Source organism: Eleginops maclovinus, chromosome 9, assembly GCF_036324505.1.
Source record: "Eleginops maclovinus isolate JMC-PN-2008 ecotype Puerto Natales chromosome 9, JC_Emac_rtc_rv5, whole genome shotgun sequence".
Taxonomy (NCBI): domain Eukaryota; kingdom Metazoa; phylum Chordata; class Actinopteri; order Perciformes; family Eleginopidae; genus Eleginops; species Eleginops maclovinus.
This window is the reverse complement of record NC_086357.1, coordinates 1,032,435-1,173,878: the sequence shown is the minus strand read 5'-3', so window position 1 is coordinate 1,173,878 and position 141,444 is coordinate 1,032,435. Positions and strand designations below refer to the sequence as shown.

At 42.4% G+C, this 141,444-nt stretch overlaps 8 protein-coding genes across 18 annotated transcripts in view; 3 read left to right on the top strand and 5 right to left on the bottom strand.

The window, feature by feature from the left end:
- Nucleotides 1-1,555: 1,555 nt before the first annotated feature.
- On the bottom strand, nucleotides 1,556-22,523 carry reep6 (receptor accessory protein 6). 2 transcript variants are annotated; one of them, XM_063891721.1, is made up of 7 exons: nucleotides 22,284-22,523; nucleotides 11,378-11,471; nucleotides 9,100-9,238; nucleotides 8,713-8,881; nucleotides 8,499-8,623; nucleotides 3,262-3,283; nucleotides 1,556-2,429 (listed from the first exon to the last, which is right to left on the bottom strand). In XM_063891721.1, the coding sequence occupies exons 1-6, from the start codon at nucleotides 22,414-22,416 to the stop codon at nucleotides 3,269-3,271; spliced, it is 675 nt and encodes a 224-aa protein (XP_063747791.1). In that variant the 5' UTR covers nucleotides 22,417-22,523; the 3' UTR covers nucleotides 1,556-2,429; nucleotides 3,262-3,268. The 2 variants fall into 2 exon arrangements, with proteins under 2 accessions (XP_063747791.1, XP_063747793.1); XM_063891723.1 differs by lacking the exon at nucleotides 3,262-3,283.
- A 7,472-nt stretch (nucleotides 22,524-29,995) lies between these two features.
- zgc:113223 (uncharacterized protein LOC541424 homolog) lies at nucleotides 29,996-50,301 on the top strand. Of its 4 annotated transcripts, XM_063891985.1 has the most exons (12): nucleotides 29,996-30,108; nucleotides 35,104-35,307; nucleotides 36,515-36,572; nucleotides 36,960-37,084; nucleotides 37,199-37,273; nucleotides 37,519-37,614; nucleotides 37,696-37,824; nucleotides 38,104-38,265; nucleotides 48,605-48,649; nucleotides 48,743-48,807; nucleotides 49,546-49,617; nucleotides 49,750-49,892. In XM_063891985.1, the coding sequence occupies exons 2-11, from the start codon at nucleotides 35,251-35,253 to the stop codon at nucleotides 49,583-49,585; spliced, it is 852 nt and encodes a 283-aa protein (XP_063748055.1). In that variant the 5' UTR covers nucleotides 29,996-30,108; nucleotides 35,104-35,250; the 3' UTR covers nucleotides 49,586-49,617; nucleotides 49,750-49,892. The 4 variants fall into 4 exon arrangements, with proteins under 4 accessions (XP_063748055.1, XP_063748052.1, XP_063748053.1 ...); XM_063891982.1 differs by lacking the exon at nucleotides 49,546-49,617 and having other exon boundaries at nucleotides 49,750-50,301; XM_063891983.1 differs by lacking the exons at nucleotides 37,696-37,824; nucleotides 49,546-49,617 and having other exon boundaries at nucleotides 49,750-50,301.
- LOC134869217 (protein FAM200A-like) lies at nucleotides 32,072-34,959 on the bottom strand. Its single transcript, XM_063890693.1, has 2 exons — nucleotides 32,644-34,959; nucleotides 32,072-32,505 (listed from the first exon to the last, which is right to left on the bottom strand). Exon 1 carries the CDS (start codon nucleotides 34,726-34,728, stop codon nucleotides 32,647-32,649), a length of 2,082 nt encoding a protein of 693 aa, XP_063746763.1. The 5' UTR covers nucleotides 34,729-34,959; the 3' UTR covers nucleotides 32,072-32,505; nucleotides 32,644-32,646.
- An 8,765-nt stretch (nucleotides 50,302-59,066) lies between the features above and the next one.
- On the bottom strand, nucleotides 59,067-76,815 carry LOC134869114 (excitatory amino acid transporter 5-like). The gene is made up of 11 exons (XM_063890544.1): nucleotides 76,516-76,815; nucleotides 72,759-72,838; nucleotides 71,549-71,764; nucleotides 69,533-69,575; nucleotides 69,236-69,443; nucleotides 67,606-67,705; nucleotides 64,952-65,185; nucleotides 64,676-64,870; nucleotides 64,158-64,292; nucleotides 63,909-64,011; nucleotides 59,067-61,430 (listed from the first exon to the last, which is right to left on the bottom strand). Exons 1-11 carry the CDS (start codon nucleotides 76,759-76,761, stop codon nucleotides 61,266-61,268), a joined length of 1,725 nt encoding a protein of 574 aa, XP_063746614.1. The 5' UTR covers nucleotides 76,762-76,815; the 3' UTR covers nucleotides 59,067-61,265.
- Nucleotides 76,816-87,310: 10,495 nt separating this feature from the next.
- On the bottom strand, nucleotides 87,311-104,654 carry LOC134869689 (zinc transporter ZIP3-like). 4 transcript variants are annotated; one of them, XM_063891548.1, is made up of 3 exons: nucleotides 103,774-104,654; nucleotides 102,897-103,110; nucleotides 87,311-90,425 (listed from the first exon to the last, which is right to left on the bottom strand). In XM_063891548.1, exons 2-3 carry the CDS (start codon nucleotides 103,101-103,103, stop codon nucleotides 89,676-89,678), a joined length of 957 nt encoding a protein of 318 aa, XP_063747618.1. In that variant the 5' UTR covers nucleotides 103,104-103,110; nucleotides 103,774-104,654; the 3' UTR covers nucleotides 87,311-89,675. The 4 variants fall into 4 exon arrangements, with proteins under 4 accessions (XP_063747618.1, XP_063747619.1, XP_063747616.1 ...); XM_063891549.1 differs by having other exon boundaries at nucleotides 102,897-103,104; nucleotides 103,774-103,809; XM_063891546.1 differs by having other exon boundaries at nucleotides 88,096-90,425; nucleotides 102,897-103,157.
- Nucleotides 104,655-104,864: 210 nt separating this feature from the next.
- sgta (small glutamine rich tetratricopeptide repeat co-chaperone alpha) lies at nucleotides 104,865-114,284 on the bottom strand. Of its 3 annotated transcripts, none has more exons than XR_010166446.1 (12): nucleotides 114,117-114,284; nucleotides 112,629-112,775; nucleotides 111,940-112,043; nucleotides 111,724-111,826; nucleotides 111,525-111,624; nucleotides 110,747-110,851; nucleotides 110,346-110,481; nucleotides 110,137-110,199; nucleotides 109,234-109,271; nucleotides 108,852-109,145; nucleotides 108,018-108,190; nucleotides 104,865-105,302 (listed from the first exon to the last, which is right to left on the bottom strand). XR_010166446.1 is itself a non-coding variant. In XM_063891544.1 (12 exons), exons 2-11 carry the CDS (start codon nucleotides 112,726-112,728, stop codon nucleotides 108,079-108,081), a joined length of 1,155 nt encoding a protein of 384 aa, XP_063747614.1. In that variant the 5' UTR covers nucleotides 112,729-112,775; nucleotides 114,117-114,284; the 3' UTR covers nucleotides 104,865-105,302; nucleotides 108,067-108,078. The 3 variants fall into 3 exon arrangements, 2 of the variants coding, with proteins under 2 accessions (XP_063747614.1, XP_063747615.1); XM_063891544.1 differs by having other exon boundaries at nucleotides 108,067-108,190; XM_063891545.1 differs by having other exon boundaries at nucleotides 108,067-108,190; nucleotides 112,629-112,759; nucleotides 114,117-114,261.
- On the top strand, nucleotides 113,482-135,178 carry thop1 (thimet oligopeptidase 1). Of its 2 annotated transcripts, none has more exons than XM_063891543.1 (15): nucleotides 113,482-113,500; nucleotides 115,648-115,735; nucleotides 117,358-117,564; nucleotides 122,358-122,506; nucleotides 126,411-126,515; nucleotides 126,998-127,100; nucleotides 127,179-127,336; nucleotides 130,575-130,710; nucleotides 131,607-131,749; nucleotides 132,068-132,291; nucleotides 132,634-132,835; nucleotides 133,770-133,956; nucleotides 134,064-134,192; nucleotides 134,573-134,709; nucleotides 134,905-135,178. In XM_063891543.1, the coding sequence occupies exons 2-15, from the start codon at nucleotides 115,723-115,725 to the stop codon at nucleotides 135,064-135,066; spliced, it is 2,055 nt and encodes a 684-aa protein (XP_063747613.1). In that variant the 5' UTR covers nucleotides 113,482-113,500; nucleotides 115,648-115,722; the 3' UTR covers nucleotides 135,067-135,178. The 2 variants fall into 2 exon arrangements, with proteins under 2 accessions (XP_063747613.1, XP_063747612.1); XM_063891542.1 differs by having other exon boundaries at nucleotides 126,408-126,515.
- Nucleotides 135,179-139,624: 4,446 nt separating this feature from the next.
- nwd1 (NACHT and WD repeat domain containing 1) overlaps nucleotides 139,625-141,444 on the top strand; it is a 24,801-nt gene continuing 22,981 nt past the window's right edge. Inside the window, exons 1-3 of the mRNA XM_063891585.1 lie at nucleotides 139,625-139,760; nucleotides 140,148-140,233; nucleotides 140,336-140,452. Of these exons, the coding sequence (XP_063747655.1) occupies nucleotides 139,625-139,760; nucleotides 140,148-140,233; nucleotides 140,336-140,452 (339 nt within the window). The remainder of the gene's footprint in view (nucleotides 139,761-140,147; nucleotides 140,234-140,335; nucleotides 140,453-141,444) is intronic.

The window sequence follows — 141,444 nt, the reverse complement described above, 5'->3', positions numbered from 1 at the left end:
TCTCTCCTTTAGTCTATGCTGGCCTCTTTGGCCTCTTAGTCTTGCATATGAACTCTTTCTGGAAGAGCTCTGAGCAAATTCATAAGTGCAGAGGGGGTCATGCAGAGGTCGGCCTGTTACCTTTGATGTAAAGTTCTCACGCATCTGTCGCAGTCATTGCCAGCTGCACTCGAGTTTTATTGTATTTCTAAATCTTTATGCACATGTATTAGTATTTTAAGTACTTTCAGGACAGTATCTTTTAAACATTTTTTTACACATTACTGTTTGCTCCACTTTAAGTTTCAGTGAGTCCAAAGATGTCCAGGTTATGAATGAACTACATTTCAGTTTCAAACTAACAACATTCAAATGATGCTATTCAGTCTTTAATGCAATTATTTAAGTTACACAATCAATTCAAACTATATAATACCAATAATCTCCCCCCTTTTCTACTATTAAGACTATGAATTACGTAATGCTTGGCAAACGCCGGTAGTGTTAGGAGTTGTATGGCTTGGTACACCATAAGTTAGTCAAGGGATGTGTAAATTACCCTGCAGAAACTGGGCTAATACCTGATCTATGGTTGCAACTAAGGAGTGTTTTTATTATCAGGGTTGGGTTGTAACGGAATACATGTAACGGTGTTGTAATCAGAATACAGAAATCAAGTAACTGTATTCAGCTCACATTATATTTGAAAAACGAGTAATCTGATTATAGTTACTTTCATAAATCAGAATCAGAAATACTTTATTTATCCCCAACTGGGAATTTGTTTTCATTGCAGCAGCGTGTGTGTGTGTGTGTGTGTGTGTGTGTGTGTGTGTGTGTGTGTGCTTGTGTGTGTGTGTGTGTGTGTGTGTGTGTGTGTGTGTGTGTGTGTGTGTGTGTGTGTGTGTGTGTGTGAGGCACGAGCACATTTTGTGTGAGTGCGCGAGCAAGCGAGAGACAGTGCACTGGTACCGGGGATTGTTGTTGCCTGAGAGGCTCTGATAACCTCAGCTCAGTGAGGTAAAGGACTCTCTGGATGTTTGGATAGTTCACTTTAGTCTCAGTTCTCTCAGTGGCTCTTAAACGGATGGTCACAATTTATGTAAACAAGTGTTTCCAAGGCACACCAAGAGAATTAAAATGAGCAGTTGTGAAATAATTCCAATTCATACTGTAGGACAGTAAAACAAAAAATACAGTTTAAAAGGGGAGTGATGTGTAAAGTATGCATAAAGAAATAAAATCTGTATGCAGTTCTGTTTCATATGGGTGTTGAGAGATGTATCCATATTTCTCTTAATTTTGCCCCTCAAAGTGCACCAGATTGATGCATTCAACTTCAAAATGTACATTTTTTTGATGAATACATATTATAAATGATATAAGATCAAAATGTGTATTTATGTGAATATTTATCTATAGGCTCCATTATTTAATTTGGCCGTAAATACAAATGTTTCGTTTTGAAAGTGTACATGTTTTGTTTTAAATTAAGTGCCATCTGTGGAATAAACAAATAAATAACAGAAAACAAAATCATTGATAACTTTTTTATTTTTACTATAAATGTGTATGATGAACAATTGCTGCAAAACAAATGACTTTTCCTACAGTCTGAGCTGTGCTGCTACTGCTGGTTTGCAAACTGAATTCATTAAGCCTAACATACAATGAGCACTGCAGTTTTGCTCTGGCCTATGGGTAGAATTGAATGTGAAAGAGAGAGTCAATACTTAAGTTACTTTCATAGAAGCCCTTTTTATTAATTGTATTATCATGGTCAGAAACTCGTTTATATTTATGAACACAACACAACCGACATAATATGTATATATATATAAATATGTGCAATAAAAACATAAGTAGGACACACAGTGTCACGGATGCAAAGCACCCAAAGCCAGGACCAAAAGAACATTTCCACCTGCAGGTGTTAAAGTCTCTATACATAAAGCAATCTTACTTCCACCTGGGAGAGAAGTATTTCAGCTGCAGTTTTTTAAATGGTGTTAAATGGTAAACAAAAAGAAAAGTACAAATGAACAGTTACTATAAGAGACAGGTTTTAAAATATTGGCAGCTGTTACCGTCTGTGCCTGTAGGAGCCAATGCTAACGTCTCTCTGCCATTCACTGTATAAAATGGTTCTACATCTGCTGCTTAAGCTGCTGTAATTGTTACTGTAAAGGTGTTGCATTCAGGTGCTTTGTGTCAATACAAATCATTCAACTGCCTGCCAAAAGCCATTAATATAAATAAATTCAATTTTAAAAAATCACAACATTGTTGTAAAGTCAGAGTCTGATCGCAGAGTTTTTGCAATAAAGATTTGTATATAAATATAACATATCTCATATAAAAAGGAAATCCGTCTCCTTGACAGGGATCTGTGAGGGGGAACCGACACATCTTGGCCCTCTGCTCCTCTTTTTCTGCTGCTATCTGAAGGACTAAAAGAACAAGAAAGTCATGAAACACATGGAGAATAATGCATTATTAAATTCCTGATTTCTATAAGATTTCAAATCATTTCCAAGCAAGTGTCGGTGGAATAATGTACATCAATTAATTAGAGTAATTCGGACAGTGCACAGTAGGTTTGCTGAAATTAAAAGACTGTGTAATGTATCCAAGAATTAATCTACAATTATCTAGAAATAACAGACCTATGAAATTTCTCATTTTCTGAGACACGCATATCACTGTCACCAGATAACAGCCAACAGATTTATTTTGTAGTTTGGCTAATTTAAATTCATGAATGAATGGCTAAAAAGGCCTCTTAACAGCATGGATCCTTTCCTTGATCACAAATGACTTGTATCGGTCTGTTAGAAATTAAAATTGGTCCTTATGTTTTGAAAACGCAACCCGAAAATGTTGATGAAGGCATCCCAAAAGGATCAGTATTGAATCTCTTGCCATACCATTGTTCCAACAGCCAGTCAAAGTGATTTCGGCTCTTTTTTTGCCGCCTCCTTGTTGGAGCTGGAAGAAGTGGATTTGTTGCTGTTGTTTTTGTTATAGATAAAAACAAAAAAGGGAAATCTCTGTGCACTGATGCTTCTACTCTAAGAGCAGAAGGTGAGGGGAGGGGTTTGTTAGGAGCCTTCAGGACTGTTCAGGTCTTCATGGGGGATCTTATCAGCTCGATCTGCTGCTACGTCTAATCTGCAGCCCAGAACCGCAGCAGCACTGAGGGTCTACAAGGGTCACTGAGCTCCATGCTAATTTTATTTCACCAACATGCAACATTCACTAACACCAAACCAGTTGACTTACCGAACTGTTAACCAAGGAAAAGCTGAAATAGGTAACAAGAAAGCAGGATAGGTAAGCATGTTTAGTTATCTCTCGTCTAAATGTACAAACACTTCATGTTTTTTTTATATGACAGCTTAGTTGAATACGCCATCCTTATATGCAGCGAGGCGGTCATTATTGAAAAAAGAACATCTGACAGGGGGATCATGGAGCTTATTGAGCACATTATCCCCTTTATTACACGGCCACATACTAAATAAACTAACGACTTGAAGGGTGTCCTGGAGGGGGTGGGACACATTGTCCAGCAGGAAGGACAGCTTGGCTGCCATTCTCCTCTCTCCCACCAAATCCACAGTGTCCAGAGGACTCCCCAGGACAGAGCTGGCCTTCCTTATCAGTCTGTTCAGTCGCTACCTGTCAGCAGCCGAGATGCTGCAAGCACGAGCAGGCCACACCATAAAGGATGGCTGATGCCACCACAGAGTCATGGAAAGTCTGAAGGAGTACCCCCTGCACCCCAAAAGACCTCAGTCTCCTCAGCAGAAAGAGTCTGCTCTGTCCCTTCTTGTAGAGAGCAGCAGAGTTATCGGACCAGTCCAGTTTGTTGTTCAGATGAACACCCAGGTATTTGTAGGATTTCACAATCTCTATGTCCACGCCCTGGATGTTGACTGGTGTGGGGGGGAGTGTTGGCACCATCTGAAATCCACCACCAGGTTCTTGGTCTTCCCTGCGTTGAGCTGGAAGTGGTTCCTCTGGCACCAGAGGATAGAGATAGATAGAAGAATTGGAGGATGAAACCCTCTTTATTGTCACACACATGCACACAGCAGAGCACACACAGTGAAATTGGTCCTCTGCATTTAACCCATCCTAGTACTAGGAGCAGTGGGCAGCTATTGTGCAGCGCCCGGGGAGCAATGGGGAGGGGGGATTGGAGGTGTCCGGGGCCTTGCTCAAGGGCACCACAGCAGGGCCTAGGAGGTGAACTGGGACCTCTCCAAGTAGCAGTCCACTTTCCATATTTCAAGTCTGTTCGGGGACTTGAACCGGCGACCCTACGATTCCCAGTCCAAGCCCCTACTGACTGAGCCACTGCTGGACAGAAGTCCTGCATCAGCTCCCTGTACTCCCTGTACTCCCTGTACTCCCTGTACTCCCTGTCGTCCTCGTTGGAGATGAGGCCGACGATGGTGGAGTCATCAGAGAACTTCTGCAGGTGACAGGTCGGCGTGTTGCGGGTGAAGTCTGCAGTGTAGAGGGTGAAGAGAAACGGTGCCAGCACCGTCCCCAGGGGTAGCCCCGTACTGCAGATTATGGTGTCTCATTGACACTCCCTGGTCCTCACAAAAACCAAAGAACATGATCCTCACAGTTCCCCCAGCCTTCTCCAGGTGGGAGAGGGACCTCTGCAGCAGATGACAGCGTCATCCACCCCGATGTCAGGCTGGTAAACAAACTGCAGCGGGTCCATCAATGGTCTCACAATGGGCCGAAAGGTGTCCAAGGACCAGCCTCTCCAGGGTCTTCATCAGCTGCGATGTCAGCGCCACCGGTCTGTAGCTGTTGAAGTCCTTGGGGTGGGGGTTCTTTGGCACTGGTACCACACAGGACGTCTTCCACAGTAGTGGTACCCTCCCTCGGTTCAGGCTCAGGTTGAACAGAAACTCCACAATCCCACACAGCTCATCCGTGCAGGTTTTCAGGAGCCTCGAGCTGATGCCATCTGGACCCACTGCCTTCCGCGCCTTACACCTCTGCAGCTCCCTCCTCACCTGGTTGGTTATGAGGAACAAGATGCCGTCCGCGGGTGGGGTTGTTGTGGGGGGAGAAGAAACAGGGGCTGGTGTGAAAAATGTCTATGAGCTGATGGTCGGGGGCTGGGTGGAGGTGTGAGAGGTGACAGGGCCATTTCCAGGCATTGGGGACAATGGGGGGTGCAGCAGGGGAGAATGGGTCGGGGGAGGGGCGCCTGACTGATCAAATCTATTGAAGAAAATGTTCAAGTCGTTTGCCCACTGATGGTCCCCCCAGACCTCCACTGACGTTCTTCTGCTGCAGCCTCTTAAATAACTTGTAATCACAACGGAACAGTTTGCAGAGCTGTCATTGGTTCAGATAAGTCCAGTCGAGCGTCACACCTCTGTTAAACATCAGTGTTGCCGTAAATACAATCCCTGGAGGATACATCAGTGTATCCTCGGTAATAGCTCCTCCAGAGAGCCTGCTCGATGCTCCATCCTCGATGTGCATTTAGAAATATGAGATGTACTTCAAGATGGTACACTGACATCGATATCTGGGTCACTACAGGAGGACCGAGAAATCAAGGGTTGCGGTCGAATAGTCAGTTTATCTTAGGAAGGTTCCTAACGGAGTGGAATGACCCGGAAGAACCTCAGTGGCAGCCATGATAAGAGCTGTTCTGATTCTCTAGATGATAGGAAAGGAGCTCTGAGACTTCTTTAATAACCTCCTTTAGCTTAGGAAACACTGGACCTTCCTTTAGAAACAAAAGGAGAAAAAGCTGTCCCACAATGCCTTGCAGTCGCAACTTTTACACAACATCGATCGTGACGGAGAAATGCGTATCATTATAGTAATGGTGCTTATTAAGCAGTTTAAAATGTATGCCGTAACTTGCTAAAGGTCTTTGTTTTGAACGTTCAGCTCTATATTAATCAAAAGGAGAAATATGAACGTTACTTTTTTACTGACATGATCAAATAAAGTCCACATTTCAGTGTTTACTGAGCTGTGTAGGGTTTCTTAGACGTTTTAAAACATGTTTGAATTGTGATATTAAAAGTGATAGGTTAAGGCGTTTATAATAAACACATTTGTATTCATTTTTAAATATTTTCATACAATCGTGTGGACGAGGGTGACAAGCATAAGTTTCACTTTACTTTTTTATTTCCGTACAATTCCAACCTATTGAAGAATACAGTGGCGGGCCGTGCATTTCACACCTAGGCCTTCAGTGATGTCCTACACAGTCCTACCTGAATTATTCCACCTCTTAATACCATCATTATGACGCCATGGCTCTAGAAACTATACATTTAGACAGAAACGCAGTATAACCGGGCGTTGCATCACATTAACATAGTCAAGTACAACAGAGTTATATGAATATTTCTGAAGCATTTATAATCAATACATCAGCATTTACAGTTAACTTAATTAATCAGATTATCTGACAAACCGCTCCTTGACACCTGTGTCTGTCACATAACGCAGAACAAGGGCCAGCTGTGCTACATTACCCACATCTGACGTCTCGTCCACCATAACAGCGACAAAGGGTGCTTTTTTAATCTTCATTTTGATCTCTTCTCCCATCACTTCAGCAATAGCATAAATCAGGTCGTTTTGTATTTTGCCTGACGTCCCAGTAAACATGTTGTTTGTGTACAGGTGGTAATGCAAATCTGTGTTGTTCTCAGCAAGAAAAGAAAGAAGCTCCACGTAGTTTCCTCTGTTTCTGGACTCGGCGCTTTCATCGTGTCCCATAAATGAAAGTTCCTGTTTACCGATCAGTTGCAAATACCAGGCATTCCCGGCAGTACAATTTGCAGTGCCTCTCGGAGGCTGTGAGCCAGGGGTACCGCTCGTAGTTTCCCTGTGCTAGGCTCGCTAGCGTTGGAGTTGGTCGTTCCCTTTTCAAGATGTGTAGCTTTACTAGAAAAGTTCGTTTTGAAAATGGCGTTGTAATTATATCTTCGACCAAATTGATCTCTTCTCCTCCTTCAGCCATTGTGGGTTGAAAAAAATAGCTTGTAGAAATCTACACAAATTAGCTCGCTCAAGTTCTAGTTCTGTTTGCTAGCTTTGCCCATAGACTGTATGGCTCTGCCTACTGCCTAGCTCTGCCTCTCAATAGTGCGTATCCAATCAGAAGATGTGCACGTGCTAACGTTAGCGTACGCCTGCTAGCTGGCCCGTTGTCGCCACCTCGAAATCTGATTGGTTAACGCCACAGTTTTGTTTGCGTTCACTTTAAGCTACAGGCGCCCGCACTGTTGATTCTGAAGGCCTAAGGGCAGATTTCTTTGACCCTAGCAACACATTATGGCTGAAATATGATTGGATAAAAGCTCTAACATAAAGGCCAGCCCTCCAAATCTCGTTCTGAGGCTGGAAGCAGCGCAGCCAAGACGAACGCTATAAAATGAAGAGAATAGACTATGGGGAATAATTTAATACGTATTTGTGGAAAAAATATATCAAAATTTAATTTATATTCTGATGATGTTTAGGCCAGCAGAGAAGGCCTTGCTGGCCATTTGAACATTTGATAAATTAGAAACCGTTAGTATTTACTTTCTGTCTGTCTTCTTCTGGTGATTTATCTGACGTCCAACACTCTGACTTTTCCCCTTTTCTCTCCCTTTATCAGTCGATAGCACACCCTGCTAGACAAAATAATCAGCGTTGCTTAGGAGGATCAAGGGAGAGAATGAAAGAGATTAAAAGACAGAGCGTCTGACGTCACAGAAATAAACAGAAGAAAACAGACAGGAAGTAAACATTACCGCTCTGGCAGTGTGTAAGGTTTTGTTTGTGAAACAATAAACCTGGATCAGTGCTGCAGTTAATATGACGTGGAATAGACGAGTTGACAAGTCAATCAAATCATTTTCAATTAATATTGGGATTCAAATCTTTTTTTTAATTTAGTATTTGTTTAGTTTTTTTGCGATTAATATAGCCTTGCTTCATTAAGGCAGCTAGCTTGAGGAAAACTATTGTCCTGCTTCTGCTAGAAAGTTCCCACCAGGCTAGCAGAACAAATGCATTTCCAGCTCCAGTAGTTCACCAGTGAGCTTGGGAGGTAGTCATTACGTCACTAAGTGTCTTGAAACACAGTTGAGGTTTGCAATGTATTTGGTCTCTCTTGTTCTTGTGTTGGGTGGACAAACAAGTCAGCATGTTCGCTAAAAAGCATGAAAATAAAGTGGCTAAATCTCCAAACACCAACCCAATTTAATACAGAAAATGCAACTTTGGGAAGCCCTTTTTACAATAAGCTGCTGAACATCTGAATCTCACTCTTTCAGGGAAAGAAGGATTGAAATGTCAGCAGTCATGGTTAGACTGATGAAGTGCTATACTGAAGATACTGAACCTGAGTCAAGACTTGATTAGTTTAGAAATAAATGCTGGAAAAAGGGGTTTTAGAAAGCCCGGCCCGACCTTCAGGGGGACTAATTGTCAGAAGGTGGGTGATGCAGCCGGGGTATACGTACTGGTTGTTCTTCTTTTGACTCTGTAGGAGCTACTGCAGCTGTTGATGAACTCGGTAAACTTCTGGTTTCAGGATGAGCGGCAGACGGAGCTACCACAGCTTTATTCTTCATCAGAGTGCACAGGACTGAAGAAAAGCAGGAAAATTGAAATCTATTCAAATACTCACATATTTAATAAAAAAACACAATTAACTGGTGTTGAACTGGTCCTTACCTTCTCTGGTGACGTCCTCAGCAGCACTCATGGCCCTCCCACCAATGTCATTCACCATGTCGTCCACCGTGGCCTCGTAGCGGAGGAAGATGGGGCGAACCACTTTGTTGTAGATTACCTGGGAGCCGTTCCACGAAATAGGAGCCATGCACCACAGCAGGAAAAGACACTGGAACCACAAAGATCAGGATTTACATGGTTTACTACATAATTATCAGATTCATGTACATCTTGATTCTGATTAGTGAGCCTAGATTCCAGACCACTAAACACATCGGTAAATCCATTTAGCTTCCGAATTCACATTCAACCAAGTTCTGTTAAAGTGAGACAAAAGTAAGCTTACAATCATTCTAAAGAAATCATTGGTCCTTCAGTCTTTCTCACCTTAAAAGCGTAGTAGAATGGGAACCAATAGAGGAAAATATCGGAGAAGAATTCTCCGAGGCTGAAGACACCATAAACCACCCAGTACGTCAGCCATTTTGTGTCGTCTTCTTTGCTTAGACTTTCAAGGGCTTTGATTCTGCAGATACGAGTGGAAATAGATGGTCAAATGTTTCAGGTGAGCTGATGAATACATTTATTTGTTAAATACCATTAAAAACATCATAGAGTTGGAATTTTACTAAAGCTTGTCCAGCTAAACCTCAGTAGAGCTTTGGTGAAGGCTACCAGTACCATGCCACAACCAGGGTATAATGATCCTTTCAATGAAACATAATACATCTGGAGAGGGTGGGAAAAGGGTAAAAAAGAAGAAAAAATTTAATTCTACCAAACAAAGTTGTGTTTACGTTAACGCTTCTCTTAGATGTTTGTGAAATGTACCCTCGAACTCTAATTAAATAGGTGAAATACCTTGCAGCTCATTGTCACAGAACGAAAAGGTCAGATACTCTAGGTTGATTATTTAAGGTTATTGTATTTTAAGCTATTCATGTGTTTCTTGTACATGATCACCACTGAACCCTAGTCCACTCTCCCGCCCACCTCCTTCACCGATTGCATCTCTGAAATAAAAACCTGGTTCACTGAAAATCTCCTTAAGCTAAACAGTAACAAAACCGAGGTTCTCCTCATCGGCACCAAATCCACTCCAAAACCGACAGCTTTTCCCTCACTATCGACAACACCTCTGTTTCACCCTCCCCCCAGGTTAAGAGTCTGGGTGTCATCCTTGACAGCACATTATCCTTTCAATCCCACATCAATAACGTCACCCGGTCTGAAACATCAATCGCCTCCGCCCCTCCCTTACCCCCCACACTGCCGCCATCCTTGTCCACAGCCTCGTCACCTCCCGTCTGGATTACTGCAACTCTTTCCTCTTCGGCCTCCCTCAAAAAACTCTCCATAAACTTAAATTAGTCCAGAATTCAGCTGCCCGCATCATAACTCGGACCCCCTCTCTCCAATACATCACTCCTGTCCTCCAACAGCTCCACTGGCTCCGGGTTCAGTTCCGTATTCAATTCAAAGTCCTCCTGTTAACATTCAAAGCCATCCACAACCTCGCACCTCCATATCTGTCCGACCTCCTCAATGTTCCCACTCCCTCCCGCTCCCTCAGATCCTCTTCCTCCATACACCTGTCTGTCCCCTCCGCCCGTCTCATCACCATGGGGAGCAGAGCATTCAGCCACTCTGCTCCCCGTCTCTGGAACTCATTACCACCCCAACTCAGAAACATGGATTTATTCCCCCATTTCAAAACACAGCTCAAAACACATCTGTTCAAAACTGCTTATTCCACTTGATATCAATTCCTCTGTTTTATTTTTTACTTGCATTGTTGATTCCTTTTATTGTCTTTGTGTGTGTATCATGTACAATGTCCTTGAGTGCCGAGAAAGGAGTCTTCAAATAAAATGTATTATTATTATTATTATTATGATATCAGAATCTGAGGAGAAACAAGAATTTTCTAGCTATTCAATTAATGTAGTGCAGAAAAACCAGACCCGACATTAAGGATTTGGGCCGTCCCAGGAGAAATCAGCGTTATTATTGTCAATAGGCCATGGATGCATATTAGAAGAAGATGTAGGCCCAAACACTTTTAAATGTAAGCTCATATGAAGAGGTGATATGGCAGCGTGATTACAATTCATATTTAATCTTCAAAATAAACAAGTGTGTTTGCAGTTACCTAACATATTTACATTTTTCAATGATTGAGACAAATATATATGCTTAAACTATGCTGTTTTCAGGTCAGTGAAATTCAAGATACACAGATATTACACATCTGGGATATCAACAAGATCAAAAACTGGTTTGCCCACGGCACCTTTTATTTCTACCATGAGCCCACCCTCAGCAATCAAATGCCCACCCATGGATTTCTGTGTCTGAGTTTAAAGGATAAGGTGTATAAACTGGCATAAAATGGAAAAACGAAATACCCCAAAAGAACCACTGCCTCAGCAGGATGATTTTTGTACGATTTTACAGACAGAGACAGAGCGGTCAATGCCAGAAACCAGAACAGTCAAATATTTTTGAATTTTAGCATCTGTCTCAAGGGACTATTTCCTCTATGAAAATTGTGACAGACAATCTTTTTCAGCCTTGTGGGTGCCTTGTTTCAGGATTATTTCATCTTTTTGTGAGTGCAGAAAATACAAGAAACAGGTGTGTATCTTAATAAAAAGATACTCACGAATAATATGCTGGATAGACGAAACCAATCATGTTGCAGACGAGGGCGGCACCGTATCCATACATCAGGTAGAGTCCTGTCAGTGAGGCGGCACCTTAACAAAAACACACACCGACAGTGGTCATTTCCACTGAAATATGATAGAACAACTCAAAATGTAACACAATATTGGGTGGCAAAATACACAGCTGTAGGGTTCTTTACCTTCAGAAGTTGTAAATCACTCCTGATGTCTTTATTTGATCATTCAATTATCCATATGATTATGTTATAAGAATCTCTAAGAGTGACCAATCCACACTTAAGATTTGCAATCTTGCTCTTTACTCTTTAATTACTTTTTAAACTCAGCTCACTGTTAAACTCTATGGATAGACTAAGCAGCTACAACATGGAGGTAAAACCAAACTGTTTTTACAAAGTGAATATGAGTAAGGAGTAATCAGAAATCACACCTCTCAACTACTTAGAGTGGGGATGGCACATTAACCATCAACTGGTATCAACTGGCTGATCTAAGATACCCTCTATCAGAGGGTTAAAAAAAACTTTAAGGTCGGATGAAATGCATAAAGGAGGTGAGCTTGGGCTGCTGCTGGCGGCCTATATGAAAGTTCCGCTGCCCAGTACACAAGCTCGAGTCTGGCTTGTGGAACTTTCAGATATGTCCACCCCTCTGTCTCCCCCTTTTCAACATTGTATCACTCGATAATCAGAAATCCTTGATCCTTTATTAGTCCCATAACAGGGAAAAAGACAGAGGCACTCTCTGACCCAAAATATAACATTCAATGCCCACATGAGCAAGAGATGGACTTTGTGGAACAGCAGAGAAGGAGCTGGAGAGAATTGATGATTATGACTATGGTGCTATAACAAAATAACTAGGGAAGAAGATAAAAACAATTCCCAAGTCCAGAAGGCAATGTGAAATTGAGTTCCCTGAGGAGAGAAGGGTCCTTAGGGGACAGTGGAAGAAAGCATAACTGCTGCAGAGACTGGGGATCCACCTCCTACATGTAGATCTGAAAGGAGACCTTGGAAAACTGCAGAGCAAAAAACAAAGAAAAAGAATGGGTCAGTCAAAATGATAAAGGGGGATCTTAAAGACCACCTCAGGACATGCCACCCATTCCTCAACCATGGCATCAGTTTCATGGCAACCCTCTAAGGTTGGCTGAGATTGAGAAAGTGGTAAAGAAGGCAAGGACAGCTACGACAACTTAACTGAAATGGACAACTTACCAGCAAAGGGGGAGGGAAGAGACCTGCATGTCTTATTCCTGTACTTAGCTAATTCTTTTGGATCTGAAAATTATCAAAACATCAGTAAACTCACAGACAACAGGTTCCATATGAGCAGAACACCCATTCCAATGGTGTCGGAGATGCCAGTCAAGAGATTGGGGTGATTTCATAATGCAATACTGAAAGATTCTGACAGAGCGAACAACTGAGGAAAGAAACCATTAAAGGCCTTCTTTGCAAAGACAAGACCATACTCCCTGTGTCCCAAGTTGAAACTGTGGGGCCTACAGTTCGGATTGATCTCCTATCTAATGTGGCCTGTGACGGTTACCAAAGTTGAGAAGCGGGAGAAAACAGGCATTTGTACGTCAAGAAGTGACTTGGACTCATACGTAGCCTCAGCAGTTTCAGCCTATATGGAAACAGTGCTTTGGAGGGCCTGTCTCCAGCCTCACGGAAGAACACACACTTTTCCCAGATTGAAAACAGGAAGGAAGTGGACATCATATGGGGCTGTACAACAAGCAAAAGCTGCTGGCTGGCATGTAAGCATCATAGGTCAGGTGCAGCACTTGAGAGGCTTTTTGGTCTCCAGTCAGGTTGATCTAAATAGCGCAAAGCAACATAGGGCAAGTGGAGGAAGTTGTTGGCAGCTGAGGTCCAGCAGCGGATGGAGGCAGAACGATGCGCACAGTTAACACAACCTGGGCAGGGCGAGTGGACAGCATGGCAAAACCGGGAGCAATAAAAACGTACCTGGAGGGATCTTTGGGAGGTGGAATTAGTCAGACTTAGCTTCATCATCAGATCCACCTACGATGTTCTTCCCACTCCCAAGAACCTAGACCAGTGGTCTGGAGAAGATCCATCTCTTTCTCTCTGCCAAACACAGCATATCCTCACTGGCTGCAAAACAAGTCTGTCCAAGACCACTACACCTGGAGGCACAACCAGACCCTCCAACGACTAGAGATTATTACGGAAGGAAGGAGAGCTACCTCCTTATGCCCTCTGTCCACCAACACACTTATGAAAAAACATAAATTGAAAATACAGATTGTCTGGTACATGTATGTATGTTGTGTTATATCACAGCTCTATAAAAGTGTTAAATATTAAAGATTCAAAGCTTTATTGTCATAACAAATACACAACTACGGTGTAGTTATGTAATGTATGAAAAACTTAGATCGCAGGTCCCTCAACAATTCAATTACAAGAAGTAAAAACATATATATAAAAAAACAACAAGTGTGTTTAATAGTCTTATGGTCTGTGGGCCTAAACTGTCTCTGAGTCTGGTGGATTTGGTCCTGACGCTGCGGTACCGCCTGCCAGACGGCAGCAGACAGAACAGTTGGTTGCTGGAGTGATGGGGTCTTTGACAATTCTGTAGGCTTTCTACCTGAGCTGCTGGAAGTAGAAGTCCTCCATGGATGGTAGCTCCGTCCTAGTGATGCTCTGCAGTTTCCCTCGTTGCCGTCAGTGATCAGGCCGATGATGGTGGTATCGTCAGCAAACTTCACGATGGTGTTGGAGCTGTGTGGGGCCACGCATTTGTGTGTGAACAGGGAGTAGAGGAGAGGGCTGAGCACGCAGCCTTGAGGGGCTCCGGTGTTGAGGATCAGGGTGGAGGATGTGATGTTTCCTATGTCACTGCCTGGGATCTGCCCGTCAGGAAGTTCAGGATCCAGTCACAGAGGGCGCTGTTGAGCCAGAGGTCCCTGAGCTTAATGATGAGCTTTGAGGGCACACTGGTGTTGAAAGCTGAACTGTAGTCAATGAACAGTATTCTCACATATGTGTTCCTCCGGTCCAGGTGGGAGAAGGAAGTGTTTAGGGTGAGGGCGATGGCATCATCTGTGGACCTGTTTGCTCTGTAGGCAAACTACAGGGGGTCCAAAGAGGCAGGGAGGGAGGAGGTGATGTTTTGACTAACTGCTCAAAGCACTTCATGATGATGACACACATCACCCCGTAGTGTCAAAGCAGTGCTACAGAGCTGAGTCTGACTGCTCACTCCAGTGCTGTATAATCTGTGTCACTGGTCCGTCCCGTTTGAGTGTGTGCCTGTAGCAGCAGTGATGTCGGGTCTGATTTATCGAAGGGAGGCAGTGAAGTTTCTGTCCTTTAGATAACACAATGAAAATTCCCTTGCTAAATGAAAAGGCCGGCATCCGATCAAGAGGTGCTCTAAATGAGGAGAACAGTCCGAGGATATAATCCCCACATCTGAGCACAAGTTACTGTTCACCATAAAGCACACACCTCCTCCCTTATTTTCCCTTGAGTTTACAGTCTACAGTTTACGGTCCTGGCGAAAAATAGAAAATCCTCGGGGACAAGGGAAGAGTCCGGGATAGAGGAGTGAGCCAAGTCGCTGTAAAAACCACAACGTCACAGTTCTTAATGTCACGTTGAAAAGCCATCCTGATCCTGAGTTCATCCAGCTTGTTATCCAGGGACTGTACATGTGCCAGAAGAACACTTGGTAGAGGAGGCCGGTTCTCATGTTTCCTCAGCCTCACTAGCACTCCGGACCTGGATCCTGGCTACTACTGCAAAATAAGCTGATGCAGCTAAGCTGATTCCGAATCAAAACATGGTACTGCTAAAAGAAACAGACAAATAAAATGTAAATTCAAAATGAGTCTGAATGTTGGACAGCTTATTAATGAGGCGTTAAATTGCATCTTGAACAAAACAAATCTAGCCGAAAACAGCTAGTGTCCTTTTTCTTTTCAAAGAATACATACACATACATACACTGACGCTGCCTGGAGGACTGATCTTTCTTCTTCAGCCGTATTCACTTGTCCAACTCAAACACTTAAAATCACAGTCCAATCCAGTCTGCACTGGTGTTCGTCAGGGTTCTGTCTTGGGCCCCCTCCTATTGATCATCTACCTCCTACCTCTCTGCCATATCTTCAGAAAATACAATATCCAATTTCACTGTTACGCGGATGACACCCAGCTCTATTTTTCAACCAAACCCACTTCCATTCTCCCCCCAACTACCCTCTCCGACTGCTTAATGGAAATCAAATCCTGGTTCTCATCCAACTTTCTCAAACTAAACAGTGATAAAACCCAGGTTCTTTTAGCTGGCTCCAAGTTTACTCAAAATTGTCAAATTCTACCTTACCATTGACAACTCCAGAGTCCCCCCACCCCCCCATGTTAAGAGTCTGGGTGTCATCCTCGACAGCACCCTATCTTTTGAAGTTCACATAAACAACATTACTCGATCTGCCTACTTCCACCTCCGCAATATAAACTGTCTCCACCCGTCACTCACACCCAACAGCACCGCCCTTCTCTTCCACGCCCTCGTTACATCCCGTATTGATTATTGCAGCTCCATTCTCTCTGGTCTTCCTCAAAAATCTCTGAGTAAGCTCCAACTGGTCCAAAACTAAGCAGCCCGTATCATCACCAGAACTCCTTCCATTGATCCTATCACTCCAGTTCTTCAACAACTCCATTGTCTCCTCACTTTCAATGCCCTTCACACTCTTGCATCTCGATATCTCTCTGAACTCCTTCACACTTACACTCCCTCTCGTGCTCTCCGATCCTCATCTGCCTTCCAACTCTCTGTACCTTCCACCCGCTTGACCACCATGGGGTCAAGAGCCTTCAGCCACTCTGTCCCCCGTCTCTGGAACTCTCTCCCACAAGAAATCCGCAATATGGACTCACTCTCAACCTTCAAATCCTGCCTGAAAACCCACCTTTTTAAACTTGCCTACTCTGTCCTAGAATTACTCTAAACTGATTTTTTGTTTTGAAGTCTTTGTTTTTTTTAGGTCTGTCCTTGAGAGCTTTGAATGAATTATTATTATTATTAAAACAAATCTAGCCAAAAACAGCTGGTGTCCTTTTTTTAATGCTACACAAGATTCAAAGAATACATACACATCCTCATACACCATAGGCGGCGCGTGAGGCTCAGGTTTGGGAAGGCTAACCAACTTTTTTACCTGACGCTGCCCGGAGGACCACGTTATTATGAAGGCTAGGCTACGCATACACACACCACATACAGCGGGTAAAATAAGTATTGAACAAGTCACCATTTTTCTCAGTAAATATATTTCAAAAGGTGCTATTGACATGACATTTTCATCAGATGTCGGTAACAACCCATGCATTCCAAATTAAACCATAGATGTCCACAAATTAAGTTATGTGTATTAAAATGGAATGACACAGGGTAAAAGTATTGAACACATGAAGAAAGGGAGGTGCAAAAAGCCATGGAAAGCCAAGACACGACCTGAAATCTATCAGTAGTTAGAAAGCATCCTCAGTGCAAATTAATATCAGCTGGTTCAGTCCCAACTGATGGCCTATAAAAAGGTCTCTCATTACCAAGGTGTCACACAAGAAAGATATCATGATGGGTAAAAGCAAAGAGCTCTCTCAAGACCTTCGCAGCCTTATTGTTGCAAAACATGATGGCATTACAGAAGGATTTCTAAACTCCTGAATGTTCCAGTGAGCACTGTTGGGGCCATAATCCGGAAGCGGAAAGAACATCATTTCACCATAAACCAGCCACGACCAGGTGCTCCTCGCAAGATTTCTGACAAAGGAGTGAAAATAATTATCAGAAGAGTTGTCCAAGAACCAAGGACCACTTGTGTAGACCTTCAGAAAGACCTGGAATCAGCAGGTACAATTGTTTCAAAGAGAACTATAAGTAATGCACTCAACCGCCATGGCCTGTATGCACGCTCACCACGCAAGACTCCATTGCTGAAGAAAAGCATGTTTAAAGTTTGCTGCACAACATTTAGACACGCCTGTGAAATACTGGGAGAATATAGTCTGGTCATAAGAGTCCAAAATTGAACTCTTTGGATGCCATAATACACACCTTGTTTGGAGGTCAAATGGCACTGCACATCACCCCAGAAACAACAAACCAGCAGTGAAGTTTGGAGGTGGGAACATCATGGTGTGGGGCTGTTTCTCAGCATACGGCACTGGCAAGTTCATATCATTGAAGGAAGGATGAATGGAAAAATGTACAGAGACGTTCTTGATAAAAATCTGCTGCCATCTACCAGGATGAAGAAGATGAAACCAGGGTGGACATTTCAGCAAGACAATGATGCCAAACACACAGCCAAGGAAACTCTCAATTGGTTTCAGAGGAAGAAAATAAAGCTGAATGGCCCAGCCAATCACCTGACTTGAATCCAACATAAAATCTATGGAAAGAACTAAAGATCAGAGTTCATAGAAGAGGCCCACGGAACCTTAAACATTTGAAGACTGTTTGTGTGAACAATGTGCAAAAATCACTCCTGAGCAATGCATGAGACTAGTTTCTCCATACAGGAGGCGTCTTGAAGCTGTCATTACCGACAGAGGCTTTTGTACGTGTCATGATCCTTGTTTTCTGTCTATTTACTGTTTTATTTAGAAATGTTTTCCCTCTGTTGTATCATGTGTAGCTTCCAGCTGTCTCTCGTCTTGTGATTACCCATTTGTATTTAGTCCCTGTTTCCCTTTTGTCTGGTGTTCGGTCGTAGTCATTTCGTACGTGATGTTGTACATGTTACCTGCCTGTTCCTGCCCGTCCATCTGTCTGCTACTGTTCCCAGTGTCCCTGTATCCCCTGGTTAGTGTTGGTGTGGTTATTTTTTGGTTGAAAGTACAGCTTTAATTTAAATAAAGGCCGCCTTCGGTTTGGACCCATACCTGCCTCCCGTTAGTTTTACTGCACTTGGATCGTGTTTCCCCAACCCCCTGACAGAACGACCAAACCCCAAGATGGACCCAGCACTATGTTTGGACGATGCTCTGATGGAGTTTTCGTACCGAATTTTGTGTATTTTGGGAGAATGGAGGAAAGCAGTTTCTAAAGAGGCTCAAGATGCAGCTCTCCTTCGTGCACGCCGGGAAGTGGCAGAGAAGCCATGGTTCGTGAGCTCACTGCTGGAATATTTAAGGACATTTGTCACTTCCCCAGAAAGGCTGCACCCTATCCTGAAACCTTGTGTCACAGCAATGACGCTTCCGACTCCAGCCCCTGCTGCCCTGTCGCCGACTCCGGCCGACTCCGGCCCCTGCTGCCCTGTCGGCGGCCCGGCCGACTCTGGCCCCTGCTGCCCTGTCGGCGGCCCGGCCGACTACGGCTTCGCCTGTCCTGTCGGCGGCCCTGCCGATTCCGGCCTTCCTGTCCTGCCGGCGGCCCGGCCGACTCCGGCCTGGCCTCTCCTGCCGACTCTGGCCTGGCCTGTCCTGTCGACTCCGGCCTCGTCTGTCCTGCTGACTCCAGTCTCGCCTGTCCAGTCGACTCCAGCCTTGCATCCAGTCTCGCCTGTTCCTGCTCTGTTGGGGGCCCCGCCTTCACCTGTTCCGATGGGGGTCCCGCCAACACCTGATCCTGTTCTGTTGGGGGTCCCGCCGTCACCTGTCCCGATGGGGGTCCTGCCAACGTCTGCTCCTGTTCCGTTGGGGGACCTGCCGTCACCTGTTCCGATGGGTGTCCCGCCAACACCTGTTCCTGCTCCAGGTCCTCCGGAGCGGTCCCGCAGCCGTCCAGAGGGGTCCCACCGCTGCCTACGCCGTCCTCCGGAGGCGTCTCGCTGTCTTCCAGCCCGTTCTCCGGAGGCGTCTCACTGTCTTCCAGCCCGTCCTCCAGAGGCGTCTCGCCGTCTTCAAGCCCTTCCTCCAGAGGCGTCTCGCCGCCCTCCTGCCTGTCCTCCAGAGGCGTCTCGCCGTCCTCCAAAGGCGTCTCGCCGTCCTCCAGAGGCGTCTCGCCGTCCTCCAGTGGCATCTTATCACCCTCCCGCCCAGCCCCCAATGTGGCCCCGTCACAGCCTCCGGCCCCGTCTTTGTCGCCGGCCCCGTCTTCGTCGCCTGCCGTCTACGCCCCTGTCTCTGGCCCCCGGAGTTCCCTCGCCGTAGTCTCCGCCCCTGTCTCCGTCCCCCTCGGTTCCTCAGCCAAAAGTCCTGTCCATGCTCTGTCTCATCCTCTGCCTTGCCCCTGGGGTGTCCGCATGAGACACCCTTCTCGTCCTCTGCTTTGACCCCGGGTCGTCCACCTGAGACACCCTTCATGTCCTCTGTCTTGCCCCTGGGCCGCCTACCCACCTGCCCGTCTACCCATACCTGCCTCCCGTTAGTTTTACTGCACTTGGGTCCTGTTTCCCCAACCCCCTGACAGTACGAAGTATTAAATACATTTCAGTCAGCGTGTTCCATCCTTTTTTCCTGTGTCATTCCATTTTAATACACATAACTTAATTTATGGACATCTATGTTTTGATTTCTTTGCATGTCTGGATTGCATGTGTTGTTACCGACATCTGATGACAATTTCATGTCAATGGCACCTTTACTGAGAAAAATGTTGACTTGTTCAATACTTATTTTACCCGCTGTATATACACGCTTTATAACTGAAATGTATGCTCGATGTCTAGCGACAATAACCAACGACAATTTATCTGTGGTATTGTAATGAATAACTTACATGCATACAAAAAGTGTTAAAGTCTACAAGCAAAAACATCACAATCCAACAATATTGTAGCTGTGAAGTCACCAGAGAAATAGTGGATTACAAAATACTGTGGCGCAGAAACACCTATACAGATGTCAGCAGTTGAACAGTAGTATTAGGCTCTAGTGCTGAACAAAGCTATTGTTTATTGTTGCCATTGGCAACACATGCATAATGAGACGTTTAGTGAACATCGGTACATTGTAGTGTCAATCGGATATGTCCTAATCAATCGGTATTTATTTTTCAGACGGGATTGACACAATCATGCCTGCGCAGGCGCTTGCACGCCGTCAGGTCAATAGTAAGATCCTGCAACAGCGGAGGCTGCATAGCAGCGCTAATGCCAAAGACTATACATTATTTTAAATTGACCAGGATACAGTGACAAAAACCTTTGGGAAGGCTTAGCCTTCCCTAGCCTACAGTACCCCCGGCCCATGCCTCACACACATAAAGGAACAGTATACAAAAGTTATTGTCATGCAATATTGGACAAACGGCAGGTTAACATACTGTACAAACACACTATATAGATAGTTAACATATAGACATCACATACACATGTGCACATGTATGCATATATATATATATATATATATACGCACACACAGTATATACACATGTACATAATTATTCCTTCAATTATAATAATAATATTTATATAATAATAATTATACTTTAATTGACTTATATCCCTTTAATTTACCTTTATAAACTTGCAATGTCTAACTACCATCTCTCATATCACTTCTATTTTGTCCCTGTGAAATAAAACGGAAAATAAAGGAAAAACTTTATTAAACAAATAAAATTTAGCCTATCAAATGTATTGTGGGCAAAATCTTGTTAAAGCTTTAGAGGGATGTTCAAACCAAGAATCAGAAACTTTCCGATCTGTGTATAATTTAATATAAAAGATAATACAATGAATTAATAAGAATTGTTTCCTTTGATAATAAGAAAAATGATAGACCAACTTAATAAACCATGAGGCGTCTAACTCAGCAGGTATTCACTGACCTTGCTGCGTCAGTGAGCGCAGCAGGCCAGGCAGACAGGTAGCTGTGGAAAAAGTGTCCTACCTCTGATCAGCTTATGTGGCCGTTCACACATGGAGGCCGCTCTGCTCTGCTGCTGACTGAGGATTATCTGCTTTAACATGACTGCAGCAGGGTGCAGAGAAAGGATGGGGGTCACTGAGCACCAGGCACCACAGTGACATCATGCAGTGTGCTACTGATCCACTGTATGAGCATCAGAGGGGTATGAATAGACTGCTGTTCACTGCCCAATAAATGTGCTCCAATGAATACTGCACCTACTACAATATTTTCATCTTGTTCATCTCTCATAAATACAGGTCTGATCCCTTAAAACTTCAACATCTCAGCCCCCAGCTTTTCCTAATAGATAAAAACCTTTGCAGGGGGTCATATGTTTACTGTAAGTTAACCTTTTTATTCAACACATATCTCTTCTTTTAAATCCAGGCTTAAAACTGCCTTACTGCATTTTCTTACATTTCGGACATTTATTTTATTTTATTCTACTGTTCAATTTAATTTCACATATTTTTATCTTCTATTAATTTTTTGTGTATTTCTTTTATACATTTTCCTGAAGCCTGTCCATCTATAAAAATACACTCTAATGAAGAACATCTATAAAGCAGAGAAACTACTATTTGCTATGTAAAGATATATTGGAATCATGTAATCACTTTAATGTTATGTTACAGCAGGCCTTAATGTGCTGCACAACCATAATCAGAACGCAGAGAGACTGTAACACTGTTGATATTCTTTTGTACTTGCTGTGTAAAGCAAATTTCATGTTTCATTCATTCATCACAAATATAAAACATTGACAATAAAAAAATTAGAACTTTGGAATCTGCTGCAGCACAAATGTAGACCCAGCAAACTTCCAGCATATTTACAGGTACATGTCTACAGGTAGCAGCTGTTCACTGTAGCTGAATGATCACAGGAGGATTAACTGAATCCTCTGACATGCAACGGGAGGGCACAAATGTTCTCTATAAAAATAGAGAAACATATAGAATCACAAGAAAAGTATTAATGATTATCCTGTCAGAGTGAATAACAACAGACAAACACAATCACGTACCCACTACAATGATCTTCTTCTTTATCCCTGTTTTCTCCTCCAACGTCCCCAAAAACTCGGTCACCATGTTCTTCTCAGACAGAAACTTGTCCATTCGGTTTTTGATGGACGAGAAGATGTCCAGCAGACCCATGGTCCTTAAACTGGTGCCTAAATACCAGAGAAACTGGAGAAAGATGGCCTGTGGGAGAGAGTAAAACCCAGCAGTGTGCAGGTAATCCTCCAACAGTTACAATCTGCTTTATGAGGAAAGGAGGATGGGGGAGGGGGGAGGTACCACCTCACCTTTCCTCTAGTGCCACCCTCAGGACAAATCGGACATCTCAGCTTTTGCTTTAAAAATAGATTTTGATAACGAAATGCATGACTAAAGATTAAAGCTGTTTAAGTACAGAAGTTTAAACCATCAAATGTATGACAAAAAGTTAAGAAAGAAAGTTCAAACATAAATTCTTTGCGCTTCACAACTGTGTCTGAAACCAGTAAATTGCTACATGATGCAACATTATCAATAATGAAATAAAGCCATGCCATGAGTAGTACATGAGAAATGGATGAAGGAAGGGTACTTTGCTTCTGACACTTCAGTTCATTTTTCTTTTAATACCTTTGTACGTTTACTGACGTGAGATTTTGATTGCAGGACTTTTAATTTGGTCTGGTGGCCGGACTTGCTACGGAGCCCGGCCGGGCACAGCCCTAAAAAGCAACGTGGGCAACACCTCCGCTTCCCCGTCCCGCGGGCCCACCACCTACGGGAAACAGCGATGGGGTCGGTTGCGCTGCCAGAAGGGTGGCAGTGAAAGCAGAGGGTCTCGACGGACAGACCCAGGCGACAGAAGCAGGCTTTGGGGACGTGGAATGTCACCTCTCTGGGGGGGAAGGAGCCGGAGCTTGTGCGGGAGGTGGAGCGTTACCAGTTGGATCTGGTGGGGCTCACCTCTACGCACAGCGTCGGCTCTGGAACCTTACTTCTGGATAGTGGTCGGATTCTATTTTTCTCCGGAGTTGCCCAAGGTGTGAGGCGCCAAGCGGGTGTGGGGATACTCACAAGCAGTGGCGATTCTAGAGTCTGTTGGGGCCCCAAGCAAAAATTCCCAGGGGGCCCTTCCGACCGGTGTCTTTTATAAATGCTGCTTACGGGTTTGGCTTGTGCAAATGCTGACACGTCCTCCAGATCCACAGACCTTCGCACACTGTGCTCTATTGAAATAAGAGCCAGTCCTGAAAGTCTCTCTTGTGACATGGTTGACCTGAGATAGGTTTTGATTCGTTTTAAAGCTGAGAAACTTCTCTCTCCAGAGGCAACAGTGACTGGGAGAGTTAATAGCAGACGGAAGGCAATGCTGAGATTTCCATAAAGATCCAGAAGCTGTTCCTTGTAAATGTAATCAAGCATCTCTCTTGGGGAGGCAGATACATGATCAGGAAAGGCATAGACAGCAGCCCTGATCTCCAGAACCAAATCCTCAGAATCAATGTCATGTAGTGTGTTTTCCAGTTTCTTGCAGCTGTCTTCAAGTTTGCCACCCTGAATATTTTTTGACATATTTTCTTTGGAGAAGATAAAACCATAAAGGGCATAAACATCCTCCATTTTTGAAAATCTTTCATCCAAACGAGTGAGGGCTGTGTCCACTAGGGGCAGTAAAAACTCTCTGTTAAAGTGCTCATCTGGAGTGGACTGCGTTTCTTCTCTGCCCTCATACAGGAACTGCCTGGTTGTTTTCCGCTTTCTTTTTTCAGGAAACTTCATATCAATCTCTAGGTTTTCTGCTATCTCTCTAGCATCAGTCTGAGAGGCAGCAAGTCCATTTCCCCTGAAATTCTCCAGATACACTCTCACTGTGCTTGTTTCTCTTTTAAGTGTTTCAAGAGAAACAGTGGGACTCTGGAGAATCTTGCTGACGTGGTTGATCTGATACAATATGTTGTACCAGATTACAGTGCACATTACAAAACTCCATGACAGGAGTTCATCCTTCATGATGGTTGCTGTGGACAATGTCTCTGAGTCCTTCTTCTGCACTGAAAGTTTTTGGAGAGCAGACAAAGCTTGTATGATCTCCGGCACTTTCACACTGTCAATCCTGGCCTCCCATCTGGTCACTGACAAAGATTTTACTGTTAACTGTTTGACATGTTCCTGTAAAACTGCCCAGCATTGCACAAAGGAGCTAAAAAGATTATACAGTCTCTGGAGAACACCAAAAAATGAGATGGAGACTACTGAAGATTTTGCAGCATCTGCTACAACCAGATTAAGAGTGTGACTACTGCATGGGACACACAGTGCCTTCTCATTCATTTGCAATATTCTTGTTTGAACCCCTTGTTTATGTCCCATCATGTTGCTCCCATTATCGTAGGATTGTCCACGGCAATCTGCAATGCTCAAGCTGAACTGGTCCAGCTTCTCCAGGAATGTGTCACACAGACCTTTGCCAGTGGTGTCTTGAACATCAACAAATCCTACGAAATGTTCAGAGATAGATGCGCCAACTGATGGCTCGCAGTTCACCACTCTCAAGACAACAGAAAGCTGCTCGGTGTGGCTAATGTCAGGAGTACAGTCCATTATGACAGAAAAGTACTTTGCTTTTTTCACCTTTTTGACTATCTCATGAATTACTTTGTCTCATATTAGTGCTATGATTTCTTTTTGGATTTGACTACTGAGGTAGTGCACCTTTGTTTGCTTGTTTTGGATCCTCCTCAAATGTTCATTCATGATTGGATCAAATTGTGCCATTAATTCCACCTGTGACAAGAAATTACCATTATGTGGGTCATATAGCACATTTGTATGCCCTCTCAAAGCGAGGTTCCTTTCAGCTAGGTGGCATATTATGGCAATCACTCTGCGTATGACACCTCTCCAGTGCTGCATCTCAAGATGCATCAAATCCTTGTTGATCTGATCATTGGCTGTTTTAGTTTTGAGCCTCATCTGGAGTTCATGCCAAGTTGTCATACAGGTAATGTGTGTTTTGGAATATTCATGTTCCTTTAGATGTCCAGCCAGATTCCTCCCATTTCTGAAACCTCCTTTTGTAAGTGCATTGTCCTGTTTACCAAAAACTTTGCACGCAAAACAGAAGACAGAGTCTGTGCTAACTGAATAAAGAAGCCATGTTCGCTGTATCTTTTCCCCATTTCTCATTACCATTTCGTAGTTTTCCTTTGTGAATCTACGTGGATTTTTCTCAGAATTCTGTGGGAAAACCACATCTTTGATCTGCTTAGGCCTATTTGTGACTAATGTACACACTTCAGTATGGCTTAGAACACTTGACCATTCTGCAGGGTCTTCTGATGTGGTCAAAGCTGTTGTAGAAGCAGGTGACGTGTCATGATGAGGGGTAGGAGTTGCAGTCCTGCTGGAGGTGGACGTTGCCGGAACTGAATGACAAAAAAAAAACAAGGTATACATTGTCATAGAGAATCTTTACAGGGCATGGTATATGTTATCAACTAAAGTAAAATGTATTGATTTATTAAACTCACAGTCATCTGTATCATAACCTGGGATGGGCACTCGATGTGCCTCTGGTGTCTCTTCCTGCTCATGACAACCACCAGGTGGAGTGTCCACTATCCCACTGGAGGTAGATGTTGCTGGAACTGATGTGACAAAAAACTAAATTGTGTAGTTCTATATTGTCATAAATAATCTTTACAATTAACAATTAAACAGTTACAGTCAACAGTTAACAATTAAAGTGGAACACTGGACTTACGGTTTTCCTCGTCAGCATTTGGTAGGGGCATTTTATCTGTTTCTTTTGTGGTCATAAATTTAAGTAAAGATCCTGAGGAGAGATATGAAAGAGATTTGTAATTGTTCTCCTTGGGCATAGCTTTCATTATTCATTGCTATCATAGCATTTATAGTAGCTAGCTTAACACTAGCTGCTAGTCTGTCTCCCTGTTAGTTCAACAATAAATAACACTAGTCAGTAGTTCAATAACAGGAGTCATTTACTGTTGATGTTATGCTTAGATCATTATCTGCTCCACTTACCACTGTCTTTCTTTCTTTTTTCTTCATCATCTTTTTTTTTCTTCTTCTTCTCACAACCAGATGGATAGCTCCTCTTCATTTTCCTCCAGCTTAGTTTCCAATTTAATGAACGATGGCATCACACGGGTTAACGTGAAGTGGGATAACTGACCTAGAGACGTCACCCATTCACTTACGTTCATTTTCCAAACCGGGCGGGAAGTTGGGTTTCTGACTCGGCAAACCAATGTCAATCAACATTCCATCCAATCGGAATATGTGTACGAAAAGACTCCCTTTATTTACGTGACGTTGCCTAGCAACGCTGCGCATGTGCAGTTGGAGAGTAGCACGTTTAAGTTTGCGGCCAAATAGTAATTAACGTAGTTTGTTACTATACAAGTTAAGCGCCTGTAACATCAGTGTTAAATGCGTATGTGCCGGTTGGTGTGCGTACCTTATGAAAGTAAGTGTTTATCGCCGTCGGCGATAAATACTTACTTTCATAAGCTAACTAGTAGTTGGCTTAACATGCCAGCTCTTGGGGGCCCCCTAGCGGCTCGGGGCCCCAAGCAGTTGCCTGCCTCACTTGTTCACAAGCTGCGCGTCTGCTCACAAGCCCCCGGTTGAGTGCCGCGCTTTGTTGGAGTTTACCCCAGTGGACGAGAGGGTCGCCTCCCTACGCCTGCGGGTTATGGGGGGGAGAACTTTGACTGTTGTGTGTGCTTATGCACCAAACAGCAGTTCAGATTATTCGGCCATCTTGGAGACCCAGAAGAAGTCCTGTATGGATCCTTAGTCTTGCTGGGAAACTTCAACGTACACCTGGGCAATGATGGAGACACTTGGAGGGGTGTGATTGGGAGGAACAGCCCTCCTGATCTGAACCGGAGTGGTGGTTTGTTAATGGACTTCTGTGCTACTCATGGATTGGCCATAACAAACACCATGTTTGAACATAAGGATGCTCATAAGTGTACGTGGTACCAGAGCACCCTAGGCAGAAGGTCCATGATCGATTTTGTTATCGTATCATCGGACCTGAGGCCGCATGTTTTGGACACTCGTGTGAAGAAAGGGGCGTAGTTCAAAGCCGCCATTGCCAAAGCTGCGGCGGGGAGCTGTGGTCTCAAGGTCTTAGGTGCCTCAAGGGGCGGTAACCCTCGAACCTTCTGGTGGACACTGGTGGTCAGGGAAGCCGTCCGACTGAAGAAGGGGGCCTTTCGGGATATGTTATCCCTGGGTACTCCTGACACAGTTGCAAGGTATCGACAGGCCCGAAGGGCAGCAGCCTCAGCCGTGGCTGAGGCAAAGCAGCGGGTGTGGGAGAAGTTCGGAGAAGCCACGGAGAAGGACTTTCGGTCGGCACCAAAGTTGATCTGGAAAACCGTCCGACACCTCAGGAGGGGGAAGCAGGGAACCATCCAAGCTGTGTACAGTAAGGATGGGATGCTGTTGACCTCAACTGATAGTGTGTTAGGGTGGTGGAAGGAACACTTTGAGGAACTCCTGAATCCGACAACTCCGCCCTCTATGTTAGAGGCGGAGCTGGAGTATGAAGGGGGATCAACTCCAATCTCACTGGGGGAAGTCACTGAGGTAGTTAAACAGCTCCACAGGGGCAAAGTCCCGGGGGTGGATGAGATCCGCCCAGAAATGCTGAAGGCTCTGGGTGTTGATGGACTGTCATGGTTGACACGTCTCATCAACATTGCGTGGAAGTCGGAAACAGTACCAAAGGAGTGGCAGACCGGGGTGGTGGTTCCCCTTTTTAAAAAGGGGGATCAGAGGGTTTGTGCCAATTACAGAGGCATCACATTACTCAGCCTCCCCGGGAAAGTTTACTCTGAGGTGCTGGAAAGGAGGGTCTGGCCGATTGTCGAACCTCAGATTGAGAAGGAACAATGCGGTTTTCATCCTGGTCGTAGAACGACGGACCAGCTTTTTACTCTCGCGAAGATTCTGGAGGGGGCCTGGGAGTACGCTCATCCGGTCTACATGTGCTTTGTGGATTTGGAGAAGGCGTATGACCGGGTTCCCAGGGAGATACTGTGGGAGGTGCTGCAGGAGTATGGGGTGAGGGGGTCTCTACTCAGGGCCATCCAATCTCTGTACTCCCAAAGTGGGAGCTGTGTCCGGGTCCTCGGTAGCACGTCGGACCGATTTCCGGTGAGGGTTGGCCTCCGCCAGGGATTGTCACCAATCCTGTTTGTTATATTCATGGACAGGATTTCGAGGCATAGTCGAGGGGGAGGAGGTCCTAATGGCTTCATCGGTCTGTGACCTGCAGCACTCACTGGATCGGTTCGCGGCCGAGTGTGAAGCGGCTGGGATGAGGATCAGCACCTCCAAATCTGAGGCCATGGTTCTCAGCAGGAAACCGATGGATTGTCCACTTCAGGTAGGGAATAAAGCCTTACCCCAAGTGAAGGAGTTCAAGTATCTCGGGGTCTTGTTCTCGAGTGAGGGAACAATGGAGCGTGAGATGGGCCGGAGAATCGGAGCAGCGGGAGCGGTACTGCAGTCACTTTACCGCACTGTTGTGACGAAAAGAGAGCTGAGCCAGAAGGCAAACCTCTCTGTCTACCGGGCCATCTTCGTTCCTACCCTCACCTATAGTCATGAAGGATCAGTCATGACCGAAAGAACGAGATTGCGGATACAAGCAGCCGAAATGGGATTTCTCCGCAGGGTGGCTGGCATCTCCCTTAGGGATAAGGTGAGAAGTTCAGTCATCCGGGAGGGACTCGGAGTAGAACCGCTGCTCCTTCGTGTTGAAAGGAGCCAGTTGAGGTGGTTCGGGCACCTAGTGAGGATGCCACCGGGGCGCCTTCCTAAGGAGGAGTTCCAGGAACGTCCAGCTGGGAAGAGACCAAGGGGTAGACCTAAGACCAGGTGGAGGGAATATATCTCTTTGCTGGCCTGGGAGCGCCTTGGAATCCCTCAGTCAGTGCTGGCTGATGTGGAAAGGGAAAGAGAAGTTTGGGGCTCTCTGCTGGAGCTGTTATCTCCGCGACCCTGACAGAAAAGCGGGAGAAGATGGACGGATCGATGGACTTTTAATTTAAATGAATTATTTTGACATTAATTTGTCAAAAAAAGAACACTTCGATTTTTTCCACAACCATTAATCCGATCGACTTCTTACCCGCGTATTACTGATCAGCCGAGAAGTGTCACATTTCAGCTCTTAAAATGTAAGGAACATTTTTTAGTAGTGAAACATGCTCTGTAGTGTATGAAGAGGGCTTGCTGATAACTCTTACACCTCCGAATGGTATCCTGGGTGTTGTAAATCTTTAGCTCATTTGCATCTCTTCTCTCTGTCCTCTTTCGACCTGGCTCTACGGCCTTGCAGGTGCTGTTGTCTTCATTAAGGAGGGGCAGCCTGGGCTTCTGAAGCCTTGTTGTTCCCACAGTGGGTACAAGCTCAAGCTGACCTAAGATTGGCTTTATTGTTTAGGGACAGCTAGCGCCAGTTTATCTGGCCCACTATGCTCCAGTAAACACCTTATTTGTGACCTATGACAGTTTAAGCTAAACATATTGTCTGAGCTTGTTTAGTCTGCTGCTCTGAGAATGTTGATTATCCATTTGGAACTAGTTAAAACCTCTTTCTATTGTCGAGATCTTCAGAATTGGTTTGGCAACTGCTGTGGCAACTCGTGTCTACAGTAAATGTCTTGTCAATTCTCCGGCCGTAACTCCGAATAAACCCAACAGTGTTTTGCCATCAAGTTTTCGTGTTTCGTCTCCATTGCTTCAGAAGTTTCCACCACAAATTGGCGTTGTCGGCAGGGTACCAACACATCATCAGAGCTGGTAAGTGTGATTCCAAACTCTTGCTTTTGAATATTGCCTTGCCAGTGTCTGTGATTGACGGTATCCTAAAATGACCTGTATAGAATTACTTTGTTTGATTTTGGCTACTGGACATTTGAGGCTTTCTAACGCCTAGGAGGTCGGTGTCTGGGGACTCTGTCCTGGCCGAGCTCCTCTGGGTGTGCTGCGGGGGGCACACGTGCCTTTCACACACACACAGCTCCTGTTCAAACAAACCTTAATAGACAGAGTAAGATTAAGTGAAACTTCTGGTTGCAAAGACGGTTTATTAAACTAATGTTTATAAATCCCAAATGATGGTGGTTTCAGCGGTCAGCACAAACAGTTTATGAGAAACAGCTTGAGATATCCACATATATGGCCTCCCTAGACACCGCTCCAGCTTTCAATTACGGAGGTGTGAAACACTGTACCGACTCTGAAATACCTGGAGAGTGTCGTTGGGAGGGAGTGCACAGCCTGGGCCCAAACTCTTACTCACTCCACCACCCCCGTAGAGAGGGGGTCTAAAGGCACAGCCTGACTGTTTCCCGGCTCCTACTTGCTGGAGGGTCGGGCAGCTTGGGGGTGCAGAAATAAAATGATAGGCTAATTGGTTACTGGTGTGAGGTGGCATGTGAGTTTCTGAAATCAGGTGTGTTTCATCATTGATTATGAACTCGATCACTAGTGGGTAGAACTGGTCCGAGGAAGAATATAACTAACTGCGTGGTGCTGGATGGAAAGAGAACTGTGGGGTGGTAGAAGTCTGTGTCTCCTGATCGGGGGGACATAGCACTCATTAGCGTGTAGGTTAATGTGGGTGGCAAGAGGATAAGCTAGTTATTGCTCTTGGACGCTCTTATGGGACCGATGTTACTTGTATACAAGGAGTGTGAAAACTTGGAGACCACCCATGCCCCCGCTGAGACACCTTACATTTGATCAAATTGAGCTGAGTGAACTTGCTGACGCGCTGTGGTTTGTTGAGAGTTTATGTTTGTTTGTCTGATTGAGGTGTTTTCTTCTGACTAATCCATAAAAATGGGTAATCATTTTTCCACACCAGAGGTTAGACACCAGCTGCCAAATGTAAAACAAAAACTAAACATGTTGTCACCTCTCCAGTGGTGCCGACTCAAAGCATAGCGGATAAATATAAATACACACACATGTTTTCTCCCACGATGCCCTCGGGGGTAGTGGGTAGAATTGTGGGTTGGAATCAGGTAATTCTATTCACAGCCCTGCATCTCTTCTCTCTGTCCTCCTCTGACCTGGCTCTACGGCCTTGCAGGTGCTGTTATCTTCATTAAGGAGGGGCAGCCTGGGCTTCCGAAGCCTTGTTGTTCTCACAGTGGGTACAAGCTCATGCTGACCTAGGATTGGCTTTATTGTTTAGGGACAGCTAGTGCCAGTTTATCTGGACACAGATGCTACGGTAAACATCTTATTTGTGACCTAGATGACAGTTTAAGTCAAACATATTGTCTGAGCTTGTTTAGTCTGGCATTTGAAGAATGTTGATTATCCATTTGGAACTAGTTAAAACCTCTTTCTATCCCTGAGATCTTCAGAATTGGTTTGGCAACCGCTGTGGCAACTCGTAACTCCGAATAAACCCAACAGTGTTTTTGCCATCAAGTTCCTGCTCTCCAGTGTCTCTGTTTCGTCTCCATTGCTTCAGAAGTTTCCACCACACTGGGTAGATGTTTAGTTTGGATTAAAGGGAAAACCTGAGTCAAAGCAATCAGCCCGTTCCATAGAACAGGCACTGTACTGCATGTGTATTACTATTAGCCTTGAGTGTTGCAACACTTAAAGGAACTCAAGGCTAACATTAATATGCATGCAGATAATACATTGCAATCTCTAAGGTAAGAGAACTGAAGAATGTTCAGGAACCACAATGAAAATAAAGCCTTTGGGCTTTATTATGTCATCCCGACTTGTGTGATGCTTTAATCCAGGGGTTTTCAACTGGTTTTGTCCCAGGGACCACCATTCGGACTAGAAAGCAATCCGCGGCCCACTGATGTGCCTGCGCGTGCGCGTGTGTATTTGGTGTTACATGCATAGCTCAATGCATGAAACATGAAAGAGAGGCCACGCAGATTTTATAATAATAAAAGTAGATTTATTAAATTAAATTAAATTAAAGATTATTTTAAAGAAAGAATAAAGAATAATAAAGTGTTGTGCAATTCAGTATTGGGAAAAGTAACTAAAAATGTCATGCAAAGTCAGTCTAGGTGTGTGACAAAACAACAACGGAGAACAAAAATCCAACAACACCGGAGAACCAAAATCCAACAAATGAAGACCAAGGCAGCCTCAACTGCTGGCTGGTCAGGGCTTTTATAACCCAGCCAGGACAGACCTGTCACCAATCACCTGCTGTAGAGACAGAGAGATTGAGAAAAGCAGAGAGAGATTGAGAAAAGCAGGGAGAGAGAACAGGCTTACCATTAACACAGGGCGGGGCCTAAACCCGCCAGGGTCGTAACAGTGAAAACATGGGAGAATTAGGCCTACCTGTCAGTGTGATATCTGGGCGTGGTGAAGTCCACACAGCCTGTCTATTCGTGGCGAAATGGTAGACAGAGACAGTCTCATGTCATTCTCTGGATCAAGCCTAGCCCTGTACTTATTCTTTAAGTACGCCAGTGTAGAAAAACCACTCTCACACAGGTATGTGGTTGGAAAGGGCAAAAGACACCTCATTGCTTTTGCAGCAAGCTGTGGAAATTCTGTCTGGCAACTTATCCAGAATTTAACAAGGGGCTGTGTGTCGTACATATGCCTCCTGACAGAGTCTGTGGACATCTCAATCAGCTTATCCTCTTCCACAGCCGTCAGACTTGACCCTACTGATGCATCGTCACTGAATGGGAGCAGGATCCACTTGCTGTCACGGCGCCACTCTTCCGAATCAGTGAAGTACTTTGCGAATTGACGCACAAGCTTCCTCAAATGCTCACATATAGTGTCGTTGATGTCAGTGCTGTCAGGGTATTCCTCAACTGAAGGAAACATCGCCAAGTTATTGCTCTCCACTCGTTCGATCCACTTTGACATTTTTTTCACAAATGCGTCGAGCTTCTCGTAGAGCTGCATGACGTTTGCATCTCTCCCTTGCATGGAGCTGTTCAACTTGTTCAGCTCTGCAAAAACATCTGTGAGGTACGCCAGCTTAGTTAACCAGTAACTATCGTTGAAATTGGAAGCCAGATCAGAATGCTTCTCGCACAAGAACTCGTAGATAGCTCCGCGTAGTTCAAACACACGGGCGAGCACAGCGCCGCGAGACAGCCAACGCACCTCTGAATGATAAAGGAGAGAGCTGTGTTCACTTCCCAAGTCATGGCATAGGGATGAAAACAGGCGTGTATTCAATGCGTTTCGTTTTATGAAGTTGACCGTCTTGACAACGACATCAAACACACCACTGAGCTCAACACTGAGATCTTTGGAGGCGAGAGCCTCTCTATGAATCAGGCAGTGTGTCCAAATTACCCCCGGAGCCACCCTCCTTACATGCGCAAACAGTCCAGTCTTGCTGCCACTCATGGCTCGGGCCCCATCGCTGCATAATGCAACGCACCTCTGCCACGAGATATTGTGCTCCGTGAAAAAATCGTCCAGTGCTTTAAATATTTCTACACCGGTAGTTCGCCCGGGCAGTGGTTTGCAAAAAAGAAATTCCTCGCACATAGTGCCACTGTCCTCGTATCGCACAAATGTTAACAGTTGCGCATCATTAGTAACATCTGTCGTCTCGTCGATTTGAAGGGAAAACAGAACTGTCTGAAGTTTTGCCATCAGCTGGTCTTTGACATCATTTGCCATTTCCCCAATTCGTCTTCCGATTGTGTTGTCTGACAACGGAATAGTTTTTAATTTGTTGGCACATTCTTCGCTTACCATAGCTCTGCACATATCTATGGCTGCTGGCAATATAAGCTGCTCTGCAATGGTATGGGGCTTCTTACTTTTTGCAACCCTGAGAGCGACCAGATACGATGCTTTCAGTGCGTTTTCATTTATTTTTGCACTCTTCCTCATGGTAGCCTGCTGTCCTTTGAAATCACGCAACATCTGTTGCATGTACTCAACGGGTTTGGCCTTCAAGTGGACGTGATGCGTCTCCATATGCCGCGTAAGTTTCGACGGCTTCATAGCTTCATTACAGAGAATTGTTGAACATACGAAACACAGTGGTACCTCCTCTCCTGCTCTGTCTGTCGTCACTGTGAATCCATATTTAACATATTCCTCATTGTATTTTCTTTTTCGTCTTTTTTGCGAAGTTGACGCTTCGGAAGCCTGTCCTTGCCCTATCGTGGCGGCCTGTCCCTCTGTCGTGGCAGCCTGACCCTCTGTCATGGCAGCCTGTCCCTCTGGCACTTTCCTCACTACAAAACGATCCATTGGTGCTAGATATATAGCTAGACTAGTACATATGTAACAAATGTTTGCTGTACTACAACCTATCTTAAAATACTCTCGTCGGCTATGCTTATAAATGTGTGTCAACTTTGCTCGCAAGACTGTACGTAATGAATAATAAGTGAGGTTAGCGACGCAACTCATTACCATTAGCGAATCACAGGCTACCATAGACTGGATAGGCGCAAGGCTACATTCTGTCAGCTTGAATTTCCTTTATATTATTTTAAACATATTTTTCACGATATGTAACGGTATTCTGGAAATGTGTTGAAATATCAAAGCGAATTTATATTAAAAAAAAACAATGGTGAACTGATCAACATAGGCTCTTGTCACGGACCACATGCAATGCCGCCGCGGACCACCAGGGGTCCGCGGACCACCGGTTGAAAACCCCTGCTTTAATCCAAGCAATCAAATTAACTGATCTCATAAATCATGTCAATTCAAATTTTAAAAATCGGCTGGTATTTGAGGAATGTTTTTTTGTTGAAGCAGGAGTTGTGATTTGACGCCAACAGTCTCCCACCTCTTCCTCCTCAGTGTGATAGCAGGAGGACAGCAGTGGAGCAGAAGGGATTGAGCTGACAGCAGGAATGTGTCCTGCAAGCCAACACATGTCTTCTGCCGTCAGATAAGAAGCCTCTAGCAGACTTTCAGCGCAGTATAGCAAACCAGAGACCAGAGGAAATGAGAGGATATCGAGGCATCAAGTACACTATATTCATCTGCTGCTACATCTTCTCGGTGAGTTCCTCTGTTGGGGGCAGTTTGAGAATTCAAAATATGACTTTATGTTTAGGTGAAGGACAATCTGAAAAAATCAGATTTCCTCTGATTTTGAAAATACTTTGCTTTGCTTTACAATGACACTTCATATACATATTTAAAGTCTAAAAGTGTAATACCAGAACACTTTATAGCCAAAAGTGTGGAGACTGTTGTTTTGACCTGGTTTTGGTAAAATAGAGCAACATTAATGGATGTTAATGTTTGGCATACAGTGATATTTGTATGGAAGCCAATTTTGTCAAGGAAAAGTTGAAATAAAAAGCAAAAAAGATAAATAGGTCTAATGTTTTACAACATAGTGAGGGAGTGAGTCAGAGCAATGCAGGTGGATGGAAACTTAATGAGGCGGGACAGCAAAACTCTTTCATCCAGGCAAGTTGATTTAATCAGGAGCATAAATATAAAGCCATTTAGAACGTTTTACAAAGGCATTAAGAAAATATGACTTTTTTAAGAATGCTAATAGAATTGAATCGGAGGATGAAACACACATGCACACACAGTGAAATTTGTCCTCTGCATTTAAGCCATCCTATTACTAGTAGCAGTGGGCAGCTATTGTATGGCGGCCAGAACAATGGGGGCTGGGGGGGTTGGGGGTGTCCGCTGCCTTGCTCAAGGGCACCACGGTTTTTCAAGAAGCAGTCCACCTTCCATATTTTGAGTCTGTTCGGGGCTTTGAACCATCGACTCTACGATTCCACTGCCAGACAATGTAAGAGTACACTCATAAATACGAGTTAGAAAGGATAAAACACAGGCTTCCATATAACAAAAATAGTAATACAACATTTTCCATTTACTGTTGCTTTGTAAAATGATAGTAGATTGTTTTGGCAAACTAGTGTTGTAGAAGGTAAGAGTGAAAGTCGAGCTCAGTATTTCATCATCTCACATGTAGAAACACATGTCAGAAACTGTTGTGTGTTTGGTTTCGACACAGGTTGCTCAGTACCAAGAGTCATATATATCCGCCTGTACAATACAGAGAAGAGAAGTCAACAACGTGTGCAGCTTAGCTTAGCACAAAGACTGTAAGCTAAATCAAAATCAAAACAAATCTGCCTCCAATAACTTCAAGTTTGTCTAATTGACATGTTTTTGTGTGCTGCATGTGTGTCACCTTCTCCTGGTTAAACTTCCTCTCTCACTCTGACTGCAGGTGGTGAGTGCCATCCTCACAGCGGTTGGAATCTACGCCAAGATCGCCAAGGAGAAAGGTCAGTAAGAAGAATAAAGTGGCTATTTGTAGCAGAAGGAACTGATAACCTTATCCTTATAATAAAAACATGATGCACCTTTAATGCAAAGGGGTCTCCTGTACCTCATTTTCAAAGTATGACATTTCACCAAGGTGTTTTTGTGGTTTGACAATGATCTTTGCCCCTGGTTCACTTTGGGGTCATTGAAAAGACATCTGAAATGACAAAAGAAGGTGGACTTCCAGGACACTCACTTCATTGCATACACGAGGAAAAGGTCTATAATGATATATGTGTGTGTGTGTGTGTGTGTGTGTGTGTGTGTGTGTGTGTGTGTGTGTGTATGTGTCTGTGTGTGTGTGTGCGTGTGTGTGTGTGTGTGTGTGTGTGCGTGTGTGTGTGTAGATGTGGTTGACACCCTGACATTAGATCCAGCTCTGCTGTTGATTGTGGTTGGCTCGGTGATGTTTCTCATCACGTTCCTCGGGTGTTTTGGGGCGTTGCGTAACACCACCTGCCTGCTGAAGCTGGTATGATTGGTCAGCTCAACACTACACGTTTCAGTGTCATATGTCAAAGTTTATTCTGCAGGTCACTGCTGCTGAGTTCTTACTGTCCAGGTTGTCTCTTCTTTGTTCCGGTAGTTTCTGGGGATCCTGGTAGCTGTCCTCCTCCTGCAGATCGCTGCTGGAGTCGTAGGATACGTATTCACTGACATGGTAATATAATACTGATCTGACAATAACAATACAATACATACTTTATTTATTAAGCAATGGATAGCATCCAAGGGGGAAACATTAGAGCCGTGGGAAGGGTCTCCCTATCTTTTTTTCTTCTTTTTGTATTATTGTCTTTATAATTTCTATCCATTTGTGTCCCTCTGTGAAGACAACAAGAAAACGTTGGTCACAAAATAAAGATATCTATGGCTTTACTTAATTAACTTGATGTTAATGTTCAGGTGATGGAGAGGACGGAGAGGCTGATGATGAAGGCCATCATCCGTTACAGGGAGGACCGGGACCTGGAGAACGCCATTGACTTTATCCAGAAGAAAGTAAGAAAGGATTTATGACTGAGAATCAACGTCAGGCCTTTTCATCTGTTTTCTGGTAGAAAGCGTTTGATGTGTTTGCAGTTTCGTTGCTGTGGAGTTGAGAGCTACAAGGACTGGTCTCGTAACGTCTACTTTGATTGTTTGGACACAAACCCTAGTCTGGAGGCCTGTGGAGTTCCCTTCTCCTGCTGCATTAGTTTACAGAACCAGGTCAGAACCACTGTGTGTCTTCACTAAGGGATGTTTTTTATTGGAGAACTTAGAGTGAAAGGGGGAGGACATTGCTTGAATGGTTCGTCCGGCTCGGGATACGAATTGACCTTCTAGGCAGTGGTGACCACATATGAGCCTCCAGCTCTAACCACTGAGCTATCTGGCGGCCCACAAAGGGACATTTTGATGCTTGGAGTTTGGCTCATCTTCTTTCCGTCAGACCCTGCAACCAACAATCATAATAAAAGATGTCTGTACTTTTATTTTCTCCTGCAGACGGTGCTGAACACTATGTGTGGTTATGGGGTGCAGCAGCTGGAGGAGTCTTCAGCCGGCCAGGATGTCTTCACCATCGGCTGCCTGCAGAGGATCGCGTCATGGGCCAAAAACAATCTGCTGCTGGTAGCCGGTCTGACGGCTGGCCTGCTGCTGCTCGAGGTAACACTGCTGCTGGAGCTTCAGTTCACAAACTTCATATCTTTATATTTCTGTGGCATCAGAAGTCACGTGAAGAATACATTTTTTCAAGATTGAGGATTTAAAGGTTTATTTTCATAACATATACAGAGCTACGGTGTAATTATGAAATGTATGAAAAACGTAGATTGTAGGTTCCTCTGCAGTCTGGTGGTTTTGGTCCTGATGCTGCTGTATCGTCTGCAAGACGGCAGCAGACAGAACAGTTTGTTGCTGGGGTGATGGGGGTCTTTGATAATCCTTGGGGCTTTCTTCCTGACCTGCTGTGAGTAGACCATGGATGGCAGTTCCATCCTGGTGATGCTGTGCAGTTTCACCACCCTCTGTAGAGCCTTACAGTTCCTACCAGGCCGTGATGCAGCCGTTCAGGATGCTCTCTATGGTGCACCTGTAGAGAGTCAGGATGCTCTCTATGGTGCACCTGTAGAGAGTCAGGATGCTCTCTATGGTGCACCTGTAGAGGGTCAGGATGCTCTCTATGGTGCACCTGTAGAGAGTCAGGATGCTCTCTATGGTGCACCTGTAGAAGGCCAGGAGGCTCTCTATGGTGCAGAGTATCCTGGAGTCCATGTTGAACCCCCTTCTGGTGATGGTGTTAGTGTGATGAGTCCATGTCAGGACCTCAGCAATGTGGACACTGAGGAACCTGAAGCTGCTGACTCTATCCACCGTAGTCCCGTTGAGTACCAGCGTTTTCCTTGTGTTCCTCTCTCTTTGGTTTTGCTGACGTTGAGATGGAGGTTGTTATCCTAGCACCAAGATGTCAGGCTCTGACCTCCTCTCTGAAGCCGTCTCGTCGCCGTCAGTGATCATGCCGATGACGGTCGTATCGTCAGTGTAGTGGAAACTTCTGAACCAATGGAGACAAAACAGAGAGACGCTGGAGAGCAGGAACTTGATGGCAAAACACTGTTGGGTTTATTCGGAGTTACGGCCGGAGAATTGACAAGACATTTACTGTAGACACGAGTTGCCACAGTGGTTGACAAATAAATTCTGAAGATCTCGACAATAGAAAGAGGTTTTAACTAGTTCCAAATGGGTAATCAACATTCTTCAAACGCCAGACTTAACAAGCTCAGACAACACGTTTAACTTAAACTGTCATCTAGGTCAGAGATAAGGTGTTTACCGGAGCATAGTGGGCCAGATAAACTGGAGCTAGCTGTCCCTAAACAATAAAGCCAATCTTAGGTCAGCTTGAGCTTGTACCCACTGGGGGAACAACAATGCTTCGGAAGCCCAGGCTGCCCCTCCTTAATGAAGACAACAGCATCTGCAAGGCCGTAGAGCCAGGTCGAAAGAGGACAGAGAGAAGAGACGCAAATGAGCTAAAGATTTACAAGCTTACACAAAATATTCCTTAACAGTCAGCAACTTCACGATGGTGTTGGAGCTGTGTGTGGACACGCAGAGGGCAGAGCACACAAGCCCTGAGGGGCTCCGGTTTTGTTTGCGTTATAAGTTAAGTGATGGTTCCTTCTTTTAGCTTTTTCCTTGATACATAAGATATTTCCCAGCCATACACACCAGAAATCATCACACTGAATAACTTCAGAAACCCCTTCCTACCAATTATTTCCAATGTCGGAATCAGGAGGGCTGTCACCATTTATTTTGCTGTCCAAAACCAACAATCCAACATTCACACACATTTGACGCAGTGATTGGTCAGCTGTGTGGAAGTAAAAAAGGGAGCAGGGTATAACATTTTAACTCTGTTTTTTCATGCTTTCCACAACAGTTAGTGGTAAGCTACCAAGTGCAGAACCATGATTATCTTCCAGGAGATAATGGAATGTATTTAAATGAAAGAACATCCCCCAGTCTCTCTGACAACTTGCTTTTTATCCTCCTTAAGTGTTGCCATTCAGAACACTTCTGCCCTTCAGTGTTGTTGAAAGACATGTCGTACAACATAATTCTCTATTATTATAACCTTGCTTCATAAGAGAAAATTCTCCTAGAAAATCTAAAGGAAGTGATGGACGTGGGATGGTTAGACCAGCTGGGGTGCCCCCCGACTGTTTCAGGGGTGCCGCCAAAAAAATTACGTATTCTGACATAAAAAATAAAAAATCCCCCCCAAAAAAATATTTAAATTTGAATACATAAATACATTATTTTACCTACTAATGGATTACTAACATTGTAAATTAATGTTGATAATATATATCATTTTTATTTAAAAAAAATTAAAAATCTGACTCGCGGACCCGCCCACCGGGGTCAGATGCCAGCGCAGCGCATTGTTTGATTTAACTGCGAAAATACATTTAATTTCAAAAAGAGCAAGGAACAAGCAACAACAGCATGGATTGTTTTTTAAAAAGAAAAGCCCCACAAGAACCGGACATGATTGACTGTAACATGGAGCCTCAGCCTGCATGCGAGCCTTCGTCCACCAGCCCTGAGTCTGCATCAAATGTCACAAAGGTAGACGCTAACAGTAAGGCTAAAAAGAGGACATACAATGACAGTTACCTCAAATTTGTCTTCGTCAGTACTGAGGATCCAGCATGTCCTCTCCCTTTGTGCTTAATATGTGGCATGAAACTGTCAAACGAAGGGATGGTTCCGAGCAAACTTAAAAGACACCTGACCACTATCATCCATCACTTGCTGACAAGGATGCTGAATATGTTGTTCGAATGAAAAGTCAGCATAGCCGTCAAAAACAAATGATGATTAAATCTGCAAAAGTCTCAGAGAAAGCACTGGAAGCTAGCTACCTCGTAGCTGAAATAGTGGCTAAAACAAAGACGCCCCACACTATTGCAGAGACTGTAATTATGCCAGCATGTACAGCAATCGTGAACAAAATGCTAGGGCCTCAAGCTGCAAAAGAAATAGCAAAGGTCCCACTGTCGAATTCTACAATAGGGAGGCGAATCAACAACATGTCAGTGGATATTGAAGATGTGGTTTTGGGGAAAATCAAGTGGACATTTCTCTTTACAACTTGACGAGTCAACAGACGTGAGTGGGCACGCGCAAATGTTCGGTTTGTGGATGGGGACGTGTTTTGCAAACCGCTACCAAACAAAACGACAGGAGAAGAAATTTATCGTGTGACAACTGAGTATCTTGAAAATGGAGGATTGAGTTGGAAAAACTGCATTAGTATCTGTACTGATGGTGTGGCTGCAATGACTGGCTGTGCCAGAGGTTTCATTAGCAGGGCCAAAGCGCAAAACCCAGACATCCGAACAACCCACTGCTTCCTTCACAGAGAGGCACTTGCCGCAAAGACGCTCCCAAAAGAACTTTCCGACGTACTGGACAGAGCAGTGGATATTGTTAATTTCATAAAGGCGCGCCCGTTAAAGAGCCGCCTGTTTTCCATTCTGTGCGAGGAAATGGGCGCAGAGCATCAGAGCTTGTTGCTACACACAGCCGTCCGCTGGTTGTCGCGAGGGAAGGTTTTGGGCCGATTGTACGAGTTAAGAGAAGAACTCAGAGTTTTCTTGACAGAAGAGAAAAATGCATATGCAGAGCTGCTCGCAGATGAACAATGGTGCGTAAAACTCGCGTATTTGGCTGACATCTTTAAGCACCTCAATGAGCTGAACATTAAAATGCAAGGCAAAGAAGAAAACCTCCTCTCCCCATCTGACAAACTGCGTGGCTTCAGATCAAAGCTCACGCTCTGGCGTTCCTTTGTGGGACAGGGCAGGCTGGATATGTTTCCCCTGTGCAACGCGCATGTAAACAGCAGCACACTTTCTGCCCTCATAGCCCAGCATCTGAAATCTCTCGAGGAGCGTTTTAGTCGTTATTTTCCATCGGAATCTTACGCTCAGTTTGACTGGGTCCGTGATCCTTGGAGTTCAAGCGCACTGGAGAGCGCAAAGGACCTGTCACTGCCAACGCAGGAGCAACTGATGGATATCAGGGAAGACCGCACATTGAAAATGAGATTTGGTGACATGGAATTGGACAGGTTTTGGATATCAGTGGAAAAAGAGTACCCAGTGGCCTCAAGTAGCGCTGTTGCTATTTTGATACCCTTCTCCACAACTTATCTGTGCGAACTGAGCTTTTCAAGCCTGACATACATCAAGAACAAGTACAGGGAGTGCCTGAGGACTGTGGACCAGGAGCTCTGTGTCTGCCTCTCATCCATCCCTGCTAGGGCGGTTGTGTGCGTCGCACCAGGCTCACGTCTCCCACTGATGGTGAGTCAAAACCCCTCCTCTCTCTCAATTGCGGCTTGTTTGTGTAAGTGTGAGAGCGTGCCTGCGCTCTGCGCGCACGTCGACCTCTCTCTCTCTTCCTCTCTCATTGTGGATTATTGTGTGTGTGTGTGTGTGTGTGTGTGTGTGTGTAGGTGCGCGGATGGCACGGATGGAAACACGGATGGAAACAAGGACTATGATGACATTTTTTCTTATCCATTGTATCTGATTTTATTTATTTGTTGTCATGTCTACCCCCTTTATTTTATTTTAACTGCATCCTGCACTTCATTTGAGTTCTCCTCGTTTCAATTTGTTGTTGAGTTCTTGCTTACTTCTTGTGGTTTTATGACATTTGTGACTGGTTTATTGTTTTGTGAAGCACTTCTGTGTTTTTAAAGGTGCTGCTAGATAAAGTTCCTATAAAGTTGTTATTATCATTATTCACAGTTCGTGTTGCACTTTACTGTCCCGTCTAAATAAACAGGACATTTGCATTTATGTTTAGGCTATGCAGTTATGCAGTGTCGTTTTTAATCATATTTTACATTGGGGTGCCTTGAGATTTTATGCACTTTTGAAAGGTGCCCTGACTGAAAAAAGTTTGAGAAAGGCTGGGTTAGACAGACGTACTGGACATCCTCAAAATCTGCTTCAGAACATCTTTTTGGCCACTCCGCAAATGAGAGCACTGCATCATTTCTAGAATTAATCAAGAACTATCGCCATACAAAAATAAACTCTGTTGATGTTTTACCTGGACTGACCAATATGAAATCCCATGTTGATAACAGACCAAATGAACAGTCTTCAGTACAAACTATGGCTGCCATGAATCCCCAGGTAATGACAGAAAGAAAAACTGAACAGGTCGGTCCTAGTGCTTTTATCTGAGTCCCAGCGTTTTTTTCAATTCAATCCAATGAGAACTGAGCCTTTGTCGTAGCTTGCGGCATCCTAAGGAAAGAGTGCAGTGCTCGGCGTCTTTTTTCTGAATGTTCTGTCTGTTTGTGCGACCACTCCAAGCGCTTTAAGTTAAAAAATAGTCCGAATTTCAGCAGGGCCGTCACTGTAGAAATTTGAGGGGAAGCCTATCTGCCAGAAAGTGGACACAGGGACTTAAGACAAAAGCATCCCTGATCACAGTCTAAACTGTCTGTGTTTGTTCTGGCAGGTCTGCATGATCGGGCTAGCTGCCGGTCAAATCTCCTGGATAAAGAAAGTTCAACAACTACAAAACGAAGACGCACCCAGAAGCAGGTCAGAAAGAAAGGACAGCTACTGGTATCCCGCTTTTGCAGACTTCGATGACGAATACAATTCTGAGTGATGGTTCTGGAAAAGGATCTGATATTTTCACTGTTATTCTTTTGTTTGGCACTTTGGAAATGTGTCAGAGATTCTCACAGTGGGTGAACAACTTTATTTATCCCTTGTTGGCAATTGAACTACTACCTCATATAAAACCACATTAGGTCACTTTTCTATACAAAAGTAAGTGATTCTAAGAGAAAGTCAGCATAATGTGAAAATGCATATTTTGATATTATGGGAAGCCGTTCCTTGTAGATTATTCAAAATGCACACCCAGTACAAAAAGGAAATCACTGTTTATTTTACATGTACGCATTATGTACATGTTTATTAAACCTGGTGAGAATAAAGCTTGATGTATTCCTCAGACTCTCAGTGATGTTACTTTATTTCTGAACAATAAAGGTTCCATGTTGCTGTTGGACAGACAGATACAGACTCTACTTCCAGTCTCCACGCTAAGCTTAGTCAACCAGCTACAGCTTCATATTCAACATAAATGAATGAGAGTGGTTTCAAATGTGTCATGATCCTTGTTTCGTATGTCATGTCCTTGTGTTGTGTTTTATTTTGAAATGTTTTCTCCTGATTGTGTCATTGTGTTCACCTGTTGCCCTGTGTTTCTCCTCCCCCTTCCAGCTGTCTCTTATCTTGTGATTACCCATGTGTATTTAGTCCCTGTCTCCCTTTTGTCTGGTGTTCAGTTGTCGTTTTTCTTCCCTGATCTTGGCCATGATACCTGCCTGTTCCTGTTGCCCTTCATGTCTGAAACTAAGTGTTTTTCATGTCCTGTGTTCCCCTTGCTTCGTGTTTTCATCAACAGCTTTTGAATAAAGCTCGCTTTTTGTTTGGACCCTTACCTGCTTCCCCCTTGATTTACTGCACTTGGGTCTTGTTTCCCCAACCCATACAGAACGACCGAACCCAATATTGATCCAGCAGTATTTTTTGTGGAGTATTCATACCACATGTTATGTATTTATGGAGAGTGGAGGAGAGCAGGTTCAAAAGAGGCTCAGGATGTAGCTCTTCTTCGTGCACGCAGGGAATTGGCAGATAAGCCATGGTTAGAGAGCTCACTGCCGGACTATTGAAAGACATTTGTCACTTCCCCAGAAAGCCTGCACCCTTTCCTTAAACCTTGTGTCACAGCACTGACGCTTCCTGCAGCCAAGCCCCCTGTGGCCAAGCCCTCTGCGGCCAAGCCCCCTGCAGCCAAGCCCCCTTCAGCCAAGCCCCCTGCAGCCAAGCTTTCTGCAGCCAAGCCTTCTGCAGCCACGCTTCCGATTGCAGTTCCGGCCCTAGCAGCCATGTTTCCAGGCCAAGCCCTGGTCGACATGCTCCCAGCTGCGGCCCGGCCGACCCCAGCACTGCCTGCTGTCCTGTCGGCGGCCCGGCCGACTCCAGCCCCTGCTGTCCTGTCGGCGGCCCAGTCGACACAAGCCTCGCCTTTCCTCTCGACTCCGGCCTCGCCTGTCCAGTCGACTCCAGTCTTGCCTGTCCAGTCGGGGATCCCACCAACATCTATTCCGATGAGGGTCCTGCCAACACCTGCTCCGTTGGGGGTCCCACCATCACCTGTTCCGATGGGGGTCCCGCCAACACCTGATCCTGCGCCGTTGGGGTCCCGCCTTCACCTGTTCTGATGGGGGTCCCGCCAACACCTGCACCTGCTCCATTGGGGATCCTGCCATCATCTGTACCGATGGGGGTCCCGCCAACATCTGCTCCTGTTCTGTTGGGGGTCCCGCCGTCACCTGTTCCAATGGGGGTCCCGCCAACTCTTCACCCCGACAAGTCGGTGGTCCCTCCGACACCTGTTCTGTTGGTGGTCCCACCAATCCATGTCCTTGTCCAGTCGGGGGCCCTGCCGACTCAAGCTCATGTCCCGCTGACTCTAGTTCATGTCCTGTCGGTGGAGCTACCGGCCCTGCACCTGCCTCTTCGGGGGTCCCGCAGACGCCAGTACCGTCGGGGGTCCCGCGGACTGGTGCTCCTGTCTCCTCGGTGGCCCTGCCGCCTCCTGCTCCAGGTGCTCCTTACTTTCCTCCAGAGGCGTCTCGCCGTCCTACAGAGGCATCTCGCCACCTTCCAGGCCGTCCCTCGGAGCTCTCTCGTCGTCCTCCAGGCCGTCCTTCGGAGCTGTTTAGCCATCCTTCAGGCCCGGGTCGTCCGCCCGAGACACCCTTCTCGTCCTCTGCCTTGCCCTCGGGTCGTCCGCCCGAAAAACCCTTCTCATCCTCTGCGTTGCCCCCGGGTCGTCCGCCCGAGACACCCTTCTCGTCCTCTGCCTTGCCCCCGGGTCGTCCGCCCGAGAAACCCTTCTCATCCTCTGCCTTGCCCCCGGGTCGTCCGCCCAAGACACCCTCCTCGTCCTCTGTCTTGCACCTGAGCCGCCTGCCCGAATCCTGCCTCCAGAGCCCCCTCCACCCACCCTTTTGGCCTTGGTCATGCGTCCCTCCTCCAGACCCCCTCGACCCACCCTGTTGGATTTTTGGGACTTTGTTGGGACGTCTGGAATCCGCCCTTTGAGAGGTGGGTTCTGTCATGATCCTTGTTTCGTGTCTGTCATGTCCTTGTGTTGTGTTTTATTTTGAAATGTTTTCCCTCTTGTTTCATGTTAAGCTTCCTTCCTGTCTGTGTTTCCCTCCTGTGCCTGATTGTGTCATTGTGTTCACCTGTTGCCCCTGTGTTTCTCCTCCCCCTTCCAGCTGTCTCTTGTCTTGTGATTACCCTTGTGTATTTAGTTTCCCTTTTGTCTGGTGTTCGGTTGTTGTCATTTCTTCCCTGATCTTGCCCATGATACCTGTCTGTTCCTGTCGCCCTTCATGTTTGGAGCTAAGTGTTTTTCATGTCCTGTGTTCCCCTTGCTTCGTGTTTTCATCAACAGCTTTTGAATAAAGCTCGCTTTTTGTTTGGACCCTTACCTGCTTCCCCTTGATTTACTGCACTTGGGTCCTGTTTCCCCAATCCTGACAAAATGTTCTATTTATCCTGCTTCAGAGAAGAGAATGGGTGTATTTGGCATAATAACCAACCTTTTCTTTAAGTAAAAGAAACTGATTAATGTTACTGGGAGTTTGTAGTGCCCTACTCCCTGAGACTCGCAACCTAATTAAATACATTAAATACCTGATAAAAGTACTTTTTTGGACCTGCAATGACTCTGCTCCGCTGTGGTTGCTCCACAAAGATCTGCAGGTGTTGGCGCCTCCTTGATGCTGCAGTGTGATCTCATGTGGTGGTACCTGCAGCTTTGTTCTAAAGCGAGAGGGGTCTGCCTGCAGGCCTCCACTCTCAGGACACCTCCACTCTCAGTACAGGAAGTGACGATCAAGGAAGTGATGATTTTTCCCGCCCCCTGAAGGCACGGAGAACTTGGGCGTTTCCCAAAGTCAAGGAAGCATACTTGCTAGAATACTTCCTTGCTAGTTGCGTTCTGTGGAGAATGAGGCTACAGTGCTACCTAGTGTTCGGAGCATTCGGAGTTGGGAACGGCTAGCTAGTGTGGAAGCGCTTCCGCTCCAGCTCCCGCTTTTAATATCCCTTTTAATATCCCTCCCCGTAAACACCCTCAGGTGCACAAAAGTTGCAGTTTGCTGGGCTGTCCCTAAAAAAAGAGTAAACACAAATATATATAAATATAAATAATCATTAGTTTATGTTTTACGGTCAGGAAATGCGCACTAATCTTGTGAGCGAGTAACAGTGGCGGGCAAGCGTCTTTAACACTGTAAATCCTTTCCTTTCTCTTCATTAACTCACAATCTTTACATCTCTGCGTCAAAATCAGTAGGCTAAGTTGTAATCATGGCAATGCCAGTGGTAAATATTTTAATATTTTAATTGTTGAAATTGTTATTGGCGACAGTAGTTTCTTTATAACCCAGCTACGTTGCATACAATTCATGCAAAATACGTATCCATACGTTGCAAAAACGTTTCAATAATCTTACAGGTCTTTCAGCTTAATGCATTTTTTGCATTTACATTATGTGAATAACGTAATACGGCACAAAATATTTGTGAAAACTTTAAACTCACTTACATTTGAATGTGTACTGCCTGCATTCCACCATTTCAAATACACGGCGCAGCGTGAACGTAGAGGATTGTGGGTATTCTTGCTCACTGAGGATCCATCGATGCATCCTTGAAAATTCTCAAAATTCTCAAAAACAAAGGGCGTGAGTTTTTGACTGTTCTCGACATTGGAACGGTGCTTGGCGGCGCTCTATGACGTAGCATCCTTAAAAGGACGGCAGGTGAGCATGCTTCCTTGACTTTGGGAAATGCCCCTTGTCTGACAGAAGAAAAAAAACGCCTTGGTGGACACACACCCACCAAGGCGTATAAGATAAGGTGCATGACTTATTTGCACAATCCAAAACAGTGAATGCAGTCTAAATGCATTGTTTTGCAGACAAAACAACAACAACCTTTATGTGTCAATTTAATTACGCAAATTACCAAATGTTACACATGTAGGCTAGAGATAGACAATGTTATGTTAAGTGTAGTTACGCGATTGTAGAACCACGAATGGAAGCTAGCGTTAGCGTTCGCTCCTAAATTTGAATACATGTGTCAGACTCAAGGCCCGCCAGCCACATCAGGCCCAGCAAATCATTTTATGTCAAACCATAACAAAACAACTAACTGCTTTCTGACCTGCTAGGGTTTCCCCAGGCAACTGTATGGCAATGATTGTGGCATATTCATGTTGATGGTATGTTACATTATTGGTGTGATTTAATTCTATGTTGGCTTTAAGATATTAACATTAAATAATGTGTTTTCTTTCATAGTATGCCCTTTACACCGTACTGGATGCATCCTATAATTTCACTATTGTAAGTTGATCTGTTCATTTAAAGTTAACTCAAAATCACATTATGACATTTAATCTGACATACAGTGCTAATATATTTATTTCCCTTTTTTAGATAGACATGCCAGCTTTGCGAAAATGGTGGTGTGTCATGCCAATGGAGAATTTCAACCTCGGAAGGTGAGACCACTAAAATGTTGACGTTTGATTAACTTTGAAATGGTTAAGAATCACAGTGTTATACCTATAGTACATTTATTCTTTTCTTTGTTCAAACCTTTTTATGTGAGTCATGGCAAAATGTTTGCCCACTGGACGGACACATCTAAAGCCCTCCTGCGAGGTGAGGTGCCTCCAGTGTTCAAAGTGAGGAAGAGGAAGTTGGATGGAAGTTGTGTTTGTATCTACTTGTTGCACACTTGGACACAAAAGGGACTTCCAGGCGTGCATGAGTTTAAAATAGTTCTTTACTTCTTTTCGTTCTGTGGAAATACAGAAACACAAGCACATCACTGCAACGCAGCTGCATACTGTCGGCTAGGTCTAATGAGTGACGACTGTGCCCCCCCTATGTCTTCACCTAAAAGGACCTTAAGCCGCCCTAAGTGCCTGTATGAGCCTTACTCATTGTAACCCTAACTTGACCTACTAAAATACAACATTATTGAGAGCCCCGCATACTCTCACACTACAGTTTCAATTTCACTATGTGTTTCACCACTCTCTTAAAAAAAATATTGACTTTGTCAATATTTACTACATTTATTCTTCCTCGTGGTATCAGTATTTAGGATGATCTTGGAGGCCATTCTTTAAACTAAAGAATATGTTGAATATAGCATACTCTACTTAAAATTTGCTGGTCCATGTTAATAGTCCCTCATATTTTGTACATTAAAAGTTTATTTTTATTTTTAGAAAGAGGAGCAACTTCAGCCTCAACCAGCTGATGTCTTAGTTGGAAAAGATGTGGAGAAAACAATGGAAGCGGTAGGCTTGTTTACTAGTTCTATGCATCATATCCAAGGAGGATGCCCTTTCCGTGGATTTGTCTGCCAAAAGACTACTTAATGCTTAATATGTGTAGGTGTGTATGATATCATTTCTCTCTCTTTTCCATAGCCCACATCTAAGATCGTGCAAGAAGGGAGCGGAATGGGTGGAAGCACAGAACCATTTGTTATCAGCCAGGGTGCGTTTGCCCGATGCAGTGAACATGGGGGAAGCAGAACTTGAGCTTTGGGATGAAAAACTTGATGTTGAAGAGGATGAGAAGGAGTCAATCTTGGAGCCATTCAAGTTTCGTTTCGAACAGATTAAAGACATGTGGACGTTCTGTAATGAGATTGCAGACAAAAGACGGTATTTGGTCTTCTGCGAATGCATTTCAAATATTGAGTTTTAGATTAGATTTATTAGGGTCCAAGCACCGACAATGTCGGGATGACCCTGTTGTATTTGTAGGCATTATTATTATTATTACTACTATAGTTAATTTTTCCCAAAATGAATCTCCATTTAAGGGAGCAATGTGTAGAGTTTTTTCAGTGTCCTTCGATATTGTGAGTGCATGTGATGGCTCTGAGGTTGCTAAATAAAGGGCAACAGAAAGTGTCAACACTTTGTGTGTTTTTTTGCTTTGTTTTGTTTTTCAATAAAGCATTTGATAATTGACTTTGATTATTCCATGAACACCACAGAGGAATGTCAGTTTACTTTAAGATAAGCCTCTTATTGTCTCCCACATCACACCACAAGGGCTACTTGTGGGTGATCATCAAGAGGACTAATCTAGCAGAGACGAGTGGAATATAGAGCTGTAAGTATCATATTATACATAACATTTTGAGGCTTATGACATAAATAAATGGCTAATCATTTTAAGAAAATAAATGTGGTTTTAACTAACTAACTTGTTTTTTGACATGCTGACATAGATAAAATATTTAGCATACAAGTAGACACATCATCTTGTTATATGAAATACCCACAGCTGACGGTTAATCATATTAAACTCTGCTGATTGCAGTAAAAATACCGTAGTACAGTTGCCTGTATCCATGAGTGGCTCTGTATGCAATGTTAGCGTAGTTTCCTTAGCATTCGCCTACACTGCCTATGCCCAGGGCCGGCCCTGGTTAAGAGAAAGATGTATGCTTAAGGGCGCCAGTAGAGGGCGCCTAGTTCACCTATGATATATATATATATATATAGGTGGAAGCGATATGTATATATATATATATATATATATATATATATATATATATATATATATATATATATATATATATATATATATATATACATATCGCTTCCACCAGAAGTGTCAGTACGATTTTATTTCGTATTTGCGTGCATTTCTTAAATGTTAAAAGGACCTGCCATAGGCGCCTGCAGGCAGGCTTTTGTGTCTAAAGCACACATGGTCTGGTCCCACGTCACATTATCACTTTTCTATTTTACAGCTGCAACAAGGACCAGTGTTTTTTATTTAATCAACTCTAAACTAAAAACTGATTTGCTGCATCTTATTTTGATGTCAAAATGCCGTTGAAAGGAACAATTCCCAACATGCAACGCTAAAGAACCCCTCTACAAGACAGGTCAATCCTTGTTGTTCCTCCGTCACTCATTAAATCATCATTGTGACTTTAATCTGTGGTGGGGGATTAGCAGTGTTACCTGAGGCTGCGTGTCCCTCAGGGCTGCAGTCCCGTGCGGCTCACACTGGCTTTACTGGATTGATAACTAGTGTTCTGTGATTGCCTTGTGAATGTCAGCAGTAAAGCAGCGGTTTAGTGACCATTTACTTTCATGTGTCCTTATTTTAGAAGGTTTTTTTCCTTAATCTTGAATAGATTCTGGTTTATTATTATTATTTTTGTTTGTCTTTCTATTGTATTTCCATCAGTAATTCCAACATTGCACTTACAAAGTTAACTGCTTAAGCCTAAGTGACAAAAAAGGGAGTCATAAAATGAGCTTTCAAATCTTGCACACAACATGAAGCGATTTATGTTGTACATATTATTCAAATGAGCTACAAGGAGTTAACAGGATGTTTAAAGGTGTTGGTAGGTGCATTTGGGAGTTTTGGAAGAAGCTGCTTGGCTGCTCATTTCTTTTTGTGATGCTACTGTAAAACAACCACACCCTGACTCCAGCTCTGTTTGAGAGACAGATTGATCTTCTCATTTTAATCCCACAAATCCCACAACTTTATGAAACCTCCGATTTTCTCTTAAAGTAACACTCTCTCTTTCCAGGAGTCAAAAGAGAAGAAAGATTTTCATTTCGGTGCATCCGGATCCAGGAATTAGCCTTGTTACAACAAAAGACAAAAAACATCACTTTCAACCAATCGGAAGCCACTTCATACCAGAGAATGGCATCTACTGTATGTATGTGTTATCACAAAAACGTTGCTGACAGAATATTGACAGAAATAGACCTTCAAAATGTAAAGGCGTAACAACAACAACAGTTCCACATAGCGTAACAGAAAAGAATCCATAAATACAAATAAACTGGACAGTTCGAGTATAAAAAACAACAAAGATGGAACAGACTAGTAAACAAACATGTTGTGGTTTGCTTACACTGCAGGAAGGACTTTTCGTTTCACCGAAGCACCTCGAGCCTTAGGTATCGTCTTAACGCCAAGCGTTCATTTGTTGAGGCTTCAACTTCAGGTGTTACGCCTGGCATGCGTCAGACCACCCTCACCGAATGCAGGGCATTAAGTAAGTCTACGTCTGAGAAGCTGACAGACACAATTGCCAGATGGATAGCCAAGGACTGTAGACCGATTAGTATTGTCGAGGACACGGTCCTCACAGAAGTTTTGAAAGTGGCACCTTTAGACGCATTCTACAAGCCACTGTCGAGAGGCACAGTGATGTCTAAAATCAACCAACTATATGACGCTAAAAAGAAAACGAAGGAAGATGATTTGGCTTCAGCGGAATATGTTGCTTTGACAGAAGACCACTGGACCTCCGTGAGTAACAACAATTATCTGGGTGTGACAGCGCATCACATCACTAAAACCTGGGAACTGAAGTCGTTTGCTTTAACCGTAATGAAAACAGAAGAGCGTCATAAGTATGGAGGACTGCCCATGCAGTGGTGGGCTGCTCATTCAGGAGCACATGACAAGCTGGCCCTGCTTGCCCGCAAATATATAGTGACTCCTGCATCCACGGTTCCGTGCGAACGACTCTTCTCAGTCGCAGGCCATATTGTTCAGAAGAAACGGTCCGCTTTACGTTCAGAAAATGTTAACCAGTTAGTTTGCCTTAGCAACTGGCTAAAAGATGAATACACAAAAGGTAAAAGGGCCACATGTAATTGTGTGAAAGTGTTGTTTGTTCAAAAACAAAAACGTTCCAATATCCTGTATTTGCTAAAGAAAAAGAGCAATGGCTAAGTTGCCAAAATTGTTTAGAATTAAAACTTTTTTTAAATTTGTCATTAATAAAGAACAAATGTAATATCCACTTCTTGTCATTTATCTTTCTGTTCTGAGAACAGTACATAGAAAGTCATATTTAGGATTGTGATTAATCGAAATTAATTGAAGAAACCTTGTGATTAATTAGATTAAAATTTGTAATCGTTTGACAGCCCTAGTTAAATTATAAAGAATCCTATCGTAAGTCTAAAAAAGTGAATGTGCCTACTGCGTGACCGCTGTAGCCTATGTGTCATGCGTACACATTGTTGTTTAAAAAGTAGCCTAACGTTACAGATAAAATGCAGCACAAATAGCTTCTTAATCAGTTTATCTGAATGTTAAGTAGCATACAAGATAAGACATTGGCTTAGTTGTTACAGCTAACATTATTTTGGTGACCATGTATGATTGTATTTACTATGTTAATTAATGACTGACATGACGTATGCATCTTTTGTGAATAGATTTCCAAGCTATGACCACCTGACGGTGTTTTGGGGTTTGACTGAGCTTCCATTTACAAAATGGTTCGGGTCTCAAGAGCCAAATCGGCTGCCAAGCGAAATGAAGAAGTGGCCACACCTGCACATCCATCAACGGTAGGTTATGGTCTGAATGTGTTTGTAGAAACAGACGGGTGGGATGCCATTGCATGTACAGAAGGCTACACTAAAGGACTCAGCCCTCTTTAAATACACCAGTGCACTACAGCAACTCACGGGTTTTCCCATGGTATGGTACACATAACCATTATAAAACATTTAGCCAAACAAGGGCACAGCCTTACTAGTTTATAACTTAAAGGAGTAACCTTTTTTTTTTTTTAACCTTCCACAGACAGCTGCTCCCGCCAATCGACGAGTTCTTTCTTTTCCTTGTCTTCCTGTCGGTTGGTTTGAAGGAGAGGGACCTGGCGCATCGATTCCACATGCACCAGTCCACAGTGAGACGCATTATTTCAACATGGACAAGTTTTCTAGCCACTGCACTGGGGTTTCAATGCATCTGGCTCACACCTGCAGAAGTTCAAGCTTACATCCCTGAGGAACTCAAGTGTCAGACACCATCCTCACCACTCCTGCAAAGTGAGATGTACTCCACCTACAAATCTCACTGCTCTCAAAGAGCTGTTCAAACAGTCTGGATTTGCCAAGTTGCTCACGGAAGAAATGGCAGTGATGGTTGACAAGGACTTCCTCATTAGTGGTTGTGTTAACTGCAAAATATACTGCCCACCATGTCTGTCAAAACAGAATCAGATGCTGGCATACCAGGTTACTGCAGCACAATCAATAGCAAGACTCCGAGTACATGTGGAATGAGTCATTAGGAGAATTAAACTAAACAAATTGTTTGATGCCATAATCCCCCTTTCCCATGCAGGAAACATTAGCCAAACGTTTACAGTAGCATGCCTGTTGTCAAACTACCAAAACAAGGCATCAGTTAAGGCATGGGTTAAGTAAAGCATTGGTTCAACACCAGGTTTTTGTAATTTCATTTAGTGAATTTTGTTTATTCCAGTGGCAGATCATTTTGTTAAACATTCTGTAAATCTTATGTACACAAACATGAATGTAAGCAAACTGTTGAATGTAAAGTTCTGTTAATCAGTTGTTCCCTCTTAACATTTCATTGACATATGTTGTATGTGTTATATATTCATTCGTATAGATTTGTAAAAATGAGCATTGTAATATATTGTACATAACATATTGAACTATTGTAACATATTGGCTGAAAAAACATATGAATGAAAAATGAACTGTAATAAACTATTTTACAACATATTTTTGTCATTCCAGTCTTTCATTGAAGAACCTGGGTTTTGCTCATGTTTTCATACTTCATTTCTCTATGACAGGTATCTTGGCATGTATACGTAGAAAAATAAATGGTCAGCTTTTTCTCTAATTGATCTTTGCACTTGTGGATCCATGTGTATTCGTTGCACAAGGTAGTCCTCCTGTGCCCACACAACAAAGTTGCACCACTGCATTCTGGTGATGAGTCCTTGCACTTGCCAGTAATATGCGTGGTTCTTCTTTAGTTTAGGGGAACCACATTCCATCTGGAGATATTTGCAGTCAACAAAGTTTTGCACATTGGGACATTTGAATTCAACAAGGCCAAATTGGGGGTATTCAGTGGGGTCAAAAACATTGCCATCGAGGGAGGCAGCAAGACCACAGGGTGAGTAATTAACATTTAGTAGCCTATTGTACTCACCTGCTACTACAGGCTCCATCTCAGCACCTCTCCTCATGTGGGCCGTCTGCCTTGTTCTTCATGATTCTTCATGATGCGCTCTGCAAATGACTCTGCAGAGCTCTGGCCCATGACATGACACACCTCTCGAAACCTAGAGGCGGTCACCCTGGGTCTGTGGAGCAGATGCCATTCAGAGCAAGAGCTTTGCTCACATGTAGCCTCCTCAGTTTTGTGAGCCATTTCTATAGTTAAAGTCATGCTGCTGAGATGTAGTAGTTCCTCTTCTGAGCACACAAACATGCAATCAGATGGCAAGACATCGTACCCCTCCAGAGGCAAGTGCGGTGTTGGTGGTGTGTCATGGTAGTGTGATGTGCTGGGATGTCAAAGCAGGCTGCTGATTTGACAGAACACTGCCCTTCTGCACTAACCCGAAGGCACTTTCCACAAGGGGTTTGTCAGGTCCCATGTTCATCGTGGTCACAAGTGGCCTGTCCTCAACACTACATTTTGCATACGCCTCCGTTATTCTGAACATGCAGGGATCTGGTAATGGACCCACCATGTCTCTGTAGAATCCAGTCCTATAAAGAATTGTTAAGGCAACACAGCACATTAATAAAGCTAAATAAGGTGAGGAATACAGCAAATGAAGAAAAAGCTATATGTTTTTCTAACACAGGAAACTTTACAACTCAAATTACCTTACCCCAGTCTGTGCCATCCTATTTGGTACCAGCTTGGTGAAGACAATGGAGTTGATGGGTGCTGGCTTCACACCCTAACAGATTTTTTTTTTTACTGTGGATGGAGTCACTTTAAATCAAAACAAAGACATAAAAAAACTTAACCTCATTTAAATTACCATGTTTAGCTGAGAATAATGTGCTGTTTGGAACAGCAATGCCACTACGCGATAGCACAAAACAGTGCCTGCCACACAGGAAAATTGGCTGTGCGTCAACACCACTGGCGATGAATCGCAAAGCGTAATCTAAGAAGAAAGAGAAGAAAATTTGAAATATAACCTCTGCTTCATGGAAAACAGCAAGTAGGCTAGGTTATTATGATTAGAACAGTTATTGTTACTGAACCATGCTCCTAGAAGATGCCTACCCTTCTGAATGCTTAGCTTTATATTCTCTCCCTACTCAAACAAACTTGAATAACCTTCCTTGATAACTATTATGCCTTAGAAGGTGTATATTAGCAGTGTTAACTTGTTAACTTATGTAAATATGTTTCTGACCACCCAAACACGTTTTCACCTTATCCTTATTAACTTGATCAAATTATCTGACCAATGTGCAGGGAGACAGGCAAAACATTAAAGTTGGTGAGCCTTTAGGAATAAACGTAGCTATAATTCCCCGCTGAACTGAGCACCACTGAACGGGGATGAACAAAGTTACACAGCTTCCTGCCTACACTTAAACTGTGTGCTGTCTCACTCTTCTTCACTTAATAGTGGTTTTCTTACCTTCGTAGTTGTGTATGTATGATGCCGCATACAATTTAAAACCTTTATCCAACCTGCTTGTTGGGGCTTTGATCGTCCTACAAATCCAGTGAACATCGGTGATGTTCAACTTTGGGAGCTCTTGTAAACATCGGGTGTAGAATGTCGCCATTGTTTAACCGGAAACAATCGAGCAGTATTAAGTAGAACGCGGAAGTGTTTGTGCAAGGAGCGAATTGATGGTCTTGCTTAATGTACTTATTGAATGGTTCACCTTAATCATTATCAGAAAACAATTGCCCACCCTGAGATCTTTTTCAGTAGCCACCACTGATGAATAGTGACTGAGCTAGCGTTACATTTTCTTCCTTTTACAGCCTCTTTATATCCTTACCACAGTCTTGGAAAGGGAGGGCTTAGCTGCGTGCTAGTAAGAAGACTGCAATCCCCAACTACACCTCTAGGTGGCACAACATCCTAAAAACTACTACTACTTTAAAGGTCCCCAATTATGCTATATTTTAACGATATATTGTATTGTAGGACAATATCTATACAAAACATATCGGAGAAGTGTTTCCCTCAAAAACCAAACAAATCCCCCATTATAGCATGCCTCACCCCCCTCTATCTCAGCTCTGTTCCTGAAGTGCTGATTCTGTGACTGTAGCTTTAAATGAACTAGCTGCTGCTGGCCACACCCCTTTGGCGATGCTGCTGGCCACGCCCCGTTGGAGCTGCTGCTGGCCACGCCCCTCTGGAGCTCATGATCTGTCTCTGAAGAGAGTTTTCTACCAGGAGAAACTCTGCTAAACGCTGCCATGATTAAACGCCATATTATGTTCCAAACCACATCCAGCATTATCTCTGAAACAGTATAGAGCTCAAACTCAAGGACATGTAAGAAATGTTCTTTTATTCGAGGCCCAGGAGTCGATTAAAAAGAAACGAAGTGAAGCTCCTCTTGTAAGTTTTAAAAGGAGTATTTAATAAAAGGATGCAGCAGTACGTTTTACAAAAGTTTCACAGCTGTGGCTCATAGCCCGGTACACACGTCCACAGGCCGCTGACTGAGTGGAGCTCATCAGCAGTTACTGTCTGGCGGTCCGGAACAAAAGAGATCGATTTTACAATACCAACATGTTTTATAGAACCATCCCTTTCCGACCATACAATAAACAACTTCAAAATAAGACGCGCTTCGCTCTCGTGCTCTCATTGGTTGGTAGCGAGGGCTGGATCCTGTTGGCCGCTTGTCACATGGGGTTCTCCGGATTCTTCTATTGGCTGACGTCGTCGGGGGTGGGTCCTCTTATGGACGTCACCGTCGCCATCTTGTTAGTGATGTCCTGAAGCGCTCACCTACGATATTCTATTATGCAATCCTTCTGAGGTTTATCAGTTATTAAACAGGCAATAGTATCATTGCAGCATCAATGAGTGAGAGTCAGTGTGTTTAGTATGTAACTCCACGCGTCCTTCTCCCTCTACTCATATATACAATACAATATTACCTTTATGCTATTTGAGACTAAAAACAACATCCGGTAATACTACCTGAAGTGGACAAATATGATCCGTCCAGAAACAGTGAATTATCTTTTAATGTTCCGCTTCAATATATTGATTATTTCTAACAGACAGGACCTTTATATTACACATAATCTCTCCAGTACAGCGTTAGCTCTGAGTGTTAGCGATGCTTGCGATGTAAACACAGACCATATGAATTCCAAAACACGTGGCGCATTGTTTCTGATACAGCACATAGCTTGTTCTTTCTCCAGTGTTTACCACTAGAACAGAGACATTTTATGTATTATATATACAACAACTCTAAATCCCTCCTGCAGACACACAGAGGTGCTGTGGAGGGGATTCAGCTTGCCGACTGTATAATGCGGACGATAGGTTAGGACGTTTCATGTGGGTGGGACGTTGCCAGGAGTTCAATGTAAAGCCAGCCCACATTTATGATATGACGTCATATCCGCAGCAAATCTGGATTAGCTCGTTTGTACCCCCCGTTTTTAGAAATGTGAGGAAAAGAGAGAGGGTTGTATTTTCTGACACTTTCTGAGTCTCCTTACACATATTTATGTATAAAAGACAGCAAGAAGTGCCTTTTGCATAATTGAGGACCTTTAAGTTCTACGTTTTGGCCCCTACACAGCACGTGATGGGACTCAACAGGAAACCTTTATCTCTGCTAATTCTTTGGTGTTGGTTTGGAGTGTGGGCCTTAACTTGTCACAGAGAGAATAAAGTGTATTGGTATCAGTATATTTATTTTCAGTACAAACAAACAGCAATTACACAAAGTCCAAAAACACATATCATATAAAAAACAAATAAAGTGTGTACACGATGCAATTCGATGAAAACTTTCTTTTGTAGTAGTTGAAAATGCTGCAGTTTGTCAGTGTGCATTGGCAGAGAAACATTGAGGTTTGTGGATTAAAATGACAGAATGTCAACAGTTACATTAAGGCAGGTCTACGTTTTCATTTTTTTGTCCTACATAAAAACACAGCTACTTAACTTACACAGAGAGAAGTTAAAGGAGCACTTTATCAAAACATTTTTTAAAAAGTTGTATGATTTATTCACTAATTACAAGTCATATAATTATAACATCATAACTTTATTTCCCCTGACCATCTTCTGAAAGAATATGTTTTTAGACCTTTTTCTTACCTTCTAGTAACCACTGGTGTTTGTCAAACACATAGCCAGAGGTCACTCACAATCTCAGATGTAAGTAAACAATTTGAGGTAATACACACATTTAAGTAGTTAAGTAGTAACTGAACAAAAACTAGCCTCTGTTAGCTGCAACTGACTTTGGTACCAAGTCCCATAATCCCTACAGCACTTTGATTAAAAACAGGAGAAAAAGATAATGCACGGCAGCTTCAAGTGAAGCCAATACGAGCGCATGCCAGCATGCTGTCAAATATAAACAAGACGGGAGAAGAAGAAGCTTGATTTGCAAGATGAAGAGCACTTGGATCCATTCAGCTGTCAGAATGAACAGATTACCCTTTAATACGCAACCAGTCCAAACAGGCAGCAGAGAGCACCAGCCAATCAAATACACAGTTCAGCCAGAGGTATGTAGGAAAGACAGAGAGCAAACAAGTGTTGTCCCTTCGGATGATCCCAGATCAAACTAAAAAAAAAGTTAATAAAGAGGGGTCCAAGCTGTTTAGCTGTCATTTTTGGTCAACCTGCAAGTATTTAAAATAAATAAATAATCCAATGTGATCCAACGTGGTGTTTTAAACCATTACTGGATTTGTTCTGTTCTTCAGTCGTATAAATATAGCAGCCAGTCAAAGGTAAGGGCTTGCAAGGGTCTGGAGTCTGAGTAGTTGGGATGTCTAACAGCTGGACTTGGAAGATGTTGGAAGAAGTGTTCAGGGCTGATATGACATCCCTCCAGTGTTCTGGGTCTCCCCAGAGTCTTTTCACTAGCAACTGCCTGAAAAATCTCTATCAGGAGTCATCTGGATCCATTAGTCACGGCTCACGATGTGTCATTGGTTCTCCTTTGAGCTACTCACCTGGTCACCAACACATTTTTTTGCACAGAGCATTTTCAGTCATTCTTTTTCAACAGGTAGAGCGGCTCTCAGCAATAAAGGAATCATAGTGGAAGCCCAGGTCTCACGCCCCAAGTTTTACTAAGACCCTAAATAAGATGACCCTCAGCAGTCCTCCACATAATAGTTAGTGGATTTATACGATAACGTTACAAGCTCCATCTTGTGGATTATTTTGCAAAGATGAAGTGCTTTTAAGAACTTAATGATAAACCCTTATTAGCTGAGACGAGTGAGCCTGTGATGGAAACCTATTTTGGCATCTTGTATCAGCCATCCTATTGTTTGGATCACTTCCGAAAGATTATTACCAGAGGTCAGGTAAGGAATTGGCATTCCATCTTCATTTTGTTCCAAATACTAATAACTAAACCGACCTGAAAGGGATAGTACAGTCACATTTCTGGCAGTACCCAAGAGCGATGCTGGTTTGATACCCAGTTCAGAAGGGTAACTGCAGTGTACTGCTTCTACGTGGAGCTGTCAGATTTGAGTCTGTAGGTGCACCCAGGAGGGGGGTTGTGTCTCTGATGCAGGCCAGGCTCCTGTGCAGCTGTTCTTCAATAGAAACCAGGCAATTTGCTGATTCGCTTGATATGAATCATTCCCACCACTTTTTAAATTCAGGCTAGTTTGAATGTTAGCGCTGGTGGTGAGTTTCCAGTAAAATGGCACCATGGTCCCTGTAGTGGAGCTTTTGTTTTCACTGTCACTAGGGACAAAGCTCCAGAAGAAGCTCCAATCCAGTTTTTGGCCAAATAAACTACATTTTCTTGTCACATAAATAAAGTTCAAAGCAGTTGGTGCTGCTCAGAAGAGGTTTCCTGCTCTGTAACAACAAAGTCTGTCTCCTGTTCAGATGGCACAGTGAAATTAACTCATGGTGTTTTGAGCTGTACTTCTCATATCACACCTGACAGATGTTGTAGTAAACGGTGTGTGCGTGCCTCTCGCCCACCGGGTCACCCGTCGTATCAAACATACAGTCTTTGTGTGAGTGGATCTCTGTCATTGGCACTTCTACACTGTTAGAGTTGTTGTGAGGATTCTGCGTACCATAAGACGGTACAGCCTGAAGAAAAACACATTAAACCGCATTAAAGACTGTGAAGTGACCAAGACAAAATGTTAAAGCATGTTTCTGAAACAACAACAATGATGATAGACACATGTTGTCATCGCACACAGGTCAATGTGCCAGAAAGGTGAGGAAACACACACATGTTCTATCCACTCGTAAAGGGTTAGAGGATAAAGGTGGGGACATAGGATTCAAGTTTAAATAAAACATTTACTATTGTTTGTATTTTTAGTCACTCCTGTAAGATTGTAGACAAGAGATTGCTAAGCAATGGAGGCGGTGGTAGATTGTTCAGATACAGGCAAACTGCTACATTACTATTGCAATCTACAGGTGAGGTATATTGCCTCATAAATTAAGTTTTGAGTTAGCAAACTCAATCAAATTTAGTTAAATGATGCTTGATAGTTGAATGCTTTCAGAATAAAAATTAAATGTTATTTAATTTATTTTGTTGGCATTCTTATAATAGGAGCCTCAGATTGCTTATAATAAGGGGAAATATGAAGGGTGTATTTCCATCTTGTTATGCAAATAAGTTATTGGGCTTTTTTCTTATCAACTAAGATTTGTTAGAAAAAGTTTTCAACTTCAATTGACTTATTTGAAAAGTGTCCTCATTAACACGTGAATACTGTGTAATATATTTTGTGCATATATATTTAAGAAGTATGCTATAAGACAAGTGCAGGTTTCATTTGAGGGCTATATTTCATTATACTTTTTGAAGCTGCTGAGGGCCGGTTCTAAAAGGCCAGCTGTATTTGGCCCCCGGGCCACAGTTTGGACACATCTTGGATGCAAATAACTGTTTTGAAGTGTTCCAGTCTGGCTTTCGACCACACCAAAGCACTGAGACTGCTCTTGTTAAGGTCTTCAATGACATCCACTTAAACACAGACAGTGGCATAATCTCTGTGTTAGTATTATTAGATCTCAGCGCTGCATTTCACACTGTTGACCACAACATATTACTAGACTGACTAGAAAACTGGTTGGGACTTTCGGCCCAGTTCTAAACTGGTTTGAATCCTACTTAAAGGACAGGAAACACTTTGTTTCTAGAGGCAGCTACACATCAGAGCTGACAAATATGACATGTGGGGTTCCTCAAGGTTCCATCTTGGGGCCTCTTCTCTTTAACATCTACATGCTACCACTGGCTCAGATAAGGAAAAGCAACAAAAAAAGTTACCATAGCTATGCAGATGAGACACACATTTACATTACCATTTCACCAGGAGACTATGCTCCAATTAAAACACTGAGTAAGTGCATTGAACAAATCAATGACTGGATGAGTCAGAACTTTCTCCAATTAAACAAAGATAACACTGAGGTAATTGTTTTTGGAGTGAAGGAGAAACAACAAAAAGTCAGTACTGAGCTTCAGTCAGCAATGTTCAAAACAACAGATAACACCAGAAACCTAGGTGTAGTCATGGACTCAGACCTGAATTTCAACAGTCACATTAAAACAGTTACTGAGTCCGCCTACTATCACCTGAAGAACATATCTAGGATTAAAGGACTAATGTCACAGCAGGATCTAGAAAAACCTGTCCATGCTTTTATCTTCAGTAGACTGGACTGCTGTGACGGTGTCTTTACAGGTCTCACTAAGAAATCCATTAGAAAGCTGCAGCTGATTCAGAACGCTGCGGCTCGAGTCCTCACTAACACTGAGAGAGTGGATCACATCACTCCAGTTCTGCAGGGCTGCTGCAACTCTTACTACTTTTAAATCCAGGCTGCAAACATTTGTTTTTGCCGCTGCTTTTAATTGAACTGTTCTTATCTAACACTGCACTGTGACTTTTATTCTGCACTGTAACCTTTATTCATGTATTTTATACCTGATGTGTTTATTTCATTATCTTTGCTCTTAAATGACTGTTTTTAAATGCCCTTTTATAATGTGTTTATGCTGCAATATTTTTAACTGCTCTTAATGTCTTTCATGTTTGTAAAGCACTTTGAATTGCCTTGTGTTGAAAGGTGCTATATAAATAAACTTGCTTTGCCTTGCCTTACCCCTGCTTTAGCTAGTTGCTTCATTAATAGTATAACAGATTAGCTCACTTTGTTAGCATAACGATGATGGCTACTGTTTCAAGAGTTCCTACAGTAATAAACAGTTCTGTGACTTAATGGTCCTTGGTTCTCAGTTGTGAATGAACCTTTTCTGCCAAGCAAAAGAGTGAGGCAGAGTGGCTTGACAAAGTCTCACAAGGATTTAAGTTAAGAGTAAGAGATCTAATCTGTTGTGGTGTTTGTCCAAATCTGAGTAAACACTGATGTCACTGTCTGTTATCCTCCAGTTAAAGGTAAGACGTCTAAACATATTTATACGTTACTTTAAAAAGGTCAGAATAGTAAGATTAAGTCTGAAGGAAAACAATAAGAGCCAACATACACAGGGTAAGATTTTCCAAGACAAAATCACTGATGCTAATTTTTATTTTTTACCTTTCCTGCTCCACTGAGGGGGAAATCTTTCCGACAGAGGTGGCCGATGATTCCCGCTGCCAGAGCATCGCCCAGAACGTTGATCATGGTCCGAAACCTGTCACTGTAGAAATAGATATGATTAAAGGGAGAAAGCCTCTGGACAAGAGTCTCAGAGCAGTAATGGCGTTTTTTTTTACTCTACTAGATTGCGCCATTAACACTGTGATACTGAGAGACCTTTCTACATGAAGAGTACTGTAAACTTACAGAATCCAGTCGATGGCCACGATGAGTGTGATGTCATCTGGAGGCAGGCCTACTGATGTCAGTACAATCACCATGGTAACCAGACCAGCCTGAGGGATCCCTGCTGCACCGATGCTGGCAGCTGTGGCCGTGATGCTGCATGAGGACAACAGATGTAAGAGTAGAATGTAACATAACATATTTATTCAATCAAAATGAATTGGCCTTTTCAGAACTTAAAGTCCTCACTGAGAATCACATTGTTGTTGCATTGTATAGATTGGTTGTACAGTCACATACGTCACTGTATCATCAGGGCATGGCTACATTCTACCTGGAATCATTTTTGGACATGTTTGGATTGATTTGTGGTATGCATACAAATCCAAAGTATAAGCTCTAGTTGGAGTCTCTTGCAGAACACATAGAATCCAAAATATTCACATATTGTGACATTTGTTATAGATTCTTTCCAACTGGGAAATCAAGTCTGGACAAGTTCTTCAAGTTTCTCAGAGGAACAATATCTGTTGGTTTACCTGATGGTGACCAACTGGCCGAAGTCCAGCTCATAGTCATTAACCTGAGCAATGAAGATGGCCGCCACAGCCTCGTACAGTGCTGTCCCATCCATGTTGATCGTAGCCCCCACAGGTAGGACGAAGCGAGCAATTTGTCGGTCCACATGGCAGTTTTCCAACAAACACTTCATGGTGATTGGAAGCGTGGCGGAGCTGATAAGATACAACATTTAATGACAACCTTGAAAACATCCACAGACCAGCAGGTAAAGCAGGACTGTGCTTGACTCTGACCTGGAGGAGGTAGCCAGGGCAATCACCAGGGCCTGCAGCAGCCCGCGGATGTAGGTAAAGGGATTCTTCTTGGTGAGGATAAAGTAAAAGAAAGGGAGGAGGATCAGCCCGTGGACAAAGAGGCCAGCGAGCACGGTGATGCCATACCAGCCCAGTTTCTTTCCCAGCGTGCTTGGGTCCTGCATATCCAGGATCTTACCCGCCACCAGGAAGATGATTCCAAATGGGAAGTACCTGAAGCAAACAAAACACTGATGATTTATCAGTTAGCCTCTTTACAGTGGTGAAGCTAACCGTGTTAAGGTGTCCTGAGGGTGACACTAAAGAAAACAACATGGGGTCATTTGAATCCAAAGAGGTAATCCTCTGGGGAGCTGGAATAAATGGTGTTAATATCAGGGACCAGGCTGCTGACAGTCCCAAATCAGATGGACTACAAATACTGGGCTCCAACTCAACCAAGCCGTTAGATGGTAGATTCAGCCTCACAAATAGATGGTCATGCTCGAGCCTCTTATTGAGCTTTGGTTTTTAATGCTAGTTTTGCTAACTCCTTAGAGTTCTGTGTTCTGCACTTGGGTTCAAGTGGTAACCAGCACCAACCATCATAATCTTATCCTGACGGTGGCGCTAGGAAACAGCGACAGGGGGCAATGAATATCCAGAACACAAGTGTCTGGATCATGACTCTGCAGAAAAAATAAATAAAACCCCATAAATAAATAGCATGGAGCTTACTGTCACGCTTGTTTTTCACACTACCTTTGGCACTGCCATCAACCCAACAAACCAGACTCTCTCTTGTGTGTAACTATTGTGTCTATAAGTCACTATATATATATTGTTGTTCTTTTCTTTCATTTTAACCTATTCCAATTTAAATAATAAAAATCGTTTATTGTATATTCTGTCAGTAGCGAAATTGAATAAAATGTACATTTCAATGTCCAACGCTGTGTTCTAAATTGACAAATAAATGAATACTTGACAAAATTTTAAAAAGAACAAATTTAATTTTAGAACCCTATACTTTGCAGAAATGTCTTCAAATCTATATTAAAGTCTGTATTTACATTATATGTAAGCTTGTAGGTCAGTTTTAGTTCATATTGGATGTTGTGAAACAAGACCTTCTCAGAATCTTTTCTATTATTACAGGAACATGTTTCATCAGCTTTACATTACAGCTGTTTATTCTAATCAGCTGACAGCCTCCAACAAACCTTCAAATCAAAGAGCAAAATGGTGTCACACCGGACAAGCTTCAGGTGCAAGAGAATAAACTAAACTGAACAAAACTTCACTAAACTAAATGTCAATTGGCAATGTTCGTGCAGTAACACCTTATGATGTTAACATGTTTATATTATAATGTTGGAGTGTGAAGATGTTATCCCTGAAACACAGAGTGTATAACACAGTGTGTTTGTGGTTACTGTAGTTCTAGGACAATCCCAAACACCGGAGCTGTGGCTCAGACTTCTGTTCAGAATCCAGGTCATTAAGCTTTGGACAGGCTTTTTCATTTTCATTGTCATTTCTCCAAAACTTGTAATTACTGAATGGTCACTACATTTTGTTAGGGAATATTATGCTTAGTTGTTTAACCTTTGACCTACTTCATCATTTTCTCCTTCCTCTGTTTGTATTGCCGTGGCATAGTTTTTCGGCCTTGGAGGTGCTATTATCTTCAGTAAGGAGGTGCAGCCTGGGCTTCCTGAGCCTTGTTGTTCCCTTACTAGGTACGAGCTCATGCTGATCAAAGATTGACCTAGATGACAGTTTTAGTTAGACGTAGGGTCCATATTTGTTTAGTCTGGTGACTGAAGAATGTTGATTGTCCATGCTGAACTGGTTAAAACCTCGGACTGCAGTAGAGTTCTTCAGAATTGGTCGGGTAACCGCTGTGTCACCTCATAGCTGCAGCAAATGTCTTGTCAGTTCTCCGGCCGTTAACTTCAGAATAAACCATCAGTGTTTGCCATCAAAGTTCCAGCTCTACTGTGTCTCTCTGAGTTTCGTCTCCATTGCTCCAGAAGTTTCCATCACACATTTCACTTCATGAGGATTTACCAAATGACACTTCCTGTTGTATCAGTGTAAATGTTACCACGGTTACCGAAAGCCAACATTCTGAAGGATATGTATAAATGTACTCATCTCTTCTATTCCCTGCTGGTTCACTCTGAATATAGAAGTGTAAAAAGTATGTTATCTTTTGAAATGTCATACTTACTGTCACTCTACCACAAACCAACCAGTGCTTACTTGGAAATTGTCGATTGTTTATTCTGAGTTCAAATTTTAACTTTCAGACCTGCTCAAACCAGCCTAACTAAACAGGTGAATGGACCAGAGGGTTTTGAAACAAACACATTAAAGTTATAAGCAGCAGAGAAAAAATAACAAGTGGCCCAAGTAAATAATATAACCTCCAGATCGAAGAGCAAAGTGTTCCACATGCAGAGCGGAATATTCTCAGTTAGCCTACTGCAGTTTTAGAAGTGTGTCTGTTCAGTATTCTGGTCGCCCCCCCCTCCCCAACCAGTCAATAGGTCAGATTCACAGAAGCCCTCCTCTGTGTCACAGAAGGGGTCAAGGATACAATAATAGTTCTGTAAGTACTGTGTGTTTGTTCAGAGTATTCTTCTCACCAGACCGCAGCGTTGATGATCTTCATGACGCACTCGTTGATGCACTGACAGACGTTGACCAGAGGAGCTCCTCGCTCTCCCATCCTGCCCAGCAACAAGCCTGCAACCATACCGTTTATACATCTTTATAGGAGAAAATAACTGCGCTCTAAGTTGTGCAGGATGCATACTAGAAATGCAAGGGATTATGGGTAAAAAAAAAAGACATGATCAGTTGTGATCATGTCTTTTTTTCGTAAAATGCTTAATGGTTGAAGAAAGTCCTCGTTGAGAATCTTTATTTCGTACAAATCGATCGTTTTGTACATGCAGAACCAAATGCTGTACAATGACTCAAACAGACTGACAATGTAAAGCGCAAAAAGAGAGAAAGAAAATTCAAAGCAACACATCAATGAGAATAGAAAAAAACGCAGTCACTGTTTAAAGACAATGCAGTCCTAGCATGAACGTGTTTCAATGGGACAGCTCTCATTTTCAGCAGTGACTGCATCATAATGCTGCTAACAAGCTGAATTGTTCTATTCTTCAGACTTTACAACATAATCAGAAGGTCAGTCTAGTGCAGGGGTTGGCAACCCGTGGCTCCAGAGCCGAGTGCGGATCTTTAAGCCCTCTGCTATGCTCCCTTGAGCTCCGACAAAAATAAAATGTAAATAAGATACAGCTTAGCTCTGGATGTCCGCTTTTGTGCCGAATTTAAGGGGCACGGAGGCAAGTTGCACCTCATGTTGCTAAGTGACCATCTGCAGTTTTCCAGGATGTGTGTGTGTGTGTGTGTGTGTGTGTGTGTGTGTGTGTGTGTGTGTGTGTGTGTGTGTGTGTGTGTGTGTGTGTGTGTGTGTGTGTGTGTGTGTGTGTGTGTGTGTGTGTGTGTGCATTCTTAACTCTTTTTAGGTTGCGGTTATATGGTTTATTTCAAAGTGGGCCCATTTTAATTGTATTTATTTTCTTCAAATGTGCAGAGGACTCCCCCATGTGCTGTGTTTAACTTATTTTAAAAGTAGGCCTACAAATGCTAGTGAATTTTTTGTAATTCTCTTTATAGGAGTTCTGTGTTTATTATTAGAGGTAAAAATACCAATAACATGTAAACACTGTTCCTTCCTTCCTTCTATAATGTTATAAATAATAAATGCAACAAACTGTAGTTTTTGTCTAGTATAACAATATACAACATTGCTAACAAGCTATAAAATATGTTTTGAGGCTCCAGAGAAAAGAAATTGGTGGAATACGTGGAACACAAAATGGCTCTTTTTGTCCAAAAGGTTGCAGACCCCTGGGTTAGAGTTAGAACAGTTGGATAATGAGCTGAGCATACAGACTGAAAAATCACAGTGTTAACCTCCTCAGTGGAAAACTGAGGGGACTCAGAGGGCCCAGAGATCAACGGACAAACATTTGAATCTTTTGACTGTTTTTCCTTTCAATCAATGTAACAGCTCAGAATTTTAAACATTAGAGTGAAAAAAGTTAAATTAAATAACTTAAACATCTGTTATACAACCATGATAAATGACAAAAAAAACTACATTCAAAAGGAGACATTTGAAGAGCAGTAAACATCAGGACTTAATGACACAGGTTTCTGTTTCAGTCAGGGACAGGTGGACTACGTGCTGCTCACCCATGGTGGCGGAGAAAATGACAATTCCCAGGACGTTCATCTGTTGGCTGGTGCCAGGACTCGTCTTGTACGTGACATCTGGAGGGGGGGTCAGCTCGAGGTACACTGTCCGACCTTTGGGGTCCTTCTCATCGGGAAAGACATAGACGAAGTTGGGCTGCACGGTTCTGGCTGGGACTTTGAGGATGGGAATCAGATCCGTTTTGTACTGAAGGAACACAGTTGTGTTTGTAACAGCAAGTGTAAAAGATAATGCCCTTTGTTTGTGTCACAAATGAGTGCGGGGGGTGGTGTTACCTGCTGAAACGTAGCCTCAATCAGATTAGAGGGAACCATGTTCCTGTGGAGTAACAGAGAGACATGGAGTGTTATTTACCTTTCATACAAAGAATATATGGCTAATAAGCTAGAAGCTGCGTTATATTCGACACTGCCACGACCACAAAAGAGCAAAAAGGGACTTTGAAAAACGAAAACCACTTTACTGTTAATCACAGTGATAGAGATGTTACGATCAGCTGACCTTCAGCAGGATGTTGAAGAGTCAGCCAACATGCCGCAGCAGAGATCATTGCAACCCACCGCTGCTGACTTGACTAATCTGTCACTCATCCTCGCAGGATTACTAAAAATACACTAATCAGCCCTGTCTGTAATCGGATTGATGTGTGTTGGTGTGCGTTCTAAGAGTGAAATCTTCAAATGCCTGTTTTGTCCAACCAACAAGCTAAAACACAAAGATATTCTGTTTATTCAGATAATAAAACAGAACATCTGAGACATTTGGGGAATGATTGGCAGTTTGCGGCACTATAATTGATTTATATAATCAACAGCTAATGATGCTAGTGAGCTAAACATCCTCTCGAGCTTTGCAGTGAAAACAACACAGGGTGCACAACACCGTTTTGTCATCGCGATGTTTACTAAAACATATTGTGAAAAACCCCATATTGCATTGGTCTGTACCAGTAGAAAAACTGAACATTGAAAACAAATTTTAAATAAATGTTATAATTTACCAACCTGCTGTATTTTAGCAGTATATCTACGTAGCAGAAAGGCATAATTGAGTATACGTTAAAATACGTTTAATTTTTCAATTTTCTCTTACATTTTCCCAGTTTTCATTTCAATGTCCAAGTATAAATTAAACTTATTATTTATTAGATTTTTCTAAATGCACTGAAACAACACTACTTAAGATAGAAGTGACTTGAAATCACACAACCAACTCTGGACTCCTCCAATGTTATCTATGTTCCGAGGTTCTCCCCTGAACATCCGGCGGTACAAGGACTCTCAGAAACCAAATCCCTGAAACAGTAGCATGACTATGATGTTCAGACAGAATAATTCCAGGGAAAAAGTGTGAAGATGGGCTTTCTTCCTGAACTTTAGCACAAAACTTGTTTGAGAAAAGGGGGTGGGGGGGCTCTGAGTGTATTCATTATACTTTGTATAAGGTGCTACAGGGGAAACATCACAAGCAGCAGAGAGAAGGGATGCTAACTGTGCAGCTTATCACACATATTTCCAGCGTGCGATGGCAGTCCAGTTTTTTCTTTGTGCTGGAGGTAAGACTATTATTATATAAAAAGGAAGACTATGCAGGAAGATAAAGGGAGCAATCAATCAGAGTTACGTTTCCATTTCAGGTAAAATTAAATTAAATGACTTCTAACATTTTGGAATATGCTCTCATTTTTTTTTTGCTTCTTTCTGATACTGAAAACACAATCCTATATATATTTTTTTTTTCTTTATGATATATTTTACAAATGTAAACTCATTTTCATGATTCTTTTACAATAATGTGAAGGAGCATTGACATAACAATATACAGTATTTTAAATCCTCTTTGGATCAATAAGAATATCTGACATGACTTCCATGATCCTTGGAACACGTGTGCATGTCAGCCGCAAGAAGCAAAATAAAACACGAAACCCTTTAAATAATCCTCTCAATAACCACTGAACTTGTTAAAAGCAGCATTTCATCAAAATGACAAAGGAACATATCCATGACCTAATTCAAACTACTATCCAAACCAGGGATGGAAGAAGTATTTGCATTCCTTAACTAAAGGAAAAGTACCGAAACATTGGTGTGAAAATGCTCTATTGCATACAATCAGCATAAAAGTAGCAGTCCTCATTTTCCAGGAAAAAGGCTAGGGTTAGGATCCATAGAGTAACATTGTGACCTGATTTACCTCCCCTCCTCTATCTGGAAATACACAGGAACCTCTTATCTATCAGCATATACAGAAATATAGTGAGAAAGGTTTCCTCCTCTGACCCCTCTCACCTAATGAGGTCGATCAAGGCGTCGGCTGAGGTCATAACAGGCCCCCCCCCCAGCCTGTGGCTCTCCATGTCCGTACCCACGCCGGGTTTGATGATGATGACGAGCACAATGCCCACCACCACAGCAATGAAGGTGGTCCACAGGTAGTAGGTGACAGTTAGGACGCCCATCCGACAGCACGCCTTGGACTCCATCGAGGAGAGACCCGACATTAAACTGCATGGACAGACAGACAGACAGACAGACAGACAGACAGACAGACAGACAGACAGACAGACAGACAGACAGACAGACAGACAGACAGACAGACAGACAGACAGACAGACAGACAGACAGACAGACAGACAGACAGACAGGTTATGCTGTAATGTGGCAGCCCACATCTGTTCTTTAATCAAAAAATGAAAGGATAAATAAAGAGAGTTCTGTTGATGCTCATGTTGGATCTGCAGAAAGATAATGCATACATGTATGAGAATGAAACACCTCAACAACTATTGGATTATTGGGGATTCTTCTGACCTTGCATCTAGCACCAAGGTCAACATTATAAAATGTCCAATGCAACAGTTTGGTATCGTCCTGACCATGAATCTCTTTCTGAGTATGTGGTGTTTTAGTTCCCAGGTGAAGGAAACAGGTCGGAGTTTTATTCAGATAAGCAGCACAAAGATATTTATTTGATCTTTTAATGTATTAATTTAAATGTGGACTGTCTGTGGAGGAACATCGCTCAAACAGCCATCAGAATACTTGCATCAAATGTGCAAAAGTAACACAATATTGTTAGAAATGTAAAATAAACCCTCTCCTAGCCATAGATGTGTTTAAATGGGCTTAATAAATAACTTTTCATGTGTAGAAGAAATGTCTATGAATGTGTCTATCAATACACTTTGGTAACATCTACTGTGTGTACAGTTCTCTTTCAGTTCATTAAACCTCTGTAGACATCTGAAGGTTGCAGCAGGAAACCAACAGAAGGCCGCTACAGGAAAAAAAGCTCTGTGGCTAAATATTATCCATCCCATCTGGTACAGGGTCTGCTGACGGGAGACTGGAGCACAGAAAAGTTTGGAAACCTCATCAGTAGTGGAAAGTTAAATGTGGTTGTTATTTTTCCACTCAAGAGTAGGAGTTGTCTCCCTTATCTTTCCTTTCATTACAATTGAAACATAATATGTGTACTGGTGTGTGACTAAGAGGCTACCTGGATGTGATTAGAGGAAGGATGAGCATCTTCAGCATCCTCATCAGCAGCTCTCCAGGAAAAGAGAAGTAGATCTTTGCCTGTCAGGATAAAATACATCACCATCAAACATTTAAAATAAAAGTATGCTTTCTGAAGTATAAATACAGTTAACTGCTTCCAAGAGTTATATCTTTCTGACCCGTAAAGTATCTGTGCTGCGCAGGCACAGGACATGCTCTACAGTTTTTACAAACACATATGTCAATGCAAAGTTTGTGAATATAGGGAATTTCACACTCAAAGGATTGTTCACAATATATATAGCACCAAAGCCATATTATAAATATAAAAGAAAGACATGAAAAGCTATTTATTTACATCATAGGCCTTTAAATAAAATGATACAGTAATTGAAATGTTGTTGTTGCTGGCGGGGTATACAACAAAGCAGCAGCAAACATTAAATAAACACATGTAGAAATAGTATTGGCGAGTTAATGTTGATATGTTGATCAATTCAAAACAACATTTGAAATATGTATCAAGAATGGGTGTAGCTTTTCTTATAGTGAAACGACTCCCACTTGAATCCTAACAGCTGTTTGTTTGACTCACATACTGAACTGTACGGACACACAGCTGACAGGGGTCCTGCAGGGTGTGGTGGTTCCTCAGAGCATGCACCATTACACTCAGGGGGAATAAAACCCTGGAGCTACAGACAGATCAGCACACTGCTGATCTTAGAAGGAGTTTAGAGGAAGTCACATGGCCACAGCCAACAAAGAGGCCACTTTCTTTTTCACTCGTTGATAAAAGACATTTGTGTTTAGTATTTTGAATACATTCTCACATTCTTGTACAGATATTAACACAAATGTTAAGATTGTGATACAGTTTCACAACCCTCCTCACAAGACTGCACGTCATATTTCTGTAGATTGGCTTCATACAGAGAGAGATCCAGAAAATGAAGTTGTTCATGTGGGAAACAGTTGTAGTTGAGCATCAGAAGTTATGAAGATGGTTTGAGTTTTGTTTTAATGGCTTAATGAATGTAAAATATATTATTACTTCTTCCACCTCTGGAATATAATATCGTGATTAGAAGAAAGCTCTGATTTGGTTCTCTGTCTTAAGACTCTGGATCAGAGTGACTTCTACCTAAACCTAGAAGAGCTTCCAGATTCAAATGTGAAATGAAATGTTGTCCAGGAAGGACTACTCTCAACTTGTTAAACTGGGATCACTTATGCAAAATGACAGGAGGCTGGGGGCCAGTTCAGGAATGCAGAATGGACCTCTTCAGGGGATCCTCCTGTGCCAGTTATTTTTGTTGTGGATAAACAAGCTATATTTCTCTTGTTTGGATTATTTAGTTTGCACCCTGGCACCTTTTTTACACAATTAACTTTCAAAGTACAGTCGTAGTAGTAAATAACATTGTGAATCAATTCATTTCCATTGTGAAAAGGAGAATGGCCGGGCTGCAAATCAGATTTCTATCACTACCTTAGATGCTAAGTGATCATGTGACCTCCATGTTCCTGTCTCTACGTTCAGCCGCTGCTGAGACAGATCATTTGTTCCTGGAAAGACAGTTCCCAGTGAAACTGCACTATTTATAACTCGCAATGCGTTGTATGCTATTCAAAGGACTTGAGACTCTTGCACATATGTCGTACCTATTATCTTTTTCATAAAACAGCAATATTTTCTATGCTACTTTGTATTTATTTATGTACGTGTGAATTTGCCAGTCTTAGCCAAAAGAGGCTAATTTGGCAGGTTGATGACTTTAAAAAAACATACAAGAGCACATAAGCACAGGTAAAAACACAAAGTTAAAATACATAAGCACATTATACTGTCTTTATTTATAACTGCTCTATAGTGTAATACATTTCTATAATGCTGTTTAAAATGCTTATACGTAAATACTAAAATATGTCAGTTTGTTAATATCCGTCAGATGTACAGTATGTATTTATGATACTAGACATCCCTCTGACTGCTTCTCTTACTTCTGGTTAGATGCTAACTGCAAATTGTCTTCTTAATACTGTACATGTACTCTGTGCAATGACAATAAAGTTTAGTCTTTTAATTTTATTATAGAAAGTGTGTTAAATGTATCATTACTTGATCTTTTTGTATTTGTTTTAGAGCAACAACTACAGATAATCTCATCACAAGGTTTTTTCTATTGCAATTATTATTCATTTATTTTGATCCAAAGCAAAATCATCAGTATAAGGTGACGTCTTAAAAACTGTCCTCAAACAGTGAAACAGCAACGTTGAAATGCAACAAAGTACATTTACTGAAGAACACTTTTGAAGAACTGGTATTAGTACTTATACAATGGAATATGAATAAAACCATTAAAGTTGAAGTCTTCACTTGAATGATCTGACAGTTGTGCACATTTTTTCACATACAAAACACTTCAGCGATGAAATATTTCCTGTAATTATCAAACAGTAATTAAAATTAGAAGTAACAGTAAGATATGGAATGAAAACATTAAGAGATAATTATTGAATAATATCTTTGAATAATAACTACAACACTGTTCTGCCTTATAAGTACTTTCATTTGAAACCGTATAGTTAATTAAGCTATTACACATTAAAGTAAGTAAATAGTTAACTGATGGATATTAGTTCAAGTTTAGTTAAGTTAACCTGAACTCTTACTTTTTAATATCCATAAAGTTTCCTCATATTTAAGTGGGGAAATCCTACCATGTGTACTTTTAAGGTTCCCGTAATAAACACAGGTCTGAGCTCAGTGTTTTTATTTACTGTGTAATATCTGATTTCAGTTTCAGGAAAGGGCTCTCACTGATGAGAAGCAACTGGCAGTGACAGCTACTGTGAGGGGGGTTAGTGCTCTCTAACAACATGTGTCAGAGAAGCAGAGGCGAATTTAAAGAGGACTTTATATTAATACTTAATGTTTCAAACTTAAACGCATTGTGAGCTCTAAAAAACATGCTAAATGCATGTCCTACCTTATGGAACATCTACAAAGCCCCTTTTTAATATGTTGACCCTTGCTTAGGCCTGAGATTGACTGGACACTTTACAAAAAAAATAATCTGTTAAAAAATATAAAGCTGTGGTTATGTTACATGTTCTAAAGCTAAAAATAAGTGAAATATTTATTTGTATTAACCTGAACGTTTAGCTAACCTGAATTAAACCGTTTAAGCTACTAAAATGTGCAGTGAGCTAACTTTAAATACATTGTTTAAATTGCTAACCGAATGACTTATTTAGCCCGTAACCTAATTGTCTTCCATCAGGAACCTGACCAAAAGCATCGAAGCATTAGCCCATAGCCATAGCTGACCTCGTCCTTTCCAGCAGACTGCAGCGAAAAATAAACCTGACTCAAATGAAGCTTAATCAAACTGTTAACAGTTTCATCTGCTTCAATTAAAGGTTAGCTCAAGCAAACTGTGGAGCTGTTAAGATTACTCTTTAGCTCCCCAGTCTTGACAAATGTAGCTACAAACTGCAGACTGACTGAAACTTACTGCAAAACAAATATATTTAACCTCAACCTTTATGCAAACAAAAAAAGTAAGGGTTCATGGTTTTGAGAAAGAGTCAGACCTTAATGTTGGGTGATACAACTCAAATAAAAATAATTGAACAACCATATACATTTAAGGGAACTATTCAATTGGACATTAAAAAGAAAGTTTCAATAAGGGAGCAGACTTGAGTCCTAGCAGCTGAGACAGAGACACAGTCTGCGGTCCTACCTGAGTGGACAGCTGGGTTCCCCTCAGCAGGAAGCCCATCGTGCAGCCGGTGGCCACCGCAAACACCGAAAGCGTCAACAGCCCATTCCTCACCAGGAAGTCCTTCACGTTGATTAGGAGGTTCAGCGGTATCTTGAGGCAAGTCCTCGCCCGGTCCCCCATCGTCCTTCCCGCGTCTCCCGGAACGTACGTGCTGTGTTCGGAGCGCGCCTCCTCCTCCGCATTGGGTAACAGTAGCTCCTCCATGCTGTCCAAAGTGTCCGTCGGTTCCGTGTTTGTGGACGCCTGGCAGCGTGTCAAACCTGTGAGAGGCAAAGACGAGCTGACCTTTTTCCACGGAGGATTAGATGATCCTGATCAGTGTCTTGAGGCTGCGGGCTGAGGGCTGCGGGCAGCGGGCACACTTACAGCCGCTAAGAGGCTTAAGAGGGGAACAAGCTCACAGCCTCTGTTGTGGAATCTGGTCCTGCTGCGGGACAGTCCTGGACCCGGTCCCGATGTTGTCTCTGTGTTTTTGGCTGAACAGTTGGGTTCAACAAGTCAAAGGATTTCCGATGATCCGGCAGGTTTAGACGGAGCTGTTTGATTTAGGGAGGTTTGCCTTTATGAGCTCAATTAGGTTTCAGTAAGAAGAAGTTAATTAATGAAAATATGAATTACCTTTTTTTTTTCACTACATTATACGTCAGGTTTGTGAATTGTAGGGAACATCTGGCTGACAAAACAATAAAGTAAGTTTACATAGATAAAGCAACCATTTTCTTTATCACTTAATCTGTTTGTGATTTTAATGTGTGGTAAAGGTGGGTCTAATTTGAATCCCTTTATTTACTGCTGGGTAGTTGTTTTCCCTATAGTGATCAATAACGTCTGATCTATAGTCAATCATAGACGACACATTCCCTGGTTCTGGCTGCAAAGAAACTTTAGAGATTGGGAATATTTTTTTTTCTCCTGCTGAGTTGAGCTGGAAATACACTGAGGTCCACTGCATGCTGCTTCAAGATGAGATAATACACACTATAAAAGTACCAACAGCTGTTTTTAGTAGTACTAGTAAAAAGAAGAGAAGATGATACGTGCAGGAAGGAGCATTTCACTTATACATGTGAATAAATACTTTTTGTTGATGTTGATAAAAAGATCAAAGTTGGCAGCTTTGTAAGTAATGAAAATATAATATTATGTAATACAGCTTCTGCAGCACATGTATATCCGACAATTTAAAATACGATTGTTGAAAATGTCTTCTAACAGTGGTCCAGTGACTCAGGAGTCTAAAATTGAACTGTTCTTTTCGATTGGACGACACCAGTAATATGCAATCAGATCTTTTCTTATTGAGAGTAAAGTGAAATCTTGACCAGCCAACCACCGAACACAGTTCCACCTCTAAAATCAGTCTGTGGATCCCTCAGTCAGAGGTCCAGATCATGACGTTAGGATTTGCCAGAGATGGCTTTCGAAAGTGCCAATAAATTATCAAACTCAAGTGCATGAGGACTAATCCAATCAATGCTGTTAGAGGCTGGCGTTAGGCCAGGATGTCTCAGGGTTCAGGAAGCAGCTGTGACGCAATGATTGACCTACAGGTCAAACACAGTAGCCTACAACAAGTACAGCCGTTTCTAATTTCTCTAATTTTTCACCTCTTCAACTCTTCGATCCTCTGTGACCCGGAAATAGTTGTCAGTGCGCCATCTTGAAGGACATCTCATTTCTATGAATGCACAGCGAGGATCGAGGATGCTCTCTGGAGGAGCTACAACCGCAACACATAACCGAGGATACACTGATGTATCCTCCGGGGAGGGATTTCCGGCAACAGTGATGTTAAAAAGAGGCGTGACGCAGGGCTGGACTTATATAAAGGTCCCCAAAAATGCCCTTTTAATGTCTTGAATACATATATAATGTATGTCTCCCCTGTGTGTTAATTGACTAGAACGTGTCAGCAGAAAACATTGTCTCTCTTTCCCCCCTGATCCAAGTATGTGAAAGCTGCTCAACAAAGGGTGAGTTAGGTTTTAGGTTCATGCATGACGTAAAATTAATCTTTGATGTCATTTGTAGGATAAACCCCCTCCCGCAGCACCTCTGTGTGTCTGTCTCTTCAGCAGGATGTCTAAGAAGACGCTGTGCTGTTTCAGGCTGCAACAATCCGGCACAGCTGAGTATATTATTTAACATGTCTACAGAATATTCCACAGTTAAATCCGCTCATTTCAGGTTATGAAAAATATTTCCCCTAAAATGAGATGTCCTTTAACATGGGGCGCTGAAATTGATTTCCGGGTCACTACCAGAGGACAGAGGAGGCGAGGAGGCAAAAAAACCAGAAATGAGAAAGGGCTAATGTCTTTCAACTCAAATTAAAAAAGGAATAAACAAACAAAATAGAGCTCTCAGCAGCAAGCGGAGGAATCACCAATAATTGTGAATACAAATAAACAACTTTATAAGTTACTTTATAAACTTCTGATGATATTTGTTTTACTGCTGGTGATGTAGAATGAGATGATGGAATTCCTCTGTGTTGGTGATGGAAGTTCTCATAATAGAAGAAATGACGCTGCAGAGAGATAAGGTATATACAGCTCCGGAAAAAAGGAACCACTCCAAATTTTTCTTTAATCTTTATGTCTGCATGTATGACAGCCATTCCAGTGTCTGTTGAATTCCAACAGAGACAAATTGTCAGTAGTTTATAGAATACAATAAAAAGACATACCAATAAATAATAAAACAAGAAAAACTGATAATGCCGAAGTGGTCCCTTAATTTTTTCCATGGCAGTATTCTTACCTCTAATTTGAGATTAAATAAAAATAACAAAATGAATTTAAATTCATTTTGCATATTGTTTATTTCATTTACTCAGGTTTGAAGCACTATTTACAATATTACTTACAACATGAAGTATAACAGTGGAATACGAGGATATCTCTGGGTCATGTTTGAATTATATTCATAGATTTAGGGGAAGAAGGAGAATATAATGAGTTAAATAATGACATTAGAAAACTAATAATAGGAATTGAAATGATTAAATGACATCAGGTATCATTTACTTGTTAACTCACTAATGTAACATTACTGGTGGCCAAAGGAACAGCTTAATCTTTATTCTATTTATTTCATCGCCGGTAGTAATCTCCAATAAACGGTTCAACAAGTAAAGTGTCTGGATCCTCTTCAGCTGAGTTTGCTGGTTAAGTAATTTGCTATCAGGCTTCTGGAGGCAACAGAACAGGTAGCGTCACGTGACGTATACAGGAGGTGCTCCGTAAACTAGACGTCTCATTTCATAGGCCACTCGGTCCAGCCTACCCGGTCTGTCGGCTAGATCCTCTGTCGACCGCGTACTTAACTTGCCAGTTGGTAGGATCAGTTTTTTGACTGGTGAAGCTGAGCTGTTGTTTACCTAGCATGTGTAATGTATGTTCGAGTGCTTGGTGAAATAAAACGTGTGAAACACAGATCGGATTCCCGTGCTTGAGTAGGACACTGTTTCACCAATAGAAAACCCCCTTATGCGGTGGGAAGTATTAGATTAAAGTAGTTAATTTAATAAAACCGTACACCTATTATGCTATATTTAAACAATATATTGTAGGACCAAATCTATACAAAATATGTGTGAAGTGTTTTCCTCAAAATACCAAACAGATCCCCCATTGTAGCATGCCTCATCCCCCTCTGTTTCAGCCCTGTTCTTGAAGTGCTGATTCTGTGACTGTAACTTTAAATGAACTAGCTGCTGCTGGCCACGCCTCTTTGGAATGTCATGAGCCCGTTCTCGTTTCTCAGTTCCCCCCCTCACCTGCGTCTTAGTCCCGCCCACACATTCAGGAGTGAGAGCAACAGGCGTTTAGACAAATCCTCTCCTCTGAGCAGCCATTCTGAAGCGATGTCCATCAATGATGACAGGAGGCACAGCAGCACTCTGTCTGATAGGCATAACGGTGTTCATGACAATTCATACATTTACTTTTAATTTATTCACGGGGGGGACGGTGATGCTGTGCAGAGTTAAAGGCAGAGTCACCGAATATAAACTACCCGACAACGCCACCTGAGGAATTTCACCCCAGGAACTATTTCATTTATACTAAATTAACACCTCAGAACCAATCAACATCCTTCCAGTTGGAGCTTCAGTTGACAGAAGACTAATACAAGTAAATGCGACCCTGTCAGTAAAAATGAAATGCACATCAGGACTTTAAGTGGCTGATCAAAGCATAAAACCTACTAAATTACCTATTCTAGAGTCCAAAGAGGTGGCCAATGTGGCAGCAGGCAGGCAGCAAGAGGCTGCTTAGGGGCCACAGGTGCCTTAAATACCCCTGAGCTAATTAGGAGATTGGGTCTGGGGGAGGAGTTGGCCTACTTATGTGGTGAGTTCAAGGCCTTGCAGAGTGTGGGGAATTTACCTGAGCCCAGTATACCTGCTACATACGATTTCAGGATCAAACAAGTTATCAGAGCACTCTCATGATAACTTAACACCATCAGAGACTGGATATATGCCGGACTTTAGGCCGGACAGTCCGGCTTTTCAATGCCCTGTCCGGCGTCCGGCGCAGCATCAAGCCGGATGCGTATTTGTCCTCCTTCTTGAGGCACTAGGCTTGAAGAGCGGAGTTCTAGAATCTTTGCTGGGACGCAGCACAACGTCCAATGCCGTAACATATCTGTTCTAACAAATGATTGGCTAAGAGCGGTGTCAGATAAATATCTGCTATATCATTGGTTCAAAACGTAAACAAGGCTCCATGTGCTGCCACTTCATACATATGCCGGCTTCTTTGACAGAAAGTTTGCATCATACCAAAATGTAAGACCTCATTCAATCCAGAATGGACGAAAGAGCACGATTTTATATCTAAAACCAGTCGAGACTCCTTTCATGGCTTCTGCACACTCTGTCGTTGTGATTTTGACATAAGCAGTAAGGGAAAAGCTGCCATTGAACGACATGCGGATGCGGAGAAGCATAAAACTAATAGACGTGCGGCAGGTACCTCTTCAATGAGGACATTTTTTCGTGAAGCCTCGTCGCCCCTGGATAATAAAATAACCGCTGCTGAGCTGTGCAAGGTTTACCATGCTGTAAAGCAACACCAGTCGTACAGAAGTGTAGACTGCGGCGTGAAAGTGGACCGGGAGATTTTCAGTGACTCGCCCACAGCTAAAGGGATGACTGAAGCAGCTGCCCCCTTGCCAGTCAAAAAAATGTGAAGCAGATGTTCTGCTTTTTTATGAAAGAGCAAAGAAATACATCAGTGAAAGATATGACTTCTCTGACACAAGCTTTCATAGCAAAGTGGCCAAGCTTGGCCTCAAAACGTCTGTGCCATTTGAAGACTACAGTGCTGCTGTCCAGGCCTGCAATCTGGACATTGATATTAATGGACTGTATGAGGAATATGCCATGGTGGAAGGTTCCTTCAGCTCACCAGAAATGGAAGGTTGCCACAGTGAGGAACGATATTTGAAACTGTTTTCCAAAGCAGATGTACCACTTGTGAATCTCAGGAAGGTCAGCGCCTATATTTTCTCCATCCCATGCAGCAATGCACACACAGAACGTGTCTTTTCAATGATAACTGCATGGAGAAACGACAGGAATCGCCTGGATGTGGACAGTGCCAAGGCTGAGCTGCAAGTGTGTGTCAATTTCACATATCCCTGCACAGAGGTGTACAAGAAGTTCATTGAAAACCAAAAACTCTTGGATGCAGCCAGGAAAGAACAGAAGTATTGCAGATAGACAATCAACTACTTTGGTGAGTACACTAGTCTTATGATTTCACTGATGGGCTGCATGAAATATTTATATTTATTGGGTTGAAAACAATACAGATTTTTGAAGGTTGATAACAGTATTCTTGCTATGTTGTTATTTGTACCAGTCCCTGCAGGATATAAACAGGCCCAGGGGCAGTGGGGGCTTGGAAGCCATGATGTCAGAGGTGCTGTTGTCTCCTGAGCTGCTACAGAGGGTGAATGTGGAGTTTGCCTAAATACAGGTGGACTGCTGTACACACACACACACACACACACACACACACACACACACACACACACACACACACACACACACACACACACACACACACACACACACACACACATATACAGATGAAGACACTGAAGACAAGTCCCCAAAAGACTGAAGCACTTTAGAAATGCTATACTTTTTGAGCTGTTGAATGTAAATGTTTTTTTTTTTTTACAATCTCCTTTGTTGTTTACATAAAAGGTTATTTATGCTTTTCAAAAAAGCATTTTTGTATTATTATGTATGTTACCTGTTGTTTGTTTTTTGCATTTAAGTCCACACATGTTATGCTTTGTGGCACTCTGCACTTTAAAAGATTCATCTCAGGGGTCAGTTTTTGAACACCACAATGTATTGAATAAATACAAATACTGTGAACAAACCCTTCTTGACTTTTCATTCATATTTTTTCCTATTCAGCTACACAAACATCATCTTTAAACCACACAAAATTGTATTGTAAATGAGAGTGTACCAGAGTCCTATGTACATCATAGTAATTTATTGATATGCCGCATAATGTCCTCCTTTTGGTGTTATGGAAATGGTCACCCTAGTCGTGTGCGATGACCGGCGAGTGGAGGGAAGTCCTCTTCGTCCATGTTGGATTATGTGTTGGTCAGATGGAGGGCCTAATGTGGAGTGAGACGGCATTTGAGCTTCCCATGGCGTATCCCCCGGCGGGCATCCGTCCATGGCTCTTTCTGGCTCAGAGTGGAGCTAACCCGGGCCTTGAGCTGAGCTCCAGCATGCTGGTGCTGGACTGTTGCTTCCGAAGCTGTGTGGAAGGTCGTAGTTCTTCAGTAGGTTTGGTTGTGCTATTGACAACAGCAACTAGTGACGGTAAAGTTGTCTTTAGTCTTCGTTCGGTAGCTAGCTCTCTAGCTACAATGCTAAAAACAAGCCTGGTTTTGTTAGCTGTCGGCAGAGTAGGCATATGTCACGTTGAATGGCTTACTTATTATACACAGCGCCAACTACGCGGACTTCAGACGGCGGCGAAACATTACGATCAGTGTTAAAATGCAGTTTTAAAAGAGTAAAAAACGTTACAATATAATAGCAGAGATGAATATATAAGACGTGAGTAATTACAGAGGTTAACAAAATGTAACGGGTATAGACATACTCCCCTCCCTTCCGCTATGTATTTTTTCTTGACTGTGCCGACCAGGATTCATACCGGAGTCATCCACACGTCGCCTATGAGTAGTCTATACCCGGTTGTTGTAGTTGTATTATTGTGTAAAGAAAAAGGAATATTACACATCTATTTATTTTAAAGTGGCCATAGAATGGATCTATCTGGTACTTTAAATAGTTCTAAATTGTCTATAAAGAAGGTATATAACTTCAGTTGATCTAAAACATGTGTAGATGTTGTTTTACAGGCCCATTTACAACCCTATGATTTGGTCCTAGAATGAAACAAGCTGAATTGCCTTATTTGGGAGCTCATTTAAATATTTTTGACGAGCTCTGCTCTGATTGGCTGGCTCAAAGCCCACAGAAGTAAGTGAAGTTCGTGAAACTGTAAGAGATGAACCATGGAGGCTATTGGCATCCAACCTTGCATGTTTGAGCCTTTGTCGGAGGAGGAAACCGATGAATTTGAAGAACAGCCAGTTGGTCGGAGATTGGAGAGCAACGTTGTGGAGTGGTACGCAGAGTTGGGTGTAACGCGTTACAAAAGTAACGGAGTTACAGTAATCTATTACTTTTTGCTGTAACGCAGTAATATAACGCATTACTTCTGAAATTTGGGTAATATAATATCCGTTACACGTTCTAACCCGAAAGGATGTGGTGTTTTGTTTCTAAGAATTCACAAACATCGCGAGACATTCCGACACCAGAGAAATAATTGTGCTGGTAGAATAGTAACTCAGTAAGCCTGTTTACTATTGGTTAAGAGAGCTGCAGAAACAGATTCACAATGCAGAGCTGCAGGCTCACAATGCAGAGCTGCAGGCTTGGAGAAAAGAAAAGAGAAAGACAGGAGTGCGTGCAGTTCAAAGCAACAGAAGGTAACTTTCTCTGGTCTGCTGCTTGAACCCCGAGAAGTTCAGAGACTCGTGGCAGAGTGTTGAAGATCTGCAGCCTCTGTCCTCTGTGGAATCGCCGGCTTTTAGAAAGCTTGTCAGCCAAATCCCCGTTAACACACCAATGACAAGTTGAGCTAACGTTGAATAGAGACTCGTTCATATACAGCAGGTCACAGGGCCGTGCAGAGGCTCCACTAACATGTTATTAATAACACACAGAGACGTCATGTTACCGGTATCACATATTATTTAGCCCACTGAAACGGAGCATGAGTTTAATTTCTAGCTCTTTTCCTAATGTTCAGCATGTACTGCCAGATAGATAGATAGCTTTAAGTTATGAGCTGCAATAAACTACATTTTAGCATTTAAAGGCCATACTTTTGTGGTTATGTTGGTGAAAGTTACTCAAAGTAATGCTAAAGTAGTGTAATGCATTACAGTTCAGAGACAGTAATAATGTAATGTAACTTATTACTTTAAAAAGACAGTAATATGTACTGTATTACATTTTGGAAATAACTCGTCACACACAGGGATTGTTGTAATTCGCCCGTTTTACCGCTGTGATATGCATGTTTATGATTTGCACGTGAAGGAGGAAACAATGGTGTTTGAGGTTCACGGTATGTCAGTTCAATGTACCAAACCCTCCTTATTCAACTATGCCAAGGGAAATAAAGTTTTACATTCTATGGCACCTTTAAATTAGATTTGACCGTTAAAGTTAATTTGATGTTTGCTATTTGGCATTCAAGTAATGTGTTTAAGTTAATATGCCAGAACGTTCGATACACAGACGTGCGACCTCTCTTTCTCAGCTGTACTTGAATGGTAAACAAAAGACTGCCTTAGTCTAACCTTTGACTTAAAGCAATGGGTAAACACTTATACCACGGTGTATTGCAATATTGTACGACACTTATCACACAAACACAAGAAGAATTGATTTACTTCACTCCAAAGACCCAAGGTGGAAGAAAGAATGAATAAATAATTACTCAGATTCTCTTGTTGCTGCTTGTTGACAGGCAGCCACATATCAGAGGTGGTGCAGGAGAGCGAGGCTCTGATGCAGCAGCAGAGGGAGCAGTCGAGGGAGGTGCTGCCTGCACAGGCTGAACACGCTAAGGAGGTGCTGAGCAGGTGTGTGTGCAAACTGTAAGGAGCTTGGTCTTTGCACCAGCTCACTGAAAATGTGCAGAGCAGGGTGTTTGCACACAGTCAGTGCAGGAGTGTGATCTGACCTGCATGTGTGTGTTGGGGTGAAGCAGCAGTGAGATCTGATATCTGACCTGCATGTGCTGCGGGAATGCTGAGAGAACATGCTTATGCACTCGTTCCTCATCAAAAACAGCACACAGATATTCACTTGATTTTAATGTTTACCATGTCGGTCATTTTCTGAAAGGTTTTCAATATTCGGCAACATTATTGTAGTGCAAACTTTGTTTTTGAACACGTCAGTAAATCAAGCTATAAGCTTTTTGGTTGAAGCATTTGAAACTGAATGTCATGTGTCAATATTTCATGGACAGCATTTCGAGGCGTAGTCGTGGGGGAGGGGGTCTGCAGTTCGGTGGGCTAAGGATTGCACCACTGCTTTTTGCAGATGATGTGGTCCTAATGGCTTCATCGGTCTGTGACCTTCAGCACTCACTGGATCGGTTCGCGGCCGAGTGTGAAGCGGCTGGGATGAGGATCAGCACCTCCAAATCTGAGGCCATGGTTCTCAGCAGGAAAGCCGATGGATTGTCCACTCCAGGTAGGGAATGAAGCCTTACCCCAAGTGAAGGAGTTCAAGTATCTCGGGGTCTTGTTCTCGAGTGAGGGAACAATGGAGCGTGAGATGGGCCGGAGAATCGGAGCAGCGGGAGCGGTACTGCAGTCGCTTTACCACACCGTTTTGACAAAAAGGGAGCTGAGCTAGAACACAAAGCTCTCTGTCTACCGGGCCATCTTCGTTCCTACCCTCACCTATGGTCATGAAGGATGGGTCATGACCGAAAGAACGAGATCGCGGATACAAGCGGCCGAAATGGGATCTCTCCGCAGGGCGGCTGTCATCTCCCTTAGGGATAAGGTGAGAAGTTCAGTCATACAGGAGGGACTCGGAGTAGAACCGCTGCTCCTTCGTGTTGAAAGGCGCCAGTTGAGGTGGTTCAGGCACCTAGTGAGGATGCCACCTGGGCGCCTCCCTAGGGAGGTGTTCCAGGCACGTCCAGCTGGGAAGAGACCGAGGGGTAGACCTAAGACCAGGTGGAGGGATTATATGTCTTTGCTGGCCTGGGAGCGCCTTGGAATTCCCCAGTCAGAGCTGGTTGATGTGGCCAGGGAAAGGAAAGTTTGGGGCTCTCTGCTGGAGCTGTTACCTCCACGACCCTGACGGAAAAGCGGGAGAAGATGGATGGATGGATGGATGGATGGACAACAAAAATGTATAGAAACAAGATGAAATGTGCATTCATATATATATATATATATATATATATATATATATAGACAGATAGATAGATAGATAGATCTATATATATATATATATATATATATATATAGAGAGAGATATATATATATATATATCTATATATATCTATATATAGATATAGATATAGATAGATAGATATATATATAGATATATATAGATATAGATGGATAAATGAGAATGAGAATCTTTAAAAGGCTCTTGTGTGCTTGGTGTAGACACAGCAGGTTTATTCAGAAACACAATTTAACACCAGACTAAAAGCATTAATATATATTAAACTTCTTTCTCTTTGACTTTCCATTAACCCCAACACTCCCTCGAGTACTGCACTCAGGTACAATTTGGAACTACTTTACTTTTAGATTTATATTTTATGATATATTATAATAATTACACTATACTATTATATATTATACTTTTACTTAACAAGCTGTAGTTACTTTGCTGTTCAGATAAGTAGAAAAATACAATATGATGTTGTCTTAAACCACCAAGCAGCATATAAAGGAATAAAAAGAAGCTCCACGTTCCGCAGATACAACAGGAAGTTCACTTGTAAGTACAGTACAATTTGGCTCTAGTACAATTTGGTATTTCTACTTTTACCTAAGTAATGGTTGGGAGCTTTTGGTCCTGCACTGAATCTTTGGTCTGAATCAGTTTATGGACACAAGGGATAACTGCTAAAAAAGCATTGAGGAAATAAAAAAGTGCAAAAAAGCCTAAAGGAGATTAATTCCTTATAAAATATATTATTTGATGTATAGCAGTTACCTTTAATAGTTCTAAATAATGATAGTTTTATTGATTATAGGACAAAATATGTTTGCGTTTAAATAAGGTCTCGTTTAGTTTTAAAAATGCAACTTACCCAGAAAAGAAGTGTTTAACATTTAAAAATGGGGAAATGTTTTAAAAAGTCATTTAAATGTTTCTTTCGTGCCATTATTTAATTTCAGAAAATATTCAAAGCTGGAGAAAAGTACACTTGCACTATAATTTATTCATTATTAGTATTTACTAGTATTCATGGGTTATTGTATCCAGTTATTTTTCTCTTAGAATTTGACAAAAGAATTGTGTACAACATATCCCAGCTTAAAAAGATGGAAAGTAAAGTTTCTAAAAGCAATTGACAAGCATCTGCCTTTCTTTTTTCTTTGTAAAATACTTCAGTGTATGGGAAGGTAAATCCTCCTTGCATATTTCCATCTATGATTGCAAATTCTAATCTATGTAAAGCAGGCGGACCCCCTTCCTTGAGAGACCTAAGCATCAGATATGACTCAACAATTAGAAGAAGAATCGGAGGATGGACTCAACCATTAGAAGAAGAATCGGAGGATGGACTCAACCATTAGAAGAAGAATAATCGGAGGAGGAAACCCTCTTTTTTGTCACATACATGCACACAGCAGAGCACACAGTGAAATTGGTCCTCTGCATTTAACCCATCCTAGTACTAGGAGCAGTGGGCAGCTATTGTGCAGCGCCTGGGGAGCAATGGAGAGGGGGGATTGGAGGTGTCTGGTGCCTTGCTCAAGGGCACCATACCAGGGCCTAGGAGGTGAACTGGGACCTCTCCAAGTAGCAGTCCACTTTCCATATTTCAAGTCTGTTTGGGGACTTGAACCGGCGACCCTACGATTCCCAGTCCAAGCCCCTACTGACTGAGCCACTGCTGGACATTAGCATGTATATGCAGCCTTGTGGCGCAGTGATCTGAGCATTTGACCTTGGATCATGGGACATCCAGGTGCCATAGAATGTAAAACTTTATTTCCCTTGGCATAGTTGAATAAGGAGAGTTTGGTACATTGTACTGACATACCGTGAACCTCAAACACCATTGTTTCCTCCTTCATGTGCAAATCATGAATATGCATATCACAGCGGTAAAACGGGCGAATTACAACAATCCCTGTGTGTGACGTCACACACGGTAGTCCAGCCCCTACATTTGCATACACCAGCTACTGGAAACACTCACGCTAACACTAACCACTCCGTAACGTTGCTCTCCAATCTCCGACCAACTGGCTGTTCTTCAAACTCATCGGTTTCCTCCTCCGATAAAGGCTCAAACATGTAAGGTTGGATGCCAATAGCCTCCATGGTTCATCTCTCACACTTTCGCGAACTTCCCTTACTTCTGTGGGCTCGGAGGCAGTCATGGGTTGCGCGTTGTAAACCAGCCAATCAGAGCAGAGCTTGTCATAATTATGTAAATGAGCCCCAAATAAGGCAATTGAGCTTGTTTCATTCTAGGACCAAATCATAGGGTTGTAAATGGGCCTGTAAAACCGCATCTGGACATTTTTTGGATCAACCGAAGTGATATACCTTCTTTGTAGACATCAGAGAACAATTTAAAATACCAGATAGATGCATTCTATGGCCACTTTAACTAAACAGTTAACATGACAGACAAAGCTGAAGACAATAAAGAGTTAGTGTTGGTCCAGCCGCTGCAGATGTTTCTGCCTCGCACAGCTGGACTCTGCTGCCTTTATGGAGTAAAGTCTTTTGGTATTGCTGTGTGTGTCAGAGCACTTCCTGTGGTTCACCACTTGATGAAGACCAGTGCGGCGAGCACGGTGTAGCCGAGGACGAGGAAAAGCACTTTGAGCAGCCGGTCCTGTTTATCTTCCAGCTCTCTGGAGAGGATCTCAAAGAAGGTGACGAACAGGAAGGTGCCAGCAGCGAATCCCTGCAACACCACCGACACAACGCTGCCTGCCAGTGTCTGAGTCGATTCGATGCCCATCCCCACCAACATCCCCAGCGGGATCATAAGGCTGACTGTGATGCCCAGCTTGGTGGCGTCCTTCATGCCAAGCGACGCCTTGGCCACGCTTGACCCGAGTGCCACTGCGGCCAGCGTCTCATGCACGGCCACGCCCAGGAAGAGGCTAGCAAGCTTTGATCCATTGTCCTGTAGGCCGAGCGCCAGGCCCTCGAATACAGAGTGAGCGGACAGTGCCAGGACCAGGCTGGCCAGCCGTAGAGGCCCCGCCCCTGCCAGCTCGGCTGGGCTGAAGTGTCCGTGCTGGTGTCTGTGGGAACGGTGACTGCCGACGCCACCTGGGGTGTCACGTGTAGAGGAGATGAAGGGCGTCTCATACTCCGAGTCGCTGCCGGCCTCTGACCCGACAGCATTGAAGGTCTCCAGGTCGATGAAGGACGGCTTTTCTTTCCTGAAGGTGAGCACAGACTGCTCCACAAACACTGTGAGGAAGAAGCCGAGCATCATCATCGTCTCAGCCAGAGGATAGTCGCTGCTGATCTTCAGCTGCTGGAACACGTCGGCCACCTGAGGAGAGCCAACACACAGACCAAAGATCAAAACATATCCAGCTCACCAGCAGCACAAAATTATTCATATTGCAAAACCAAATTAAAGTATTTGGTAACAATTGCTTTTTCAATCCACTAGATGGTGCTGAGCTCTTTCTTGTGCAGTCGTGGCCATGGGTAAAGTCAGTGGGAATGGCAGATAGTTAGTCAAAACAAAGATGGAGTCAGTGGAGAAAGAAATCTGAAATGTGGCATATCGCATTATATCGTATCGCAGTACTTAGCATATTGTAGATACTAGTGGTGCACGATATATCGTATCGTTCCGATGTCAAAATATGGCCGATGTGAATAGGCCGATAACCATTCCTGTGTATTTGACGTGTGTGTGTGGGCTTAGATGTGAGTGTGGGTGCGGGGATGTTTGGTTTTGCACGAGCGCATAAATTTACACGTCACATAATGTGCCGAAGTATGTGCTGGAGGCGACAAAAAAAGTCAGTTTGACTTTGCCTTTGGTGAGGGAGCAGCGAGGTCGTTCTTCAAAGTGTATGAAGAGGATCCTCGCTATGCTGTATGCAATGATTGTGAAGGCCAGGTGATGCGAGGGGGAGTTCGTGTCAAATCGTTCAACACAACCAATTTGATCACCCACTTAAAAAACAAGCATCCCGAAGCCTACAAAGAATATCAGAAACTAGCTAATGCTAACAAGCAGCGGAAGAAAGCTACGGCAGCTGCACCAGTCGGTAACCCCATAGAACAAGCGCTGGAAAAGGCCAAGAAATTCCACAAGAACCACCCGAAGCAAAAGGCATTGAGCATGGCAATAACAAAGATGATCGCTGTTGATGAACAACCGTTTTCAGTAGTGGAAGACGAAGGATTCAGCGAGGTGCTTGAGGTCCCTCAGCCCCGCTATGACAAGCCAAGTCGTCGTTACTTTGCGGATGTCTCCCTGCCTGGCTTACATGATATCGTAGCCACCCACGTCCACAAGTTACTCGACAGCAATGTCAGTGACATCAGTTTTACAATGGATATCTTCTGGAGTTCAGACCTCAACCAAACAAGCATGTTGAGCCTCACGGCTCAGTGGATCGATGAAAACTTCCGAGATGAAGAGAGCCGTGTTACATGCCCAAGAATTCCCTGGCTCGCATACAGGTAGGCCTGGCTATTTTTTTTTTTAGCTATTTAGCCTATGTCTATACATGGGTTTCTTGTTTACAATGTTTGGTGCGTATGCAAACCCGGGGCAGAAAGGTTGTTTGGTCTTAATGCATTCTGTGCTGAGTGAGTGGGTCTCCACTCTTGTTATAATATTTATTTTACACTTACATTGAGAAAAAAAAAAAAAAAGACTATCCAGCGGCATTGTACCTGCAAGTTAAAGAATCAGTATCAGGTGTTTTATAAGCTGTCAAGCCGAAATAACGATGACACACATAGATTTAGAGCTGGTTGTCTCTAAAGGTAACAGACTGCCATCAAAAGCAATTGGAAGCCTAATAGCCCTGCACATGTAAACTTTGACAGTCTACCTGTTTTGTTGATGGTGGATAACTTGTGGATAATTTGCTTTTACCACTGTGTTGCCTCTCCAGGCATTTAATATTATTACATTTATTTCTTAAATAATTACTTTACAGTTTAAATTAGCTAATGTAAAAATTAATATTATTTTGTTGTTTTAGTTTTTGCGTCGACGTCACTTCCGGTTTAGTCACTTCCGGTTCAGTCTCTTCCGGCGATCTTCCTGTTGAACTTAGCTGGGTAGAAAGGATGGCCGACATGTGCATCGGAACATAATCAATCAGCATCCACTTGGAGGCATCAGAGTGGCAATGCCGTGAGTTGTTTGATTGTTAAAGGACATGTTGAAGATGTTATATTATGATGGATTTAGTTCGAAAAACTGTTTGATGTGTTGTATACAAGCTAAAAAGTGATGCAATTGTCAATCAGAATGCCTCATTTCAGTATTGGACAGTTTCTGTTGTTATTTATAACTATGCATAACGTGATGTTAGTCATAAGGTTGTCATAAATAGACACAATATTTTTGTATTATTGTATTTGCAGTTTTCACCGTCTGTTGATGAAGAAGTGAAAGTAAAAGGTCAAGCTTACTACGACTTTGTCTCATTGGCTACGGTTTAACTCAGTGTTTAGTCAGAGTTTCGACACACTGCACGAGAACACTACAGTGAAAAGGCAGCATTGGATGTTTTGAAGTGGTCGCGATGGCAACAAGCAACAGGTCGGCTGTCGGCAGTGCTAGGAGCAGCAAAACATCAGCATCATCAGTAAGGGCAGCCCATGCTCGGGCTGAAGCAGAAGCAGCAAAGGTGAGAGCTTCATATGCCAGCCAGGAGGCTAAGCTAAAATTGGAAAAGGCTGCTAGAGAAGCAGAAAGAGCTACTAGAGACGCTCAAAATAAATTGGAAACTATAAGGTTAGACACAGAGTTGGAAGTGCTAACCCTTCATAGAGAAGCTGACGCAGCCATAGTGACAGCTCGAGTGTTGGAAGACGCAGAGGCGATGCAGTCTGTTATCGAAGACGGGAAATCTGAATCCGAAAAGGGGAAAATCGAACGCACCAGTGAATACGTTCTATCCCAGATCAGCCTTAAAAATCGTTCTCCTTCCTCACCCTTACCCGTTGCTCCCTCACTCAAAGCAAGGTCACATGACAGCTTCATATCATGGCATCCACCTGTGGAAGACGATTCACAATTACAACCTGTCAGCAGGGAAAATGCAGACATCAAGCAACCGTCTCCACCAGAATTATTTGACCCAACTAAAACTGAAACAAAGGCTAAGGTTAGTAGAGCCAACCCCACCATGAATGCTCATGCTCCGTCGTATACTCCACGACATTTCCCTCAAACTGGCACACCCACGTCCAACTTAGGGGAGCCTTTGGCACAGTATTTGGTACGAAGAGACCTTGTGACTTCAGGGCTGTACCAGTTTGATGACAAGCCCGAGAATTATCGTGCATGGTACTCCTCCTTCTCAAGTGCAGCCAACGAAGTCAACCTAACAGCAACCCAACAGTTGGACCTCATGACCAAATGGCTTGGAAAAGAATCTAGTGAACAGGTTAAACGCATGCGATCGGTGCATGTCAACAACCCCAATCTGGCTCTAGACAAAGCATGGGAACGGTTGCGTGAATCTTATGCTGCCCCCGAAGTCATCGAAAAGTCAATGTTCCAGCGCCTGGACAACTTTCCTAAGATTTCAGCCAAGGATCACTTGAAGTTACGTGAGCTTGGGGATCTACTTGCAGAGATCCAAGGTGCTAAAGAAGATGGATATCTGACCGGCTTGTCCTATCTGGACACCTCTCGCGGGATAGGACCAATCGTGGACAAACTCCCTTACGGGCTTCAGGAGAAGTGGGTGTCCGCAGGGTCACGGTACAAAGAAGGAAGCGACGGGCGTTTCCCCCCCTTCGAGTATTTTTGCAACTTTGTTAGCTACGAGGCAAAAAAGCGTAGCGACCCTAGCTTCATTCATCAAGGCAGCACCACAACACCCACCAAACCTGACAAACCATTTTCACGGAACTTTAACACCAACAAACCCATCTCAGTGCACAAAACGGATCTTTCCACAACCAACGACCCTTACAAGAACTGCCCGTTACATAACAAACCCCATCCCCTTAAAAGGTGTAGAACATTCAGGAATAAACTCCTCGATGATAGAAAGGCCTTCCTCAGAGAGAAAGGAATATGTTTTAAGTGTTGCGCCTCCATCTCTCACCTTGCCAAAGACTGCAGGTTCTCTGTGAAGTGCTTTGAATGCAACAGCACCAGTCATGATACAGCCATGCACCCTGGCCCACCTCCTCAAACCGTCAAGGCTCCTTCACCGTCACGAGAGTACGGCGGGGAGGGAGAAGACGATCCCGACATTGCTGTCGTTGGAGCAAGCTGCACAGAAGTTTGCAGTCCAGGCCAGTGGAGCCGCTCATGCTCAAAGATGTGTCTCGCAAAGCTTTACCCCAAGGGTTCAAAGGACATGGCCATCAAAGCCTATGTGATCCTGGATGACCAGAGCAATCGCTCATTAGCAAGACCAGAGTTCTTCAAGCTGTTCAGTGTGAAGAGCAAACCATTCCCGTACCATCTCAGAACTTGCTCCGGCATCATAGAAACATCCGGCAAGAGGGCAGAAGGATTCGAAATCGAGTCACTGGATGGCACAGTGCTCATTTCTCTCCCACCACTCATTGAGTGTCATGAGATCCCGAATAATCGGTCTGAGATTCCAACACCGAACGCTGTTCTTCATCAGCCTCATCTCCATCACATTGCCGAGCACATCCCTGAACTGGACCCAGAGGCAGAAATATTACTGCTGCTCGGAAGAGATGTCCTTAGGGCACACAAGGTAAGGCAGCAGGTCAACGGACCGCATAATGCCCCCTTTGCCCAACGTCTGGATTTAGGTTGGGTAGTGATAGGAGAAGTGTGCTTGGGTAATGTACATAAACCAACAGTCAACACGTTCAAGACAAACGTGCTAGACAGCGGTCGCCACTCAATCTTTCAACCCTGTACAAGCTTCATGCATGTCAAGGAGACGCCCCGTAGCCTTAACAGGTCTGGTACAGCACCAGAGAGTATGCTAGGACAGACAGTGTTCAACCGTACTGAGAACGACAACGAACCTGCTCCATCAGTGGAAGACACCATCTTCATGAAGATAATGGACACAAACGTCTACAGAGACGAAGCTAACAGTTGGGTCGCCCCACTGCCCTTCAGAGAACTACGCCAGCCTTTACCAAATAACAAAGGGCAGGCAGTCAATCGGTTCGCATCCTTGCAACGAACCTTGAAAAGAAAACCAGAAATGGAAGAACAGTACGTGACATTCATGAAGAAGATATTTGCAAATGGACATGCAGAGGAAGCACCATCGCTGACAGAAGGGGAGGAGTGCTGGTATCTCCCAACGTTTGGGGTTTATCACCCACAGAAACCCAATCAGATCAGGGTTGTCTTTGATTCCAGTGCCCAGTACTCCGGCGTCTCCCTCAATGACGTGCTCCTCACTGGACCCGATCTCAACAACTCCCTCCTTGGAGTGCTTTTACGCTTCCGGAAAGAGAGGGTTGCAATTCTTGCAGACATCCAACAGATGTTTCATTGTTTCTTAGTGCACGAAAACCATCGCAACTTCCTCCGGTTTTTGTGGTATAAGGACAGTGATGTGAACAAGGAAGTTGTTGAGTACCGGATGAAGGTCCACGTCTTTGGCAACTCACCATCTCCTGCTGTTGCAACTTATGGGCTACGAAGAGCCATAAGAGAGGGCTCACGAGAGCATGGAGCCGATACTGTCGCGTTTGTAGAAAGACACTTCTACGTGGATGATGGCCTAATATCCCTACCATCTGAAGCCAAAGCCATCGACCTCCTCCAGCGAACACAGGCCTCTCTCGCAGAATCAAACCTGCACTTGCACAAGTTCGTATCAAACAGTCCAGAAGTCACAGAGGCTTTTCCACTGGAAGATTGTGCTCCAGTCGTCAAAGACCTGGATTTAAGTGGAGAAACTGCACCCACACAACGGAGCTTAGGTCTACTGTGGGAGATCACGTCTGACACGTTCACCTACTCTGCATCAACCGTGGATAAACCATTCACTCGACGTGGAGTCCTATCCACAGTCAACAGTATTTTTGATCCCCTGGGTCTACTGGCACCTGTCACGATCCAGGGAAGAGCCCTCCTTAGAGAGCTTACCTCTGAACTATCTGACTGGGATACACCCCTCCCGGAAGACAAATCAAGCAGATGGGAAGATTGGAGAGATTCCCTCCAAGACCTGAAACAGCTTCACGTTCAGCGCACATATACGACAACCTCCCTCACGAAAGCTGTTCACAGGGAATTGTGTGTGTTCTCGGACGCGTCAATCAAAGCCATCGGGGCTGTGGCCTACTTGAAGGTGGTGCAGGAAGATGGGAAGACTGAAGTAGGTTTCGTTATGGGTAAGGCCAAGCTGGCACCCCTGTCAGAACCGACAATACCCAGGCTTGAGCTGTGTGGCGCAGTCTTGGCAGCAGAGATGGCAGACCTTATCCAGGATGAGCTGGACCTGAAGTTAGATGCCATTAAGTTTTACACAGACAGCAGAGTAGTGCTTGGCTATATTTGTAATGAAACAAAACGATTCTACACATATGTCTACAACAGAGTCCAACGAATCCGGCAGTCCTCAAAGCCTGAGCAATGGCACTACGTATGTACCAAAGACAACCCTGCTGACCACGCATCAAGGTCTTTACCCGCATCCCGCCTGGCGCAGACCTCTTGGTTCACTGGACCTTCCTTCCTGTGTCAGCCACCGGCAGAGAAAACGCAGACAGCTGAGAGGTTCAGTTTAATCGACCCTGAAAAGGACTCAGAAATCCGACCTCAGGTACAAACTTCTGCTACCCACCTGGAGGAATCGGTACTCAACTCCGGACGCTTCGAGCGCTTCTCCACCTTCACTTCACTGGTAAGAGGAGTTGCATTCCTCGTACACATGGCAAGATCCTACAAACGTTCAAACCAAGACAGCAAGTGCAAAGGCTGGCATAAATGTAACTTACCTCGGACTCCAGACGAAATGGCACAAGCTGGGAAAGTTATCCTTAAAGCAACCCAGAAAACAGCCATGGCAAAAGAACTGTCAGCTCTCCATGCCAACAAACCCATACCAAAGAGCAGTCCTCTGAGGACACTCAACCCAATCTTGGAGGATGACCTTATCTGCGTTGGAGGCCGACTACAGCACTCTCATCTTGCTACCGCAGAGAAGAACCCGATAGTTCTGCCCAAAGGAAGTCACATTTCCCTACTGCTCACACGGCATCACCATGAGCAGGTGAGACACCAAGGCCGTCATCTAACGGAAGGAGCGATTAGGGCAGCAGGACTGTGGCTCTTGGGAGGCAAGAAGCTCATCAACTCAGTAATCCACAAATGCCTAACCTGCCGCAAGCTACGTGGAAAGCTGGAAGAACAAAAAATGGCGGATCTGCCCTCAGAACGACTTGAAATCTGCCCTCCTTTCACATACGTGGGCCTCGACGTATTTGGGCCCTGGTCTGTTACAACCAGACGCACCAGAGGAGGACAGGCAGAGAGCAAGCGTTGGGCCATTATGTTCAGTTGTATGAGCTCCAGAGCTGTTCACATCGAGGTAATCGAATCTATGAACACATCCAGTTGCATAAATGCCCTCAGACGTTTCTTCGCACTCAGAGGCCCGGCTAAACAGCTCAGATCCGATTGCGGAACCAATTTCGTTGGAGCAAGCAAGGAGCTCGGGATGGACAAGGCAGTGCATAGATACCTCAGCGAACAAGGATGCAGCTGGGAATTCAACCCTCCGCACGCCTCTCATATGGGAGGTTCCTGGGAGCGTATGATCGGCGTTGCCAGAAGAATCCTCGATTCAATGTTTCAACGGCAAAACACTCGCTTGACCCATGAAGTGCTATGCACACTAATGGCGGAGGTCATAGCGATCATGAATGCACGCCCACTCTTACCTGTGTCTACGGATCCCGAGAAGCCCTTCATACTTTCTCCATCCATGATCCTCACACAAAAGTCGGGGGTTCCACCTCCCCCCGGAGACTTTTCCGACAAAGACCTGTACACAAAACAATGGAGGCAAGTCCAGGCCCTTGCAAACCAGTTCTGGACCCGCTGGAGTCGAGAATACCTACCTTCGTTGCAGCACAGACAGAAGTGGACAGTGCCCCGAAGAAACCTTCAGGTTGGAGATCTGGTTCTGCTCAGGGACAAGCAGGCCGCTCGCAACTATTGGCCTATGGCCAGAGTCAATGCCACTTTCCCTGGGAAAGATGGACATGTAAGGAAGGTCAAAGTGAAAACAACTGACCAAGGCAAGGTCAAAACCTTTCTCCGGCCGACTGCAGAAATTGTTCTGCTCCTTCCTAAAGACTGATAGACAGACTATATTTAAGATCTGTACAAGTTCTAAGTGACCTCACATAGGTCAGGCGGGGAGTGTGTTGCCTCTCCAGGCATTTAATATTATTACATTTATTTCTTAAATAATTACTTTACAGTTTAAATTAGCTAATGTAAAAATTAATATTATTTTGTTGTTTTAGTTTTTGCGACGACGTCACTTCCGGTTTAGTCACTTCCGGTTCAGTCTCTTCCGGCGATCTTCCTGTTGAACTTAGCTGGGTAGAAAGGATGGCCGACATGTGCATCGGAACATAATCAATCAGCATCCACTTGGAGGCATCAGAGTGGCAATGCCGTGAGTTGTTTGATTGTTAAAGGACATGTTGAAGATGTTATATTATGATGGATTTAGTTCGAAAAACTGTTTGATGTGTTGTATACAAGCTAAAAAGTGATGCAATTGTCAATCAGAATGCCTCATTTCAGTATTGGACAGTTTCTGTTGTTATTTATAACTATGCATAACGTGATGTTAGTCATAAGGTTGTCATAAATAGACACAATATTTTTGTATTATTGTATTTGCAGTTTTCACTGTCTGTTGATGAAGAAGTGAAAGTAAAAGGTCAAGCTTACTACGACTTTGTCTCATTGGCTACGGTTTAACTCAGTGTTTAGTCAGAGTTTCGACACACTGCACGAGAACACTACAACCACCATAACCAGAAAAGTTGAGTATGATAACCAACAATCTCGGTGTGGTGAGTATACAGTTTAGGTGTGTTATTACCTTGTTTCAACGTTAGAATTGTGTACGACTGCTTACGTCAGCTAGCTAGCAAGCAGACGATGCTAATCTGCTTACCAGTTACTACTAGAGTAGACACGACCCAAACGATATACAACAACCCTTGTCTGTGTTTTCCTATGCCACGTGAAAAACTGTTATGTATCGTAGTGGCTACTGAAGTAAATCCTCTTTATGTGTGTAGCTCTTGGGCTTTTCCTTTCATTATACAGCCCAGCAAAAAGTATTTCAGAGTCTCTCTATGCTTCTCTATGGGGTCTCAGCTGCTTTCTGCCCCGAAACTTGCGCGCATCGTATCGTGACGTTGCCGAGAAACCCATGTATTATATCATGTGCCAGCTAGCTAACGTGTCTTTGATTAAACGTGTTTTTATTCTTTTATTCCAGGTTTCGCCATAGCCGGTATCGCCATAGCCAGGTATCGCCATAGCCAGCCAGTATCGCAATATGGTGAAGGCGATGGAGGAGTGTGGTCTTAAAAGCCTGGGCTGTATGGCTCATTTGAGGCAGTTAGCAGTGCACGATGCAGTACTAAGCCAGCGAAGCGTCATTGACTCTTTGGCTATAGCGAGAAAAATAGTCAGACATTTTAAAAGCTCCCCCTTGGTACCTCTCGGCTGAGAGACATCCAGAGAGACACGGGAATAAAGACAAAGATGCTACAACAGGATGTCCCGGCGCGCTGGAATAGCACATTCCTGATGATGAGAACTCTCCTGGAACAGAAGCGCGCATTGGTTGTGTACGAGGCTGATCATGGACTGCCTGTATTTCTCAACGCAAACCAGTGGAGTCTCATTGACAAAATGACTACACTCCTGGCACACCCTTTCAAGAGTTGATGAGAGAGATTAGCTTGCATACAGCTACAGCTGCTGACGTGATCCTGTCTGTTGTGGCACTCAAGCGTTTTCTGAACAAGACAGCCGAAACCGACAGTGGGGTGAAAACAACCAAGTCTGCACTGCTTGAAGCCGTGACCAAGAGATTCTAAACCACTTTCTCCGAGCAACTCTACTACTTGGCAACAATCCTGGACCCCAGATACAAAGATCGCTACTTTGACGCAGACCTCAAGCAATTGGCAAAAAATAAGCTAGAGAAAGAAGTGGACAAGATGACATCGTCAGCGACTACCAGCGCCAATGCCACAGATGGGCCTACACCAGACGCAGAAGACGCTGAACCAGAAGAAAAGAGAATGTGTACGCCAAGTGAAGGGCATTCGTTCCTGGACATATTCGATGAAATTCTGGAGGAAAAGGAGCCGGATGAACAGGCAACAGGTCTAACGAGTGTGCAGGTAGGCTACTAGGTTACTATACTATTTGTATCAGATAATCTTTTAATAGTCTTTTATTCAAATTAAGTATTTCAAATTTGTTTGTGTGATCAGATCATTTATTGACAGTCAAATCTCATGAAAAACTGCGGTCCATAGTTATTATTGAAACTTGTAGGATTGCTGGTGCACACCACGGCTAACATGGGTGCATCTCAATAGTCTGTCTTGTCTAAAATTCAGTGATAGGCCTGTAATGAGTCTACTGGGCTGACCAATGATGGGGTAGGTGCTCTCTCCAGTGGATAGATGCTGAAACAATCTTATCAATTGTTTCACCATCTATCCACTGGAGAACTTCAACCAGTTTATTCTGGCTCCATTTTCACATTTTACCTTATACATGCTTATATATACACCAATACTTTTGGCTTTGGCCATTTAAGGCCTACTAATGTACTTTAAAGTTTTTAACTGTTGTACAGTGTTCACAGAATACAGTGATTTGGTCTCAAGTGAGTTGGATGTTTATTGAGAATACTCAGGGTTGCCTTATTCATAGTGTCAATTCAGGACACACTTGTATCTTTTATAAAAATGAATTTTTATATAAAAAAATATTTTTATTTAACATGTTTTGGCCTTAAAATTGTTTCAAAATATCAACCATTTCTGAAAATTAATGAGAAAAGTAAAAAAAAAAAAACATTTGGGAAAATAGCTCTTTATTTGATTATCATAAAAAAGTGTTTTCTATACAGAGATATCGACACCCGTAAATATCGGTATCGGCCATAACAGCAATACTAAGGTTGGTTATCGTATCGGACACAATTTTCACATCGGTGCATCACTAGTAGAAACGCAATACTATCGTATCGTGGCTTAAGTATCGCGATAGTATCGTATTGTGGGGAACCTAGTGATTCCCACCCCTACTATAAACACAGATAAATCAAGAACAAATACTAGAGCAGGGTTGTCCAAACTACGGCCCGCGGCCCACTTTTAATTGGCCCGCAGCAAATGCTAAAAGTATAATTGAATGTGGCCCACACCTGAAACTTGTGCTTTTCTTATATTGTACTTCCTTAATATGTAAAAAATAAAATATTACACAGTAGTATTTATGTTTAATAAGACCAATTTTCAAAGTTGAAAAAGGGATGCACCAATACATCGGTGAGACATCGGCCGATGTTAGCCCTATTAAATCCATCCATCCTTCAGTGTTTTTGGGAGGCCGTTGTTTATATTTGTGACTTTGTTATACTTGCTGCTACTCCCGTTAACTTCCAGAAACTTACTATGGCTCGCTCAACCTCTCTCGCTCTTACACATGCACACACGTATCCCCCACTCTCTCTCTTAAAGGGATAGGCTGCCTTATGCAAAGTTGTTATTCTTAACATCGGCAGACATTTTTTCAATCGGTGCATCCCTATGAAATCATAGTTGAAAAAAAAGCCCAATAACGTATTTGCATAACTAGCTTGAAATAAACCTGTTGTATTTCCTCTGATTATGAGCAATCTAAGGCTTCTGTTTTAAGGAATGAGCTGCCCACAAAATAAAAGGAACCCAACAGAGAGCTGTGATGTTTCTTAAAGCATATTCAGGTATCAAGAGTAATTAACCTACATTTGATTGATTTCGCTAACTCATAACTTCACTTATGAGGCGATATACCTCTAATGAGGGGCCTTTGTATCTCTTTCTGTATGTGGCCTTCAGGGAAACAAGTTTGGACAACCCTGTACTAGAGGTATAAGAATGTGTTTGTTTGTTTTTTTAACTAGACATTACAAGGTGGGCATCCATATTGTATTTGTATTTCATATTATATGTGTTCCAAATTATAATTGTATTCTAAAAATATAATACTTTCCATGGAGATTTCATTTAAATGTATGTCACTTTTAATCACAAAACATGTTATTATAGAACATCAATTTATATTTTGTACAGACAATAACAGTTGAAATTATTTTTGAGGAAGGTGCTGAAAATAAAATAAGTAGTGTAACTCCCTGGAAGCATAGGCAGACACAAAACATACCTCTTTGGCTGCATGCTACAAAAGGGAATGGTCTTTGGGTCTTCCTTACCATCATTCAAATCTGTTCGTTTTTTATCACTAAACACTGGCGCATATGGTGCTAGCTGCTTGCTTGCTTGCTGGTGTCAAAGTCTCACTCATCACGCGAGAGCAGCCCAACTGAGCTTTCAAAATAAAAGTCCTTCAACTAGTACTAAATGACGTGATGCACAAATACAACTTAAATAAATTCTCAATAATGACATTGGTCTCAGAAAATGCAAACAAATTATACAAATTATGCAACCAATACAATGGCAACAGTTACAAGTAGGCTAAGAGTAATATCAAACATGTGCTTAAACAAACTGTACTTAATGCAGTATGTGTCACTACCTTCTCTCTGACCGCGGGCAGCAGAGCGTTGAAGCACGTGGCTAGGAACACCCCCCCTCCGAAAGAGTTACAAAGAGACAGAGCTCTCCTGTATCTCAGGGCCTGGTCGGAGTCTGCATGCAGGAGACGCACTGGGACCAGCACACCCGCCAGCATGAGGCCGAATAACCCGAACAGCCCGAGCAGCTTGGCCACCAGGATCTCCATCCTGAAGCTCAAACACACAGTCTCATCACCACACACACCTCCACTCTGCTGCTGCTGGGATACAGAGACATGGGAGTATGAGACATTAGATTACATCAGATTCTAGAGTCGAAGATAAGATTTCCTTACAGCAACACAGACATTATGGAAACCATCAACTACGTAAAGGAAACAAACCGATAACCAGTTGTGTGTGGCTGTTTTCATCGTTTTGGACTATTATATAAGGACTATTATTTCAACTGATAAACGACATCAAGTTACACGACTTCCCAACTTCCTGTGAGAAACTTCAAAATAAAACAACCGCGAATCATAACCAGTCTATGAATACATCTCCCAAATATATGTATCTATATGTTATCCATCAGATGATTAAAACCCCATTATTTAAACCTTTCTTCAGTAAGCTAATACATTTAACTCGTCAACGCTGAGGAGGACATTGAGCACTTCCGCCCTTGTTCTTGCTAAGAGCAGCTGACGGAGTTCCTAACATTAGCTAGCTGTCGTTAGCCCACCGGCAGCTAAAGATGATAGCTAGAACCTGAAATCTAAAGTTATAAATGAAAGCGGTGGTGCTCATCTGTGTTTTTGAGTCGGAGCAGCGTCCTAGACTAAACATACACATTTTGAACCGGCAAAACATCAGTCAGCGTCATGTGTTTACCAGTGCGACCCTCCGTTTTCTCTCCAGCAGGTGTATGAAAACACTTCCTCACCGCCCCTGCGCGTTGGCTAGTGGAGGGTAATGACGTAGTCTTGGGGGAAGTAATCCAATGGTTTACTAAAGTAAAAACTAATCACACGTTAAATATTATTCTTCCAGGATTAAAACGTTAAAATGAAAATGTTACTCGGGTAAAAATAACTGTATATGATTATTTTAACTAAATATTAAACCAGTATCTCTGAGTATACTAGGTTCTGGGGGAAAGGTTGTTTAGCTGTGAAACCTCATCATTTGGTTACTGTGAATTGACCTCTAAAATTGATCAGATAATCAGTGACCATGTGTGTGTAGTCAAACCTGATTTGGCACCTTTTTAATATTAGAAGTGGTGAATTCTGGATAAAATGTAGTTTTAAGGTGTTACATTTTAAGTCTTGGTTTCTCAAATTTCATGTCTGTAACAATTGCACTGGCATGATCGGTGATGAAAGGAAAACACAGTGCTGCTTCATATTAAAAGGTCACAAATATGACAGGTTGGGAATGTGGATTTTTTTAGTAGTACAAAAAAAAAGTAAAGGTTGGAGCATAATTCTAAAAAAATAATTTTGTGCTGCTTGAATTATTATTTTTTGTACTGTTAATGACGTTAAGAGCTATTCAAATCCGCCTTCCTCCTTTGCTTTGATCGAAAGAAAGTAAAAAGAAATGAAATCATATATACAAAAAGTTCCTTTTATCTCATTTGTATATATTAAAATGTTTTTAAAAAAGTGCGTATATACATTTATTGTTTTATAGTAAACCTTTTAATGCCACTAAAAATGAATTAAATCTAACAATCTCATAGGAGGAATTTCCTTTTCTATACAACTGCAGACAGCAAGAGAAGCTGTATAAGATTAAAGGTAACAAAGGTCAGACAGGGAACCAGCTGCCATGGAGTTTACAGACACTGCTGGGTTCTTTAACCAAATTACTGCCATTTACTTTTTGCCAAATTTAAACAATTTAGTGTGGATTGCACGAGTCAGTGAAGTAGTATTCAGGTAAAGCTAGTGCTGAGGAAAACAGACGTCAGGAGGGTGTAAAATGTTGAGATGCTCTTTTTTTAATTGTCAGACTGAACAGCTCTCTGCCACACACACACACACACACACACACACACACACACACACACACACACACACACACACACACACACACACACACACACACACACACACACACACACACACACACACACACACACACACACACACACACACACACACACACACACACACACTATTTTTCATTAGAATTCATCAGTATTTCATAACAAAGTGTTAGGGTCAAAATGTTCTTCTTAAACACAACAGAGCCGCAGGAAGTGAGGGTTTGTTTTTGGTGATGGCTCCTAAATAAAGCGGGAGCTCCTCCCTCTCTCTCGTGCAGTGATGGCGGGGGGGACGGGGACTTCCTTTTAGTCCTTCGAGTTATACATGATCCAAATGAGCTCTTGTCCACACACAAACCTGGCCAACCTGAAACAGAGACAGGAAGTGAAGTGTTAATGGCCAAAATAAGGGTAAAACAGGAGGGGGTCTGTGAGGTATCAGTACTAAAGCAGAGGGCACTGGGAGCTTCATATAATGTACACGTTAAAATGTATGCAGTGAAAAACAGTATTAGATTGGAAACAATAAATAACAATATTTTATTAAATCAGATAAAAGAACACAACACAGGCCCCGGCCGTGGCCGTAGGTTTGATTCCCTACCCGTGGTCCTTTCCAGATCCCACCCCGACTCTCTCTCCCACTTTCCTGTCACTCTCCTATCCGATTAAAGGCAAAAAGCCCAAAAAAGAACTTAAAAAAAAAAGAACACAACACAAACATTACTTAAATGTGTCAAACGCTTTAAAACACGTCACATACAGCGGTTCAAATAAGTATTCAACACTATTTTTCTCAGTAAATAATATTCTTCCAAAGCTGCTATTGACATTTTCATCAGATGCAACAATAATAACCCATGCCATAAGTTCAGAAATTAAGTCGTGTGTAATAAAGTGGAATGACACAGGGAAAAGTATTGAACACACTTACTGAAATGGAGGCCTCCTGTATGAAGAAACTATTTCATTTCTATGCTGTGATTTCTTTCACAATTTGTTTAGGTTTTATTTGTAAATCCGTCGAATCTTCGAACTAGTCTCATGCATTGCTCAGCTGGGATTTTGGCCCATTCTTCCACACAAACAGTCTTCAAGTCTTGAAGGTTCCGTGGGCCTCTTCTATGAACGCTGATCTTTAGTTCTTTCCATAGATTTTCTGTTGGATTCAAGTCAGGTGATTGGCTGGGCCATTCAGCTTTATTTTCTTCCTCTGAAACCAATTGAGAGTTTCCTTGGCTGTGTGTTTGGCATCATTGTCTTGCTGAAATGTCCACCCTGGTTTCATCTTCTTCATCCTGGTAGATGGCAGCAGATTTTTATCAAGAACGTCTCTGTACATTTTTCCATTCATCCTTCCTTCAATTATATGAAGTTTGCCAGTGCCGTATGCTGAGAAACAGCCCCACACCATGATGTTCCCACCTCCAAACTTCACTGCTGGTTTGGTGTTTCTGGGGTGATGTGCTGTGCCATTTGACCTTCAAACATGGTGTGTATTATGGCATCCAAAGAGTTTAATTTTGGACTCTTATGACCAGACTATATTCTCCCAGTATTTCACAGGCGTGTCTAAATGTTGTGCAGCAAACTTTAAACATGCTTTTCTTCAGCAATGGAGTCTTGCGTGGTGAGCGTGCATACAGGCCATGGTGGTTGAGTGCTGGCTGTTTTCCCCATCATGAGATGAATCTTGTGACTCCTTGGTGAGGAGAGTTATTTTTGTTGGCCATCAGTGCACTGCCAAGGGGCAGGATTGCTTTCTGATTACTGATAGATTTCAGCTGGTGTCTTGGTTTTCCATGCCTTTTTTCACCTACTTTTCTTCATGTGTTCAATTGTTTTTCTCTGTCATTCCATTTTATCACACGTAACTTCATTTATGTTCATCTATGGTTTGATTTCTTTGCATGTGTGGATTACATGCGTAGTTAACAAGAACCGCTGTATCTGTGGGACCTTTAAAATTGTAAAATTGTTTTTAATGATGAGCTAACATATACTGATTGAAAGATCATTTAAGCACCGGTCCAATGACGTAATTTTTTTTTTAGAGAATATCTATTATCTTGCTTCATCATGATACTTCGGTCTTAGAGCACTAATCTTTATTTTTCTTTGGCTATTCGCTGAACTTTGTATCATACATCTAATCAATAACTTTAATTAATAATTAAATAAACTGCTCCAAAAAATAAAGGAACATTTTAATCAGAGTATAGCATCAAGTCAAATAAACTTCTGGGATATTCATCTGGTCAGTTAAGTAGCAGGGGGGGCGGGGGGGTGTCACTGGAGGGGCAATGAGAGGACCCCCAAAACAGGAATGGTTTTCCAGGTGGAGGCCACTGACATTTTCCCCTTCCTCGTCTTTGCTGACTGTTTTTCACTAGTTCTGCATTTGGCTAGGGTCAGTGTCTCTACTGGTAGCATGAGGCGATACCTGGACCCTACAGAGGTTACACCGGAAGTCCAACTCCACCAGGATGGCACATCCATACGGTGAACCAGATAACCCAGGACACCATCTGTCGTCTCATTAGGAGGATGTTGTCAGGCATGTATACAACAGGTGGGGGCCGTACACAGTACTGAGAACCATTTTGAGTTGCTGCAATGGAATTTCAATCAAATGGACCAGACGGCTGCATCATTTTTCACTTAGATTTTCGGGGTGTCTTGATGGAAATTTTCATTTCCATCAAACGATGTGGCATCCTCTCGTTCCTCACACATCACCCAGTCCCTACCAGTATAGATATCCAGCATGATGTTTTCCCCCCAATGAGATCTGATGTGTTTTCAAAGTGTTCCTTTCATTTTTTTGAGCAGTGTATGATTTTTAGCACTCAACACCATCTAAGAGTCAGAAATGGTTGATACACCACTACATTTATCCGTCTACTTTGCATAATATATTTGCAGATTTTATAAACTTTGGTATTAATGCTTGTACTACGAAATATTCGACCCATTTCTTCTCTAGGTTATACACTCATGTAAACACAGATCATTTTGAGCCTCATTACCACATTAAAACACATTTCCAGTATTGGTACAGAGTGAATGTTACAGTCCTCACCAGAACAAACGGCCTTGAGATGGAAACAGTATTGAGTGAGTGTATTTACTGTGTCTGAGTGTCATGGCTGCTCCTCGTTTCCAGCGCTGGGTGTTCGGTTGCGGATTTGACTCCTCAGCTGCTCGATGAGTTCGGGGTTCTGCTGCTGCATCTGCTGAGCAAACTGCTGACCTCTGCAAAAAGCAAACAACACAAACACATCAACCTCCTGAAATGTATCAGAAATCCTTTAAACAGCCCACAGCAGGGAAATTAAAGTGTTACAAAAGCAATGGCACAGTGCAGATATGAGGCAAACAAATTATATGAGAAAGTAAGTAAACATAAAAGCACTGAAGGAGCCTCAAATAATATTATAACACTGTGAAAATAAAGCGTGTTGTGCACATAAGCAGTGGTTTGTGTCTTTCCTTCAGAACTCTGGATCTGGAGGATGATGGCTGGGAACAACATCGACTGCTTAGCCTAATACAGTGGACAGAATAGCTGTAAATCAATGTAACGAGCCAAAAGTTAAAGAGATGTATCGATTGCAATTTTCAAGGCCAATTCTAATTATTGAGTGGCTTCTGGAGAGAAAGTCTTCAGCACTGTGTGGCTGTGACCGTGAAACCATCATGCACACATCAGTCTGTGTGATGTTGATATATGAAGCTGATGCTGTTGAATTTGAATGATCGGTAAACTTGTGTTTCTCTTTATTAGGTCTTAAATGCAACTCAAATGAAATTACTTTTCAGTTTTCCTGTGTGTCTAGAGAACACATTTGATTCTTAGAGCTCGTTGTAAGAAATAATAAAACTGTCAGTATGGACCCTCTGCTAAGGTACGTACGCCTGGATTAGTCCTGATAAATCTCCCGCTCCAGCAGCAGGTCCAGGTGGTGCTGCACTTCCTCCTAGTCCTCCAAGTCCTCCCAGTCCTCCTGGCAAGCCTGCTGGCATTCCTCCTGGCATTCCTCCTGGCATTCCTCCTGGCATTCCTCCTGGCATTCCACCTGGCATTCCACCTGGCATTCCTCCTGGCATTCCTCCTGGCATTCCTCCTGGCATTCCTCCTGCTCCTCCTGGCATTCCAGCACCTCCTCCTGGCATCCCACCATACGCTCCTGACATCATCCCTGACATCCTGTGGGGGAGAGAACAGATTGGGAGTTACCCTCAACAAAAAAACAGAGAGGAAGAGACAGACAGATAGAAACTGAAAATCCACTTACAGCTGCTGGACCTGAGGATTGTTCATCAGAGAGGACGCCTGCAGGGAGACAGAGTTGACATATTCAATTTATTCTGAGCAGAGTTCAACCAGTACAGGAAGGATTACCAAAAACATACTAGAATCAGTAGAGAATCAGAGAATTTTTTTCAGTTTTTTGTAACTCATGTAAAGCGACCTTGGGTCCCCTGAAAGGTGCTATATAATATAAGTTATTATTATGTCTATATTTGTTGATACAGCGCTGGGTTACTGCCTGACTCACTGCTGCTGTTTCCCTGAAAGTCTGAGAAAGGAACACACGTTATCGGGATAATTAGGCTCCTTGTTTTGTCACAAAGCTGGCATTCAGGAAGCTGCGCTACGATGGCATGGATATGGAGGCGACTTTTTGCGAGTGGAGTTTGCATGTCACCTTGTGGGGCTCGTCCTTTACATGCTCAGAAAGATCCACACCTTGGATTTCCTGCCGACAAAATTATCTTAATGACCAGGCTCGCCTCTTAATGAAATCTGAGAGGTTTTCCAACTGACACAAGCAGGGAACACATGGAGGTGTTTTTTTCCACTAAATAGACTAATGAAAAATGAGTCGACAAAGACTTTTTTCACTGGCTTACGTTTAGTTGACTTATTGGGGGCAGCCAAAAAGTAACATGAACATTTGTTAGCCACAGAATTTCTTTTCTGCCATCACCAAAATCCAGTGGAAAACTCATTGCTTTTTGTCCAGGGAGCACTAACAAAAATACCCAATTCCTGCACCTCTCATTTATAAAAAAAACAACTATAGGTAAGAACATTTTCATCTATAATAAATGACAGACTAATCCACGGGCTGATTTAGGTAACCTTTGTTTATGAAGGATTGGACAGATGTTTCACAGACTGAGTGAGCTCTCACCATGTTCATGAAGCCGGGGTTACTGAGCAGACCGGCCAGATCCACTCCACCCATCCCTGCTGTCTAAGAGATAGAGAGATAGGGAGAGAGAGCGAGAGAGAGAGACAGATAGAGAGAAATAGAAATAGAGAGAGAGAGAAATAGAGAGAGAGAGAGTTGAGTTACACCACTGCATCACTGCTCTGAAAATAAGTCTTCTCTGTTCTTACTGGACTGGACGTTTCCATCTTCTCCTCTGCAATCTTCAGGTTAGTTTTGTACGTGTCATTGTCGGGGTCGAGCTCCAGAGCTTTCTTGTAATATGTCGCTGCTTCTGTGTGTTTGTTAAGGCTGGCCAGTGCCAAACTGTAAATCAAAGAACACACCAGGACTTCCATCACAACCTTAAAAAAAAACAATGACTCAATCAATTTGCTCCCATAGAGTGGTGCAGAGAGGACACATTTTAGTAGGCCAATATTTTCATTTACAGCTGCTACAGCTAAAAAGGGAGATTCACAGTCAGCAGAGGGAACACGCCTGACAAATGCTGCTCCAGTTCAGAACAAAGGGAGCTGTAAAACAGTGAGTTTATTCAGAAGGCAGCCGCTGAGACTGCGCCTGCCCTTACCCCATCCTCCCGTAGGCTTTGCTGTAGTTTGGGTCGATGCTGATGGCCTGCTCACAGTCCTGCACGGCTCCCGCATAGTTACCTAGTTTGCTGTACGCTGCAGCCCTGTGCACACAAAAAAACGTCCCTTCAACTCTTAAACTTTGAGTTCAGCTCAAGATAATTCCAGGTTAGGGCTGGTTGGTGTACACTGATGCAATGCAGCCATTGTAGAGGAGTCAGACTGAATGACACTCAAATACTAGAGAGAAAAGGGCTGTAGGATTTTGATCTAAACATTTAGAACACCGTAAATCTAAGTATCAGCTGATCTGATATTATTATTACAAACATATTGTTATAATGTAAAATTGATTTGAACATGTATGATTAGATTAAGTTTCTAAACTTGATTATTTCAGTTTTATGATATATTATCATTTTTACACCACCACATTTTTAAGGTAAATGTTGTATTTTGAACAGCACTACATCTGTGTAATAATTTAAGTTACTTTGCAAATTCAGAAAAATAATACAAAATATAGCCTTGATTCATAAGATTCATATAATAAGAAAATGAAAAAGTTACCAGTCAAAATAGAAACTTTAAAAAAGAACAGCAACAGTGAGGCAATAATTATATTGCATCAATAATTAAAATATAGGAACATAATATGCATTATTCTAAAATGAGCATAATTACTATGTTGTACTTCAGGTACTTTAAGTATGATAAGGCTAATACTGTTGTACTGAAATGAGGGAACTGTTGAGGGAGACCTGACAGCACACTGACCTGTTGCAGTAATAGACCGCGTTCTGAGGGTTGAGTGCGATGGCTTTCGAGTAAAACTCAACAGCAGCTCCGTAGTTTTCCACTTTCATTTGGTCGTTACCTGCAGTTCAAAACACATTACCTCATTGTTAATAAAATGCAGAAAAGAAATGCCAAATAACGGCAGCGAAGAAACGATCCTTCCTTATTGTGGCCTCACCATCGGTTTTGAGCACCTCTGCCTCTTCTTTCTGATCCTCGCTGATGGTGTTTGGAGGTTGTTGAGAAGGGGAATTGTTGTTGACCTGCGACTCAACCGGAAACTGCAACAAACACACCGTGAGCCTGACGAAAACCCCTCCAAAAGGTCTTTATTTTTTATCTTTATTAACACATATTTAGATTTCACATGTCAAAAGTCACCCAAGCTGCTTACCCCTGCTGTGGCTGAGGCGAAGATCTCCGGTAACGTCATGGGCACGGCGAGGGTCTGGTCATCAGTCGAAACTTCAAAGGCTGTCTCCAAACACTGAACAGCAACTGCAGAAGGACAAACTCACTTTATGAACAAACTGAGAAAAACAACATCAAACTACTACTACAACAAGTGGTGTTGATCGTCTCTATGGTACATCTTGTATCTGGGTTTTTGGGGGCAGCAACATAATTTGTATTACAACAATTATAACAATAAGAGATGTCACGTTTTTTGGTCCCTTATCCTTAATATTGATATCTGCTAATTAAAATAAATAACTAGTCAGATCATATACTTATATTTACCTAAAGGTGCTGAATATGCTTCTGATATTTTAAATCTTAAATGATTGATGATATGAAAGACAGTACAAAGTGACCACTGAAACGGACAGGACATCATCATACAGAGAACATGTCTCACTCTCCTGCAGGTTTTTGAGCAACAGAGTGGAAATTCTTCACGGTATGTTATTTTTAAACATCTCTTCGGCTGGTACATCCAACATAATTGGAGTGCACACATAAGTTGGGAGGAAAAATATGTAATTCTGATAGTATATCAAATAATACCATATATAATAATATTGAATGTTTCAGTCATGTATTCTACCCATGTACTGGTCTTGTTGTCTAAGGAGGGCTCACCTTCCAGACTCTCCTGGGCCCCTGAAGACAGGTTCCCTGACTTGAGCTGATCATGAAGGAAATGGATAATGGAGAAGGCGAGACGCTTGTTGTCTGTCATGTTGACGGAGGCTCAGACCTCGCTGTGGTCACTGGGGGAAAGAGACCCTGGAAATATTAACAAGGACAACATTCACCAGCTTGTCAAGTTTGAGTATATTAATAAATGTCATTCAGAGGAAAAAAAAACTGCATTATACAGTATGTGTAATAAATGTATAAACTTAGTTTTAAAATACATGTAACTGCTTGCTGTTACAAAGTACATTTACTAGTATACTACACTTAAGTACATATAAGAGGTACTTATATATATATAAAATAAGTATATAAATAATAGAATCTAATGAAATGTTGACAATCAGTAAAACCTGCTTCTCACAGGACAGCAATGCTACTAACATATAATGACCTTTTACAATATCATATGTTGTTGTGGGTTAAATTCTAAAAACAAGTATATAAAGAAGGTAAAGTTAACTGCAGAAGTCAAATGCAAAAAACTAATTAATGCAGCCTTTATATTAACCGGAAGACGTATAGTGTTAGTGGAGTACTTTCCCTACTACTTTTCCTCCCTACAGTGTCTCCCTCTCTCACCCACAGTTATTACTTAGATTAGCCTTCCTGTTTAGCCTTAGCTTGTAGAACCTTCTAGAAACTCGGTACGACTGTTTAAGTAATGCTAATATCTGCCAGCTACCACCATCTTGGTAACATTATATGAATCATGTGAGAAACTTAAAGCCACCTAACAAACAGCTGAGTGTTGTTCAGATATAAGAAGCCACTGTTGAATAGGAACTTTGAACTTGGATTCCCCATAAACAAAAGTAAGCATGTTAGCTGCAGCTTAGCCTGCTAGTATAGCAACAAAAAAGAGAAATAGTGAATTTGGTTAACTAGAGCACAATTGCTTCTAAAGTTTATACCAATCCAGGGTATAATTCTATCAGTGTAACGCTAAGAAAGGAGGTGTAGAAATGAGCACAGTTATTATGGGTGGAAGCCTCCAGCTTTAAGGTAAACTAGACGTGTTGACAAGTAGTCCTCGGGAACATGATCAAACTCAACACTTTCATTTACAGGAGTCGCTTTAAAACTCCTGCTAAATCGCTATGTGAAGCTGTAATTGTATTAATTCCATTAATAGTTACTCCTTGTTTGTAACATATGCCAAATTAAAGAGTGGTTCTTGACAGCTCATTGTAAGTTTCAACTTCTGTTCTTATAGGCAGATAATTTTACGTAGAAGCAAGACCCTGTTGTATTTCCAGAGTATTCTAAGGTTTTGGCGTGACATGTTCTGCTCTCTATAACGACACGATGCTAAGCAGCTAGCAAGCTAGCTTATTAGATTCCGTTGACTCCAGCGGTGCTGTCCTATATGTTTGAAGCCTGTCATGCTGCCTGGTATAATATGATGACACAGTAGTTGGTTCTTCCTACCAGTTGTCTCTATGATGCAGTTGTAGATGTGTCCTGTTACGGATAAATTGACGTTAGCTCCGATTCTTCGAGTATTCGTAGCCGTCATTCAGCTAGCTAATTAGCTTGGCGTGGAATTATGACGTCACGCGTAGGCGCCGTTGTGGTGTTATTCGTTTCCGGCGTCAAGGTATCAGCAAAAACTGGAAAATATCGAGATTCAGTAAAGCTCCCCTTCAGAATAAATTGAGAAAAAACTCAAAACTAAAATGCTTTACTGTGTTAGGGCCCAAAGGTAGGCTGCTTCTGTTTGAACTGTGGTCAAGCACATTGGCCATTCATTATTACACCTATCGGCTTACTGTTTTAAAGTGTCACAGTTTTTAATATATATTCTTATATAAAAATGTATATTTAAGTGTAAGTAAATTTAGAGTAGGCTATTACAAAAATCGACTTCCTTGTATGGATTCAGATACTGACTTGATGATCTTAAGTTTGTGTTTGAATATTTCTTTTTTTAGACATACTTGTACGCAATAAATTACTTTAGAATTCTAAATTGGGATACAAAATAGTAGAGCATAAAACAAAATAATTTGAAAAAACATACAATAAATCAAAAATAAAAAGACTTATTATAGAATGAAATACCATTAATATCAGTGGAGAAGTGTCCTGGCTTTGACATTTAGAGACAGAGTCTCTTTTACACAGTGCGCCATATAGCACTGACAAGCTTATTTTTGCACTTTTAAATGCCCTCTGGTTAACTTTGTTAAAGATAATAGATATCCTCCAAAAAAAAGTGTATATATATTTTTTTTTCCAGTATTACTTAGGTTGTAATGTGTATAATTTACATTTTCTACAGATAGTATGTACTGTATATGAATATCATGTATAACATACTGTATACAATATGTAAAATATATTGTAACATGTAGAACATGGTAACGTTAAATGAAATAGTTCCAAGTACATTACTTGAGTGTTTTCATTGTATTCTACTTTATAATTCTATTTCAATAAATATTGGAGGCAAATAATGTAAAAAACCTATCTTTATTTGCCAACATTAATTAAGATAAGATAAGATAAGAATTACTTTGTTAATCCCAGACTGGGTAATTTTTGTGTTGCAGCAGCATAATACAATACAACTCATTGCACATAATAGAAAACAAAATAAAAATGAGAAATAAACAATTCTATGAAGTATGTACATAAATATATATGATGCCGGTTTTTTATTTTTATTTTTTAGTTATACATATATGTATAACTAAAAAAACTTCATAGAATTGTTTATTTCTCATTTGCACTTTTAAATGCCCTCTGGTTAACTTAGTTAAAGATTAATATTACACCCAAAATACAGCAAATATATAAAAGAAGCACACAATTTACAAAATACACAATACACAAAAATAGACCTCAGTAAATTAAGGTCTTCAGTGTTGTGGACTGGGTTTGGCTGGAAGGATTGCTCCTCGTGGAGGGTTTTATTTTGAAATGTCTGAGCAGAAGTTGAACTCTTTTTCTGTTGCAGCTATAGTGGTCCTGCACGCAGCTACCTGACAGTTACCCACACGGACCTAACGAACCATCATTCAATATCTGAACCATGGGGCCGACAGGTGAATAATGTCCTTGCGTTTTTAATGTGACTGATTCATTTAAATATAAAAGGATCTCTGTGGCCGCCAGGTCTTCTGGTGGACTGTCTCTGTGATCGTTAAGATTGATTTAGCTAGCTTTGATATGTTTGAGCTAGTCTCTGCACTTACGTTAGCTAATTTAGCTTCTGTCCTGTAACTGTACATCTTGTACCTGAGACAGTTAACATTAGTTAATTTAAATGATCCAAAAACATTATTAAGCTGTCAGTTTTGTATACAATAGGCACAATAAAATTGGCGTTATATTAGTGGCTAATTTCTCCTCAGTTCTGTATCGATTCTCTCACCGTTTTTTGTCTAGCATGTTAGCTGTTAGCTTTACCAATTTAACTAAGGGAATGTGATTCCTAACGGGAAATTAACCTCAGATTGCCTGCGTGGATTAAAGATGGATTACCAGTTACGACTCTCCACTAAATTTCCGTCCTAAATTAATGAAATGATCAATATACAAAGCTCAATTTAAAAGTATGCGTTATAGTTTCAAATTGTCGGCATTCTACATGAGTTCGGCACACTACTGATCCACCAAACAACACTTTTCTCTATACTCATTGTTGCCTGATTAACAGGGATCTTGTGGAGAGTAAAAATATGACTCAATCAGAATATTGTATATATTATTTGTCATGTTTTATTATATTTTATCGTACTCAGATTCTCACATTATTATTTTTTATGTAAATATTGTCTTATTTTTTATTTGCTTGTAGATGAGTCTTACATTATTATTTTTAAAATAGCATTTATAATAGTACAATTGTTTTCTTCTTCTTCTTTCTGTGTCTTTGTAAGTATGTGTACCAAAGCAAATTCCTCGTATGTGTAAACCCACCGATTCTGATTCTGAGGTGAAGTTACAAGTTTTTTACGTAAAGGAATTAGCCTTGATGTTTTGGCAATGCACATCATAAGATAAACTAACAAATAAAAAACAAGTATTGCACATATCAAGAAACAGAAATATAGAATATAATCACAATACAAAATATCTACTATATAATGACAGCTGTGTCTGCTTTATTAACATGTACTTTCAGAGAATGAAAAGTGCCAATAGGGTTCACAGTTTGATGAGTAACATTTGAAATGAATTGATATTTGGAATACACTTAGTATCTGAGAATATTCTACTTTAAGTCAAAATGAGTGCAGAGCTAAAGGGTTCCACATGATCTTTCTGTAGGGAGGATCTGACTTGGTCAGTACCATCTAATAGTGTTTATTCAGTCATTGAGCTTTGTATAATATCTGAAGATGTTTAACTAATCAGGAATGTGTTAGGATGCAGTTTGGAAAACAACACAAACAGAAAGTCTGTAATACCATTACACAGAGTCCATCCATCTATTAGTTTTATTGCTATTCCGTAGAGGTCCTAGTTCTTATGTAAAATGTTCCATACCTGCTGCCAGCTTAATGGTGATCCGTATAAACATTACTCCAATAACATAATATATATCAGAATTAAACACTGTGATACACTTTGTCCTATGAGTGCTTTTTATCTTGATACTATGATAAAAGTTATTTGTGCTTTTTCGATCAATTATGCTCACCTGTCTCTCTTCCTGTTCCAGGTGAGGCAGTGAATGGCAGCCAGGTGCCGGTCTGCTCCGAGAACCATCTGCGTTGGGACTTGAGCACGGAGCAGATCCAGCAGCTTACCGACGAGCTTATTGCCAACACCAAGAAGGTGTACGATGGCGTGGGAGCGCTGGACCTCGACAGCGTCACCTTTGAGAACACACTGAAGGCCCTTGCTGACGTGGAGGTTGAGTACACCGGTCAGTGTCCATCAATCAGTAGCGTCTCTCTTCTGATGCTGAAGATCATGTGTACAGATGATGGCCATCTTTTTCCATATCCAAAAAGATTCTAAAGCCTTATTTAGTTGATTTACATCCTTTAATTAAAGTTTATTTAATGTTAAAGTCACATTGTTGTGTAAGGCAGCAGGGACTTCTTAGCGGTGTGTTCAAGGGCACTCTGATATCTGAGACTTCATGATCTGCTGCTGTTGTTATAAAAGGATATTCAGGAGATTATTGACAATAAGCAAACATAGAGGCTGTAATGTGTTAATTTGAAACATAGTAAATATTCCTTATAATTCTTTTATCTCAGGTGTTGCGCAAAGAAAGTTGCAACATTTAGAGAATACAGCTAAAGATAAAAAAGTGGTTTTAACTGAAAATAATAATATACTCATTATAATGATAAGACAAAAGACTGGTGATTTTTGAAGTTGTTTAAATGTGAAAATGATGTAATTTCACCAGTAGTGTGCCATGCATTCATCACCTAGGCCTTGAGTAGTGTCCTACCTGAATTATCCACCTCTTAATACCATTATTATGACGTCAAGGCTTTAAAAAACATTGATATTATACAGATACTAAGTATAACAGGAAGTTGCATCACAGACGGGTATCTGATATAGCGAGAATGAATGCTGTTACTAAAGTAAGAAACCCAAATAACACAATTCAACAAGTCTCATTTCCCTGCAGCTACAGCTGCACACATCATCTCTAGCAGAAGCATCCATATTTACTTCATAAAGTGACTAGAAAATGTAAATAAAAGTCATTATCCTTTACTCACCAATACGTTTGATTATGTGCACACTAAACTCATCCTCCTTTTTTCCTCAAGAGTTCAGTCACTGTTGATCAGGTTATCTGAGTTCTCAGTTCCAATAATAAGTCCTGTTCTCTCACCATGGGTGCTAATGCTGAAGGTCTAGTCCAGTCGTATATCTGGCAGCACCGTTGCTTGTAAATGTCCAGCAGTGCTTTGGTGTCTCGCCGCTGCCTTGGTTAGACAACTCGAGTTTGCAAACCATCCACGGCTCCAAACACCTAGTGGATTAGTGTTGTCACGATACCAACATTTTGGTTCGATACCGATACCAAGTCAAGAATTGAGATTTCGATACTTTTCTTAAAAAAGGGGAAACCGTGTTAAATGTCATTATTGTGCTTTATTTCAAACCTGGAAAACAAAATTAGTCAAACAAACTACTTATAGTAGATGAAGCACATTATTCAAAAGTTTACATTAACTTTGGACAATAACATGGGAGAAATAATGGAGTGCTCTCCCTCTCCTGACAGCCAGTCGTGTCCGTCTCATGCAGCTCAATGATCCAGTAATGAGTGACCCGACAGTGAAGAATAAACATATAACTAGTTTAAGTAGTTCCAGATGTCGATAAGATAGTTAAGTGTGTAAGTCTTTAACTTGAAGTACGTGTTTTGCTCCTTGCACCGGTCCCGTCACAACGGGCGGAGCTGCGGCAGTGATCATGTAGAGCTGCGTGTTCTCCTTCAGCAGAGATGTTTCTTGCGTCTTTTTTTGTCAACAAGCCGAGGTGCATCGGGAATACACCGATTCGGTGAGCGATTTGTGTATGTCGCCATCTAGCGACGGGGCCATTGCTGCGGTGTGCGTGCTCAATCATTACACTCATTATCCATTCAACAGTCATTGATGCTATCAATAATAGCAAGATAACCATAACCCCAAATGAATAAAGTTACTTGGTTGGACGATGTCAGACAGTGGCCTCCAGTTACTGATGAAGGTATCTGAAATTACTGATATTAATTCATGAATTAATATAATTAAATATTAGTAAACGGAAAGTAGAAGGAGATGTAAACACAGCTAGCTTCCGTTGAATTGACTTACTGACCTTAGCATGCTAACTAGCATTTAATCTTTAAGGACAGCCCACGTGATTAAAAAATAATGTAATTATTAATGTTGGAATTAAATACTTGTTTCAGCAATAAGTATGACATATTAAAATAGGATACAGCAAGAAAATAGACTGTCAACACACATCGCTATGTGTTGACGTTTGTTGTAGCTAACATGCTAACGCAAGCTTACATGACATTTCATTAACATGATATGGCTGCGACGTGATCAAAAACAAAAACACTTTTTTGCTTCGTTTTAGATATTCAGGAGTATTTTATTCTTCGGCTGGCCAGTGATGACCAACAAAACAAAAACTACAGGTCACTGATAGAAGGTCAAAACTACCTGAGCTCTGGATGGGTCGGGCAAATACTACATTGCTTTTTGGACGACCATGTCATACTGAAAGGATCGGTGAGGTTTTCCCAGGCCATCCACAGCCACCACACTGTGGAAGTTACAGTGAGAGATGGGGGGCGTGTATACATATATTTTTTATTATTGATCAGTTTTTAATAAATCACGATTATAACAGCCTAAAAAAGTAGTCTGCTAGTAACAAATGGTCGCCGCGTCGGAAACTTCCACTTCGGTACTTTCCGGCGATATTCAACAAGTGGAGTCCAGCCTACTCGTGACGTATCGTGACGTTATAAACCGGCGGCGACTGTTTGGTTGGAGCGGTCCATGGATGTATAATAAGAACTGGGTACAGCGTTGGAGGCGGGGCCTCGTTCATTCCTATGAGAGCTGCTCATTGGAGCATGAAGACAAAATGGCCTGAGATTCTCAAAAGCAAAACTTCACAAATTACCCATCATGCCTGGCTGTCGAGAGCATAGAGCAAGCACAGTTGAAGTTCCCCTTAAGCCCCGCCCCGATCTCCCGCTCTCGGCTCAGTATATTGAATGGAGAGAGAAAATAAATCTGGATTCAGCTTTTAGCGCATTTTACAACTTTAAGGACCTAATGTTTTTAATAAGGGCTACAAAAGGATTCATACTGGGTAGTTTATTTATTTTAAAAAATGATCCACTGATTTACAGACGTCTCCTTCCCAATGTAAATCAGTGGGAAAAGTCTTTCAGGGCCGAGTGACGTCACGGACTGATACAGAAGTTGTAGTACTGCTGTTTGGCCGCTATGTATATTTTCTCAAAGTCCGGACCACTTCCTGGGGACTTGGAGCAGTCGTGCAACATCGGAAGCGAACATGGGAAGTTGTAATAAATCACCATTTGTAAAATACAGCGGGCATATTGTAATGAATGACAAATGATTTAGCATTAATAATAGTATATATTATCGTATAAGAATAGTACTGTCCTTCTCTTTGTGAGCTCTTTAAATCAACAAAAAAACAGGAACATCTGACACACCATCATTCATATTTATCCACACTGCTGCTCCAGCTACATAAATCCAAAACAGAAATGACAATTAAAGAAAATGCAGGTGTTATTCCAAACATTTTGTTATTATTATCAATTCCTATAAAACGAGCGAGGACTTGTCTCATTATTACTGTCCCTCTCTTGCTCTCAGCTTGAAATTCATTGGTTACTTAAATACACTCAAATACATAGATTCACAGTTTAAAAGTTTCAGTTATTTCCTTAAGTAGCTTCTTACTTAAGGAGAAGATCAGGATGCAGGATGAAATAACACATGTCTTCTAGACTATATTTAGGATTAATCCATATACAGTGCTCCAGTGAGTGTTAGTGGCAGCAGGACAGTGGGTGTGGGATTGTGTCAGAATAAAGTACAGTGTCTGTTCATGATATTGAAGAAAAATGCGGCCCAGCGAAACGGTGTGCCTCACTGAGTGTCCATGTTTTTAGACAACAAATGAGTTCTGTGGCTCAGAGGAAGAGCATATAACAGGCTGTGATACACACACACACACTGTCGGTCTGAACTAGAAGACTATCACCTGATTTATTCAAGATAACTGTTTACTGGCAGCAGAGCAAGACAAAAACAATATTTGATTTGTTTTTATTGTTATTATTATCATTTAAATTGACCCCCTCAGATACTTTTGCAGCTCGTACTGTCAATTTGACGATGATGCTGACTTTAATGCAGTCAAACGCAGCATGAACCTGAGAGCAGTCAGGGCCGGCGTCCGTTGTGGGCGCTGCAGTGAAGCTCTGATTCAGCAGAATGGGATGGGAAAGACTCGTCAGCAGTTTGTAGAGAAAGCAGCTGAACCCGTGGTGCAGAGACAATAGAGATGTAGAGTTTGTGTGGAGGCAGCTGAAAACAACTCCTTTTTCCATGTTATGGTAGCCCTCTAAAACCAGAGAAATACAAAATTAAATGTAATATTAATTTACTTTTGCAAATATCTGAGATTCCGAAGTTCAAAATGTCCAAGTTAAAATAATTAGATGCTATATTGAATTTACAAGATACCACATCGACATTATAAGATGGGGAAATTATAATGGAAACTTTAAAATGGAAATTCCACATAAGTATGTTAATAAAGCAAATAGTAAAAGGGAATAATCCAATCAGGATTTAAATCTTCACCTACTTGTATGGGTATTTTATGACCACATAGAAATGAAAATGGGAAAGCTGTTAATCGTAAATATTTTAACATTTTCCAATATTTGCCTTAAAATATGAATGCAATTATCTAACAATTTAAGAGGTTCAAAATCCACTATATTCTCCACCAAAGTGGAAGATTTGTCTTCACCCTTTTTAACCATGCTGTAGCCATAAAAAAAAAAGAAAAGTCTAGATACTAAAAACATCCAAATGTGTTAAAACTAAATGATACTTACAATTGACATTTCATGAACCGGCTGTACAACATCCAAACTGACTGTGACCTTACTGTTTTGTGTCTCAGTCCAGAGGAACATGTTGGACTTCCCGCAGCACGTCTCTTCCTGTAAGGAAGTCCGAACAGCGAGCACCGAGGCTGACAAGCGTCTGTCTGAGTTCGACGTGGAGATGAGCATGAGGGAGGACGTGTACCTGAGGATTGTCGCTCTGGAGGTGAGCTGACGGAGAGATGTCCTATGCAGACAGACAGATAAATGAATGGAGAGATACAAACATTAATATTTCTCCCTTTTACATTGGACATTTTGCATCTGCTCACAACCAACCATAAAACACTAGCACATGTACTGTAAATTAAATTCCCAACTGGAAAATCCTAAACACGAAATGGTGTCGAAGCCAGAAGCATCTATTGATGAGTGGGCCCTTAAAAATGTGAAGCATCTTAAACTTTCTCTAAATTTTCTATGCCCATACTGGAGAACACACTGGTCCTCATTGTTTAATTGGTTACATTTGAATAATAAACTGTTGATCTAAAAGCTACTATTTGTTCCAAGTGGTTACAAATGTGCACCAAGTTAAATATGGGACATCCCCCTCTATTTCAGCCCTGTTCCTGAGTGCTGTTTCTGTGAATGTAGCTTTAAATCAGGGGTTCTCAAAGTGCGGCCCGCAGAAACATTTCTGGTGGCCCGCAATAAGTTACAGAACTGTAAAACTGTTAAAACTGTACATTGCTTTGAAAGGATGAATCTCCGTTTCATGGTCTTCAGCGGCATCTATAGGCGGTAATTACAGTTGAAGTCTGACCGCACTTGACCTCACTCCCAGAGGTCCACGGTGCAATGTTTTTTATTCACCACTGGGACGCTAAGTTTTTTTGCCACTGGGCTGCCACCGGGACAGCTGTGAAGATGGAGCTGGAGCGGGAGCCGGAGGCCGGCCCCTCGAGAAAAAAACGTTGTGTCGGTGAGGAGAAAAGGCAGTTTCAAAATAAGTGGACAAACGCTTACTTTGTCGTACCTCACGGGTCGGATAAAGTCATTTGCCTGATCTGCAAGCAGGTAAATGCAATGCGCAAGGACTGCTGGGACAACGTGTGGAGGGGCTAGGAAAGGGGGCTTTTTCCATCGCACTGGATGAAAGCACGGACATTTCCAATACAGCGCAATTGCTGATTTTCATCCGAACAGTCACGGAGAACTTTGACCAAGGCGAGGAGCTGCTAAGCTTGGAGAGTATCAAAGACAGAACAAGGAGAGTCGACATTTGTGATGCTGGTGTGTCGCAGTCTCGGTGCATACAATGTGAACCTGTCGTCTCTGGTCGGTGTCACAACAGATGGAGCACCGGCAATGGTTGGGAGAAAGACAGGTGCCGTGTCGCTGCTCTCTGAGAAAGTGGCCAACAACGGAGGTGAGAAACTAATCAAATACCACTGTATAATACACCAAGAAGCCCTCGCTGTTCAGACGCTTGAAATGAAACATGTCATGGACGTAGTTGTGAAGACAGTTAATTTCCTGAAGTCCAGAGGTCTGAATCACTGCCAATTCAAGACTTTTTTCGCTTCACTGCCGTCAGGTGGCTGAGCAGAGGTGCCACACTGAAACGTTTTCTTAACTTGAGGAAAGAAATAAAAGAGTTCATGGAGTCAAAAGGACAAGAGGTGACAGAGTTAAGTGACACTAAATGGCTCTGTGACCTAGCGCTCCTTGGTGATCTGAAAACGTGTCTCAGCGATCTTAATCTGAAGCTGCAGGGCCATGGGAAGCTCATTTCCACACTATTTGACAATGACAAAGCTTTCCTGCGAAAACTTGAACTGCTGCAGGGACAGCTCAAACAGGGAGATCTCACCCATTTTCCTGCCTGCAAGTCGCTGGTAGATTACACAGACACAGATGGGCGCCACGTTTTACGTCACCTGCGTTCAGAAAAGAACCATAACCTCATAAAAAAAACTCAGAGAGGAATTCGACCACCGCTTCTCCGACTTCAGGGACCACGAGAAGGCATTCAACCTTTTCCAAAATCCTTTCTCATGTGTCCCTGAGGAAGAGCCTGCCGAAATGCAGTTTGAGCTCATCGCCACATACCCTGCACTTCGCCAGCATGCTATCAGAATCGTCTCTTTATTCAGAAGCATTTGTGAGAAGACCTTCTCCACCATGGCCATCAACAAATCCAAGCTGAGATCTAGGCTGACAGATGGCCCTCTACATGCTGTCCTTCGTATCACAATGACGGAGATGGAGCCGGACATCAGAGGAATCGTGGCCAACCGAAAACAGCACCACAAATCCCATGACAATTAAAAAAGGTATGTTGACCAAGTAACAAATATTCAGTGTGACTTAATGACAAGCTTATTGATGATAGGCAATGATATACAGTGGGGCAAAAAAGTATATAGTCAATGTGATTTCCTGGATTTCTTTTTCTCATTTTGTCTCTCATAGTTGAAGTGTACCTATGATAAAAATTACAGGCCTCTCTCATCTTTTTAAATGGGAGAACTTACACAATTGGTGGCTGACTAAATACTTTTTTGCCCCACTGTATATTAATGATGATGATGATGATGATGACTTGTTTGGTAAGCTTCTATTTTAAGTCTCTTTCTCTGTCTTTCTCCCCCTTCTCTGTGTGTGTGTGTGTGTGTGTGTGTGTGTGTGTGTGTGTGTGTGTGTGTGTGTGTGTGTGTGTGTGTGTGTGTGTGTGTGTGTGTGTGTGTGTGTGTGTGTGTGTGTGTGTGTGTGTGTGTGTGTGTGTGTGTCTGTGTCTGTGTCTGTGTCTGTGTCTGCAGGTTTTCCTGTGGTGCTTTGGTAGCTGGAATTGCTCCTGAATAAGGCCCATGCTGATAAGACAAGAAGCAAGGCACACTGAGACTGTTTGTTCTAAATACATTTGAAATGGACTGCACATGGACTGTTATATCCCAACTTTGTCTGTTGAGGGCAGAGAACCCCAGGGATTTTGTGTGCATTACAATGTTTCTCAAGGTTTTCACAAGTTTTGCCAGGTTCAGCCTCATTTATTAATTAAAATGTGTTTATTGCACATTACTGGATGTGGATCAATAAATGTAAACTGTAGAGATGCAACCTGTTCATTAAAATGGTCATAAATGGGATTGTTTCCTTTGGCGGCCCTCAGTTCAATGTTGGGTTCCTAAATTGGCCCTCAGCTATCAAAACTTTGAGAACCCCTGCTCTTGCGCTTGACTTGACTGATATTTTAGAGACCCCCCAACATTTCCCAAATCATATTTTCGGGGGATCTCGTGTCAGTTTCAGGGGGTCTCGGATCCCCCGAGTCCCCCCGTAGTTCGGACACTGGTTGTAACTGTGTTACTGAGAATTGTAACGGGTATTATATTACCCACATTTCAGAAGTAATGCGTTATATTACTGCGTTACAGCAACAAGTAATACATTACTGTAACTCCGTTACTTTTGTAACGCGTTACACCCAACTCTGTATATATATATATATATATATATAACAAGTAATCTAAGGCTCTCCTGCTGAACACACAGACACACAGAGGTGCTGCGGAGGTGATCCGCTGACTGTATATTGCAGACGATAGGTTGGGACGTGCCAAGTGGGCGGGACGTTGCCAGGAGTTCAATGTAAAGCCAGCCCACATTTCTGATATTATGTCATATTGGCAGCAAATCTGGATCAGCTCATTTGTACCCCCATTTTTAGAGATGTGGGTAAGGAGGAAAAGAGAGAGGGTTGTATTTTTCTGACACTTTGTGAGTCTCCTTACACACCCGGGACACACATTTATGTATAAAAGACAGCAAAAGGTGCACTTTGCATAACAGTGGACCTTTAAAACTTCATTAGAGTTATTTTGAATGAATGACATGGTTTATGCCATCTCAATCAAGGTTTCCTAACATGGGAAGTCTTAAGTTAGAATGTTTTTGTAATATCTAAGTTCCTATTCAGATAAGATAGGATTCTTTCCTAAATGCAGGTAGAAACCATGTTTCTGTAATAGCAATGTTCTCAACGTTAACCTAAAGTGATTGACAGATACGGACGTTTCTGTCATGCGGCTCCTGGTCACCTGGATTCTGTTTTCTGTCTGCAGAAGAAGGTGGAGGCCAGCAGCCTTACTGCAGAGTCCAAGCGTTACATGGAGCGTCTGGTCAAACTGGGGAGGAGGAACGGTCTCCACCTGCCCAAAGAGAAACAGGAGGTGACCTATGTTTTTTTATCAATGACCTTTTGTTCATGCAGGGAAACTTCACTGAGAGCAACATTCCTCCACGAACCCACCCAGAACAAGCTCTGATAGAAAAGGGTCAACATTCATATCATGCCAATCTTTGAAGAAATATTGCTTGTTTTAATAAGTTGTTGTAACAGATACTTTTCTGTTGTGGTTGTTAGGCTTTACCACACAGAGTATCCCTGTATTCAAATCATATAAGTATCGTATTTTCCGGACTACAAATCGCACCTGAATATTAGCCGCACAAGCTAAAATTAGGGGAAAATCCTGTTTTGTTCATACATTAGCCGCACCGGACTAGAAGCCGCAGGGTTCAAAGCTTGTGCAAAAAGTAGCGGCTTATAGTCCGGAAATTACGGTAGTTAAATGTTTATTGGATAAGATTGAGCTTTTGGGGATAAAGTCCTGTAAGATATAACTCTGATTCTGTAACTTTTCTGTAACAGGAGATCATGACCATCAAAAAGAAGCTGAGCAACCTGTGCATCGATTTCAACAAGAACCTGAACGAGGACACCACCAGTCTCTCTTTTACCAGAGACGAGCTGGGTGAGTCCTGAGCTTCATTCAGTCCACCCTCGTCTTCCTCTCTCCGTGTATTCACACATGTGGTGCTGTTGGTTTCAGGCGGCCTCCCAGAGGACTTCCTCAGCTCTCTCGAGAAGGACGGAGAGAAGCTGAAGGTCACCCTCAAGTATCCTCATTACTTTCCAACCATGAAGAAATGCTACGTCCCAGAAACCCGCAGGAAGCTGGAGGAGGCCTTTAACTCCCGCTGCAAGGAGGTGAGACACCAAGTGAAAAAGAGGTTTGGATTTTTAAATAGTTTCAGAGTCAGGTTTTTGTTTCCCAGATCGGGAGAATCTGAGAGAAGCTCTGATCGCCAGAAGAGAACTTCAGTCAGTGAAGGGCAGAGATTACACATGGGAATACAACAAAATATATATACCTAGTGTTGGGCAAGTTACTTCCAATATTATAAATTATATATTACTTATTACTGTCTTTTTTTAAGTAAAAAGTTCCATTACATTATGACTGTCTCTGAACTGTAATGTGTTACACTACTTCTGAGTTACTTTCACCAAAATAACCACAAAAGTATGGCTAGGCATTTTAAATGTTAAATGTAGTTTATTGCAGCTCCTTATACCTCCAGTGAAGGGCGATGTGTTGAATAGCATAACAACTGTGAAGGCCCTTAAGGCTACTAACAACCTATAATAGGCGCATTGGAGGCTCATATCCAATCCAATATGTATCCATCACCATCACAAAATCACAGAAGCAGTCATAGGATCAAAATCTGGTAAATTACAATAGAGATACTGTAAACATTTAAAAGGCCTATATATGAAACAAAATAGAGCTATAATGAAACATAACATTCTGAAAGGACAAGGTGTGCAATATATTTTTTCTTTTATTTCTATCGGGCAGTACATGCTGAAATTTAAGAAGATAGCTGGATATTAAACTCATGCTAGTTATTTAAACTCATGCTCCGTTTAAGTGGGCTAAATAATATGTGATACCGGTACAATTACGTCTCTGTGTGTTATTAATAACATGTTAGTGGAGCCTCTGCACGGCCCTGTGACCTGCTGTATATGAACGAATCTCTATTCAACGTTAGCTCAACTTGTCATTGGTGTGTTAACGGGGATTTGGCTGACAAGCTTTCTAAAAGCCGGCGATGCCACAGAGGACAGAGGCTGCAGATCTTCAACACTCTGCCACGAGTCTCTGAACTTCTCGGGGTTCAAGCAGCAGACCAGAGAAAGTTACCCTCTGTTGCTTTGAACTGCACGCACTCCTGTCTTTCTCTGTTCTTTTCTTTTCTCCGAGCCTGCAGCTCTCTCGACTAACTTAGCGTTAGCGTGGCACCGCTCCAGCTTCTTTAAGTTGATAGTGCTATTTCTTGATGTAGACAATTCCTTTGCTCTCGAACATCGATTGCACTTGACTGTTATGTTTTTATCTTTTTCTCCAACAAACTGAAAATATCAATCCATTGTGCAAAAACTGGAATTTGTAACGGGTAAGATATTACCAAAATGTCTTTAGTAATGCCTTATATTACTGCGTTACAGCAAAAAGTTATACATTACTGTAACTGTCATCTGTGAAATGTACTCCAAAAAATTATTTTACAGGAAACCAAAGTCAGGAGAGGATGAGCGTAAAGTCGCATGCAAAAAAAATACTAATTATATGTTGCCATTAAAACAGGAAGATTATTAATATTGGAAATGGTTAAGCATTTTTCTCACAGTCGTTATTAGGTCTGAAATGATAATTCCATTTATGGATCAAGTGATTAATTGATTGGAAGGACTTGCTGCTATATCTTGTTTTGCATTTAAGTCAATTTAATATTTTGGAGATGTTAGGCAGTTGGCCAAAAGCTGTTTGAAAATGTTACGTCTGATCTTGGGAACTAAAAGGAGATTTTAATTTGGTCTTTTGGAGACAAAACAATCAATCAATGTATTAAAACATAATATGCAGTTTATTTTGATAATGATGAAGTTCTTAACAACCTCTTCTTTTATATTCTAAACCAGGGATTCCCAAAGTGTGAGGGGGTGCGCGAGATGAAACATGTAATGGTGGTCTGGTGTAAAACTATTAGACAATGTTCTTTTTTAAGTGGGATTTTTCCATAGGCTACAATAAAAAACAGGAACAATAAACATTTCCTTTGTAATCCCTTTTATTTTAATTTTTTTTGTTGCATTTTTTTGGGGGGTGCGTCAACCCGGTTGGGACGTAGAAGGGGGTGCGCCGCAAAAAAGTTTGGGAACCGCTGTTCAAAACCATTCTAGAAAAGGTTGTAATGAAAGACAGTTCCAGTAAAGGGGCCCCAAACTTCCCTTTTCCTGACCACATCAACCAGCTCTGACTGGGGTTTTTCTAAGATTTAGAGGTGCTTCACACTCGGCTGTGAACTGATCCAGTGAGTGCTGAAGGTCTCAGAGCCATGACACCAACATAACCACATCATCTGCAAAAAGCAGTGGTGCCATCCTTAGCACACCAAACTGCAGCCCCTCTCCCAAATGACAATGCCTCGAAATCCTGTCTATGAATATCACAATCAGGATTGGTGTCAAAGCACAACTCCGGCACAGTCCAACCCTCACCGGTAACCAGTTCGTCTAACTGCCGAGGATCCGGACACAGCTCTCGCTTTGGGCGTACAGAGATTGGATGGACCTGAGTAGAGACCCCCTCACCCCACACTCCTGCAGCACCCCCCACAGTACCTCCTTTCGATGCTGGCCCCTGAATTCCTCCCAATCACACCCCGTTCAAGGTTTTCCATCATTGCCCATATATGTGTTGAAGTCTCCCAGTGAGACTATGGAGCTCCCTTTAAGAGCCCCATACTGGACTCTCTCCAGGGTCTCTCTGAATAAGCCAATAAAACAGTCCAAGTTTTTCCCCCATAGAGGGGTGACCCTCTAATCCAGCGAAGTAAACCCCTCACACCTGCCTGGCGCTTCTCACCTTTGGCAACTCCGGAGAAGAATAAAGTCCAACCCCCCAAGCCAGCTTCTGACAATTGAGACTCTCTACCTTCACTGCCACCCTTCTGACAGCGCATACGGCCCTATCAGTATGTGGTGGGCCTGCGGGACGGAGAAGTGGAGGTTTTGTCCATGTAGCTTTTTAAGAATGTGCCAGATGCTCGCTGATGGGTCCTCCTCTGAGCCTGGCTCCAGAAGGGGACCCCGGTATCCTTCGGGCCGGCTAACCTTTCTTTTCCTCTGTTTACTATGGGGTCTTTTCTGGAAGGTACAACATTAGTTGCACTAAAACCTCTCCACCACGATAAGATGATAGTTCCCCGTGGGAGAAAAAGACAGTTCCACTTTATTAAAGCTTCTTTTGGTAGTTTGACATGTGTGTGAGGATCACCAAGAGTTCTGACAGGGTGAGCAAACACGAGCTGTTATTATCTTTCACACGACTAACACCAAATTGTTTGTGTGTGTGCGTGTGTGTGTCTGTTTTCAGGAGAACTCTGCCATCCTGAAGGAGCTGGTGGAGCTCCGGGCTCAGAAAAGCTCTGTGCTCGGCTTCACCACGCATGCTGACTTTGTCCTGGAGATGAACATGGCGAAAACTGGGAAGAAGGTGGCCGGCTTCCTCGGTGAGTTCACAACCTCCATCACTGAAGCTACACCTGTTGGTTCAAATTAAAAGTTTAGGGAAGGTAATACAAGAAACATTTGGCTTTATACACCAATCAGCCATAACATTACGACCACCTGCCTAATATCATGTAGGTCGGCCTTTTGCGGAATATCATCTCCATGAAGTGTGACATTTTTCACTATTCTCTGATCCATCGACCAAACGATGAATCTAGAAAATAATCAATAGTGAAAATAATTGTTAGTAGCAGCCAAATTTATTATCTTTGTAATTTCTAAAATTGGAAGCAACAGATATTTAGTGTAAACAAAAATGTTTTTGAGGGAAGAGAGTAAACTGAACTAAAAGAATCCCTTTAGCTAAAAACATATAAAAGAATTCTTCTCAATGGGACAACCGACACGTATGTGGAGACAACCAAATGTTGATAGGAGAAAAAAAAGGAATTCAGGAAGTAAGACAAAGAAAATGTTCCTCTGTACGATGATCTCTGTGGTTAGTGTTTTGGTGCCTGCAGAGGAAACCCCCCCCCTGACTGTCGAGTCCAGCAGTGGCTCAAGTCCAGCAGTGGCTCAGTCAGTAGGGGCTTGGACTGGGAATCGTAGGGTCGACTTGAAATATGGAAAGTGGACTGCTACTTGGAGAGGTCCCAGTTCACCTCCTAGGCCCTGCTGTGGTACCCTTGAGCAAGGCACCAGACACCTCCAATCCCCCCTCCCCATTGCTCCCCGGGCGCTGCACAATAGTTGCCCACTGCTCCTAGTACTAGGATGGGTTAAATGCAGAGGACCAATTTCACTGTGTGTGCTCTGCTGTGTGCATGTATGTGACTAATAAAGAGGGTTTCATCCTCCGATTCTATCTATCTGACTGTCTCTGCTGTATGTTCAGAGGATCTAGCTCGTAAGCTGAAGCCTCTGGGTATTGAGGAGCGAGCAGTCATCCTGAAACTGAAGGAGAAGGAGTGTCAGAAGAGAGGTCTGCCTTTCACCGGAGAGCTGCACGCCTGGGACACGCGCTACTTCATGACCCAGGTACGAGCTGCACGCCTGAGACACACACACACTTCAGGTGTTGTTTTATAAGTAAGACGGGATGCAGAGAGAAAGACTGAAGACAGACTTCTTTTTAAATGTTTGATTCATTTTTTGGAAATCACACCAAATGTAAGTAATACCAATTATTTCATATTTCGACATGGCCCCAAGATGGTAAAATGGTATTTAATGTGTATACAATTAAAATCTTTGAAAAAATAAATGAGATCATTACAAATTAATACACAAAATACATATAAAATTAATACAATTTGCCCTTGTCTTTCTCCTCCTCTCTGCCCCCCCCCCTGTCAGGTGGAGGAGACTCAATACGCAGTGGATCAGAACCTGCTGAAGGAGTACTTCCCCATGGAGGTGGTGACTCAGGGTCTACTGGACATCTACCAGGAGCTGCTGGGTCTGACCTTTGAGCTGGTGGGGGGGGCGGTTGTGTGGCACCCGGATGTCACTCTGTACTGTGTGAAGGACCGCAGCAGTGGGCAGGTGGTGGGGCAGTTCTACCTGGACCTCCACCCCAGGTGAGGCTCAGAGCGGATGGCTCTGCATGGAACACCTAAAGGGGGGGGGGGGTATGAGGCCTACCTTTCCTCCTCCTCCCTCATTAAACATCCTCTTCTCCCTCACATTCTCTCTTGCTTCCCCCTTTAAATGTACTTCCTCCTCCTCTTCTTCTACTTTTTCGCTTCCCCCCCTCAACATTTCTCCTCTTCCTTCCTTTATAGTTATTTCCCTCTTCCTTTATGTCTTTGTCTCCTTGTCCCCCTTTCCTTTTTTTTCCTGTTGCTCCTTTATTTGTACTCCCAGATGTGTGGATGCGGGGGTCCAGGTGCCTCAGTGTGTTCCTTCTCTGTCCCCTGCAGGGAGGGGAAGTACGGTCACGCTGCGTGCTTCGGCCTGCAGCCCGGCTGCCTCCTACCTGACGGCAGGCGTCAGATGTCGGTTGCGGCCATGGTGGCCAACTTCAGCAAGCCGACGGCTGACACCCCGTCTCTCCTGCAGCACGACGAGGTGGAGACGTATTTCCACGAGTTCGGACACGTCATGCACCAACTCTGCGCTGAGGTGTGAGGAACCAGTGTTCGCCTGTAGTCACTGATGCTACACCTGTCTGTTGTTCGTGCTAACAGTATGCAGCTATTACAAAGTAGATAAATGTTTTTAAGGAACATTTTTTTTTTTTTAACCCAGCTCAGATGAGAGATATGTTTTGAAATCTCCAGCAACAAAGCTGTGTGAATGCTCTTTCAGGTCATTTTATTGTGGAGTGTTTTTGTATATGGATAGCAATGCTTTACAACCTCACTGACACATATGACACAAGATAAGATAGCTCTGAGCAGCAGATCGATAAGAATAGAAGAAATCTGCAAAAAATGGGTAAAACTTAGAAGCTTAGCATCAACATGTGTGCCATGTGATCGTTTATTTCAACTGTAAATTATACCTTTGGTTTCTACAATTTCCTGTTTCTGTATAATGTGGGTTTCACATCTGCCGCGGTCCTATAGTAGACTATCAGCAGGTCCTATCCAATAACTCCAATAGGATCATTCTAGTCCCAGTTTATGACGGACTGTGTCATTAAAATAAATATAGGTTCAAATCTTCTTTAGATTCTCACACTGAAATGGAATTTTTCAGAAGGACATATAAGAAAATTAACTTTGTTCAACACAAAATTTGTCTGATTTGTTTGACTAAAGCAACTGGTAAGACTTTAACGCGAGTCACACTGTGAGACCTCTGAAAGCCTCGCCATGTAACGTCAGACCTCACTGATATTCCTAATGCTAAAAATGTTTGTTAGCTGTGGATATTTCTAATGATACAGGAGTGTATTCCACTCAGTTCCATTGGTGCTGATTGTAATATGATGTCATTACTTAAAGTATATGTTTTCTAACATACCCCAAGATAATGTGTCTCTTGATTGGCTGTGAGCCAGCAGGTTGCCCCCTGTCATCAGGTGTCTGAGTGTCCATGTGTTTGTTTGCAGTCGGACTACGCCATGTTCAGCGGGACTCATGTGGAGCGGGACTTCGTGGAGGCACCATCTCAGATGTTAGAGAACTGGGTGTGGGAGAGAGAGCCTCTGCAGAGGATGTCCAAGCACTACAAGACCAACAGTGCAATCCCAGAGGAACTGCTCGACAAACTCATCAAGTCTCGCCTTGCCAACACCGGTGGGTAAAACACCGGAAATAGTGCCTTTGTACCAAGCAAAACTAGCGCTTAACTGTGGGTAATGTTGATTAAAAAAACACTTAATGTGACTGTGCCCCCCGCGCAGGTCTGTTTAACCTGAGGCAAATCGTCCTGGCTAAAGTGGATCAGGCTCTGCACACTAGGAACGGACTGGACGCTGCAGAGGAATACGCACGCCTCTCTCAGGACATCCTTGGAATCCCTGCTTCACCAGGTGACTTTTTAAATGCTGCAGATGATCATTCCACACTTGTTCTTCTCGTTTCAGTGGTAGCTAGGAAAGTCGTGGAAAGATGCACTTCCAAAAAAACAAACTATTTCAGAAAAAGACCTAGCAATAGCACAAACTACAGGAAGCGCTGAGTTTCCTCTCACTGCCGCCTGGTTGCCATCCTCTCTTCTCTCTCACCTTTTTTTTTTTGTTGGGGCAACCAGTGCCTTTAATACAGTGTAGTTCAGAAACGGGGAGACAGAGGGGATGAGCCGCGGCAAAGGGACTCAAGCCGGGTTCAAACCCCTGTATATGGCCGCCTGCTCTACCCACTGAGCTATACGACGGCCAAGGACTCTCTCACCTTTGACTTCTCTCTGCAGAAACCAACATGCCGGCGACCTTTGGGCACCTGGCCGGCGGCTACGATGCTCAGTACTACGGTTACCTTTGGAGCGAGGTGTTTTCCATGGACATGTTCTTCGCACGCTTCAAACAAGATGGAATCATGAATCCGAAGGTCAGTTCTGAGAACAGCTGAGGAGGAAAATAAAATAACTTTAGTCGTACATCAGGAGAAAAAAAATGCATAAGTGATAAGAATAAAAAATGTACTCTAGTACTGGACTTGTACATTATTTTGAGATATTTTGTTTAGCGTAGCTTAGCACAAACACTGTTATCTTTAATTGCTGTCTCCTGATTGGCTCTCCAGGTTGGTATGGACTACAGGAAGTACATCCTGCGACCTGGCGGCTCAGAGGACGCCTCCGAGATGTTGAGGAAGTTCCTCGGGCGGGAACCGAAACAGGAAGCGTTCCTGCTGAGTAAAGGATTGACCGTGGAGCAGGACGCCAGCACGCCGTGTCCCTGCTGACCAATCACAGCGTTTCAGAGAACAACGGACTGATGACTGAGGTTTTCTAAAAAAATTGTGCAAAGTTTTCTACATGTAGGAAAAATAGCATTAATAAAATGATTTGAGGTGATATGTTCTGTGTCTTGCTTCACAGATGTGTCTGGTTAGGGCCGGTTCACACGGCTGTGCTGCTAACTCAAAGTCAAAGTCCACTTCATTGTCAAAATTTCCACATGTGCTATACATACAGAAAATTGAAATACCGTTTCTTGCAGTCCCACAGTGCAAATATAAACAAGAACATATAACATATAAAAGATAAGGGCGGAGTAAGGGCCTAGATAAAGGGGTATACAAAAAACTAAGTAATATATATATAAATCACATACTGAGAGTTTACCTGCATGCCTTTGATTAAGTTTGTGTCCTAGCAGACATTTGGAACAAAAGTCTCAATTTCTGTTTGGTTCCTCTTGCAAAAGGAATACTTCACTCACAAAAAGGTCCAATTTTTCTACAATAAGTCACCAATTTTTAAGCAAAATTCCCTAAAGAAGACTCTATGCATCCACCGTGAGTGAAGAATCCTGTTGCTGGGGAAATTCTTAGATGAATTCAATGAAAGAGGGGCTGCATTTCACAGCAAACTTTAAAAACAAAACACAATCTGCAGTGTATATCCAGGTCTCGTTTATCCCGTTGGTTGCTCACCACTACCCAAACACTTTTACTTACTGTACTTCAGGCCTGCAAAGTGCGCCTGTGTAAGCGTGACACTGTTTATTCTGACATAACTTTTAATAGTAATCTTAAAGGTCCCCTTTTATGCAAAATGCACTTTTTGCTGTCTATTATACATAAATATGTGTCCCCGGTGTGTAAGGAGACTCACAAAGTGTCAGAAAATACAACCCTCTCTCTTTTCCTCCTTACCCACATGTCTAAAAAACGGGGTACAAACGAGCTGATCCAGATTTGCTGCCGATATGATGTCATATCAGAAATGTGGGCTGACTTTACATTAAACTCCTGGCAACGTCCCGCCCACTTGACACGTCCCAACCTATCATCCCCCATATACAGTCGGCGAGCTGAATCCCCTCCCAAGTGTGTGTGTGCTCAGCAGGATGTCTGTAGGAGGGACTTACAGTTGTTGTATATAATACATATAATGTCTCTGTTCTAGTGGTAAACACTGAGAAGTGTTTCAGAGATAATGCTGGATGTGGTTTGGAACATTATATGGTGTTTAATCACGGCAGCATTTAGCTGAGTTTCTCCGTTATAAACTTCTCTCTTTAGAGGAGAGATCATGATGCTCCAAAGGGGCGTGGCCAGCTTCAGCTCATCTCAAATTTAAAGCTGCAGTCACAGAATCAGCACTTAGGAAAACGGGGCTGAAACACAGGGATAGCGGACATGCTAAAATCAATGATCTGTTTGGTATTTTGAGCAAAACACGTCAGAGACATGTTTTTTTAAAATATATATATATATATATATATATATACTTAACTTGGGCGGGCCGCCCAGGTATATTAACGGCCGCCCAAGTATATTTCTCGACCCATTTAGTTTTTGTTTTTTTTATCTGTCCGCGAGCACGACGCTATCCGCGATCGATTAACTAGTTGACAATGATCTCCTTGCTCTACGCCTCCTGTACCTGTTCGCTCTGCTATCATGTGTAGGGTCTGCTAACAAGCGACCAACAGAAAGGGAGACCTTACGAGAAAAAGAGAAGAGGACGCCCCACACACACACACTTGCAAGGTCATCTTCCCCCCCCCCCCCCCCCCCCCCCCCCCCCCCCCCCCAAGTATATTTCAGATATGTGGGAAACACTGTATGATATATGCCATTAAAGAGCTTAATATGAGACCTTTAAATTGAAAAGGCATGTTTGGGAAGTAGCATATGAATGAATGACACTTCGATTAAACTGCACAAGTACTGTGAGAGTTCGTGAAGGTGTGTGGTGATTTAGTTTCTGGCGAGTCAAATCAGCAGCCATTTATTTCCAATCATCAAAACTGTGGAGGCAATTCTTCAAGAATTTAGAGTGAGAAATAAATAGCATTTAAATGATAGTTTTTTGAGTGAACAGTGAATTTTAAGGTAAAATAAGCATTCTTCCCCTTAGGGGTCATATGGTAAAAAATAAAATAAAACTGGTGATCAGTGAGCAGGTTAGTGAAATGAGAGTTGTAGGGATTCCTGAAACATCATGACCTTAGCTCCGTCGGATGTTAACGATGATAAGGTCGGAACCTGCCTGTGTGACTACATGTTCATCATTTCCTATTTGAAAGATTAGAGGATCATTTTTGCGCTATTTCTGTATGTGCATCCATACCAATGAATTTACACATCTATATTTTGTTCTGAAGTAAAATAAATCTGTTTTAAGTTTAAGTCTAGCAGTTTAAAAAAAATAGGATATCCTGATCCCTGTATGAGATTTGGCAGAGAATGAATCGTCAGTCTGCTACAGAGGGAGTGTCTCATCGCTGATGTAACATCCTTGGAGATCTTCAGGTCAACATCTCTGCTTTTTTTAAAAACAGCCTGAAGGTAAAACTACAGAACAAACAGGACAGAGAGCAGATTTAGCATGATCAAAAACAACTGTTCTCCCACGGCATACGTTAAGAATCAAACTGCTAATGTTATATTATATCTCCCTTGTTTGAGCTATAAAAGTCTATATTTTTTAAACCTGCATCACTTTCTACATTGATTTTAGGCTGTCCCATAAACTATTGCTTATAGTTTCTTTAGAATGACCTTTACAACAACTCAAACTTGTAAAAAACACTGCTTCCCAACCTGTTGCCTTTAACCTCTTAGAACAATAATGGATATTATTTGGGACACATTTCAAGCATTTTTGATCTTTTGCCATGTGAGCCCCAATTGTCAGTCAGAATTCTGAGTTTAAATTCCAAAGCATGTTTTATTTAATTATTTTTAACAATTTAATGTATTGATACAAATGATTCACATGTTGACCTTACCCTTATTTAAATATTTTGAACATGAATATCCCAGTAGGAAACATCAGAAAGATGATGAAATACTTGAACAGCAGAATGTGTTTGATTATCACTGTTTTCATAATATTATGAATATTTTGATTAGAGTATTCATTGAAGTCTGGTCCCCTACCTGACCGTAAATCTGATCTGTGACTGATGGTAGGAAACACACAATGTCAGCTGGATGTAAATTTAGTGACGGATCTCTTGTTTCTAAAGTAATACCACAAAACTTGACACATACAAATATCTGAATAACATTTTGAAAACAGTAACACCAATATTTTAAAGTAAATTGTATTCTCCTGCTTTCAAGGCATCTTTGTTATAACATTGAAACCAGCCAAACGACTCTTTAAAACCAACAAAATAAAATAATACCATACCAACATTTTCAATTTTGCGTTGAAATTTTGAATCAATGTGACAATTAATTATATCCACCAGAACGGGAGGATAACAGATAAAGTACAAGTCAATCATTTATGTGACCAGGTGCAGCTGGTTGTTATCCTCAATGTCATCATTATATGTTCAGTGTAATTAGCATCAAGCAGCAGCTGTAGGCATTGGCCCCTGGGGGACCACAACTCCCACAGGCCACACCTTGTCTCAGCTGAGTTCAAGGTAAGCTGAACTGAGACAATGTTGTAGTTTTAAGTCTAGCTGGCACACATCAAAACCACAGAGAAAAATAAAAGTAGTGAAGATCTAAGAGCTTACAAAGCTAGCACGATGTATGCTAATGCCAAGTCAAAGTAAGTAGCTGCAAGCCATCACTGATGCTACAGGTAAATAAGATCCGCCAGGAACTATACACTCCGAACAAATCTGTAAAAGCCCATTTGCGCCTTACTATCTCATTATTTTGACTTACTATCTCATTATTTTGACTTACTATCTCATTATTTTGACTTACTTTCTCATTATTTTGACTTACTATCTTATTATTTTGACTTACTTTCTCAAGATGTTGACGTACTATCTCGTAATTATGACTTACTATATCATAATTATGACTTACCATCTCATTATCATGACTTAATTTCTCATAATTTTGACATACTATCTCAGAATTATGACTTACCATCTCATTATTAAGATTTACTATCACATAAGAGAAATGGTCAAATGAGCTTTCATCCATTTGCACCAAAGCAACAGAAGCAAAGGTGTGGGAATGTATTTCATTACAATGATAACATTATTTCATGTCAGCCTTCAAATTATGTCCCACTAATATATTTGCAATAAAGTAGCACAAATAAAACATTTTAACCAGTTATTGTCTAGTTTTCTATCCAATAAAGTTTACAGCCTATTCATCAGATCTTTATCTAGAATGGTCATTAGCAGTGAGGACTGTGAATGATACTGTAACGACTCTGGCACAGTCAACAGGTAAGGTACACTGCAGGTACAAGCAGCAGTCAGGAGGGATGACTGGTTGTCATGGAGGAACTCTGAGGGAAGCAAACAGACTGAAAAGCAGCTATAAGGGAGGGAAGGCACCTGGAGCAGTGTGAAGAAGAACAAAGATGATGGCAGAAAGCCGAGCAGCAGCAGGACGCGATGTCAGCCTGCATGACATCCTGAGAGGACGCACAGATGGAGCGTCGAGGAACAGAAGCAGCTCCAACATGATCCGAGTGTTCATCAGCTCCACATTCACAGGTCAGAGTTACCTCATGTTTATGACCCTACATTATCTTCTTTGACCAAATCCAGGACTGCTTCTTCTGTATGTATGTGGCAGGTGTGTGTGGCACCAACAGGAACATGTTGGGGCTAAATTAAAGTTTTTAAAGTTGTGAAATGTTTATGTCAAAATACAATTCTGGAATTATTATTCATGTTGCTGCATGGATGTCACAGACTACATAATCTTTGTCTGTTCTTTAGAAAATCATGCCATGATTAAATATTTTTCAAAGAAAATAATGCAAAAAATCACATTCACTGCATTATCGATATCGCAATTGCAATATCAGTCAAATAATTCTGAGAAAATGTTCTTTCAAAATCATTCAGCCCAACCTAACAATATATCTCTCTGGTCAGATATGAGCATTGAGCGGAAAGCCCTGCTGGAGAAGGCTTACCCAGAAGTCCTTGCTTTCTGTCGCAGTCTTGGACTGGTGTTTGAGGTCTGTTTCCAGAAATCCAGTAACTGATAATATGATATACAATGTATGTAGTTTCAGTAAATAGTAAATGCTCATTTTTCACTGGGGTCACTTCCTGTTAAGGTAGTGGATCTGCGTTGGGGAATTCGAAGCGTTCCGTCCGGAGACCACGAGGCATGCAAGATCTCCCTGCAGGAGATCCAGACCTCCAAGAGGATCTCAGCTGGTCCAGCTTTCATCGTGTGTGTCTCATCCTACTTATATTATCATTCAGATTTTTACCATCTTGTTTGATCATATCAAAGATCTGTGAAAGGCCCAGCAGGGTTTGTTTTAAATTGAGGTCACATGTTTCTTTGTGGTTCAAATTCTTTAGGACATATTTTCACTGATTAGTTTCTGTCTGCATCAGCATGTCCAGTCTGTATCTTCTCACCTCCCCAACTCACACCATCATGACATCTACATTCTCTCATGCAGCTTTCCATTCCTGTAAGAATACGAAATTGAACAGCATATTTTTTAATATTGTTTGTAGATTGCAATTTTTTTGTAATATTAATTTTCAATAACATTTCTATTTAGTTGTGTTCGATTGTTAACGATATGATGCCCTTTGATCTAGGACTGCTAATACTATTTTTTGTCCCATGTCCTCTGTTACATAAAGTGTGTGTGACATTAGTAAGAAAATGAATAAGAGGACTTGAGTCGTAAAAACATATATTTTTATGTGCTTTTATTTACAGAAACATTTTGAAAAGTCTAAATTACACTGATGTCCAGTCCAAAAATGGAAAGGTATAAAAAAACATATACAGCCGCGGAAAAAACCAAGAGACCACTCCATTTTTTTCTTAATCTTTATCTCTACATGTATGGCAGCCATTCCAGTGTCTGTTGAATTCCAACACAGAGAAATGTTGTCAGTAGTTTATAGAAAACAATAGGGAAAAAAAAAAATAATAATTTAACTCAAAGACATACCTATAAAAAATAAAACAAAAGAAACTGATAATGCTGAAGTGGCCTCTTATTTTTTTCCGGGGCTGTATACATCTTTCAGAAAGTGTTTCACAGATACCTCTCTGCTCTACAGCCACCGTCAGACTCCCCCATTGGTGGCCGGAGGTTTATATATGTTAAGCCCCTCCCCCCCTCATATTATTATTATGAGTACAGATAAACTTGGCACGATGTGATTAATCCTTTTATCCCGGACGATCTTTCAG

Bases quoted from the DNA above. Each gene is read 5' to 3' on its own strand.
- reep6 (XM_063891721.1), bottom strand. From the start codon at position 22,416: ATGGGTCTGCTGGACATCTTCTCGTCCATCAAAAACCGAATGGACAAG. The intron at 9,239-11,377 runs GTGAGTATCTTT...TCGTATCTGCAG, and splicing joins GTCTATCCAGCATATTATTC to AATCAAAGCCCTTGAAAGTC. The intron at 8,624-8,712 runs GTAAGGACCAGT...GCTTTTCTTCAG, and splicing joins TGAGGACGTCACCAGAGAAG to TCCTGTGCACTCTGATGAAG.
- LOC134869217 (XM_063890693.1), bottom strand. From the start codon at position 34,728: ATGGTAGCCTGTGATTCGCTAATGGTAATGAGTTGCGTCGCTAACCTC.
- zgc:113223 (XM_063891982.1), top strand. From the start codon at position 35,251: ATGAGAGGATATCGAGGCATCAAGTACACTATATTCATCTGCTGCTAC. The intron at 35,308-36,514 runs GTGAGTTCCTCT...CTCTGACTGCAG, and splicing joins TCTGCTGCTACATCTTCTCG to GTGGTGAGTGCCATCCTCAC. The intron at 36,573-36,959 runs GTCAGTAAGAAG...GTGTGTGTGTAG, and splicing joins CAAGATCGCCAAGGAGAAAG to ATGTGGTTGACACCCTGACA.
- LOC134869114 (XM_063890544.1), bottom strand. From the start codon at position 76,761: ATGGAGGAGCTACTGTTACCCAATGCGGAGGAGGAGGCGCGCTCCGAA. The intron at 67,706-69,235 runs GTGAGCAGCACG...GTATGGTTGCAG, and splicing joins CATTTTCTCCGCCACCATGG to GCTTGTTGCTGGGCAGGATG. The intron at 64,293-64,675 runs GTAAACCAACAG...GTCCTCATGCAG, and splicing joins GGCCAGTTGGTCACCATCAG to CATCACGGCCACAGCTGCCA.
- LOC134869689 (XM_063891548.1), bottom strand. From the start codon at position 103,103: ATGGAGATCCTGGTGGCCAAGCTGCTCGGGCTGTTCGGGTTATTCGGC. The intron at 90,426-102,896 runs GTAGTGACACAT...GGCTCTCCTCAG, and splicing joins TGCCCGCGGTCAGAGAGAAG to GTGGCCGACGTGTTCCAGCA.
- sgta (XM_063891544.1), bottom strand. From the start codon at position 112,728: ATGACAGACAACAAGCGTCTCGCCTTCTCCATTATCCATTTCCTTCAT. The intron at 112,044-112,628 runs GTGAGCCCTCCT...GTCCTTCTGCAG, and splicing joins GGCCCAGGAGAGTCTGGAAG to TTGCTGTTCAGTGTTTGGAG. The intron at 111,625-111,723 runs GTGAGGCCACAA...TTTGAACTGCAG, and splicing joins AGAGGTGCTCAAAACCGATG to GTAACGACCAAATGAAAGTG.
- thop1 (XM_063891542.1), top strand. The intron at 127,337-130,574 runs GTGAGACACCAA...GTCTGTTTTCAG, and splicing joins TTAACTCCCGCTGCAAGGAG to GAGAACTCTGCCATCCTGAA. The intron at 130,711-131,606 runs GTGAGTTCACAA...CTGTATGTTCAG, and splicing joins GAAGGTGGCCGGCTTCCTCG to AGGATCTAGCTCGTAAGCTG.